This window comes from Drosophila elegans, unplaced genomic scaffold (assembly GCF_018152505.1).
Source record: "Drosophila elegans isolate 14027-0461.03 unplaced genomic scaffold, ASM1815250v1 contig_801, whole genome shotgun sequence".
NCBI lineage: Eukaryota > Metazoa > Arthropoda > Insecta > Diptera > Drosophilidae > Drosophila > Drosophila elegans.
This window is the reverse complement of record NW_024546155.1, coordinates 402005-523900: the sequence shown is the minus strand read 5'-3', so window position 1 is coordinate 523900 and position 121896 is coordinate 402005. Positions and strand designations below refer to the sequence as shown.

General features: G+C 35.9%; 1 protein-coding gene and 1 long non-coding RNA gene across 6 annotated transcripts; both read left to right on the top strand.

Annotated features, from left to right (window-relative positions):
- The first annotated feature begins 11463 nt into the window (after window positions 1-11463).
- Window positions 11464-89521, top strand: LOC108134957 (integrator complex subunit 3 homolog). 5 transcript variants are annotated; one of them, XM_041710142.1, is made up of 11 exons: window positions 11464-11715; window positions 11769-12379; window positions 29541-30174; window positions 30230-30419; window positions 30486-30688; window positions 30742-31551; window positions 31605-31762; window positions 88586-88730; window positions 88792-88917; window positions 88973-89161; window positions 89217-89521. In XM_041710142.1, the coding sequence occupies exons 1-11, from the start codon at window positions 11605-11607 to the stop codon at window positions 89286-89288; spliced, it is 3249 nt and encodes a 1082-aa protein (XP_041566076.1). In that variant the 5' UTR covers window positions 11464-11604; the 3' UTR covers window positions 89289-89521. The 5 variants fall into 5 exon arrangements, with proteins under 5 accessions (XP_041566076.1, XP_041566079.1, XP_041566080.1 ...); XM_041710143.1 differs by lacking the exons at window positions 11464-11715; window positions 11769-12379 and adding exons at window positions 25574-26077; window positions 26133-26192; XM_041710145.1 differs by lacking the exon at window positions 11769-12379.
- Window positions 17426-20241, top strand: LOC121467826. Its single transcript, XR_005977852.1, has 2 exons — window positions 17426-18502; window positions 20079-20241. It is a non-coding gene; the product is annotated as an uncharacterized LOC121467826 (long non-coding RNA).
- Window positions 89522-121896: the final 32375 nt, after the last annotated feature.

Genomic DNA, 121896 nt, shown 5'->3' with positions numbered 1-121896 from the left:
AAAGCAGGATTACGTCGATATAATTGTCGAGGAGGAATTAAGCTAACTTAGGTTTATGCTGTGAAATGCCGTTAGCGTTCCACGTAGATATCCGTAGGGAAGGCATTATTTGGATTGTTGTGAAACCAGCATTTGGATCAATAGATTTTGGTTTGGCATTAAATTTTGCATAGTTGAGCGCATAAACGACGTAAACTTCGTAGGCCTTTGTTTGGCTTTTTTGGCTTTTTGGCTGCTCCGGCGATTGATGCTGCTGAGCTCAGCTCGGTTCTTGATATACTGATTGCAGAAATTATCTTTTTGAGACAGGGGTAGCAAATCATGATTTTAAAGCGCTTGCGAATGTCACATTTTTTCATAGTTTATCGGTCCAAGTGAGGATCAGCTGCAGTCTCTGAAAACACTTTAGGGTTTGGTCTGGAACCTATCAACTGTATATTTTGGATGCGGTCAGTAGTTCCTCTTTGATGGAAACAACTTTTCAGCTCCTAATAAACTGGGCAAAGAAAAAGTTGTATTATTTAAGCTTTATGCCGCAGTCTAACTAAATTCTTATCGCCAATTAAGTTCTCGATGTTTGCTTTTGCCTTTGCTACTTGCCCTGCGTGACTCTCTTTCAATTGCTGTAATTGCCACTCTTTTTTGAATTCCTTTCGCCAATCTTCGCCTGGCCCTTTGTCCACGGCAAGAATTTTTTTATTTTTTAGTTCGATTTTGAATTTGCTCGCTGCCTATTCTTTTGGTTTTACTTTCGCTAGTTAAAAGGCACAGACAAATTGGTCTGCCTGCCCAACCAACTAATTTCAAACATAAACATTTAAACTTTGTAAATAAGGCCTTGGTGCCATATAGAACAAACTTAGTGCATAATTAATTTGAAATTTGTGCGGTTTTAGCTCACTGACCCAACATTTTGTGTGAGACACTCACATCGCACCCGCCCCCGCGCATCGCAAGAAATATTTTGATTTCCTCTTTATGCCTTTGTTCCCGCTTCGAACGTTTACAGCGCTATAGTGCAGTTTTTATGCACATACATTCCGTAAGTTTTTCGGTGGTCAAGAGTTTTGGTACAGCACACACTGCACAGTTGAATTTAATTATTTGCAAATGATAAAAACTGAAAATAACTAAACAAATTTAATAAAATGTCAACCGAAACTACTTTAGCTGCATCAGTTCAGCAAGTGAAGCATTTTAAATTAAGGGCTGAATCAATGCTAAGGCTAAGGCTTCTCCTCTGAGAAGGCCTTGACTGTTGAGCAGCTCCAGGCTATGAGTGAAGAAGAATTACAGCTTCGTGTTAATCTCTCAGAGTAGAATAAGGCTGCATTTACACAGGTCCATGACAGTCTTGAGGAGCTGGATTTTAATGGAATCGGCAGCCAGGTTCGCGAAGATTTTGAAGAGCTCATTATTTCGATACAAATCAAGCAAAGTCGATAATTGGGTAAGCATCAAATTCCAGCAATTCGAAGTTTTACGCTTAGACCAGAGCCATCTGCGGATTTCCATTCTGTGTCTGCTGAAATATATCATTGGCGTAAACTGAGATTGCCTGAATTTTCTGGTGGCTATGCTGACTTTTCCGACTTTCTATGAATAAGGTAAGGTTATCATCGATAATTACGTTGAGCTTACTAACATTGAGAAACTGCAGCAATTAAGTCTTACATGAAGGATTCCCCTTTGGATACAGTGCGCTCATTAGAAATTTTTGATGGCAACTATGCTGTAGCCTTGGATTTGTTGAACAACCGTTTCAATAATTAGCGTCTTATTTTCCAATGACATATAATGGCAATTGTGGGTCTCCCTAAAGTAGACATGCGGTCCGCAACGAAGTTGAGAGATATGTTCGATAAAATAAATGCTTATCTACGTGCTCTTCAGTCAATGGGTTCGGTTGGGCAAATTTCAAACTGCATTCTTGTTCATGTTTTACTCCAAAAATTAGATAGCAAAACTCAGGCCAACTGGAAAGAATCTGCAGCTATTGATAAAATTTCTTCGACTGATCAATTTACTACATTTTTGTCCAAGCTTTGTCAAAAATTGGAAAATGAAGAGCACACTGCTGCATCGTACTCAAATAACTCACAATCAGGAAGTAGCTGCAACAAAAGCATTTTAATTGCCACTAACTCTTTGGGAAATGGATGCGTTGAGTGTGACAACAGTGGCCATTCAATTTATAGCTTAGGTCAATTTGACAATCTGTCAGTACAAAAGCGTATTCGAAAGGTAAAAAAACTAGCGTTCTGTCTTAATTGCCTAAAGAAGGGGCATCAAACGCGCAGTTGTAAGTCAAGCTGCTGTCGAACTTGCAGGTCCAAGCATCACACCCTTTTGCCTCTTAGCACTCAGTCTTCGACCCAGGTTCTGCGAGCTTCCGCTGCAGAACAAAGTACACCAATTGCAATTAGCTTAGGTTAGGTTAGAGCAGCTGTCAAATTCTTGGCATACTTAGACCTAGACCGTGGATCTGTGTCCCCTTTCCTATATTATTGTCTGCTGCCCTTACCGCAGCTGACCTAGCATAGCTCCCATCCGGTTGCTTTTATTCATTTTATTATTCGGCTTAGGCTTATATTTGCCAGTTCAAATGTACTGCACATTAAGGGATTCACTCGGTACGGTTTAGCTTTAGATGTTCAAAAGTTCCCTTCGCATCAATAATTGGTCATGTCTGGCGAGAGATGCGACATGTGGCTATGCTGGGCTCGCAAGTTCTTTATATTTGTTTTTAATGTTCAGCTTGCAGGTGCCAGTCTGAAGGATTTCCTGATGATAAGTTGGTCGGAGTATATACCTCCTCCGACTTGATTATTTAATTTGGAGCTGTCAGTGTAAAAATTGAGAGCCTCTTTTAGACCCGGTAGACGTAGCTCCCAGTCTTCTCTGGTTGGGAGCAATGCTTCAAAGGGGGTGTGGCTGTATTCAATTGGATCGCATAGATCCGTTTTAGGTGGGATCGTTGTGTCTTTCTGGAGTATCCTGGCATGACCATATGTTTAGGATTTCCATTGCCCTAAGTCCCTCATTCGAACCGCAGCTATCTTGGCCCGCTCCATGCCGGCTAAGTTCAGGCTGGAAGGTTCAGAATAGCATTTAGCGCCTCGTTGGGGTGGGTCGAAGGGCTACGCTTATGCATAAGGATGCCATTCGTTGAACCTTGTTAAGGTTTGCTGTGGCTGTCTGCTGCTTTAGCGCAGGCCACCATATTGACACTCCGTAGAGTAGAATAGGCTTGACTATCGCTGTGTGTATCCAGTTGACGATTTTCGGGGACTTGTCCCATTTCTTTCCGATGCCTTTTTTGCAGAATTAGAGGACAATTTTTGCCTTTCGCGCTCTCTCTTGGCTGTTAAGTCTCCATGTCGCTGAAAGAGAGAGAGCAGTTATTTAATGTTTGTGGGTTTAGTTGAGGAACCTTGTATCTGTTTGTGAACAACACCAGCTCCGTTTTCGAGGGTTTTACCCCAGACCTCTTTCTGTTGTCCAGTCATGGAGTATTTTAAGTTTGGCGGTCATTAGATCGCATAGTGTCTGAGGGAATTTCCCTGAGAAAACAATGGCTACATCGTCCGCATGTTCCACAACCTTACATCCACCCCCTTCCATGTTACACAGCAGCTTATTTACTGCGATTTTCCATAGTAGAGGAGAGAATACTCCACCCTGAGGGGTTCCCCTGTTCACGAACCAGTTTGACCGTTAAACCCAATGAATGAAAAATTCTCTCGAATATTCAGTTAGCCGATCGTGAATTTTATAGATTTTAGCGAATAGATCTTCTTATTGGCGCAAGCATGTTTTTTGACCTTTTATATGTCGTTTAGACTCTGGTGAATATTCCGTACAATTGACTGGAAAGAACACTCTAGAATTACTGGGTGAACCATACAATCAAGCTTATCGTCGGTTTCTCAATTTGGAAAACAAGCTAAAGCGCAAGCAAGAAGTCAAGGTCCAATACAACAAATTTGGTTGCACGAGGTGGCTTTAAGCTCAGGAAATAGTGTTCCAACGAGCGTGATGTCGTTGCTCAAATTCCTGACTCGGAAAAAGAAACATTCCTGAAGTTTGACGATGGCCATGTAAACGACTGGTGCTTTCCACGATTGCCGCTTGGTCTCATTGGTTCTGTGGTTGCCAAGGCCATGATCTTCCTACATGAAGTCTGGAGAGAGAAGTTCGAGTGGGATGAGAGTTTTCCTGAGGCACTCAACACATCACGGCTAAAAATGTCATCTTAAATGGGTCGTACTCAGCAAATGAAGTTTCCTAGACGTGCTTTGTATCGAAATGGTGCTATTGAGATACACGGATTCTGCAACGATATCATCGACGCAGGAGGATGTATATATCTCGTTTCAATAGCTGATGGCAAACGAGAAGTACATCTATTTGGCCCAAAATCTCGTGTGGCGCCTTTGAAGACTCTCACGGTTCCCATATTGGAGTTGTGCGCTGCTTTATTACTGGCTCAACTGTTGCGGGACGTACGCAACATGAATCTCTTCGATTGCCCGTTTTATTGCTGGTCAGATTCTGCTGTAGCTTCAGCAAGTTTTCAAGTGTTTATTACTAATCGAAGATCTTTAATTCAAGAGCTATCCAGTGGGATGAATTGGCGCTATGTACCGGCTGACTACAATCCAGCTGACATTTTGTCAAGACGTGTTTCCCCGAGCGAGCTCCTGGAATCTGCCCTTTGTTCAGAGGTTTAAAATTTGTTCTCAATAATCAGCACGGTTGTCCTGAATCTTGTTTGCCAAGAATATCATTTCCAATTATTGTCCTATTGCTGAAAAAAAAGTAATATTTCGAAGCTTTTTGAGCGTGTTGTTGTCTACAAACTTTCATTTCTTCTAAAAAGATACATAAGCAACAGTCAACATGGTTTTGTATCAGGTCGCTAAAGCTTTTGATAAAGTTTGTCACTGTTCCTTGTTGGCAAAACTTTCTCATTTGGGCATACAATCAGCTATGTTAAACTGGATAAGATCTTACCTAAACCATCGTATCTACCAAGTACACATTAATGGAACATTTTCGGAACCATATTTGGCAACATCTGCACTTCCGCAGGGTGAGTGCTTTGAGACCTCTGCTTTTCATTATTTTTATAAATGATGTACAATTCAATGTTTCTTCAGAGTGTCTCCTCTATGAAGACGACTTAAAAATTTTTAATGAAGTCGAAACTCCAGCAGACTCACTATTACTGCAGCTTGACTTGGATTTCTTGAGTTCATGGTGCCGCCGAAATTACTTCCGCTAAACATTAATAAATGCGTTTATGTTAGCTACAGTAAATGCAAATACAATCTTATAACCACATACAGTATTACTGGTCAGCCCTTAAATCTTCAACAAGAATGCCTAGATTCCGGTTGTAATGTTTGATTCCAAATTTAATTTCTCAGCACACTTTGACTATATCATGCCTAAAGCGTACGCTATGTTACGCTTTTCATGGATCCCTATACGAGGCTTGCGCTCTATTCAACATATGTGCGCTCTGAAATAGAGTACGCGGCTTTTATCTGAAATCCCTTAGCCAATATCCATATAAATAGAATAGAAAGGCTACCGAAAAACCTTCTAAAATTCGCTCTCTTACCCTTAAGAATTTCTGAACCCTTCCTCCCTATCTCCATCTGTTTCATCGCCAACCTGGTGACGGGAATCATTGACTGTCCAGAACTTCTGTCAAAAGTAGGCTTTAATGTTCCGGCTAGGCACCTCCTAGATTTTGCTCCCTTTATTGTTGAATTACGCAGGACTCATTACTCCCAAAACGAGGCACTTTATAGAGCCTTGTGTGAGTGCAATAAACTTCCAACTAACATGCGACTCAATAAATAAGTAAGCCGACCTGGTCTCAACGCCGAAGATGTTAAAATGGACACTTAGATGCTTATCCAAATGAGCAACTTGGCTGATGACTACCGGAGGCTGCATTCTAAGCGAAAAATTACATCGTCCAGCCAGTTATCGTCACTTTCTCCATTCATCGATAGCTTTGGTCTGATGCGAGTTGGTGGCGCAGCATCCTGTCATACTACCACGCCAGCATCCAGTTATACGTGCTATTATACTGGACTTGCATCGGAATGATGTGTATTCTGGTCCGCGAGCGCTGCTCGATGACATGAGTCTTCAGTTTTGGCCGATAGATGGCGGCAACGTCCGACGCACTTGGACTAGATAAGCCACAATTATCTTAACATTTAATGGCTTACCTACCTAAGGATCGTGTAATTGCAACTTCAACGTTCATGGTTACTGGTCTGGATTTCAGCGGAGTATTTTGCTACAAAATCGGAGTTGGAAGCAAGGTGCCCGTGGAAACGTACGTTTGAGTTTTTATATGTTTCGCGACTAATGCGATCCAGGTGGATCTTGGGAGCAATGAAGCGATTTATTCTCACCACTCTTCGTTGGAGCTTAAAACGAGCAGGCTGAGCTGAAGATTTATTCCTGTCAGGCCACCACATTCGAGCTATACAGGAATTCTGCCTGGAAGATTAAATTGAGTGGTGTCTTATTCCCTCTCGTTCGCCTCACTTTGGAGGTCTGGGAGGCTTCAGTAAAAACGGCCAATTTTCATTTCCATCGCTCTGTTGGCCCATCTCTATTATCGTTCGATGAATAGCGTACACTCGTTTGCCACATTGCGGCAATTATCAACTCACGACCTTTACTCCCTCTTTCAGAAAATCCGACAGATCTTGAGGTGCTAACTCCTGCACACTTTCTTGGCACAGTTCCGCTGGAACTTAACGTCAATTAAGTTCTCGATGTTTGCTTTTGCCTTTGCTTTTTGCCCTGTCTGGCCCTCTTTCAATTGCTGTATTTGCTACTCCTTTTTGAATTCCTTTCGCCAGTCGCCGCCTGGACCTTTGTCCACGGCAAGAATCATTTTAGTTTTTAGTTCGATAATGTACTCGCTCGCTGAAGGCACGGTGGCAGATCGCCTGCCTATTATTTTCGTTTTACTTTCGCTAGTTAAGACAAATCGGTCTGCCTGCCCAACCAACTAATTTCAAACATAAACATTTAAACTTTGTAAATAAGGCCTTGGTGCCATTTTGAAGAAACTAAGTGCATAATTAATTGGATATTTGTGCGGTTTTATTCTATGTCTACAAAAGCCGCCAAGGATTATTCCTTGTGATGGAAACCTTTTTCGATCTGGGATACTAGTGTGTGTAGTGCAGCTTCGGTCGATTTAGGTTTATGGTTCAATTTTACTTTCTTACTCTTTTTAAAGCTTACATACAGGTGTCTGTGAGGATGTTAACAATTTTCTCGAGGAGAGAGAGCCCCTAAGTTAGTATCTAAGAGTTTGATATAGTACCCCCAGTTGGTTCTTTTTAAATTGGTGATTTCTTCAGAGTAAGGGCATAGAGTATTTATGGTAAGCTCGGTGTACCGATAATCAGAGAAGGAGTGGTCATCCCCGTCCCTCCAGAGTCCTATTCGGTCATTAAGGGACTCAGAAATAGATTGATGTCCAAAACTTCTTTTCTGTTCCTGGCTATAAAGGTAGGGTCATTACATCTGTTGGAAAATTAGACTAGTTTATGGCCCCTGTGGTCATGAGCTAGGTAGAAAGAAGATATCGTGCGGTGAGTGTTTTAACTCAGTTGTTGTGTGGTCGCCGTTACTGAACTGAGGAATACGATAAGCATTAAGGTGTGATTCGATATGAATACAAATTCTAGATTTGTCCTTACCGCTGTTACTGAAATAAGCATATTTGACGATTTTAAGGCCACAGATTATATTGCCACAATCCAAGGTTCTTAAATAAGGATTGCGTCTATTGCGCCTTTTTCTAGGCGATTTAGAAAGGCAGTAGTGGCTGACTTACTTTGCCGAGACTCTGGATGCGTCTGGTTAGCCACCACCTCCTCGGCAATGTCGTGCAACTTTACTGAATCTGCTTTGAAATGCAGAATACAGAGGGAATGCGTAAGTTCCGTATCGGCTAAAACGTAGCCCGCGTTGATCGCCGCCTCCTCTGACTCCATTTTATCGTCGTAATAACGCATTTCCAAGAGATCCACCCACCTTCCACCATCCCTTGAAGGGATGCTCCATAAGCTTAAGTAGTTCCTGAAACTTACCAGTAAGTCCGCCGTTAAGATTTGACGGACTTTGACGGACTAATTTGTGCGAGGCTTACTGTAGTCCAACCCTCATTCCACGCAGTCCATCCCTGAAAAACCGTTGGGATTTTAGAAAAAAGTGAAACTCCTGTTTCCACAGAGCACATACACCTTCAGCCTTCCGATTTCAGCTGATCTTAACAGCTGTAGCTCATCAAAACGTAAACAATGATGATTGACCTGTTGACTTTGTTTCCGTTTTGACGAGCCACAGCTGTTCAGATCAGCTGAAAACGGAAGGTGGAAGGTGAATGTGCTCCGTGGAAATCTGAGTTTCACATTTGTTGAAAATTCCAGCCGTTTCAAACCGATGGATTGTGTGGAAAGGAGCCATAACGGGTACCTAATAGTCAGCAAAAAAACACCCGATATTTTCCTTCAGACTCAAATACTTGCGTATTAATAACCCAGTCCCACACAGCCCATCCAAGCCCATTCACTGTTAAGGAATAAGCGGAACATTTTTGAGAACTTGAGCCCTCTTTCCACACAGCTGTGGCTCGCGAAAACGTAAGCAAAGTCAACAGGTCAACCATCTTTGTTTATGTTTTCATGAGCTACAGCAGTTCAGATCAACTGAAATTTGATGGAGGAAGGTGGATGTGCTCTGTGGAAATCGGAGTTTCACTTTTTTCAAAAATCTTAACGATTTCTTAGGAATGGACTGCGTTGGAACAGGGCTGCACCGCAAGAACATCGGCTAACTATCGCGTAAGTTAGTCCGTCAAAGTCCGTAAAATTTTAACGGCGGTCTAACTGGGAAGTTTTTGGAACGGACCTTATGGACCATCCCTTCAACGGATGGTGGAAGATTGATGGATATCTGTAGAAACACCCTATTACAGACCATGATGGTGGATGGAGCTCTGTGGGACAAGGCCATGAAAGTACATATGTACGCAAGTGGGTGAAAGTTCAAGCATACATAAAGATAAACATCTTATATTAATACAATTTTTTCAGCGTCGAAAGAACAATACATTTTAACATCATATAGTATTTATAGGGGAAAATTAAATAATTTTGTATATTTACAATGCACGTGTCTGTTTCGCTCACTGAGCAGCTGAAGATTGAAAAACATCGCCCCGCCAAACACCAATGTAGCCGATATATTGAAAAATTAATGACATATACTTTTGTTTAAATTTGTTTATGCAAAATTACAAAATCAGGGAAAGTAAAATTAACAAAAAAAATGATTTTTGGCAAGGACAACCGTAAATTTTTTACGTTTCTTTAAAAGGAAGCCTTCAAAAGCTTGTATGATTTGGTACTCAAGAAGTAAATTGAACATTTTAGCAACAAATTCTGGTTGCAACGACAACACTAAAATCCACATACTCCAATCCTTGTTTGCCAACTGTTTGTTATTGTTTTCGTGTTGTCAGATATAACGATCGGGTGATTATTGCACAGAACCGAATGTCACAATAGAACGCCTTGGAAATGGGACAGACTTTTAACAACTGGCTCGTTATCAGAAACATCTGACCACAGGTAAAATTGCAGTAATGCAATGATACTGTTTTAATCAAAGCTATCCCTGGTAGTATTTAATTAAATACGAATGTAATATTGAAAGACTTATCTAAACCTTTATAAATTTAAACATTTCTTTCCCGTATGCAAATTCAATTTTGTTCGCGGCAAGCTTTGAGGGTTACACAGTAAAACCACTGGCAAAAAATCCCATTGAAAAGGGATTTTTTTTCGATTTTTTGTAGAGCATTGTGGAATCAGTAATTTTTGGTTGAAATTTTTTTTTTTTAGCACTCGGAAGAAGAATACGATGACGGTAGACGGAGTCAGTGTGAATTGGAGTTTCACTTTTTCAGCGTTTTTCATTGTTCCCCCAAAAAAAACTGCAAAAACTGATTTAAATGACAGTTATGTATGGGCTTTTGACATTACATTGTTGGCCTCATTTATTGCATTTATTTTAGCTTTACGATTTAACGTAAGTTTGAGCAAGACACCAGTGCGACGATTTCAGTGAGCAATGAATGAAGAAAATTGACAGAACCCGATAACCGGTAGTAATAATACTAGGCGTTTTAGAAATAAGAATTCCATTCGATAGAATACTACCGGGAAAAGTATTTTGACTTTTTTTCTATTAAAAACTTGCACATTTCATCTGAAAACTAATTTTTTAAGTTTAAGTTTTTAATTCAATGTGAGCGTACGCTTTAAAAACAAAATCTTAAGCAATCGTCATATATAGTTGACTCTTTCTAGGCTCCAATGAAATCGTCAATTAAATATACTGGGTGAAACGGCATAAGATATTAACAGCAGAAGTTGACGGTGGAGTATTTTGGTAAAAATTGTCTATAGGCACCGTCATTGCCGATAGACCGTAGACGGAGTCTAACGTGAATTGGCTAGTGGATAGTGGATGGTGCTCCGTGGGACTAGGCCATTAGGCAAAACCTAGTCGACCATCCCGAAAATTAGGGTTGTCGGAAAAAAATCGTTTCGATCATATATGCTGTTTCATAGCCTGATTCCATTTGATTTAAATGTGCCGGGTTCCATTAGCGCTTTAGTTCTATGTAGTCAAAATCACCTTTGACATGATTGTGCATAAAATAATTTCCAAGGTTGATTCTAAGAAATTAAGCAATAGTTATCTACTAGAGTAGACAAACGGAAACAATTCAAAGTTAACCCGCGTTCAACACAAGTGACATATAAATGGACCGGCAGGACTTGTAGTCAACATGTTATAATTTTAGTACATTTTTCTGATTTTTGTTTTGTTTTTTACGTCCATCTTATAATCCGACATATCTAAACTCTGCAAACTCCAACCTGAAAAGATTAATTATTTTATTCTTTACACCGGGGCGATCTGAGTACTAGGCTTAAATGGTAATAAATATTTCGTATACATTTAGACTCGCTTTTTATCCGTTTCGTCACCAACTTCAATGAATGAGCAAAATGGTAGTTTTTAAACACAATTTTGCTCATTGATGTATCAGTCCCGGTGGTATATTATTGAATGGTAGTTTTCTCCCAATGCCGTCTAGAGTTTAACTCTCGGGTATCAGGTTCTGCCAATTTTCTTCGTTCAATGCTTATTAAAATCGACATCCGTATGTCTTGCTCGCACTTATGTAAAATCGTATAGTTAGAAAAAGCAATAAGATAGGACAACAATGTAGTGTCATAAGCCCATCAGTTTATATGAAACCTACTTCAATTTGATGGTCTTATGTGGGAATAGGGTATTACACGTGCTCTTCTTCAGGCACCATGTTTAATCTGCCTAGTCTCCTTCAAATCAAAACAGAAAAGGCTACTTGGCTGACGTTGATAAAAATTGTTAATAAGAAGAACATTTTTGAGATATTTGTATTTGTGTTTGGTTATGAAATCAAAGTGAAACAGAGTCGCGATCTGAGCGACACTTATGAAAACTTTACACATACGTCAGGAAATGGATCAGCCACAGAAAAGTGCTCCTCACGTCTCAAAGTTATTTGTCTGCACGGCCGTTGACTGTAAAGATGAAATTGAAGAGGTTCGATCCCTTAAAAATATTCTATACACAAGGCTTTAATTTTTTTTTTTTAGAAATTTGAGCGGTCGTTCATCAATCTGCAGTTGCAAATTGTTGGACTTAGTGATAAGGAAATGCATGACATATTGTCGCAAATCGTGTGCAAAGACAAACAGCACGAAGAGATTTCAATTGGATTTCTCTACATCATGCTTACCGATCCTGTCATGGCTCCAAAAACATATCGGGACGTAACTTTAGTTTCTAGAGACGGGATGAATGTGATTGTTGCAAACCTTACTTTGCTAGTCGCTGAGAAATATACTAAGCTCACGGAGATAGCGCGAAGACAATTAATTTGGGTGTTACGGGAATTCGTTAAGCACCAGGTACTCAGTGTCGAAAACGTTATCTGGAACTGTCTTCGTCAGGCTGGAGGAGGAGATGCGTCCCACAGAAACCTTTTTCTAATCGAGAGCCTTTTGGATATATTTATTGAATACAGAACGTGGTTGGAGGGCAATCCATTCCTCGTACAGTCCACAGTTTACAGTTTTGTGCGTCTTATAGAGGACCACGCCAACCCTGCTCTGATGCCTCTACGTCAAAAAGAAGTCAAGTTTATAATATCGTTGATTCGGGAAAGGTTCCATGATGTTATACCACTAGGAAGGGATTTTGTACGGTAACTGCCTAACTATAAAAACTTTATTAATAAAGGAATATCTTATTTTCGTACACACAGTGAGCAACAAAACTATTTGTACACTGACCACTTCAACTCTGAAATCCCATAAGTTTTTACGAATATACATGTAAACAAAAACAAATAAAGGGGGACTAACAACTTACGTATCCTAATCATATTTAGCATTACCATTTTGTTTCAATTTTTATTAAACTTAAGCTCGAATCTAGGCTTTTTTTTACAACTTTTTCAAACATTGTATTTGTTATTGATTATGACTAGCTTAGTTGCTATTAAAAGGAACTAAAATTCTCAAACAAAAAATTTCTTCCAGAAAATCCTTGAAACTAGTGGAAAAGACATCTGTTATCTTGCCAAAACCATCAATTTCGGCTTAAATTTCTGGTTAAATTTAAGAACTGAAATAACCAAAAGTTCCTTAAAACTTTTTATTTACAAATGATAGAATAAGTATACATATTTTTTCAACATATTAAAGATATGTCAGTTGATAATCTCTCTTATTTTTTTGTATTGCTTGCTCTTAATAATTTAGAAATTATGGGATTTCACTATTGAAGAGTATGGGGTTAAGAGTATTTTTTAGCTTACTGTGTGTAAATAAGAGAAGACGCCAATGGTATGAAAAATTGAAGGCCATACTCTTATCTCTTTTTATACTACCGGCCTCAATAAATTGGGCTTTGGTCTTATATTTTTTATTTCATAGAGGCGGCGTAGACCTGATTTATTTATTGACCTTTAAAAGTACATTTTTGTCATTTGTTGTCGGCTAAGCATGGTTGACTACAAATTTCTCATAACGTTAATAATTTAGAATCTTATGAAACAAAAACACCTCTTAACGAGGGAGTTAAGTCCTGCCGATCGCATCTTCAATATACAAAATATATGATATGAAATTTTGTAACGAAAAATGAATAAGCGTAATATAAAACAATAAAAAACCTTTTTTAATAGTTCCATTCGGACCGCTTTATCCAGTTATTTTGCCTACTCAGGGATGTTATATGTTGAAGGTGCGATCGTCACATCATTTTTACCTCGTTAAGAGGTGTTTTTGTTTGTTTTAGCTTCCATAGGATCAATTATTACACTTTTGTTATTCTTCTCGATACTTTTGCAATTTTAGCAACTTCCGTAAAAGTATTAAAACTTTGGCTTGCCGAAGTTAGCTTCCGTCATCGTTTTTATACCCTTGCAGAGGGTATTATAATTTCAGTCAGAAGTTTGCAACGCAGTGAAGGAGACGTTTCCGACCCAATAAAGTATATATATATTCTTGATCAGGATCACTAGGAGAGTCGATGTAGCCATGTCCGTCTGTCTGCCCGTTTCTACGCAAACTAGTCTCTCAGTTTTCAAGCTATCTGCATGAAACTTTACCAAAAGTTGTCTAACCTTGCTGTTTTTTAATTTTTGTTTTAGTTCTTCTACATATAGTAATGGTAAAATATTTCAGAATTACGGTTTAAATTTCATCAAAATCGGACGACTATAGCATATAGCTCCCATAGGAACAATCGGAAAATTAAATAAAATAAATTATAACTTTGGTGTTTTTTAATTTATTTTTTTAGTTCTTCGACATATAGTAATGGTTAAATATTTCAGAATTACTGTTTAAATTTCATCAAAATCGTACGACTATAACTTAAAGCTCCCATGAAAACAATAAAAATATAAAAAGAAAAAAAATTTAAAAAAATTTAACTTTTTTAAATTGATTTTTTTTTAGAAATTCTTTTTGATTATTTAATTATTTGACAGTTCAAAACTACGTTTTTTATTGCCATAGAAACTCAAATAATTTAGCTGCAAATCCTCATAGCCTTAATGCTTTTAAACATACACGCAAGTAAATCATAATTTCAATGTATTCAATAATATTTAATAGCTGCAAGGGTATATGAACTTCGGCTTGCCGAAGTTTGCTTCCTTTCTTGTTTGTAATATTTTATTTTAAATTTTTTTTTTCCCAAATGTGAGTTCAGTTTTTGATTTGGGACGATTCAGCTATGTTATAACGGGCAGCGCAATTCAACCTTTTTCCGAGACGCTTTTTTATTATTTCTCCATAAAAGTTACAGAACAGAATATTCATTAATTATCATACGTCATACATTACCATTGGTTTTTAGACCGTGGCAGGTATAATTTCCGCAGAACTTTGCAACGCAGTGAAGGAGACATTTCCTATAAAGTGTATGTAATTTTGATCAGCATCACTATTAGAGACGATCCAGCCAAGCACAGGAATATCAGTTTTCTAGTGAGGGGAGACCGTGAGTTTTTACATGGAAGCCATGTAAACCAAAATAGGGTGTCAACGAAAAATGCCGGTATTTTCTATGGTTGTCAAACAACGCTGAATGGTGCTTTAAAGTATTTGTGCGGTGGGTTGCATATGGAGTTATGTTTGCAGGGTGCTATTAACCTGCATCCAATTGTTTTCGAAAGGCTCGGTTATCCCAAACTAAGCGAAAGGCATCGTTAGTAAGGAGTGAAATTGAAACTAATCGCTTAAAAAAAACAATTTTTCAATTCAATTGGCATAGAAGCTAATTTTTGAAGTAAAAATTAAAAAAAAAATATAATTTTTTTTAAATTTTAATCACCTTAAAAATATAAAAATCATTTTTAATAATCGATAGAAGCCAATCGATGAATGGCCTCATCTCTAATGAAAAAACGCGCTTTTTTGCACCAACTTTTTTGTCGACGTATAATGTGTTTCAAAGTTTAAAAAAAATATAATAAAATACGGAAAGCCAACGTCAATTATCCGTTTTTTGTATATGTCCAATTTAACCGAAAACTAACAAAAGTGCTATTTCATCTGTAAAGTTTTAGTTTAGAATCAACGCGAATCAACGCAAGGTTTAAATGTAAATGTATTAACAAAATATTAATAAACAAAACTGGTATAAAATCGTTTTGCCGGTTTTTGACCCTTTAAAAAAACAATTTAAAGCTACATATAAATTCTGCCACTCAGCGTTGGTAGACGTCTGGACAAGCACGCACAACATAACAAAACACAAATTTTTGACTTGATTTTATTTTTCAAAGAGCTAAGCTGGTGGGAAATCACATGTTATAAAAATATGTTCTATGTGCATAATCTATTTAAAATTTTTAAAATTTAAAAAAAAAAATTGTAAAGCGTGAGTCATAAAGGGGGGATAGGGTGTAAGTGGCGTTTTTGTAACCAAGACTTTTTTTTTCAAATAATAAAAAAAAATTTGGGAGCTACAAATAAACAATCAAAACTTGGTTACGACGACTTTGGCTTTTATGCCGTCAGTCGGTTAATTTAGTAATTTTTGATTCTAAAGATATTCTAAAATAATGTTTTGCTTGTAGATACTGGTTGAAAATAGAGCATGCCAGAATCTCCAAGTTGTCCCCATTTAGAAGACTGAGGAGATCCGATTCGCAAAGGGTGGTTTTCGTAAAACATGTAAAACGAATCTCTCTCAGAATAGGGCAGACTGCAATGAATTGTTGACCATCCTCGTTTTCTCGCATGTTGCAGAGGCTGGACTCCTTTCATGCCATTAAGAGGAAATTTATATGTTTTATAAATTCTCCTCTATGTTGGTCGTGGAATTTTTATTTTCTTGCAGAGGGTATTATAATTTCAGTCAGAAGTTTGCAACGCAGTGAAGGAGACATTTCCGACCCTATAAAGTATATATGTTCTTGATCAGCATCACTAGGAGAGTCGATCAAGCCATGTCCGTCTGTCCGTCCGTTTCTACGCAAACTAGTCACTATATCATATAGCTCCCATAGGAAAAATCGAAAAAAAAAATTTAAAAAAAATTATAACTGCTGTTTTTTAATTTTTTTTTTATGTCTTTGACATATAGTAATGGTTAAATATTTCAGAGTTACGGTATAAATTTTATCAAAATCGGACGACTATATCATATACATAGCTCCCATGGAAACAATAAAAATATATAAACAATTTTTTTTCGTTGTTGTAATCCCTTAGCACCAAGACAAATAACACACTGAGATTGGTTTTATATTTAAGATATTATTTTATGAGCTTTTAATAACACACGCCACATGCACAGGAATCGTGAAAAAAGATAAGAGGCAAATTCAAATGTGACCAGATTATAGGTCTGCTCAAAATACTTAATTCAGTGTTGTGTTATGTTATTTTTGATAATAGAATAGGGCTATTCAATACGCCACCTCAAAAACAACATTTCACATGGTTAAACCAAACTTAAAGTTCAATAGTTACTTCATTACTTATTCTAATGTGGCTAGTGTGCATTCTGGGAAGTGCATTTGCTGCAAGGATTGGGGAAACCCAGATAAAACCCAACCAGATCATTATACGTACTTAATATAATAACATCAGATATACAAAATTTAAAATTAAAAAGGAACTTCAATTACTTAACTTAGTTAGATTATTTTTGTTTGTTTTTTAATGTTTCCTCATCGATTAACATAAATCAAATTAAAATTTAGATAGGTACTTCAGTTTAACGAAATTAGATTAAATCGTGTCTTCTTTTGTTGAGGTTATTCCTCTTGGTGTAGTCCCAATTGCCTTCTTAATAACGAGAATCTTCCAGGAGGTAATGGTTTCGTGAAGATGTCTGCCAGATGATTCTCTGTGGGAATATAATCAATAGAAATAATATTATTCTCTATTTCCTCTCTGGAAAAATGATACTTCATATCAATATGTTTTGACCTCTTATGACAAGACGGATTGCTGGCTATGCTTATAAACAACTTTATTGGCTTATCAAATTTAATGTAAATGCTTTCTAAGAGGGGCTTAAGCCATAATGCTTCTCTGACAGCTTTAAACAATGCCATGTATTCTGCTTCAGTGGATGAAGCTGCCACAGAATTCTGTCTCTTTGTATTCCAACAAATTAAATTGGAATTAAACATTTTAAAAAGGTAACCAGATGTACTATTTCTGTCATTTTCATTTCCACCCCAATCTGAGTCGACATAGCCAACAAATAGGTGTTCGTAATTAATATTTTTCTTGAAAATTATTTTTTAAATCAATGTTTCCCTTAAGATACCTTAAGATCTTTTTAAATATTGCAATAGCTCTATATTATTTTTATTAGTATACCTACTTAGGATATTCACTCCAGTATCTATATCGGGACGTGTACAAAGTATTACGTACATTAAACTACCAATTAAATTTCGACAAGGAGCATCGTATTTTTCGTTTGCATTTAACATTTCATAATCTAGTTTTGACGGAAGCGGAGTATTTACAGACTTGCAGTCTTCCATATTAAACTTATTTAAAACCTTTTTAATATATTCAGATTGGCTTAAAGATATCTGATCTTGGCCAATTTCTATTTTCATTCCAATAAAGTAACGTATTTCACCCAAGTCAGTCATTCTAAATTTTGACATTAGGTATTGCTTAAAATTGTTTAATGCTTTTATATCTGATGTTGCTATTACTAAGTCATCCACATATAGTAAGACATAAATATTTTTCTTGTTATCGCCTCTATCTTGAACATATATGCAGCGATCGACGGGTTAATTTTTAAATCTACATTCTTTTAATGCCTGCTCAAAAATTTCAAACCAGCATCTAGCTGCTTGTTTGAGCCCCTAAATGGCTTTGTTCAATTTGCATACGTTTTCTCGATTTCAAATAATTCCTTGAGGAAATTTCATATATATTTCCTCCTTCAGCGTACCATTGAGAAAAGCAGTTTTAACATTCATGTGATGTACTTTAAGATTATATTGAGTTGCAATCGATAAAATAAAACTGAAACTAGAAATTCTCGCAACAGGAGAGAACGTTTCGTCGTAGTCGTCTATTTGATATTTTTGTGTAAAACCGCGTGCAACTAGTCTTGCTTTATATCTAATTGGATTTCCCGTTTCATCATGCTTGAAAGTAAATACACACTTACAATCTACAATGTTCTTATTTTCAGGTCTTTTAACAATAGTCCATGTCTTATTTTATTCATGAGCAGAGAGTTCGACCTTGATAGCTTCGACCCATAAAGACTTATCTTTTCTACTTTGTACTTCATCAAATGAATAAGGAACTTCATTAAAAACAGTGTGAGCATTCATTATAAAATTATTTAGACTTAGATCATCTTCACTATAAGATATGTGTGGTCTATTTTTCAATCTTTCGCTTCTTCTAGTTAAATCGTTAGCTTTATTACCAATTTCGTTTGTTGAAATTTTTCTAGGCTGCTTTCCTTCCTTACTCTTATTCAGGACACTATTGTTATCGCTATCCTTACTTTCGTTCAGGATCACTTGTTCAAAAATCTCATTTTGAACATTTTTATTTATGTATCCTTACTCTCATTCTGGATTTTTAGTTTAAAATGTTCCATACTCCCATTCTGGAAATTTTCATTTACGTTATTCTTACTCTCATTCAGGAAATCTTGTTCAAAATATTCCATTCTCTCATTCTGGAAATTTTCATTTACTTTACTCTCATTCAGGAAACCTTGTTCAAAATATTCTATACTCTCATTCTGGAAATTACATTCCTTCCTTACTTTCATTCAGGGGCATACTTTCCCTGCTCTCCTTCAGGAATTTAATTTTCTTATTATTATCCTTACTATCATTCAGGATTTCACTTTTAGTAGCTCTAGAGTTAACCATATTTGTCTCTGGCAACCATAAATTTCTCATTTTCAATATCCCATACCTTTAAGCCATTTGGTTCGTACCCGACAATTTCCGTTTCCTAATCTTGTTATGCAAACCAAATATTTTTAAATATTTCAAAATCGGCTTTCTATTATGCCACATTTCATACGGCGTTGCTTCGCGATCTCCAAGTGCTCTGCTTGGAATCCTATTTATTAAATACGTTGCCGTCAACACCGCTTCACCCCAAAATGATTTATCTAGTCTGGCACCATTTACCATGGCACGAGCCTTGTCAGTAATTGTTCTGATCATTCGTTCTGAAACTCCATTTAATTGTGGAGTATATGGTAAAGTCAAGTGGTAACTTATTCCTTTCTATCATTAGATAAATACTCCCTACCGTTGTCAATGTATAGATTAACAATTTTAATATTAAAGTGTGTTTCACTTTTTGGCCCAAAATCTTTTACACATCCGACTTTTGTTTTATTAAATAAGTGACGCAATAATGGGTAAATTGACCCACAAAAATTACATAGTAATTTTTATCATCAATAGTTGTTGGTGTTATCGGACCACAGACATCAGAATGAATAACATAAAGGGGCCTATTTATATGCTCTTTAATTTTATATTTAGAAAATCGAAATCTGGCTTGCTTTCCATTTAAACAAGCTTCGCATATATCCTCAGAAGGATTAACATTATCAAGTAGACGAATATCATTAAATAAATTCTTTCTTTTTATTTCTAACATTTTTCCTTTACTTTCGTGCCATGGTTTATATAAATCTGTATTTTTCGAATTAACTTTATAAGCTTTAAATTCAATAACTGGCATATTGTACGCACCTGTGTTTTCAGCAATCGTGACACCGTTTTTGTTCAATTTAACTCCTTTTTCGTCGAATACTATTGTTACTCCAGTCTCTTGTAGCCTTTTGACCGATATCAGGTTCTCTGCAACTTCTCCGCAGTACAGTACATCATCCAGCGTTATCTGATGTTCATTTTTCAGACGGACGACTCCTCGTTTTGTTGCGAAGATATACTCCCCATGCTTAGCAACGGCAATTTTTATTGGAGTTTCCAGATCAGCATGGTCCATAAATAAAGCCTCATCATTTATGAGGTGGTCGGTAGCACCCGAGTCAAGAATAAAATTCACGTTCACTTTTGAATTATTAACATTTTTATTTACACTTTTCAGCATGAACGCGAAGCCTGGCTTTGTGGTTGCAGTGTGCGCTCGTTTGTTATTCTCTTTGTTATTTTCAGTATTTATTTGTTTATTATAGCCGAAACAATCTTTTTTCATGTGTCCTAACTTTCCACAATGATAAAATTTTATGTTATTTACTTTTTGTTTCACGCAAACCGTATTGCGTGTATTATAATTTGTATTATAATTTTTTGTTTATATTTAGAGCTATTATTGTTTTTATAGTTATTGTTAAATTTAGTTTTAGCCTCAGTCTGCATAACCTTTCTACTATTGTCGTTATTAGTGTTTTTAATTTTATTTCGTGGTCTAGTAAACGGTTCTTTACAAACGCGGGCGATATACTTTCCTCTGAAAGTATCTCTATTGCTGTAATTAGCAAATTCGAGATTCTATCCATTTCGTCCATTTTAGCCCCCGACACTAAAAGTTCGCCAACTAGTTCATCAAAAATAATAAAGTGGTTCACTAGAGCCATCTCACTCTTGAGTTTAAGCGCCAACAACCGTTTGCGCACAGATAACTGCGACGCAATACTTTTTCGTTCATACACGGAATCCAGGCTTCTGAGAGTTTCGCGTGCTGTGTTGTCGCTCGTTGCGAAATTCAAGAAGGAGTCACTCAAATGCTCTATCAATATGTTTTTAGCGCTCCTCTCTGCCTTAACCCAACTTTCATCTATTTCATCAGGAGTCTCACTATCAATTACTTTTAATATGTCTTGTTCAGCAAGAAGTGCTCTTATTCAAACTGAATATTTCTCACCGTCAAACGGTTTTATGTTTCGCTTTGATTTGTCCATCATGTACATATATGTATTCACTCGCGTGTGTATAAACTCAAAAATTGTGTTTTTTACTTTTAATTTTTTAAACGAACGTGGACTGGGCCCATAACCTGTTGTAATCCTTTAGCACCAAGACAAATAACACACTGAGATTGGTTTTATATTTTAGTTATTATTTTATGAGCTTTTAATAACACACGCCACATGCTCAGAACCCGTGAAAAAAGGAAAGAGGCAAATTCAAATGCGACCAGATTATAGGTCTGATCAAAATACTAAATTCAGTGTTGTGTTATGTTATTTTTGATAATAGAATAGGGCTATTCAATATTCGTAAATGTCACTTTTCTATTTTGTAACTTTTTTTTTTAAATTCTTTTTAACTTATTAATAAACTCAAAGTTCAGAATTACGCTTTTAATTTTATTGAAATCGGAAAACGTATCATATAGCTGCCATAGGAACCAACGAATAATTAAGCTGCAAATCATCATAGCTTCAATGTTTTTAAACATATACCCAAGTAAATCATAATTTTAATGTTTTCAAGAATATTTAGTTTTTGCAATAGCTGCAAGGGTATATACACTTCGGCTTGCCGAAGTTTGCTTTCTTTCTTGTTTTCAAATAAATTGTGCTGAAGATTTTTTATAAACGCGCCGCGACGCTGTTTTTGGTCTTAGTTATAGTTATAAAAGTTTCCCTTTCCTTACTGTGGTATCTGGTAACGATTTCGGCATGAGTCCTGCTCCACGAATATGCATCATCGAGATCAAGGAAGCAGTTGCATTCGGTTGCAATATCCGTCCATCTAAAGGACGGAAATTCGTTCCTTTCAGAAATTAATTAGCGTGCTACTGAAGGGTGTAAGAAAATATATTGGCAGTCCAGTTTCAATAAAACTGACATAGTTGTGAAAATTTTGTGTGTCGAAATTTTTTTTTACCATAAAAATTAGCACGTGTTCCGCATTTTTATATTTCTGATTTCCCAACACCTCTGCCGTATAGCACATGATTGTTTAGACTGTCGCCTGGAATCGACTGTATTTGGCTCTCGTTTAAACGTTTTTTTTTTCCTAAAATCTTATCTTTTATTTTATGGATTAATCACGTTCCCGCTGGATTCCGTTAAGTTGCTAGTGTTCGTTCCTAGCGCGACGGCCAGTACCAGTACACTTAACTTCCATAATATTAGATTTCCTTGTATTTAAGACGAGGTTCCATAAGCTACAGTACTCAGAGAAGGGAGAAAAGGGGAGAGGTCTGAGAATGCAGCCTTGTTTGACTTCAATGTTGGTATCGAACCAATTTGAAAGCTCTCTGACCTATCCCACACACTTTTATCCTCATAGATATTTGACAGTGCTAGTATGGCTTAAGTTGAGAGTCCGAGTTGACTTAGTTTGTATCAAAGGCTATTTCAGTTCGCTGTATCAAAGGCGGTTTTAAAGTCACAAAGAAAATTATAGCTTTCTTTTTTGTTGCGATTGATGACAGCACGAATACACTATAGAGAAACTTTTTGAGATGTCAGAAACTCACTGAGAATATGTTCCTGGTTAACCCATGTTGTCTTACGTGTTAGCAGGGCTCCAGCACAAATCTTAGCGACTGAGCGGAGCGGAGCGTTTTTGAAAAATTCAGCGGCTATTCTGGCATAATCAGGAGCTTTTTTTTTGCTTTAGTATTAGGACAGCGCTTTCTATTTCTGCTATGCTGAAAGGGGAGTCCATTTGGACTGCATTTGGGATAGTAGGCCACTGAAATCTGTTGAGTTTTCTTTTATGTTTTTTTTTCTGTCTGTTCCCGTTTAATTTATTTATGATATCCCAGAATTTATTGCTGTAGCAAACTTCTTGTAGTTGGCGTTTTTCTTTTCATAAACATTTTCAGTTTGTTATTGCCGTTTTGTAGATATTGACCGTTATTTCTTTTCGTCTTAGTTGTTAAAGGCAATCAAATGAGTGTTTCCGATCCCTTTCGCATTGTACGTCGAACCACGGGTGCTTTCTGCTAAAGATTACGATTAAGTTGAGCAGTTTATTTAACTCAGATGTTCCAGACGTTGAACTCCTGATAAATGCATTTGCGTAACTTAGGCGGTGGTTGTCCTTCCACTTTAGCTTTCGTTTCAGTTTTTGCAGAAAAACTTTCAAAAGAACTTCGATAGGCACATGATCAGAAAGGGGTTGAGCGACTACCAATTTTGGTATCCTGAAAACCAAGCCTTAAGCCAGAGGACGACCAGCACGGGGTTTGAAGGATAGAACCGGTGGCAGTGTAGTTAAGAACTACCTTCTGTATGGAGGAGTGGGCCCTACCATCTTCATTACCGACTTCACGGTAGCTTTACTCTCAAGAAATAATCTTTATTGTAATTTTTCTCTCGGCTACGCAAATCTCTTTTCCATTGGGCTCTATCCTGACAAAAATTACATAAATTGCAATGCATTCTAAGCCACTCAACAGGGTTCCAAGATCGTTGCATTTTAACAAAAATTTTCCAACAAATAACTTTTACGCAGACTTTTGCTGGGTCATTTTTTTTAATACTATGAATACTTTTACATTTTTTTTTTTAATTAAAATTGCCAAAGTAGTTTAATGTTAAATGTAAAAATTTATATTTTTTTATGGTTAACGTAGAACTATGCGAGCAAGTGTATGTCACAACCTGCTGTCAGTCATCTTTTCAAAATCTTTTTCAGTTTTTGCAGTTAATGTAAACTGGGAGGATATATAGTTTTTCGTGTTTCGTGTTTTGATGATTTCGGCGTTTTACTTGTTTATATGTGTACTTCGTTTATCAGCTGGTATCCATTGTACCAAGTGATCAGGAAAGTAATTCACAAAACTTGTTTCATCATTGGCCAGAAAAGTTTCAAAGAGTTTATTAGCGTCTTCTAGTTGTAGGAGTCGTGCTTGTTTGTTTTCGCTGTCGCTTTTGACGCCTGCAGTATTTGGGTTTCCTCTGTTAGCGAATCGACCTTTTTTGAGAGACATTCTACATTTTGCTGAATGGCAACCATTTTTGTGGCAATCGAATTATCGTCAAATTTTGTAGCGAGTTTATTAGCGTCTTCTAGTTGTAGGAGTCATGCTTGTTTGTTTTCGCTGTCGCTTTTGACGCCTGCACTATTTGGCTTTCCTCTGTTAGCGAATCGACCTTTTTTGAGAGACATTCTACATTTTGCTGAATGGCAACCATTTTTGTGGCAATCGAATTATCGTCAAATTTTGCTTTCAAGTATGGATTTCAGATCTCTTAGATCTACCAGGTTGCCTGTGCTCATTGGTGTGTGAGTATTTTGCGACGGAGTGTCTGATCGACACCGTTTTAAGACGCTAGCAGGTGTTGCAGTAAATGTCCTGGCCTGGCCGGTACCCTGAGGTTTAGTAGGAGTACTTGAGATTCCTGACATTTTACATATTTAGTTTTGTATATGATGTCGAGGTGCAGAGGTGTACCAGTATGCTTTATTATTTTTCTCAGATTGAGCTACTGTTTTGCTAGACGTTCGATAAGCAAGAGATTTGAATCCGATTCACTGTGATTGACTCTCAGCTGTTGTGTTCCGTCACTAGTTTTGTTTGCGCTTAAACATATTAGGTTTTCGGATTGTTTTTTCTTTTGGTTTTTCCAACTTTTCCGTCTGTATCGATTGGAGGGATCCGATAGCCAAACAAAATATAATTTTAGAAAATAACTGTTTGAGATGATTGGAAGGAGCCCTGTTCAAATTAATCTCTCAACGGAGCGGCAAACTTTTCGTACACAGAGTATGTGTAATCGTATTTCAAATTCAGGATGATTAAGGGGTTGTATACAGTTTGCATTTAGAAAAATCGATATGTTTTTATTTACTTCCTAATGTTCATATATTTAATAACACAAAATAATTTATATTTCGTTCCGGTGAATATTATCGAAGTTAAACGCAAATTTTAAAAGTCGTTTCGGAGTACTTGAAAGTACAAGTAAAAACTTTAAACGCGTTTTTCTCAAAAATTCGCGAAAACCGAATCGATTAGTTTGCAATTTTAATACGAGATTCTTATATATATTTTTTAGTAATTTATCCAAGATTTTTTCTCACCGATAAATATTTGTTTATTTTAAAGTCAAATCTATTTGTTTTTTTTTTATTTCGCAGGATCCAGCTTAGAGATATATTGGTTCGCTTTTTTCGGCCTTCTAACTGTATATAACCCCTCATAGCCTCCTCCATAAAACTTTGAATTGGCTGCGACGTACCTACCTTGCAGATAGATTAGGTTGAAGTAGAAGCCGAAGAATTGTTGTCTCTGGTCTGAAAATAGCTCAGAAGGTTGGATATAGCAAAAATCCTATTGAACTCGGCGGTTGCCATCGCTGCAACTGAAAGTTAAATTTTTTTTAAATTTCTTTTGAATCGCACATTATTTTATTCTTTTGACTGCGTATTAGTACACAATTTAAAATTTAGAAAACAATTAAACAAACGGAAACTTACTTTTATTTTTCGCAATTATTTTCTTACAATTTTTTAGAGAAATGCTGTATTACCGACCCAAGAATAAATCAATTAATTATTGTGATATATGCTCACAGTGACAAACGGTTGACGCTTTCCGAATATTGAGGAATATATTTTGTATAATGAAATACACAATTTTTTTTGTGAGCCCTTGAAACTTGAAGTTAATGTATTGATGTTTGTAGCACAAAGTTGCGGAGAGCTAAAAATCAAAATTTTCGAAAAAGCTAAATTGGAGAAAGAGGAAAATCTTTTGCAGATGGGAAGGGTCAAATGTTATTTTAGACAATAGTTCCTTTGGCAATATATACACGGTTGAGTGTCGAAATCAATGTTGGGAGCTCAAAAACAATCGCGAATATACAATTAAGATCATCAAGGCAATAAAAGCGAAACCCGAGCTCTGGGATTTGACCAACAAAATCCACTGCAATGTATGTATCTTAGGAAGTGCATGACAATCTGTTGGTGCTTCAATAGAAAAGCAAGGTAAGGAATTCGCATCCATATTCATTTGAAGTATTATACTAGGATTATATTCAAGTCTGTTACTGAGAATATCCATTCCAAACTGCGTTGCTGAGAAAACATCACGTTCACTGCCGTAAGTTCTAACGTTTATATAAGTGAGTGTACTTCGCATAACAAGCGGCCATTAGAACTTTTGAATGAAATCCTTTACAGTTTTGAAAGGCACTACCACTGTTTGCCGGTGATCGAACTGCAATATGCCATCCACGGCCATCCAACAGGAGATACTTTAATCAATATTTTTTTTTGTAACTACATGTTTTTATATAAAACCATTGTTTTTAAAAAATGTATTGTCTTCTATATATTTATTATTATTATTATTAGTATCGAGGTGTTTAGTGTACCGCGACCTGTAAGATCTATTGTACCCCCATTCAGAACCTACAGCTCAGATATCAACCCACTTCCTCGAATAAAGTCAAGGAGTTTTAATGGATTGATTATTCCTAGGAACTCAGGTGTAAGAGTTCTGGTTCCTAAGATTTTACATCTTATACTTGCTAACGCCGGACAGTCTGCGATGATGTGTTTAGAGGTTTCGTCCTCTATGTCGTAGAATCTGCAAGTCCTACTACTGGTTATTCCCATCTTACCTAGGTGACTTTTCAGTCTACAGTGCCCGGTTAGTAATCCGGTAACGATCCTAAGTGAATTTTTCCCTCGTTGAATAAGTTCCTTGAACCTCTTCTTGTTGTAGTTATTTAATTGAGTTTTGGCTTGCCTTAGGCCTGGGGTATTCCTCCAGTGTTCTTGCTTCATGTCGCCTTTCTCTTTCCTTCTATATATTTAAACTTTAAGCTAAAGTAATTAATGTATGATTTGATTGATTTGTTTCTTACAACTTCTAAGAAAATGTTTTGATTTTTAATTTTTCAAATATTGAAATTTTATAAAGGCAAATATTGAGGTGGTTTTGGTATTCAAAATTGAGACGTATCTTAATTCTGGCATGTCTTCAATTAAAAGAGATGGCTATTACTAAAAGTTAAAGTATTTAATTAATTTGGGACATTGTATAACGTATCTTAACTATTCTTCTTACAGGAGTTTGATAAGTCAATCGTGACTGTTGTTATTCTATAAACTGTTTTAAATTGCATATTTTTGATTACTTTTTTTTTTGTTGCTAAAACTAATACTGTTAAGATTTTCTTCAATTGTTGTTTTTATTGTTACTAAAACTAACAGTGTTAAGATTTTTCTTCAATCGGTGATTAGGATTTCAGGAAACCTATTTTTCCAACCGGATCCAATCCAGTTAAAAGATTTTAATTGCGTCAAATGTGTCATATGTTTGGGTCATTTTATTCTACTATTTTCTTTAGTTTTGAGCCTACCTTACATTTAAATTGTCAAAAATTTCAGGACCTGAATGAAGAGTATCTTATCATAGGTTTGTATAAAGTGTCTTTAAATCTGACTTCACGTGATCTGTTAATTTCTATTTAAAATTTCTGTTTTGTGCTAATTAAGACATTATCTAAAGCAGTCAAAACTTAATTATTTCTGCTGAATAAATAGTCTATCTAGAGTCCGGTGGTCCGACAGTCCGTCCGTATGAAAGTCGAGAACTCGGTAACTATACCGCCAGAGATTTGGGATTTATAATGCAGGACCACTGAACACGTCTGTCCTTTACTCTGGAACATGTAAGACTGTAGCTGTTGTACTCTGTGCGTGTGTTTTGGACATATCTATCGAATTATTCCAATTTAAAGTATCCGCTGGATAGTTATTTATTTTTAAATTAGTTAACAAAGTAACGGGTATCTGAAAGTCGAGTTAAGCATCCTTTTTGGTTTATTTTGAAGCCTTTTACCGTTTGAGCTTAACTCGACTAAGATAACTTAGATCATACTATTTTTATATACCTATAATTTAATGAATCAGTAATTAGGTTGTTAATAACACTGTGCAAAAAAATCATGCGACTGTATAGATCTAAAATCTCGGTGGGCTGAACATGACGTCGTTCTTGGAATTTTTTCCATCCCCCTGTTTTCGAGAATAAATATCTTAAGGAAACAAAAATTACGATTTCACGGGTTCTATGATTTTAGATAACGGCCCTACTGAATTTTTCTGCCTAAACCTATGATTTTTTTGCTACAGTGCAACTACTTGACTAAGGATCCTCATACCCAAAAGAGTCGAGAGTCTTTTTAAATATGTTATGTATGAAAAAGAATGCAATCATTTCAAAAGACCTAAAAGCCCTTTGTTTAAGTGTTCCTTTTATTTTGATATGCCTTCAAAATTCATGTAAAATTTTACATGATTGACATAAAATTGTAGTAATTTAACACGATTGACATAAAATTGTAGTAATTTAACATGATTGACATAAAATTGTAGTAATTTTACTTTACAGGGTTGAGAAACCTTTCTTCCAACCAAAGTGGCTTCTGCTGCTTCTGAATGCGGAATTGAAAAAATAACAAATAATTAAAATTACCCTAAATATGAATTTTACCGAAGATAAGCTGGCAACACTTATTTAATTGAATCGATTTGATCCGATTTGTACCGATGCGAAAAGACGTATTGCTCTTAATTTTTCATTACCAAATGAGTCAATATGCCAGACATATTCTGCTACATATGCGGGAGGTTCACTGCAAAAAAGCTAAGACGAAAAATGTGGAAAGTATTTAATTTAAAGTATTTGAAATACTTAAATTCCGAATTCGAAATGACTAATCTGGATAAGGCATGGGTTTCTCATCTGTAACCGCACCGTGCTCGAACAAAACCCGTTTTCCATTTTCCGTACCAATGTCTGCGTCCCGTGCTGATCCTCTATGAGCGCGTCGAAAAAAAAACGTTTCCATTTTCCGTACCTATGACTTGGCGAGAGCCAGTGTCGCATGAAGGTTGTTATTTTTTCCATTCCGCACTTAGAAACTGCTGCGGCCACTATGGTTTGAAAAAAGGCTTCTAACCCTGTCATGTTAAATAACTACAACTTTATGTAAATCATGTAAAACAAAAGGCTATTAGGTCTATTGAAGTGGATGCATTCTTTTTCATCCGTAAATTTTTTTTAAAAATCTAGTTTTTGCTATGAGGACCCTTACTCAAAAAGTTGCACTGTAGGCAGTAAAATTCAGTGCGGCTGTTGTTTAGAATCAAAGAATGATCAAATTTTTTCGAAAACTGAAGGTGTTAGAGAAATTCCAAGAATGAGGTCGTGTTCATCACAACGAGATTTAGTAGGCATATATAGTCGCACTTATGTATATTTTCATCATCGTAGTTCAATAAAAAATTGTCCTTACCTTCTAAATAGCTCTTAAGCAATCCGATGGAAGAATTGGTAGTTTCTGTAAGCAAAAATTTGATGAAAACAGCATATTTTTCTTCTTTGCAAGTGATAGGAATAAGTAATTTTACCTTTAACCTTTGTGTTTCAAAACAGCCTCCTACAAAACGTAGCCCGCATTCCGGAATTCGAACAACTTTGGCGTGATATTCTTTTTAATCCAAAATGTTTACACCCAACATTCAACGGAATTTGGCACTTACTACAAGTTCGAACAAGTCGTCGGTTTCTACAATGTCGTCTTCTACCAGATATGGAACGAAAAATAAGTTTTTTGGCATCGTCTGTAAAATTTGGCAATCAAAAAAAATACCAAGATTGGTTTCAAGACAAATATTTCGCAACACCTGAGTCTCACAGCTTACGCTCAGATCTTATTCGTTTTATAATAAATGTAATTCATCCGACTAACGACATGCTGTGCTCGGATATTATACCGCGATGGGCAATTATAGGCTGGTTAATCTCATCGTGCACAAATCCAATTGCTTCAGCCAATGCAAAGCTGTCATTGTTTTATGATTGGTTATTTTTCGATCCCTCTAAAGATAATATTATGAACATTGAGCCTGGGATTCTAGTTATGTACCACTCTATAAGAAATCATCCTTTTGTCAGTAGTACGCTTTTGGATTTCCTATGCCGAATTACAAAAAATTTTTATGTAAATCATGAAGATAAAATCCGAATGGGCGTTTACAATTCATTAAAACTAATTCTGGACAAGCAGGTAATTTGATAAATATAAAAACCCTTTTAAATGCAATAATTCTTTTTAAATTCAGGTGATACCAAACATACAACCGCTTTTTGAGTCACCAAAGCTTGACAGAGAACTTCGTAGTTTAATACGAGAAAACTTTAGAGAGTTTTTAGCTCCAGGTGCTAGTCTTAATCAACCAATGTACCCTTTATTGCATCCAAATCAGACTCACAATTTAAAAAAAGAGATAGATCAGAGATTTTTACATGAAGGTTAGTATAAGTATTACCATACATATGTTTAATGAGAAAATAATTTTGCTTAATATTTTTTGGCAGAAAACGTTGATTTACTTGGAACTAGAGTTATCAATAATGCTGAAACAGCCTTATTATTGGTAGATGAGGACAAAAAGTTAGCACTGGTGCCAGCGGATCTAGAAGTTGAAGATGTTTTTAACATCGAGGATGCTGAAAGTTTCGGAAAACTTTATAAAATCGAGGAGAATACTGATGACGATGACGACTTGCCTCTTTCAAAGGTTATTAATCATCAAACAACTTTCTTTAGATCTAACTCAAAAATTTCTTTCAGGTCAGATTAAAAGAAAAGCCAAAGGTTGAACTAGCAGAAGCAATAGCTGATTCATTTGAAACATTTATTACAAAGCGGAATTCATACACTTGGGAGGCATTTTTAAAAGATTTTCGGTCTTTGCCAGCCTCTGCCGTTGAAGAGTTTCAGCTTAATTATGTGATATCAAATACTGTTTTAATACTGCGTGAGACATTACCACAGCAGAATATATTTTCGGAAAGCAAGACCGAAGAAAAACTTTTAGCCAAGAGTATTAGTTATCCCTTGTATGGCTTGTTTCGTTTTCTTTATGAAAACGATGAAAAAAACAAAAAGCCGTTTCAAACTTTATTGTCCGAAATATGTGATCGCATACCTGAAATTGGATACTTGTTTCTGTATTTTATGAAAATATATTATAAGCTTCAAGCGCGCAAAAATTCCCAGCAGTCATATCAGTTTAAAACAAGTATTTATCGACAAATTTGCGATGCGATAAATGATAAGATCGGCAATTGCCTGGTCCGAGACCTCGATCTGCTTGAAAAAGAAAACACTATCATATACTTGTGGCTCCTTCCTGACATATATAGAGAGTTTAAGTCGATAGCCGTTAATAATACTGATATTTTGCGAATAACGCTGCGCTGCATAGATGCAAAAAATGTGCGTGACATAATATACTCAGTCGCACAAGGAAAACTTACAATATTTAAACAGGATGGACTCATTGATTGTATTAGAGAAAGTCTTGAGTTTGAAACTTATGAACAATTTTGCCTATGGCAAATTGTTCAAGCTCACGATGTATCCCTCAAGAGTATTCAGGTATGAATTCATTTTCAATATTTCTTCAAAAATATATTGGATTTTCTCTGTAGGACCTCTTGCCAGAATTGGAAGCTGGAAGTCACTCGGAAGCATTAAGCCACTTTCTGTTATTGTTGAAGAACGAAGAACCAACGAATGAAATAATTCGATTAATGCTCAGCAGGGAAGCAAAGACGAGGGGCGATCCTTTCGTGACCTCAGCTTTAAGGTAAACTCTAAATTTACTCGTAGAGTAAAATGGTGCATTGTATACGCTAAAAATGTATCTAATAGGTAGAAGGAAACGTTTCTGACCCTATTAAGTGTACATATTCTTGATCAGGATCAATAGCTCGAAATAGTCACTTATGTGGTGGTGTTGTAGATCGACGATCTTGTTTGGCATTTTATACCCTTGCAGAGAGTATTATAATTCCAGTTAGAAGTTTGCACCGCAGTGAAGGTGACATCTTCGACACCATAAAGTATATATATTCTTGATCAGCATCACTAGGCGAGTCAATCTAGCCATGTCCGTCTGTCCGTCTTTCAATCTGTTTCTACGCAAACTAGTCTCTCAGTTTTAAAGCTATCTGCATGAAACGTTCCCAAAAGTTTTCTTTCTATTGCAGGTAGTATATAATTCGAAACGAGCCAGATCGGACGACTATAGCATATAGCTCCCAAAGGAACAATCGGAAAAAAAATAAAAAAAAATTAGAACTTTGCTGTTTTTTAATTTTTTTTAGTTCTTCGACTTATAGTAATGGTTAAATATTTCAGAATTACGGTTTAAATTTTATCAAAATCGGTCGAATATATCACATAGCTCTCATGGGAACAATCGGAAAAATAAATAAAAAAAAATTATTACTTTGCTGTTTCTTAATTTCTTAACATACACGCAAGTCAATCATAATTTTAATGTTTTCAAGAATATTTAATTTTTGAAATAGCTGCAAGGGTATTTGAACTTCGGCTTGCCGATTTTGCTTCCTTTCTTGTTTATTTTTATTCTCGGAATCAATTCTTTACTAGCACTATAATTTTGTTTCACTGAATAATTTGAAACTTTAGCAAGCGGTGTTAAAGATTCATTCAGACTGCCCAATCGAGCGTAAGATAATTTCAATGTTCCAGTTGAGGGTACCTGATGGGCAATCGCAATCAGAAAACGATTTCTTAAAGTGCACATCGGATTCAAGGATAAAAGTCCGATATAATCAATCGTAATGGTTGATACTTGATCGTCACATATAGCTGATAACTCCACTGGTGATATAATTAAAAATATCCGTAGATTTTTTGTTCTCAATCTTTGCCATGTGAATGATATTGCCGAACTTATTTTCTGCCACAATGACGATGATTTGTTATTAAACATTTGAATCTCACAATGATTGTCAATAGAGAACATGGATCTGTTTAGTAAATTACAAAGATCAAAGTCTCTTGACGACATAGTAATGAATTGATCTCTATGTTGATTCACTGCCATAATTGGATATTCAATATAAAGGGCCATAATTTTATTGTTGGTGATACCGGTATTGGTATCAAGTTATATACTTAAATTAGTTGTGTTGATAACAACGCCAGTGTTATTTTAAAGTTTACATAGTCCTTTATCACCTTTGTTTCTGCCCTTATTAATTTATATAATTCTAGTACATGATTGTTGAGGCATGTTGCTTGGGAGAAAAGAGCAGTGGACTAATTTCATAAGAATGAACATCTGTTTAAAATCTTTGTAGATTTGCCGCCAATATGGATAATTGATTTGTCAATTGAATGGCTTTGAGAGAATCCTGACGAGCGTTACCTTTATATGATACTTCATTTTTTTGATATTTTTGTCTAAAGCAGCTTCAGCTATTTTCATGATGTGGAAAGTAAAATCAATTATTGAACTTTGATTCTTAACTGATTCCAAAATGCATTTGTTATTCGATTTAACCTTTTGAATAGTTTATAACGTTCTACTGGCATACTCAGTATCTAATATGCCAAATAACCTGTTGGCAAAATTTAACGACATATTCTTGACATATGCAGTAAATCATTTTCTCAATTTTTTTTCTTCGTAAACGTATTGAAAGTGATGGTATAAAGCAGCACAAGCTTAGACTGTTTTTATATGTAAGCACATTTGACAGTCATATGTTGTTCCCATGTAAAGTGTCTTCACATATTCGAGATTTGGCTTTAAATCATAATAAGCTATAATTGACCAATCTTTTCTTAATAAATTCCTGGCCTCGAATCAAACCAGCTAATGATAATAGCAGCAGCAAGATTAACTACGGCATCGATAGCAATGGTAAGGATGTGCTCTTCCGCTTCTTCCATTTCGAATTAAACAGAGTGGTCAACCCGACTACAATTTAACCTTCAATGGTATTTGCATTGTTGTATATACATATTATTTACGGGTTCTGCTTCAATATGAGCTTGTCGTGGTTTGCATATTATATTTATCTAGAATTTTAATAAAGTCGTTATAATTAAATATATTAAAGTAAATATGATCAATATTAACGTTATTGAAATTTGAGTTTGTTTAATTTGAATGAAAGGGTTTAATATGTTAATGTTATCAAATGTAAGTTCCGAATCATTTGACATAAGATATTCGGATATTAAGAAATTATTGTATTGTTTAGCAGTGATTTATTCCAATATCTTATGGTCTACCTTAGTGTAGGAAATATTATATATTAAAGTAGTAGCTTGATTTGATTACATCAATTTTTTTATTATATACTCTGATTTTATTACATAGACATTTTTCTCCATTTAGTTATCTGGTAAAACAAGTGCTGTCTGGGCTTAAAGTGACATAGTTATTAAATATTTCTGTCTTAAAATTATAGATTACAAAATACTTATTTTTACATTTAGCGACATGATTATCAATTAAGAGTTTTCCATAATGGTGTGAGGTGGATCGTGAGTTATAAACTTCGCACTGGTTTGTAATAATGGGGTATTTTATATATATTATAATTAACTCTTGGTGTGTGGCGATTTTAAATTTGGAAATATATAATATGTCTATGATTACTACAGGTTTTTGTTCGTGCCTAAAAAATTCCTGGATGTTTTCAGTGTTTAGAATTTTCGTGTTGAAAACATCTATTTTTGCTTACGTAATTGTGTCCATTAAATTCATAAGATCGTAAGTTAGTAACCGAAGGCGGTGTTTTCTAAGCGGGAATTCTTGTTTTGAAAATATCGATTAAAGATTTTCAGTTAGGGTTTTTATTTCTTTAACTAATTTTGAATTAATTACAAATTGATTATTATTACTACGGATTAAATCATTATTCTTATTACGAACTGTAAAATCATCATGGTCAGGCGTTCCTGCTATCCATTTTCAAAGTGTACATAATTCGTTGATTCCCCTTTTAGTTCTATTGGGTACAATTTACGAGATAAGAATTTTAATAATGTCTAAATCATAGGAAATTTCCGATTGTGAATTCTGATTTGCTTATATTTAAGTGAGTTGCCTCGAGTTAAATTATGTTTTTATAAAGACTTTGATTAGTTATTTGGAATAGGTCGGCGTAAGATTCATAAACTAGGACATCTAGTATCCTTGTATAGAAAGAAATCATTTATTGAAATAATTTGTTTAATATTATCTTTATGAATCGTACGATTTCTGTTATTTATAATTACTTTATTAGGGAGATTTTTGCAATTGTTGTTGAGTAAGAATCTATACAAGTAATGAATATAAGATTTTGGGCATAGTAAATATCAATATGCAAATTTTCACCTTTTCTTTCCAGGATAGGTGCCTCTCCGATAGGAATTTGCACAGGGTGTTTATTATATTTATTTTGATTTCAAATTGTGCAATTTTTAATATATTATTTTGAAAATAACTTGGGCCAGTAATATAATCATATTTGCTTATAATTTTTATCTAATCCTCGGTGAGCTCTACTGTTTCTTCTATTATGGCAGCCTGGTCTTCATTACTTTCTACATCATGAACGAAAGTCCTTGTGTAAAGGAATTTATTAACGATTTTTTTTTATTTATAGGTTTTTGAATTGTATAGAAATATTCAAGTGTAGAATGGATACCGACTGTGACATTTGGCTGTAAATAGAATTAGAATTGAAACCAAATTTTCCGGAGTGTCTTACTCGATTATTTGTCTGGTATTAATAAATACACTGACGGATTTAAGGACGGTGAACCTAGCTTTAACTATTAATAATTGAGTTGTAAACTGCTTTAAAGGTTTTTTTGTTTATTCAATTACATATACAATTACAATTATTATGATCGGAATGGGATTTTAGTTTAGTTGACATTCTTTTTAAGGTTTTTCCATGACGTCCTCCTAAATATTTTGTTAGGGGTTTAGCTTTGAAGGCATAATTCTTTATATAATAGCCGGTAATGCCGAGGAAGCTTCTTAGTTCTCAAATATTTTTTGGAGCCGGATATTTAATAATAGTGTCTATTTTTTCCGGATCCGTCTTGATGACGTTGTAGGATACAATGTATCCTAGAAAACTGACTTCGCATTTAAAAAACTTCTCCAAAGAAATCTTCATATTGCCTCTAAATAATATATCAATTATTTTAGATAAATCGAAATAATGTTGTTCTGGTGTATTACAGAAAATTATTATGTCGTCCATATAAACATGACATGTTTTTCCTACTTCTTCCCTTAGAATGACGCCCATTGTCGTCCATTGCTCTTGGTGCATTGGTTAACCTTAAAAATGCATATTTTCCGTTATTTATTGAGAAATAAGTCTTTCATTAGAATCTGATGAAACCCTGATTCTAAGTCTATGGATGAAAAATATCTAGCCTTTCCCAAATTAGCTAGAATTACAGACGGGTCTTGCATGGGATACCTGTCGGGTATCGTACTTTCGTTCAACTTTTTATAGTCAATAACTAGTCTTAATTTAGTACTTTCTTCACCATTTTGGCCTGGTACCACCAATACTGGAGAATTGTAAGGACTGCGACTTGGTCTTATTATTCCTTCTGTTATCATTCTACTGATTTCGTTATTAACGAAATCGGCGACCGACACCGAATACGGATATTGTTTTCCGTAAATGGGTCTGTCGTGAACTAAAGTGATTTCCCCTTTTATATCTGTACGAAATGGGATTTGCTTGTTGATTTTCGAATGCTCAGTTTAGATTTTCTGTAGTATTTGGTATCTCATTTCTGTAATGCTTTTACTAATTTCACAATTGAGATTGTTTAAATTGTCAGTGACGGATTCTTCAACGTCGGCTTGATCAGGATTTTTATATCCCAAACTATTATTAAAGACGGATAATTCAACGTCCGCGTGTTCAGCATTTTTGAATCCCAAACTTGTTTTGCTTTGATTTGCTTCCTTAGAGTCAGTTCTGATTTTGGCCTTTTCATCAAAGTATTTTTTTTGTAATAAATTCTTTCAATGGTAAAATGCTTTTTTCTTCAAAAAATGAAACCTGTCGTTATCATAAATTAATTATTCTTCTTTTCCATTATATTTAATAAGTCCCTTAGCTGTATCAATTACAGCTCCTATGTTTTTCAACAGGCTATAGCCGACTAGAAGATCTGAGTCTAGCCCTTCTATTTCATAAAAAGTATATCGCGTATCAAAATATTTATTTTTTGAATATCCATTCACTGTGGATACTCTTTTCTAATTGGAAGCTTCTTCTTATTTTTATAAATTGCTGCTCTAATATAACACAAGGTTGCCCCAGTGTCAAAAAGTATTTTTAATTTTTTATTTATTTTTGGGTTATTTCCAATTATATAGGGTAAGCATACTCCCGACATTTGTCTAAAAATCGTTCACCTCAATGTTATTTACTCTCAACGACTTGTTAGCCGGTTGGTTAACAGTTCCAGTTGGTACACTTTTATTTTGGGTTTGTCCTTGCTGAGTATTTTGGGTCTCAAATTTTTTAGTTTGACTCCACTTGTTTTGGCTTATTATTATTATTTTGATATTTATTATAGCTTTGATTATAGCCGTTGTTAGCCCTGTTCTGAACCTGGATAGACTCGTCTACCTCTATTGGTTCTGGCTTATTTTGTGGCTGCCTATAAGTGTTCCACTGATTTTGTTGGTTATCATTAAATCTACTCTGGTTCCAGGAATTATTCTTATTATAATTATAATAACCATGTCTTTTTTTTCTGGTTGTTTTCATGATTAAACCTTAAATTATCATTGTTTCGCTGATTATTGTAGTTGTTGTTTTGTTGTCTTGGCTTGTGGTTGAACTGTGTTTGTCCATTTTCACAAAAGTTTTCCTCACTATGTTTTCTCTGAGTAGTTGAGAAGCTGCTTGCAAAATGGGCCCTCATGTTGTTGCCTTCCAGTTCCTGAACTATGACCATGGCATTTGGTAGGTCAGGTAGATTCATTGAGAAAATGGTATCTGAAATTTGGCCGTTGATTCCGGTAATAAAAATTCTTAGAGCTTCTGTGTTTCTCATTCATTTCCGCTGTTATTGTTGTTAATTTTCTATTAACCGCACCATAATACATTATGGATAATTTTCCCTGACTCAATACACTTAATTCCTGTTCAAAAATGTGAATTGGACGTTTGTCGCTAAAGACAAAGTCAAGTCTGGCCATTATGGCATCGAAATTTAATACCGTACCATTATGGTTTAAGGCATTTGCCATTCCCTTTATTTTGTTTCGTAATATTGACAAGGCAGAATAAAACCTTTCACTCCCTCTGAAATATTGCGCCAAGGCTATTTCGGCTGATTCTCTCTAACTAACATATTTATCTTCTTCACCTTTATATTCCCTAACGGATTTGATGATCTCATAAGATGTGTCGCACTTGATATTTGGATCTACCCGATAATTCTCCACCGATTTTATTATATGAGAAAGCTTACGATCTCGTCCTTTAATGGATTTAATTCAAAATTTACAATTTGTTTAATTAAATCTTCTACATGTAACATTGCCTGATGGTTTGTATGTTCTTGAGACTTATTCAGGTGGAGCCTTATATTTTCTCCAGCCTGGCTTGTTGAACGTTTTACGATTTGCTGAAGGGCACAGCCTTTTTTCTTTGAATGTCTTTTTGTTGATGATTTCGAAGATTATTTTGTTAAATTTTGTTTTTACACATTTTTTAATTAAATTTTTTTACAATTGTTATTTGTTTGGTTTAACTTTATTGTCATTTTTTAATTTTTATATTGTCCGAGCAGTGAATTTATGTTACGATCACTATTTTGTAGTTTGAGATTTAAGGGGATTATTTCATTAATTATTTTCCACCTTAGTTTTTTGATCAACACAAACTTTTTAATTTTTGCCGGTTGTATAGTGTTTAAGAGGATTATTGCATTTATTAATTCCCATCTTAATTTTATCAACACAGGCTTTATATATTCGTCGGTTGTATCGGGTTTTTGGCCGCGCAAAATTCCTTTTTAACATTTAAAGTTTTATAGAGTTTATTTTAAAGCTTTGTTTCAGAATTTTTTTATCACACGGCCCCACTCTTGGCGCCAATTAAGTTCCTCGTTCGTGAATGAATTAAAAAAATATTTTTTATTTTATTTAATCACTTATTCACTATTTCAATAGCTCGAACTTATTTAATTCACTGCTCTTTATCTCGATTTGTTCTGCTGCTCGATTCTGTTCTTCAAAACGGACTTACTGGCCAAGGGCCGATTATCTGATAAGCAAACCTCGGTTTAAGAAAATCTAGGGACTTGAATATTGGATAAGAGATTGACTCAAGAGAGTCTGAATAAATTGGATGATGAAATTTTTGGCTTGATTGTGACAAACAATTAAACTGATGTCTCTGCAATTTTGGGCCGCGCTGGATGCTGACCGGATGCTATTGTTTACATTCGGAAGGCCCGGCTTCGTTTACAGTAGAAAGACCGCGGCGCGGCAATTGTTTACAGAAGAATGGTCGCGGCGCAATTGGAAAGATAATAATTTGGTGGGAAAGCTGATTAAGAAGTTCCCAGCTAGAAGTTGTATACAAATTGGGTAAGGAGCCTAGGTTCTTGGGTTGGATAACTTGCGTATATTCCTCCTGAAGTTGTAGGAGCATTTTAAAGATATCGTCATTACATGGTAGTAAGAAAAATTCATTGCATCTTGAGAAGTTGTAGCATATTCCACCCCTGTTCATACTCTTATGATAGAGTTCCCGTCCAAATGAAGATGAAGAGGAATAACCTTCTGAGTAATGGTCGATCGGGATGACGTCGAAGGTGCTGAAATTCATTTGCATAATGTATCTGAACTTTGTGTATCGGTGGTCGGAGAAGCAGTCTTCATTCCCTACCCTCCAAGCCCGATTTGGTCAATCAGGGTCTCAGAGAATAGGAGCAGAATTTACCCTTTTATTCCTGTTGGTAAATGTCGGGCATAACCCTTTTTGCAGTTATATAAGGAGGTGATAAAAAAGTAACTCACCCCGTTTTCGTTTCTGTTTGTACTTATTGAGTGGAGGAACTCATCCTATAGGGGGACGCAAATGAGTTCCTTTGTCGAGGTTAAGTAGACGAGTTCTTGATCTAAAGTGCTTGGTATACCCCCACTGCGGTCATGGGCTAGATAGAAAGATGATAAGGTGTGGTGTGTATGTGTGTCTAGCTCTAGTCTGACCGTTGTCGCTAAACTGACGGAGAAGAAATGCCTTAAAGTGTGGTTTAACAGTGATAGAGGTTATACAGATTTTGTTACCCACACTCCAAGGTTCTTGTATTAGAAATATATCTATAGCGCCTGTCCCTAGGCACTTTAAAAGGGCAGCTGTGGCTGCCTTTTAGTGGTGCAGGTTAATTTGCAGGTGGCCGGCTGACCTTCATCTCCTCTTGAATGTCCGGAAATCTATTCTGGGTGCCAGCGTGGGTGTGAAGCCATTTGTGGGACTCCACTCCTACGACGTACAGAAGATCGGCCATTTTGAGGGTCCAATTAATTCTTCGACTTGTGCTGAGTATTTGAAGCGTTGGTCAACACTTGATGAAGACGACGATGCATTCGAGGCGAAAGCATAGCAGGATGGCCGAATGTGGGGTGTGTCTGCTTTAAGGAGCAAGCATGCCATAGCATTGACAAATAGCCTGTGTTGCTTGTCTTCTCAGATGCATAAACCGCCAGGCTGTTGGCCGCCAATTTGTCCGTTTCGTATATACGGAGCTTCGTTTACTCGAACCCATAGTACTGTAAGTTCTGTAGCACCACTAGGGATTCCAGGTAGTTGTATTTTGAACCTGGTAAATATCTTGAGTATCTCCTCGGGGTCGGAGAGTTTGAACGGAATCCACGCTCACGACTAAGAGTGACGGAATGTAAGCAGCATCGCACATATCCAGGTTGGCTCCAACCATGGCGATTGCTGCCTAACATAGGTCTGCTGATTGTTTGTCCTCATAACCGACCAGCTTGATATTCCCCTGGTACCACCTAACGGATGTACAGTCAGGTGGTGGGTCTAGGTTCTCGTCAAGGATCCTTAGAGAGACCCTTGTGAGGGACTTCCGGATCAATCCCCGTTGGTTTCTGTGTATCCAAATTATTTTGTGACCCTTTACGACTTCCTGCCTGTTGTGGTGGCATCCTCTTGAATTCTTTCTCCCTGTCTGAGATTGTTTGTTAACTCGGGCCATAGTCAGACTGACTCTCTTTGGAAAAGAGGACGGTTGTAGGTAACGCGCAGATACGCGCAGACTGGCCGGGGCCGTTTATTTGCTCTTCGGTCTTTCAGTCATTAGCGGCTGCCAAATCCTTCGGAATTTCACGCTTATTCACCCTGCTTTTAAGCAGTGCTTTTAACCTGCGACCCGATTGATTGCCTTCAGCTCGGCGTCCTCAAAACTAGCCCACAAGTTGTTTGGACGAATGGAGTGGCCTTGCCACACCGCCGCTAGGTTGTCCGTATATAGACATTGCAGAATATTTACAATTTTCGCTGTTATCCCTATTTTACAAAGCTTGTATATAAGCGTTCTTTAAGCCACACTTTATGATATACTCATTGCCATTCTTTGATTGGGTAGTAGACCAATGGTATCTACTCTCACTCTGTCGAAGGCAAATATAGGTTTATCAATTCTTATTCTCATTTTTATGCTCGTGCAGTCGCTAGTTCGGTCGTTCTGTCGCATTGCATTTCGAAAACGGTTGCCCTGCGCTTGAAGTGGTCTTTGTATGTATGCGTGATCATGCATTCTCATACACGGGTGCATGTGTGCGTTTATTTAATTTCGACACATCAAGAATATTTTGTCTTTTGTTACTTTTCATACTTGGTACCCTAACAATATGGGCGTATTTATTATTGGGTTAATGTTAAAAATAAGAATATTATACATATGTTATAATATATTTTTAAATATTTCAGCATACGTTTTATTTTTGATTACAAATTAAAATCAGTGGTAGAAATCAGTCTAGTGAGATAGGAACAGAGCATATCGCGGTCGGTGTCACTTACAACACCGACTGCTCTTAAGTGGTTGAGAAAACTTCCAACTAATTCACCTTTTGTTGCTGTTTTGCGAGCGGATGATGCCTGCATACACTAGCAGAGTCGATCTAGCCATGTCCGTCTGTCCGTCCGTTTCTACTCAAACTAGTCTCTCAGTTTTAAAGCTATCTGCATGAAACTTTCCCAAAAGTTGTATTTCTATTGCAGGTAGTATATAAGTCGGATCGAGCCGGATCGGACGACTATAGCATATACCATAGGAACAAACGGAAAAATAAATAAAAAAAATTATATCTTTGGTTTTTTTTCATTTTGTTTTTATTTCTTCGACATATAGTAATGGTTAATTATTTCAGAATTACGGTTTAAATTTCATCAAAATCGGACGACTATATCATATGGCATATACCATAGGAACAAACGGAAAAAAAAATAAAAAAATTATAACCTTGGTGTTTTTCATTTTGTTTTTATTTCTTCGACATATAGTAATGGTTAATTATTTCAGAATTACGGTTTAAATTTCATCAAAATCGGACGACTATATCATATGGCTCCAATAGAAACATTAAAAAAATATAAAATATATTTTTTTTAATGTAACTTTTCTATTTTGTAATTTTTTTTTTTTAAATTCCTTTAAACTTATTAATAATTTTACAGTTTAGAATTAGGCTTTTAATTTTATTAAAGTCGGAAAACGATATCATATAGCTGCCATAGGAATTATCGAATAATTAAGCTGCAAATCATCATAGCTTCAATGTTTTAAACATGTACGCAAGTAAATCATAATTTTAATGTTTTCAAGAATATTTAGTTTTTGTAATAGCTGCATGGGTTGTGAACTTTGGTTTGCCGAAGTTTGCTTCCTTTCTTGTTTTTATTTATTTTTCCAACTTTTGGGAAAGTTTCATCCAAATAGCTTTAAACCTGAGGGACTTGTTTGCGTAGAAACGGACGGACAGACGGACATGGCTAGATCGACTCTCCTAGTGATGCTGATCAAGAATATATATATTTCTGACTGAAATTATAATACCCTCTGCAAGGGTATAAATATGATTGATTTAAATCTACTTATGTTTTTAAATTTATAAAAAAAATATTAGAATAAAGGAGTTAGGTGTAGAGAAAAGCAGAGCTGGTTAAAGATATTTATTAGGTTGTCACCTTCTGTATTCACTGTTGGTCTTAGGTTATACGCACCAACAAATTTTTTTTTATAAATGCTATAAGCCAAAATTCTTTTCTGATCGAAGTTTGAATCTTGTACAATAAAAATATGTGGTTACAGCTGGTTGATTTGCGAAAAATAACTTTACATTCGAAACTGCAGAACTGTCTATAGATATCACGCGTGGTTTCGGTTGGTCATTGGAATAGAGATACTTTACATTTATTTGTCTTGCGCAAGCAAGTGCAGTTTTAGAATTGAGAAAATATTAAAAACAAACAAATAAATTGTTTTCAAGCTTGATTTAAAGAAAAATGGGAAAAGCTGCTGTTATGAGTTTATGGAACGTCAAAAAGTAGACTTTTTCACTCGCAAGGATTCGAAACATTACCAAACAGATAAATCGCAGCTCCAGAACTGTTGATAGATATTTAAGGGATACGGAGGCATATGGAAAAAAACTTCAAAGGAAAAAAGGACTATCTAAGCAAGCAGTACACCAAATTGTTAGAACCCTTTCAAATTAGCCGGACCCAAGGCCAACTTAGATGGCCTTGATGGCTTTCAACATTATTATCACGATTTGCGGACAGATGAGCCATGTTTAAGTCCCCACCACTGCCGAGAGGGAGAAATAAAGGTGTGGGGTGCTTTCACGTTATATGGAACTGAATTGACTTGATTTTTATCGATCAGAAAATGAACGGCGATCACTTCAAAACATTGTTGGAGTCCGAATTTCCACAGTGAATTGATCTCTTAGGACCAATTCCTTGGATTTTTTAACAAAACAATGGTTCTATTCATAACGCTCAAATAGTAAAGTCGTTTATTTCAAGTTAAAACGTTAATATAATGACCTGGCCACGATGTTCTCTAGATCTTAACGTAACTGAAACTGTTTGGGACTGGCTAGCACGGAGGGTATACGAAAGAGGAAAGCAATACGAAAATAATGAAGCATTAACTGCAGCTATTAAACGTTCTTGGAGCGAGATTCCCTTGAACATGTAGATTCCTTGTATCATTCTATGAAGGATCGGATATTTTAAGCTATTACTTACAAAGGACGCAGTAGTCATTACTGTAATTATTTGTTTTATTTCTAATAAATCAAATATAAACACCAACTAAAAATTTAAGCTAGAAAAGAAAAACTTTTCTAGTAAAAAATTAAAAAGTGTAAGGACTTCTATTCTACTGACACCGACCAAATCGGCGAAAGCCGACTTTTGGATAGTTTTGAAGCAATTGGAATAAATGCTGCCTAACCTGAGTCCAGCAGTGTACGAAACGAAATGCATACCGACCAAATCGGTTTATAGACTATGCGCTCTTAGATGTCGTTATAAGTGAGTTAACAGTTGCTTACTCGGATAATGTTGTTGCTGGCGACTTCAATGGTAATATTCCTAGCGAAAGCCGACTTTTGGATAGTTTCGAAGCAATTGGACATAATGCTGTCAAAACGACGTCTCCGACACTTTTTAGTACCTCCTGCACAATCAACATTTATGTTATAACCAAGTTTTTTGCAAAAATCCTTTAAATTACTTTGTTAAATTGAAAATTCAAGTCAGAAAAGTATTTTTAACAATTATTGCTGCTTTGACTTTCTCTTAACTTAAAACATCATCTGTTTTTAAACATTTATTACAGCTAATGTGCCAACTGTTACGTTATCTGTAACAGACTTTTATAGTTCCGTTTTATTTTTGAGCTGAAACACACCAGGATTTGAATAAATCGGGCTTCTATAGATGAAACAATGTGTGAAAAGTAACTTGTGGTTACCTGTGGTATTTCTTTGTGCAAAATTTAAGTTGAAAGAATCAAGTATCATTTAAGATGATTTTCAACCTTGTTTCACTTTGGGGTAACTTTTTATTTGGTCTTGAAAAGAAATTTTTGGTACGTTGACCACGATTTTCTAAGAATTAAAAAATTTTTTGTTACGAATTAGCAATTTACAGGACTTAGTCTTGGGCTTTTTTGGCCTTGACATCGCTAGATTTAATACCTTATTGTTTGTTTAAAATTTGAGGATGATCTGTTTGGTGCCATTCATTGGCTTTATAATAATATGGGTAGTTTACGTTCTGATAAGTGGTGCCCTTCTGGTCGTTTTTCCTTGCTGGGCGGGGCTGGTTATTTCTTCTCACTCTTGCCGTTGACAGTTTGTTTTTATACTTTTTGCGAAATATTGAGCAAAATAATATTTTTGTATTCGAACTCTTAAGCAAGGGCGAGCGGGTTAGCCGCAAAAAGGACATCAAAAAGATTTCTCGTTAGTCCCGAAACAAATATCTATATTTTTCGAAGATCCAGGAGCTTAATTTGTTGTACATGACTTTGGCAACAGAGGTGTCATAAGTTTTTGATTTATTCGTAGAATCAATTTTTCTCTACCTTTCATAAAACTCCAGAATGCTGAGGTTGCTTTGTCTCAGAGTACCCTGTTCAATTAATTACGTGAAGCCAACACTGTGTTATTGAAGAATAAAATAATGGTGTCTGCAGGCCCCTTTTTTTATTTATTGGTATAGTAAATGCCTGATAGTGGCGCGAGCCGCCTCTCGCCAGGAGAGATCTTGAAATCCGTTGAATACGGGGACAGATTTACGACATCAAGCGGCTGATTACGTTCTGTTACTGTAATCTGTATTTTTTTTTTTATATGATTCTCGGTTTCTTTGTAATTTTGGCCAAAATAATGTTTGGGGAGTAATCTAATGTTTGCGGGTTTAGTAAGTTTTCACCATTTTCTATTATTCTTCCGAAAGCAAATTTTGGGGTCACATTCGAAAAAAGAGTTGGACACACTTTTGGTTTAAATTGTAAAATGTTGTAACACATTAGAGAAGTTTATTATTAATACTATGTCTAATCTAGAGCACTGCTCGAGGAATTTTGGCGTCGAGTAACTCAATCTTTCGACCGGATCTGTAAAATGTCATATTGAAAAATAAACCTTATCAAAGAATAAATTATTATTAATTAATTATTATTAATTCATTATTATTATTAAATTATATAAATTCTATGATAGAGCACGACGTTAATTTTTTGCAAAATTTTCAGATCATTAACAGTTTTTTTTAAATGATGTATGACCGTGATTTCAAGGTTTCAAGGCTTCAAGGTTTAATTTATTCCAAAAAACTGTGCTGATAACAAATATTCGCGAAAATGGTAGCCTCGGTGGACCGCGAGTCCATTATAAGCATAAGCGACCATTGGCTAAAAAAATTTTTTCCGCTGCCATTTCCGCCCTTTAAAACTTATTAGACTACTTTCAGCTAAAGAACTTGCTCTCAAAAAATTAATATACGAGGAAGAAGCTTTAAGTTGAACAATAATTCGCCAACAAATTTTAAGCTGTATCTTTTCGAGTAATGTGAGCTTGTTTGACTTGTTTGCTTTGTTGTTGTGAGCTACTCGAGCTGAGCTGTTTCAAAGGAGTCAATGAAATCACATCTTTTGACATGAGCTCTTACTCGATGATTACTTGATACCATGACCTATGATTCCAAAGTCATAGACAAACAGACCAAGCTCTAGTTCGGAGCTGATTCAGACTCAGACTCTGAACAAATTCAACTCTTTCAAAAGCTCGAAAACTGTAGTGATTTCTAGCTTCAACGATTCAGAAGTGGCGATTTCGATACAGACGACAACAAAAGGCATGGTCTGATAAACAATCAAAGGATGGAGAAATTTAATCAATTCGGGATCAGGATTGTTTTTAAATGCAAAAATAATTTTCCAAACACATGATGATTAATACAAAAGATAGGAAACTCGGTGCCTTATGTACTGAAGGTGATTAAAAATGGAATCATTACGGCAACCAGCTAATTCAACTGCAAATCAGTTGCATTACGAAGGTATTGCTATGTAACCGGAGGGATGAAAAGGGGTGTAATTTTGAGCTGGAAGACGATCACACGGGAACTCTACCGACCACAACGGATCCGTTTAAGAAAAGCGATCGCTAAATAACGCCCAGAAAATGCGACACTAGTTCATTCTTTTTCATAATAACGAACTTGTTCAAAACTTTTTGAAAACGAGTTTTAGCTCATCCGCCGTTTAGTTTAGGCATTTCCTTTTTGATTATTATTTATTTAAATCGATGCAAAATGCCCTTAGAGATTCATCGTCAGTGAGTCAGGAAAGTAATTTCAAGTAAAATTTTAGGCTTGGCATTGGGCTTTGGCCAAAATTAGTCATTTGCAATTAATCGAAAAGAATTAAAATGCGATTGAATTTAAAAAAATACTTATTTCAATATACAGCGCACAGGGACAGGTGAGTTTGAAATCAGTGTCTGATCGTCCTTGAGGCATAGTGGGGCTGCGTCATTGTTTGTTCTTGAATGTTGGCTGAGCGGAACCCTGGCGAACAACCAACCTTTTTGTTCTTGTTGCAGGAGCGGAAAACATTAGAAAGCTCCTGGATAAAGAGGGAAGACGACGGATTAATAAACGATAAAAGCAGCTAATGGTAATTATTGAAGTTGGGCTTTTCTTGAACAGGATAAATGAACATGTGAAAAAAATCCGGATGATGAAATATTATATTAAAAACCTTTTTGGTGGCATAGTGGTTTTTATATGCAGGAATTTTTGATTTCTTTTGAATATAAAAATTTATTTTGCGTAAAAAAATTCTGCTCGCAGGTCCACAATGGATTACTGCTGCATCTCTAGCAGGAAAAAACTCCCACATACGGGGATCCTTGCTCTCTTTTAGAAACTGTAATGGTCTCCATTGTAAACCCATTAAACAACATCATTAGCACCCTTTCCTTGGCGTTTAAGTTGGCAAATGCCTGGTCGTATTATGGATGTCCTGCTGAGCATTAAAGATTCGTTTTGATTTGCGACATTTCAAAAGTAAAAAAACCCTGATCAACTGTTCTTTCCACTCACATTTTGGAGTAGCAGGCTTTAAGAAGAAAACGTATTTATAAGAACTTTTTAAAATATTTTTTATCTATTAAACATTTGTGGAACAAAATACAGGCCGAGCCAGCGGAGGAAGGCCTTTGGCCAGACTTTTTTACTCTTTTAAAATGTATCAATAATTTTAAATCAACATTTTTTTTCTCAAAAAACCTGTTTGGAATCCGAAAAAATAGTTGTTTTGTTTTCTTAACACCATAAACATAATTTAAAAAAATTTACGAAACGAACTTTTTTTTGCATGTCCGGATTTCTTTGTGCGCTACAAACCCCTACAATTTAAACAGATCACATTGCATTTTTTCCGCGGTAGTAACAGGAAGTTCTCTTCTAAGGGATTTGAAGACCACAACAACAACATATTCTCCAGGGCCGGACGGGCTTCCTGGGTGCGTGCTTAAATTTTGTGGCTCAACTATTTGTAATCCGAATCGTAAACTGTTTCATTTGTCTACCTCAACATGTCTACATCAACAGGGAGGGAAGTCATTTAAGCGGATTTATATTTATTTTTTTTAAGCGAAGGTCAACTGAACTACAATAAAATGCAGATTTTTGTTCTGTTAACCATTCTCTTCTATTATTGATATTATATAATCTCGGACTGATCTCATATATACAAATTTAAGTAAGGCTTTTTATTATTTTTAGCGTTCTCTTCTTTTATTTAAATTAGATCATCTCGGGCATAATTTATTAACTTGGATTTTAAGTTATTTGAATGGAAGAACGCAGAGGGTTATTTTAAAAAACGCCGTTTTCGTTGTGATTTAGCTTACATTTGGAGTGTCACAGGGTAGTCATTTAGGTCCTTTGCTATTTACTTTGTTCAACAGTGATCTTCCTTCTATCACAACACATCGCGTGTACTAATATATGCTGGTGATGTTAAGTTTTGTTTGTCCTATAATAATTTGCAATCGGCTTCGGTTTACAGTCTAATATTGATTGTTTTCAGAAATGGTGTCAATCTAACCTCTTAAATCTGAATTGCCTTAAATGTAACATTATGACTTTTTATAGGGGAACACCTTCACTTATGAGCTATTATCTTCCTAATAAGCCACTGGATCGTATATATTCGGCCAACGATTTAGGAGTTCTTCTTGACCCAAAATTAAAATTTGACTGTCACATAAAGTCTACTGTTAACAAGGCTCTGATTGTTCTTCAGTTTATTAAGCGATAGTCAAAAAAAAATTTGACGTTCCAATATCAAGAACACATCGATAATAATAAGTCGGTAAAAACAAAATTTCTTATTTTGCCTTTCGTGTTTTGAACTGGGATCAATACGTTTCCTTCTTACTCTAGTAGATAACAATTGCTTTATTTCTTAGAATTATGCATAAAACATAATCTTGTCAGAGGTGATATTGACTCCATAGAACTAAACCGCTTAATATATAATGTGTCTTTAAGACCCATCCTCAATGTACATCATTTTTGCCATCATGTTTTGTGTTCTTAGTGTACTTATTTTAAAGAATACGTAGTGAAAATGTCACATCGTTCCGGTGAATAATTTTGAAGTTACATCCAAGTTTTCAAATGCGTCTCAGAGTGCAAAGTACAAACTTAAAACGCTTTTTACTCAAAATGGTGTTTTCAAAATCGGTGACCAAGATAACTCATTAGACTCAATATTAACACAAGTTTCTTAAATATATTTTTTATTAATTAATCAAAGTTTTTTTTCGATAAATATTTATTTTATAAGCAATTTAAGACCGAAATTTTGAAAATACTTTAACGACGTCTCTTTGATTTTTAGTTTTCAGTCCATTGATAAAGCGTTTTTTTTTAGAGAACCTTCCGGAGATTAGCTATAGCTCTTTTCCAAACCAATATTTTTCCCAATACTTAGTCAAATAATTAAATTAAATAGTTTTCTCAGAAAACTGTATATACAAAAACTGTATTAACCCCTGTATATAACCCCTTAACCTCTATCCTTGTTCTGAAAACTACAATTTTAACATACTACTAAGTTTCGTTTTTTATGAACGTTTCTAAATCAAACAAAAACACCTTTTGATAAGGTAAAAAAGTTGTGACTACATTTGTAGTAGTCTTATGAATGCATTTTGAACTGTAGCTTTGAAATTTGCTATATAAATACCTTGTTGAATTTTCGCAATTAATACACTGTCTTCTGCTGAATTTATTTAAATTTTTAAACTTGAGACAACATGCTGGCAGAATTATAAAGTTTTTGCAAGAACTGTATGTTATTGGAACATAAATCGTTTATTTGGTCTAATAATAAGCCAGTCTTAAGATGGCTTGAAATATATTTGACAGTTGTATTTTTTAATAAAATGGATTTTTAGTATTCCATCGCAAGGAATAGCGAATTGTAAATTTTCTATATAAAAATGGTGTGGGATTATTTGTTTATTATTTGTTTACATTTTGTATATCAACAGAAGTTAGCCCTTTTGATTTGGTAACTTCTTGATTTATTCCCTGTATATTGATTATATAATTATTTATTTATTTATTTATTCGCCAATGGATAAATCCTTATCTGGCTATCAGCTAACTTAACTTAAAACTATTAATTAAAAAATATTCCCTAAGTAATTGCCTAAGCACATCCTACTTGGATCCCCAAACCAATCGAATTCGTAGTGGCAAAGAGTTAAAAAGTCTTAAAGTTCTTAAGATTGGCTCATTTCCCGCATAGTTAGGCAGTACTTTCAAAAAATGGGATGATGGTACGGAGACTCCTGGCAGGGATATTGAATTTAATTGAGCTTAATATTAATGGACTATCTTTATTACCAATTATAACATCATTAATATAGAGCAAGCTCGCTATCGAACGGCGATCTTCAAGATTGCAGGTATGCAATAGGTAACATTGGCTAGAGTAAGCTGGCAAAGGTTCCGAAAAGTTTATCGGCTGAAGTGCAAATTTTAGGAATTTTTTCTGCAGCCTCTCAATTCTATTAATATGAACAACACCTGAAGGGTTCCATATAAAGGAAGCATATTCCACTCTTGAAAGCACAATTGCTGAGAACAGTGTCAGTCGTGAGTATGGGTGCTTAAAAAGTGTAGTGTTTCTTTTGACAAATCCGAACATTGCATATGCCTTCGGCATAATAAAAAAAAATGAAAAGCTAAGGACCAAGAGGACTGCCTTGAGGAAGACCAAAGGTTGCTTCATAGAAGTAAGAGACAAAATCCGCTGACTTCAACATGATAGGATCGGTTTGCCAAATAAGAAGAGATCCAATTTAGAAAAGAACCGAGAATACCAAGCTTAAAAAGTTTTGCTTGCAAGGCAGAGTGAGAAACCTTGTCAAATGCCTTGGCGAAATCAGTATAAACTGTGTCTACTTGCGAATGTAACTCAAAAACTTGTATGCAATGTTTCGCGAAAATATCTAAATTCGAGGACGTAGAACGACCGGGCATGAACCTGTGCTGATTAAGGTCAATATAAGTAATTATCAGGAAGGATAATTTTTTAAATACAATTCTCTCGAATAGCTTTGCAATATTGCTTATTTTAGCAATAGGCCTGTAATTAGAAACCTCAGATTTGCTTTCGCCCTTATGAACCGGTAGAATATTGGCAATTTTCCATCTAGAAATAAATTCACCCTGAGGTAGCGAAACGAGAAGATCATCTGAATGGGTTGAAGAAGACTGTGATAAAATTTTTTAAGAAAAAAGAAACTCCATCTATGTCCGGCTTAATGGAGTCATCAAATTGCGAAATAGCTTCAGAAATGTCCTCATCATTAATTTCAAGGAAACGAATATTACAAATTTCTGGGATGTTATTTAGAATTTGCTGGTCATTCCAGCCACAAGCAGGCTCAAAATTGGCCGAAAAAAAGGAAACAAATAAGTTTGCAATATTTGTCCCAGAATTAGCGGTAGTATTGTTAAATGACACAGTTGACGGTATGGAAGAGTAAGACTTCTATGAATTAATAAAACGCCAGAACACATTTGGATTTGACTTTAAGCTATTATATAGAAATTTATTAGGAAACTCAAATTCCCGCTTATGTTCTCTATATCTATCACGATCCAATGGATTACCCCATCTAATGAACCGTTTGTAGAACTAATTTCTTAGATTTTTATATTTCTGAGACCTTTTGTATACCAAGGAAGCTTATAGGAACTCCTTACCTTGGTTGAACATGTGCTGTCAAGAATATTTTTTAAAGCGACAAGAAAGTTATTGTAATTGGTCTCAATGCAAGCATTTGATAGCAAGGAAACCCAATCCATAGACGTGAGGCAATCACTTACGGCAACCAAGCTGGCATGATCAAAATCATACAAAGGAATAAAGTTAACAACTGGTAAGAAATTATAAAATTCAATATTAAAGCATAAGGGCTTATGATGAACATCACAACTAGAAATACTAAATTCAGCAAGGTTTACCGAGGAATGAACAATAGAATTGATGAATATTAAATCTAGTAGCCTATGTGAAAATTTAATACTATTTTGTATTAACAACGCGAAAACTTTGTGAACGCAGTAGTTCTGGCGAGTTTAATTTGCGATAAATTGTGAAACTATGTCGAAAGCGCGACGAAAAGGAGTGGCTACGATGGTGTTCGATGGATCACTAACAATTATATTTCAATAATTTCTCTTAGAACCTAACTTATGCTACGGTGGCGAGAGACGGGGCGAATTCGCAAGAGCGAACAGACGAAAGCTTTATTGGCTCCCGCTCTCGCCCTACAACTAGTGATTTACATACAAGCGCTGAGTGCGCAAACACCGCCCCCTCTGAAGGGACGACGTCCTTCAGCCCAGAACGGGCAACAGGGCCAGTCGGTGAACAGCTCGCCGATATTCGCCGTCCTGCGTCCTGACGTCCGCCACGCGAACCTTGCTATCGGCGCCGGCGTGCACCGCTACCACTCGTCCGATCCTCCACTGCTGGGGCGGAAGATTGTCTTCTGCGACGACGACGAGCGCTCCCACGACGAGGTTGGGCTCCCCCTGGTGCCACTTGGACCGCTGTTGGAGGCTGAAGATGTACTCCCGGGACCATCGCTGCCAAAACCTGTGCCTGAGAGACGAGACACCTCGCCATCGTCGCAAGCAGGTCAGGCTGATCTGGTCCGGGAGCGCCGCTGATGGTGGGGCCAGAAGAGGGCCGCCGATGAGCAGATGCCCGGGGGTCAGGGCCTCGCCGTCGTTCGGGTCGCTGCTTAGAGCGCCGAGGGGCCTGGAGTTGAGGACGGCCTCCACGCTGGTGAGCAGAGTTCCGGGCTCCTCCGCGGTCAAGAGGTCTTGGCCTACCGTCCGAAGGAACAGGTGCTTTGCAGACTTCACACCTGCCTCCCATAGTCCGCCGAAGTGCGGTGCTCTGGGCGGTATGAACGCAAACTCGCATCCTTTTTTTGATGCGAATGTTTTGATACCGCCCCCCTGCTCCTCCAGACGGGCTCGGAACTCTCTCATGTGGCGTTCTGCGCCGACGAAATTGGTGGCGTTGTCGCACCACACCTTCTCCGGAATCCCGCGACGACTCACGAACCTTTGAAATGCCAACAAGAACGCATCAGTGGTTAGGTCAGACACTAATTCTAAGTGGACCGCTTTGGACGCAAAACAGACGAACAAGGCCACGTACGACTTGTACGGTGGCTTACCACGGATACGATACGTTGTGCTGAAGGGACCACAAAAATCAACGCCACAAATATTGAACGGGCGGAGAGCTCGAAGTCTATCTGCTGGCAAGTTTCCCATAATTTGCGTCAAAAGTTGCGGCTTACAGCGAAACCAGCGCATGCACGACCGAACTGTTCGTCGGCAGACTTCTTGAGCATTAACTAGCCAGATTTTCTCGCGCAGACGACTTACGAGTGCTCGTGGGCCAGCGTGACAGTTCGTAACGTGCAGGTATGACACATAGGATCTGACGAACTGTGAGCTTTTAGACAGCAACAACGGGAATTTGGCTTCGTACGGGATAGGAGCATTCAATAACCGACCCCCAACTCGTAGCAATGTCGAGGAGCACCAATCCGATTTATTTTCCTGAAGAAAAGGGTTTAACTTTTGAATATTCGTTGCTACCGGTTTATTCTTCCGAATTTTACTTATGTCGTCCCTGAACTCGTGAAATTGGACAACTTCGACAATTTTATCAAAAGCGACATCCAGTTCTCTTGGCGAAATACTTTTTTCAAAGGGCTTCGACACCTTTCTGCACCTTTGAATAAAACGAAAAACCCACACGAAAACTCTCAGAAGCTTCAGGTGCGACGAAAAGGACTCCATTTTCTGAAGCACATAATTTGGCTCTGGGCTGACTACGAGAGCTATTGCCGATTTGCGTAGCTCCATCGAAATTACATCAGCCGGCAGTTCGAAATGTTTATTTACAGGCCAATTATTTTCTGAGTCTAGCAAGAACGAAGGCCCACCGAACCAAATGGACGTTGTAAGCTCCTCTACGTCACATCCTCGGGACACTATATCTGCTGGGTTGACTTTCGTGGGAACGTGTCTCCAAATTGCTTTCTCCGACCACTCCTGAATTTCTGCAACCCAGTTCGAAACAAAAACCGACAACGACGAGGCATGGGTTTTAATCCAGTGCAAAGTGATCTCGGAGTCTGTCCACAGGAAAACATTCTCAATGGGAGAATTTAGCAATGGCCTGACACGATTATAGAGATCTGCTAAAAGGTGAGCTGCACACAGCTCAAGGCGAGGCAAAGTTTTCGTCTTGAGGGGAGCTACTTTCGATTTGGCGGTCAATAAAGACACTTTCAAACCTTCAGCAGTTTGAGTCCGAACGTAGATGCACGCTCCATACGCTCGCATGGAAGCGTCAGCGAAACCATGTATTTGAATCGGGACTTGTGGATCTGTGTTGACGAATCGCGATACCTTAATTTTAGGCAGCTGCAGAAGCGTCGCTTTAAACGTCTCCCACGATGTGAGCAACTGCATCGGTAGCGACTCGTCCCAATCTAATTTTCGAAGCCACAGTTCCTGCAACAACATCTTTGCCTTTGTGACCAAAGGACACAAGAGGCCAAGTGGGTCGAAAAGTCGAGCAGTCACCGACAAAATATTTCGTTTTGTCGCGCGAAGATCCAGGAAAGAGTCATCCAACCGATATTGAAAGTAATCTTTAACCGGTAACCAAACCACGCCAAGGGTCTTGGTTACGTCTGAGTCTGCCATAAGTGGCATTACAGCGCTATCAGATGCGGATAACTCTGGGCAGTTTGAAAATCACTTTGCCAATTCAAAGCCTGCCTCTTGCAAGACCTGAGAAACTTCGTCTCGAAGGCTTTGCAGGTCCTCAACGCATCTGGCGCCAGTCAACAAATCGTCAACATAAAAATCATTCTGAATAACCTTTGCGGCTTTTGGATGAGTTGCTTGCGCCATCTCTCCTAGCCGCATTAAACACCGAATCGCCAAAAAGGGTGCTGGCGAAGTTCCATATGTAATGGTGTTCAACTTAAAGATTTTCAGGGACTCAGAAGGATCTCGTCTCCATACTATGAGCTGGAAGTTACGATCAGCTTCGTCCACCATCACTTGGCGGTACATCTTTTTGACGTCGGCCGCAAGGGCAAACTTATGCAATCTAAACCGAAGCAGAGTCGAGTACAGCTCCTCTTGAATAGTTGGGCCTACCATCAAGATGTCATTCAACGCTACCTGCGTAGAAGTACGGCTCGATGCATCGAAAACTACTCTCAACTTAGTTGAAGTACTTTGTGGCCGTAAAACGCATTGGTGCGGAATGAAATAGTGCGGAGTATTCGGAATTTTGTCATTGGTGGAAGACATGTGGCCCAGTGAAACATATTCCTCCATGAATTCAATATACATCTTCTTCAGCGAAGGGTCCTTTGACAATTTCCTTTCTAGCGACAAAAATCTACGTTTCGCAACTTCGTATGACGAACCAAGAGTATTTGGGTCAGATTTAAACGGCAAACGAACCTGGCAGCTGAGATGTACCATTTTTTCAGCGTTTTTATTATTTTCAGAGGCACATCTGCCTGACACTATCCAGCCGAGAACTGTCTTTTGTAGGATGGGGAATTCAGGGCCCTGCTTTATCTGGCCAATAGATAAAAGTTCAAAGAATGTTTCAGCGCCGATAAGCATATCTATTTTTTGGGGCTTGAAGAAGAATGGATCTGCCAACTGAATATTTTCAGGCACCCTCCACCCGCTGGTGTTCACCGCTTGATCCGGATGATAACCAGAAATAGTTTTCATAATCCAAAAATCGGACGACAATTGGCTGTTCCCTACTCGCGACTTCACAATCGTGTGTATTTTTTTTGTGGCTTGGGCATTAGTTCCACCAATGCCTCGCAAGCTCATGTACACGTCCTCTCTTGTAATTTTGAGCCTCTGAGCGAGCTCGTCGGTTACAAAGTTTAACTGTGAACCAGAGTCGAGCAACGCTCGAGCTAATACAAACTCGCCGCTTTTTGTTTGGACTCTCACAACAGCAGTTGCAAGAATGACTCGATCCGATGCATTCGCATGCAAAACATGCGAAGTGGATGGAGACTCCTGCATGAGCGTGGACTGAGAAGGAGGTGGCAACGCGAGATTTGTGTTTGGGGCATATATATGTAGCAAAGTGTGATGTGAGGAATTGCACACTCTACATCTGTTCGATTTGCATTTTTTGACAGTGTGACCCTTTCTTAAACAGTTAATGCATAAGGGTGCTCATTTAGCGAAATCGAATCTTTGCTGAACTGTCAGGGCTGCGAAGGAAGCGCAGTTTCCAATCTGATGTTCAGCTGAGTTGCAATACATGCATTGAACAGAGTCGTTCCTGGCAGCGACAAACGAAGAACTCCTATTTCCATTCTTCTTAGGGTTAGATTGGGCCTGCTGAACAGTTTTGGGCTTGGAAGCCTCTTCTGCTACCATGTGTTGGTATCGCCTGTTGAGGGCCGCCTCACATTCGCTCCAAAGTGGAAGCGAAGTATAATCTAACTGTTCTTCCCATTTTCTTTTAGTTCCTGCATCGACCGTGCTCATTACCAGATGTATTAAAATGGCATTAGTAATGCGTCTATCATCCCCAATAGACAGCAAGGAGTCATACAAGGCTGTCACCGTGTCGATGGGGGTTTTCAAGGCTGTAGCTGAAGGCTGGGAAATTTTTTGCATATTAAAAAGTGTCGATATGTTGTCAAAAAAAATAAGACAATCATTATCGTACACCCGCTTCAGGCTAGCAAGGGCTTTGGGATAATTTTCCGCAGTGACTTGGAAGGCCCTAACTGTTCCTAAAGCGTCTCCAGCTAAACACGAAATTAAATGATTGAATTTTTCAATATCGTGTAAAGTGTCATCTTTGTCAGCGAAAGTTTCGAAAAGGCTTATACAATTTTTAAATTCGGAGTGTTTTCCGCTAAAAGTTGGGAGAGCAACGCTCGGCAGACGGCATTGAGGCGGGCGATTTGCTGGCGGAGCGGATTTCTCGATATTATTTTGTTTGGACTTGTTTAAAATTGAAATCAGCAATGACTTTGTCATTACGGCCCTCCAACTCTTCGCGGTATACATCTTTTGTATCTTTCACTTCTATTTGGTTTTGCAAAAGTGAAGCATTTTCAATGTGCGTATTTAGAATCTCTAATCGACACTCAAGCTCGACCGGATTTATAGATAATTTAGCTTCTTTTAAGTGGCGATAAGTTCGGTTAATCTTTTCATGCAAACATCTCGTTGATGTTTAAGCTCTTCGATATCCTCAGTTGCCATTGCGTTTATTTGTATTTATTTGGTTAATATCGAAGAGGTGTTAAATATTTATTTTTATTAAATTATTATTTTTTTTTTTTTGTTAAATAATAAAATAAAAAATCAACGAGTACTATACCGATCGCACACGGTGTGAGGAGCTAAGTGCCGAGAGAATTACAGCGAAAAATCTAAATAGGGTTTTTATATTTTTTATATAAACCCTGCGACAGTATATGCCGCACGCACGCACTGTAGGGGAGCTACCGCTCAAGCTCAAGCGTACCGAAAAAACGAACAAACGTTTAGGCAGACCGAAAATTGCACTGCTGCAGCGATCGAGAACGAAAACGACAAAAGATAACTCGAAATAGCGGCAGCGGTGTCGGTGTGCGTGTGTATGTGTACGCGGCTAGCGGCTCTTCCTATGCAGATGCTAACGGAGAATGATACACTGACCGATAACTAAGGGCAACGAATATATAAGCCTGACGCCAAAATGCGCGCAAAATTATGAAAAGCGCGGAAAATTGGAAAAGCGCGGGAAAATTCTGAAAAGCGCGGGAAATGTTCGGACAAACTGCAGCGAAAGTTATTGCCGCTAATTTTCTGAGAGCTACAATTTTCACAATTTGCACTTTTTTCCAGCTATTTTTATTTATACCCTAAATTGGTGCTCACTACGACGAAAGTTGGGGGAATTAAGTTCGCACTAATTGGGTCGACGACGAGTATTTTATTGCTTGTTCTTTGGCCAAAGCGATTCACATATAATTCGAAATATATTATGTTTATGTTGGTTGTTAGTACATGCAAATTTTTATTTCTTGGTTAGAATGCTCACTATCTACCGATTTTTACACGAATGCAAAAAGTTGAAAGATGGGCCAAAACACAATTGACAAAACGCCACAGATTAACTTTCAACTTTTGGCACTCTATACCTGGATGGCCGACTTGATAATTGCAACTTCCTTTTTGTCTTCCATTTGGCGGCAGCAGCAAATTGAGCAATTAAAATTGCCGAAACGTCAGGCGCAACTTCAAGAACGGCAGAAAATTTCCAGCGACGAAATTATTGAATTTAATTTATTGGCCGAACCGACACGAATAAATTGGTTGTTGTTGGTATTGTTTATAGTTTTCACCGACAAAAAAAATTAAAACTCGCGAACTCTACTGCTGATCACGTCGGGGTCACCATGAAAATTTAATACTATTTTGTATTAACAACGCGAAAACTTTGTGAACGCAGTAGTTCTGGCGAGTTTAATTTGCGAAAAATTGTGAAACTATGTCGAAAGCGCGACGAAAAGGAGTGGCTACGATGGTGTTCGATGGATCACTAACAATTATATTTCAATAATTTCTCTTAGAACCTAACTTATGCTACGGTGGCGAGAGACGGGGCGAAATCGCAAGAGCGAACATACGAAAGCTTTATTGGCTCCCGCTCTCGCCCTACAACTAGTGATTTACATACAAGCGCTGAGTGCGCAAACATCGTTAAACATATAATTTATCTTGGTGAGGCCCATACTATAACAATCATCGATAACAATAATTTCAAGTGGCTGGTGTACGTTGCCAGGCACCATAGCATGAGATTGCGGATCACATGACCATACAACAGATCCCAAATTAAAATCTCCTATCACAACGAGACTAACAGAGTCATCTATGCTGGCATCTAGGCTGGCAATGTTATTCATATGCGCATGATAAAACGTGAAATCACTTCCAGGGGGAATATAAGAAGCATCTATTACAGTCTTCCCTGACAATCCAGGTACCACAACAGCCAACTGGTCCAGAAGAGAGTCCTCGTTTGTAAGTACAGCTGCGCAGCAGGAGAAGGTACGACGGACAGCCACGATGACGCCTCCATCTCTCTCGCACTTCATTCTGCTGAAGTCTTTATCTTTGCGAAAGACATGGAATAAGTTAGTATCGAAGAACTCATTGGAGTTGAAGTTGGGGTTGAGATAGGTTTCATCCAATATTATTATGTCATAACCACTGTTGGAAGTGCTCATGAAGACAGACTGAGTTTTAGTTCATTCCAGATATGTTTTGAAAATAAATTTTAAGGCAATTAGTTCCTATTCTTTTGACTGATGAATTCTTTGAAACTGTTGCCATAGCTTCATAACGGAAGTCATGAAATGGTATCGTAAAATCCACATGCAGCCTTTGCCTCGCAAGTCCAAAAAAGCCATTCAGAGCCGTACGCAATATTCCAGTCCGGATACGTATTTGTAGTGGGATATTATATTTACGAAGGTTATAGTTGCAATCCATTCGCACAATCGCAGAAGACCAACTTGCAGATACTTCCAGAGTCGCTGAGTGCCCTTGGGAGCGCAATGCAGAAAACTCATCATCAAAGAGAGGCAACAGAAGAGAAACTTGTGGAGAAAGCAAGTGTCCGTAAAAATGTAAGATTTTAAAATCCCCCGTTGGCAACCATGAGGAAGTGAGCGGAACTCCAAAAACACCGGTAAGCCATTCAAACGTCGGCCGTAGCGCCGATGCAGCGGAAGGTGAAGGGAGTGCAACTCGGAAGAGAGCGCTGTATAGAAGCGGACTCTTTTTATGTAATGAGCTGCATAAAGAAAAGAGCAAAGTCATCCGATTTCGTTGTTATTGCAAATATAGGTGCGAAGAGAGTGATAATTCAACGCAATCGCTCAGCCATTCAAGAGTAAAGCGAAGCACCGAGGCAGCAGGATATGGATAGAGCGCCAATATGAGGAGCGCGCCACTATCATATGCATTGGGTACATCAGAAAAAACAGCCGTCAAGAGCGACTGAGTGTATGAAGCTGCATGATGATGAGAGAGCGAAACTCCGAAGAAAGCGCCGTATTGTTGTTGATGCTGCGGCTGCGGCTGCTCGCCTTGATTCGAAAGAACGATGTAGAGGGCGAGCGGCCTAAGCACCAGCTTATGCATTTGTTGTTGGTGATGAAGTTGAGAACTGCAGTTATAAATGATGCACGAAAGTGAACCAATAATGACGTCAGAGCCAGTGGCGTCGATTACTGGGGGTTTTTTGGTGAAAGCTTGGCAGGGGTAGATGTACGCAATGGTTCTCCATCCAATGTGTCCACCACAGTAGACTCCAAGTGCTCTCACTTCCTGTGGATGAACCGGCTCACCTTAACTGATTGTGGCCAGAAATCACCGCTGAAGACAGTCTGATAATACTGCTCCTGGACTCCAAGCTTAAAGTTAATGAACTTCAGTGTGCTAACATCTACCTCTTTTTTTGTTAATGAATAGCATGATATGCTGTCAGAATTTACTTTTAACTTGTCAGAAACAAACTTGCACAGCGCCTCTGGCTTTGTGTTTACAGCGAATTTGCCAATATGCAAAAATCTTTTGCTGGGCAATACTGCAAAGTGATCACAAGCGATTCTTTTTATTTTTCTTGGAGACAACCGTAAAGCCCTCTGTGGGAGGGTTATGGTCTGACACAACGGGATTGGTATGATGGGAAGTAGATGAAGCCGGAGGTTTATGGGCAACTTTTTCCTTCTTCGGCTTGTTGGTGTTAACATTAGCCGGGGCATCCACAGATTCAGGAAAAGCGATTTGAAACTTTGTATTAAAGTGCAAGTATAGGATTTTAAGTTCACGAAATTCTTCAATAATTTCGTCTGTTTTTCAGTGCGAATCATTGCTAACTACGCAGATATCAGATTGCCATAACAGATTCGGCATAATGGTTAGCAATTTTATTGCCTCTTCAGGCAAATTATTACAAGAAGTGTGGAAAGTGCGATGACAAAGCGATGAACATCGAACCGCCTCGAAACCGCGAAGTTGCGCATGCGTAACGGCAACATTCCAGTCAGAGCACGTAAATGGGATCATAACGAAATGAAAAACGCTGATCAGAGACTATTTAAAATTGTCGGAATTTTCCTTCAAAATAGATATTTCCGCACCTGTGTCTATTAAAAAGACTAATATCTTTCCCGTTTCTACATTTATAAAAGTGACGAATGTGCTTTGGCAGAGATTGATGGTGTGTGATTTTTGATATTTCCTACTGCTGTGTGCTTAAACTTGTTGGAAGTTTCCCGAAGCGTTTTGGGCTTTCCTAACATTGTTGTTGTTATAATTTGTTTTATTCCATTTTGATGCTTATTTTCTTTATAACTTCCTCTATTGCTTCCCCAATAATTATTAATTTTATAATTCTGTCCGTTGTTGCGTTTATAATTATTATAATTATATTAACCACGAACATTGCCTCTACCGCGAACATGTCCTCTGTTATAGTAATTACCACGCTGGCTTTGGCTTTTTGGGCGTATAAAATGAAATTCGCGTTGCCAGTCATTTCTGTACTACATTGTAAGTACTTTTTGACGGATTCGTTCATTGTTGTAAAGTTTCCTGCCTTGTTTAGTTATCAAGGTTCTCAATTTTTGACCATTGTACTAATGGCTTCTTTGGTGCTGAATTTATCAGCATGTTCGGCCGGAAGGCCTTTGTCAATATATTCCTGTAGTGAACTTTCTGACAGTTTTTCCATTTTGTGTGGTTTTTGCCATTTTGCCTTTACTATATTTCACCAACTATAATATAGAATTTTTATAATTGCACTAATTGTTATTTCATTTTGTACCTTGTACAATGTAGATCCCATTATTTTTGATTTTATAACCTCAACTGCTATCTCTTCGAATGTGCCTTTTGTTAAGTTCAATAATTTCAAAGCTGGTATGAATCTTTTAAGGTTTAGCCTTTGTCCATTGAATGACATTCGAAAAGCCTTTTATATATGTGTCTAATGTGTCTATTACACTTGTATCTATGTACCTATTTCGTCTTCTTATTCCGGCAATGTTATTACCGTAGGAATTGTCAGGTCGTGTAGATACTTTTCTTTTATATCAACTCCTTCGGTTGATTCTTCCGTTAAATCAATTTCTACCTGTTATGTTGATTTTTGCTCCTGACTAGTATCTATTGTCAGAGTGGTATTTAAGATTGTCGGTATTAATATGTCTAAATGATACCCCTCTGACATTTGTTAAATTTAAACGTTACTTGATCAATATTTTTGACCAGTTCGTTTTATTTATTATTTCCCTATTTTAATGCACTAATATTCTTGCCTCATTGAAGGAATAAACAAGAATCTTTGCATGTTTATTAATTGTGTCTGTCTGTATTACCCCATTCTGGCTTACACATTTGTACGACTAATCGAAATTTTATTTACTGTTTAGTCTTATTTATTTGTAATTTTTAATATAATTATTTGTCCTAAAATTGGGTGTGTGTTTATTTCCTAGAATATTTTGCAATTTCTCACTGTACAGTAGACAGTACTTTGGCCTCCTGAGTGCTCTTGCAATGGATTTGGGGGAGAAAAGTTATCCATATATTCATATTCCAATATATTCCATATTCCATACATTCTTATTCCAAATCGGTAATTCTTCTATATTTCGGAATATCGAAAATACCCTCTTCGCAAAATCTGGTTCCCTATCTAACGTAATTATTTTACACTCATTTGTGTTCATTTTTATTTGTTTTATTTATTTTTATTTAAATCTTAAAAAATAAATGCTCTTAGATAATCATTCCGGTACACCCATACGCGTTTTTTTTTTTATTTATTTTATTTATTTCATTCTTATTATTATTATTTAGTGTACATATATATATTATATCATATATATATTTTTTTTCATTTATTTGAATAAAAGTATATATAAAAAATTTTTAGTTTCAGTTTTATTTTTGTTTACATCATTTTACCTCTTTTGTCTATAGCTTTACGAGCTATACTGCTACCGGGCAGAAAGGGTTCCGCTCAATTTCACAATTTCTGTCTTATATATATATTTGTTTTATTATGTTATTTTGGTTTCTTTATTAATTGTCTTAATTACTGAGTGAGCTGGAGTTAGTGGCTTTTTCTGTTCAAGACTTGAATTAAGAAAATCAAGTTCTTCTTGTAATTTTTGGGCTGTTGCCCAGGGTTGTGGCGGTTGTTTTAGAATAATAGCCAATTTATGTTCGCTACTCTTTAATTGATTTTATTTTTTAAGCCCCCACGTTTAGCCATAACGCCATCTCTACTCATTTAGTTTTATTTTGGTTGCAGTTTCCAGTAGTAGTTTCTCGACTCCTTTTGGTTAGTGCCATTCCAGTTGCCGTTTTTCGAATTTTCCTGGTTGTTGTTGCCTTTGTTGTAGTGTTTAGAATCCTTTTAGTGTAGTATCCTTTTAATAAGATTCCGTTTCCTCGTGACACCATGTCACGGTTGCCAAGTAGAGCTGTTGCTTTATGTTTATATCTTCTTGTCCCGCTTGCGTCAGTGTCGTGTAAAATAAGGTTTTTTTATGTTAAGTAATGGCACATCTAAAATTGTTGGTTTTTAAATCAATACACTGCATTACTTCTTTTTTTGCCTTCAGTTTATTCTTAATTCTATTACAATTTAAAGATAAATCGTTAAAGATAACCTTTAAATAATTTTTTGTTTTTGGGAGTAATTGAAGGTCTTCGAGCGACGATTTCACGGCTTTTGGTATGAAGCTATGGCAATTTCAAGAAAAGCAACTTTAAAGCCACACGGTTTTTCAGAAAGAAAATAAAAAGCACACCACTTTATATATAAAAATATAAATACTATATCAAAAGGTGCATTCGACTTCTATTCATTAAAAATTAATTGTGATTTTTTTATCCATTTTTTTTAAAATAAATTTGGAAGTTGATGCACTATGATCAGTGCAAACAAGTGAAATGCTTATTAAGCGCGAGCCAAGGGTCGTTAAAAACAAGATCGCAAGAATTTACGGAAAAAAGACAATGAAGGAACAGACGGACTATTTAAAAATACATACGAAACAAAATACTACATACTAATTTCGTGATAACTAAGATAAGTTTAATGCTTTCAAAATCGGTAAAGAGTCGGTAGTAGAAATGTGATGTGAGATATTTTTTTCTAGTCATTACATAGTACTCTAAAAGGTCATGCATATCTTAATTTGATCGGCAATGGCTTAAAATATGTGGAATATTATTATTATTAATATTAGTATCGGGGTGTTTAGTGTACCGCGACCTGTACGATCTATTGTACCCCCATTCAGAGCCTACAGCTCAGGTGTCAACCCACTTCCTCCAATAAAGTACTTGCTAATGCCGGACAGTTTGCGATGATGTGTTAAGAGGTTTCGTCCTCTAAGAATCTGCAAGTTCTACTGCTGGTGATTCCCATCTTACCTAGGTGACTTTTCAGTCTACAGTGCCCGGTTAGTAATCCGGTAACGATCCTACGTGAATTTTTCCCTAGGCCGTAGGCCTGGGGTATTCCTCCAGTGTACTTGCCTCATGGCGCCTTCCTCTTTCATAAGGTATTCCTTTATAGTGTGCCTCCCTATGTCACAGTAGGGCTCTGGTCCTATCAGGGGCTGTTCGGCTCCTAGTTTTGCCATTTTATCGGCAAGTTCATTTCCGGATATATCCTTATGTCTCGGAATCCATCTGAGGGCAAGCCTGTTTCGGCTGCCCAATATATTTAGCTTACTCTTCACCTCTAGGACTAGCTTCGAGGTGATTTTGTTACTATGTAAAGCAGTAATTGCTGCTCGGCTGTCCGAAAGGATCGATATGTCCTTTTCCTTGTATCCACGCTGTATGTTGAGCTCTGCACAACGTACAATGGCACATACCTCAGCCTGGAATATGCTGGTATATTGGGCAATTCGTGGTATTTTATGCGAGGCCCTACCACTCCAGGGATCCATCTGTGTACCATGCAATGGTGTGTTTAGCCATCGGGTGCACTTCAGACAATGTGGTCCAATTATCTTATTGCCTAGGTGTGCTGTGAAGTTCTGCTCAAAGATTAATTCGGCTGTCATTTCATCCCTAGGGTGTAGTATTAGTGGCACCTCACCTAACAGATTAGTCGCATCCCTGTTATTTAGAATGCAACCACTTACTATGCCGTCAGTGCTTATTCTCAGGAGTGTAGCTTTGCGTTGAATTTCAATTACACAGTGGAGTGGTGTTAGCTCCATCAAAATTTCTAAGGCAGTTGTAGGACAGGTCCTCATTGCCCCTATCATGCATCCGCACGCAAGTCTTTGCAGCTTTCCTAGCTGGTTTTGCGTGCTGGTGAGCTTAGCTCGTTTACCCCATGCAAGTGCTTCGTAAGTGAGGATTGTGCTCACAAACATTAATTATAGCCATCGCATTATCTGAGGTTCCCCAGGATTTCCCAGCAATTTTCCTACAGGTATAGAGTGTTCTGTAACACTTTTCCAATGTCTTTTGGACATGGGAAGCGAAGTTCAGCTTACTATCCAAGGTGATTCCTAGATATAAAACCTTTCGGCTAGTTTCTATAGGAGTTCCTAGCAGTGAGATTTGTCTCATTCTCTGTAGTTTTGTACTTCCTTGTGAAGGAAACGATGACTGTCTTACCAGGATTTAAGTTGAGTCCAACCTCCCTGCACCAGTCTAGCGTTGTCTTTAGTCCGAGTTGGACGATGTCGCAGAGTGTCGCTTTAAATTTGCCCCTGGCGATTATCACGATGTCATCGGCGTATCCCTGACATTGGATTCCTTTTCCAGCAAGTTTGCTGAGAAGATCATCTACTAGCAGACTCCAAAGCAAAAGGGACAGTACTCTTCCTTGCGGCCAGCCTCTGCTGGTTGCAATTGTCACTCTATCCGAACCCAGTGTACATGTTGCTTGCCCGGATTCAAGTAGGTTGCCAATCCATTTGCTCGTAGTAACATCTATGTTCCTTCTGGACAGGGCAGCACGAACTGTATCATGTGATGTGTTGTCGAAGGCTCCCTCTATGTCTAGAAAAGCACAGATAAGTATTTCTTTGCTGTCAATTGCCCCTTCTAGGGTGCGACATAGTTGATAAAGTGCAGTGTCTGTTGAACGGCCAACTCTGTATGCATGCTGTGTGTTTTGCAGCGGACAGTCTCTGAGAGCTGTTCTTCTGATATTGTATGTGGAAAATAGTTCCTAGTAATTCTATTAGGCACAGAGAAATGTAGGCGTCCCAGTAACTCGGAACTCTCCACCTCTCCGTGAATAAGATTACGAATAAAAGTAATACCAAGCATCGTTCTACGATTAGCTGAAGTTGGTAAATTAACTATAAAAAGTGGAATTAGGGTAAGATGGTAAGATTACGTTTGCATCCCAAATAAGGCCCCGTAGAGCAAATAGTAAATGTTCTGTTTCACAGACTGTATCCGGTCTACATGTATACTATATTGAGAACTCCAAACTGAAGAGCTACACTCTGGGGTTGGACGAACTAATGAAATTAACAAAGTCTTTGTGACACAGGGATCATCAGATTCCTTAGTCCCCCATCTATAAACTTAAGCACTCCCCTGGCTTTATTTATCATGGAATAAATGTGGGAGTGAGATTGCATTATACCCCGAATCCCTCCCATAAAACCCCAGCATTTGTGTGACATGACGCCCTAGACAACGACAGAAGCAGCTAAAACTAAGAAGACGAGTGATGGTCAAAAGACGCATTCCAAAGGAAGAGGAGCCAATGGAAAAGAAGACGACGATCACTACAACGAGATGTTACGACGATATCGAGAGGACGAGAGTTAGTTGCTGACGGGATCGAGTTGAGTAAAGACGTGCTCAAGCGAATGACATGTGACGACGAGACGACGGTTAAATCAAACACAAAGATTCAGATTTCTTACTATGTTAATTAATATTAATAATCAAACTTTTAAATAATAACCTACTTAATAAATATTAACCCCACATAAATGAATCTGTATCCATATATATTATGCCTAAAACCTCGTGAATTATGCCTTACTAAAACTATTTTTCGGCGCTTGGCCACGTTTTCCATTGAATTGTTTATAAGATTAAAAAATTGTTCTCAAAATCATTTTCAGCCATTTTTCTCTGGTCTGTATTCAAATCAGCCAGCATGATTGAGTAAAAGACAAAACAACTGTAGGTATATTTTTTATAATTAATCCCTGTTCTAAGCAAAGTTGAAGCTGTTTAAAATGAATTATGTATTCACTTTTATCAGTAAGGTCAGCAATCAACTTTCCTTGCTTACCCCCTGGCGGAACTTTATTTTCTGGACAGAAAGGCATGTAGTTATGTAAGTCATGTCGATCGGAAGGATACTCTAGATCAACTTCTAGCATTTATCCTATACTACCATCAACAGATATATTTTTATAGTCAAAAGATTTAACTTCTTCTTTGTCTAAAAACTTAAAACCTGAAAGCGGTAAGGGCTGACTCATAGCCCATCCATATAAATTATGTCATCGATAACACTTAGAAAATTAATTGGTTTTATGGGATCAAAGCTTTTTGAATATTTATTATTGGCTATATTGGAAATACGCCGAGTACATTGAATTACACATATCGCCATCGCTAATTAGTTATAATTGTACATTGTACATCCCATTATATTGATGGTGCGGTAACATAATTTACGGGTCTAACTTAGAAATTTGTTGACAAATTTTTCTAAAATTTTCAAAGATATCTGCCAAAATTAAAACATCACTTTCTAAATAAAGTTTTAAACAATTTTTTATGGTCTGACAGTTGAATGATTCCCAAATGATGATTCCCATTCTATACTACATTTTTCGTCTCTGAAAGAATTAAAAAACCTATCAGTGCTAGGAAGCTGAGTCTCATTAAATTTCTCTGAGCTATCTATTAGTCGTACGGGAACACATTCTTCCTCCTCATTTGCTTAAATTTTTCTCCCTCAAATTTTATACTAAGAATTTTCAAATCTTTGTCTTCCATATAGCTCGCTAGTTTTTCCAAGCTTGAGTTTAAAAATCTAACTGAATGAATCTTTTATTAAAAGGAATTGGACTTAATTCCCCCTCTAGTTTTGTAATGAACAAATGTAATCTTATTTAGATAAATTGTGAAAAACTACTGGGAAGAATGGATCACTTAACTTGTACTTAGGCTTAAATTTGTTGTAGCATTTATTCAGATTGTTCGCATTTATTTCCATCTCACAGGCGGTGCATTTTCCTTCTTGGGCGCGAACATCGATGTGGCTGACCCTCGGGCTCTTGGGGGTTGACCAATATATTGTACAGACTCTAATTTTTTTTGTTTTAGAGCTGTACAATATTTTTCCATGCAATCATCACCTGAAATATTGATAAATTTTAAATAAATAAATAATTTAAAAAAAAATGTAATAGTTTATTATTTTAATTTAATTTAATTTAATTTTATTTGTTTTAGTATCCCGACGATATAAGACTAAGTCTTTTCAGATTCATCGGTCACTTAATGATTGTTATGTTTAAACTTAAATACTTTAGGATTCGTACAATAAAACTTAAATACTAGAATTACATTACATTACGTTACAATAACAATTTAACATTTTAACAAGTTATGGTGACATGAGTAACATAAAAAAATGAATTGAATTTAAAAAAAAACAAGAAAGAAAGCAAACTTCGGCAAGCAGAAGTTCATATACCCTTGCAGCTATCGCAAGAATTAAATATTTTTGAAAACATTAAAATTATGATTTGCTTGCGTATATGTTTAAAAACATTGAAGCTATGACGATTTGCAGCTTAATTATTTGATTGTTCTTTTATATATTTTTATTATTTGTATGGGAGCTATATGATATATAGTCGTCCGATTTTGATGAAATTTAAACCATAATTCTGAAATATTTAACCATTGCTATATCGAAAAACTAAAAAAAAATTTAAAAAACAGCAAAGTTATAATTTTTTTTCAATTATTTTTCCGATTGTTCCTATGGGAGCTATATGCTATAGTCGTCCGATTTTGATGAAATTTTAACCATAATTCTGAAATATTTAACCATTGCTATATGTCGAAGAACTAAACAAAAAATTAAAAAACAGCAAAGTATAATTTTTTTTCAATTATTTTTCCGATTGTTCCTATGGGAGCTATATGCTATAGTCGTCCGATTTTGATGAAATTTTAACCATAATTCTGAAATATTTAACCATTGCTTTATGTCGAAGAACAAAACAAAAAATTAAAAAACAGCAAAGTTATAATTTTTTTTCAATTATTTTTCCGATTGTTCCTATGGGAGCTATATGCTATAGTCATCCGATTTTGATGAAATTTAAACCATAATTCTGAAATATTTAACCATTGCTATATGTCGAAGAACTAAACAAAAAATTAAAAAACAGCAAAGTTATAATTTTTTTTCAATTATTTTTCCGATTGTTCCTATGGGAGCTATATGCTATAGTCGTCCGATCCGGCTCGTTCCGACTTATATACTACCTGTAATAGATAGACAACTTTTGGGAAAGTTTCATGCAGATAGCTTTAAAACTGAGAGACTAGTTTGCATATAAACGGACGGACAGACGGACGGACAGACGGACAGACGGACGGACAGACGGACAGACGGACGGACAGACGGACATGGCTAGATCGACTCTACTAGTTATGCTGATCAAGAATATATACTTTATAGGGTCGGAAACGTCTCCTTCACTGCGTTGCAAACTTCTGACTGAAATTATAATACCCTCTGCAAGGGTATAATAAGACTAAGTCTTTTCAGATTCATCGGTCACTTAATGATTGTTATGTTTAAACTTAAATACTTTGGGATTCGTACAATAAAACTTCAATACTAGAATTACATTACATTACGTTACAATAACAATTTAACATTTTAACAAGTTATGGTGACATGAGTAACATAAAAAAATTAATTGAATTTAAGACAAAATGAGATTGACATTAAAAATTATACATTAAGATTAAAATAAGATTAAGATTAAAATAAGAATAAGAATTAGCTTGTGCCCTTTAAATAGTTTATAAGTTCGTTTTAAAGTGCGTTTCATTTCGTATAGTTTTAATATTGTTTGGGAGGTTATTCCAATAGCGAACAGCCTGTATGAAAAAGTGTTTTCCGTCATTGCCAATTTTAATCTTTTGCAGACAATGTTGTTTGTTCTAGCAGACGAAGCCAGTTGCACATGTTCAATTAGGTACTGCGGCTCTTTTTTAGTTAGGAGTTTATGCAAAAATAAGAGGGTTTTTAACTTAATCCATGACTCAAGGCTTAGTTCAAAAAGTTTGTTTGAGCAACATGTTATATGCTCCCTGCGGTTTAAATTAAAAACATATCGCACAATTGAGTTGAAGGCAACTTTTAGTTTTCTCATATTTATGGCGTCACAGGAACCAAATACTTCAATACCGTAAAACAACGTTGGAATTATGCAGGTTTTCGCTACAAGCATCCTGATATTCTGTGGTATAAAGTTTCTGAATAAGGAAAGCTGCCTGAGCATGCCATATGCTTTTCCTGTGGCTTTGTTCACATGGTCATCCCACGTTAAGTGGAATTAAATTCTATTCCCAGATTTGTGGCTCGTTTAACAAATTCTATTTCAACATTATTTACCTCAATCTTTGGAAGACAGCTAAAGTCAATTGATTTTTTATAAATAAGAATGCACTTTGATTTGGATGGATTGAGTCTTAACCTGTTCGCATCAGCCCAATCATTTATTTGTTTAATTTAATGCTAATTCTAATACACTCACTAATTTGACTTAGGGGACGGCAAACATATAACTGCAACTCTGCATATAGGTGCACATCACAAACAGAAATTCATTTAGGGAGATCAATTACATATAACGAGAAAAGCAGTCGACCTAAAACTGAGCCTTGTAAGACTCCTTATGTGAGAGGCAGAAATGAAGATTTTTGCGACCCGGAGACGACGGCCTGCACTCTGTTTGTGAGATATGTTCGGATAAGGTTTATTGCACTTGAAGAGAAATTGTACAGTGTGCGAATCTTTGTGCAGAGTATTTCGTGGTTTATCGAGTCAAATGCTTTGCTTAAGTCAAGAAGTGTTAGGAGGGTTACTTTGCTGTCATCGATTTTTTGGCGAATGTGCTTTTTAAAACCTGATTGATTATTGTTCTCCAGGTGATTTTGCATCTGCAGGGCAACTAATTGCTCAAAAGCCTTTGCAAGGAAAGGCAAGATGGAAATTGGTCTAAATTCAGTTTTTGATTTCGGGACGGGCAAAATTTTAGCAATTTTCCAGCAATCAGGAAACATTGACGTGGTAAAAACTGTATTAAAAATATGGGTAATATAACAAATTAGTTTTGGGAGCAATATTTTTATAAATTTGGAACTAACATTATCTAGACCTTCTGCATTTGATTTTACTTTAAGTATACATTCAAGGACTTCACATGGACGTAAACGCATAAAATAATATCACAGGATGTTGTTGAGTTCAGGTACAAATTATGTGTAGGAATGACGGAAGGAACCTCTGAAAATGTCTTATTAAGGACGTCTACATCAAGGTCCGATTTAGCCATAGCATTTTGTTTTCCTATGCCTAGGCTTCTCAAATCCTTCCAAACTTGAGGAAGAGATCGAGTTTGTGACTAAGTTTCTCAGTTGTTTAAAAATTATCCCGCAGGCAGATTTGTTTTTTAATTTCCAAATTAAACCATGGCTGTACGGCAGGTTTTAGTGTTTTTGTTCTTAACAGAACACACTGTTTAAATAACCGTTGAATGTTGGAATTAAATAATAGAAGTTGATCCTGTGGCGAAGTCAAGTCATAAATATTTGTCCAGTCATAATTGTCAAATTCAGTTAGTAGGTTGTTGAGATTGATTGATTTATAGTCCCTATAGTTAAAAAATCGTGTTGAATTGTCAGAAATAAAATCATATGTCATAAAATCAAGTCATGTTTAGAGAACGCTGGCACACACAGCTGGTCATAGAGAATGATTTTTGACGGTTCACTAACAAAGAAAACATCTAACATAGAGCTACAGGTACTTGTGAAATGCGTAGGTAGTTGACAGTTTACCAAGCTTAGGCCAAGAGATTTAAAGTCATTTTGTACACTTTGTTCTCTGATCATATTGCTATTAAGATCTCCAGCCAGGATTACGTGTTCGTACGCCATAGATATGTCTGATACGGAATCTAAGAGATCAGTATATTCGGTCATTCGATGGGGTCTATAAATACAACAGATTAACATTTTTGATTTGGAACTAGGATCTACGACTTCCAGAAACAAATATTCAACTCTACCTTCGATCGGGTTTGATTTAATTAGCTTCGAAGTGTATTTGTTGCTTACAAAAATCGCCACACCACCTGCGTGTTCTAATCTGTCTGACCTATGCAACACGTAGCCATAACATTCAAAAGGGACGTCACTGTAGCCACTTACAATGCATGTTTCTGAAACACACACTATATCAACATTTGATCCTACAAACAGTTCCCTAAACTCATCCATTTTTCTGACCAAGCTTTGAGCATTTATGTGGACAATCTTCAGACCAACTTTTTGTTTACACAGAATTCTCAGCACACTGCTCGCTGTTGCATAATTTGTACTGACCTTCATTAATAGTGGGGTATAAGGTAAATTGGGAAACGCACATATGAATTGAGAAGGCACAAGCTAGATTTGAACGACAAAAGATTACCACTCTTAAAAACTATAAAAATAAAGAGATCAGCTGCATAAGAGATTTTGGGCAGCACGAGGGGTAACTTCGGCAACCAGTGCGCTGAATTCAGAGAGGGCGAGAGCAGACTCAGCAGCCGTGATCGCTGAGAGCTCATCAAGTTGCTGGATAATGTAAATGTCCTCTCTCCCACTGCACTTCACGTGCACAATCCCACGGCGCGTAAAAACGGCAGCAAGAGATTTCTGCTTCTTCAAACGCATGGCTTCTTTAAATATGAGGAAATTATCTCTCGTGAGCTGCTCATTAACATAGAGAGAGGCCGGCGAGTCAAAGCCCAATAGATGTATGCTCAGTTGCTGTTTTGTTGTGCGTCGGAAATCAGCCAGTGCGCGAAGAAGTGAAACTTTTTCCCTCGTAGTTTCCAATTTTATCAGAATTGGCGGGTCGAATTGAATGAATTTGAACTTTGCGATTTTCGGACCCTAAAAATGTCGCGGACTCTCGGAGCCGGATCAAGGTTTGTCGCGAAGCAGAGCTTGTTAAACAGCGGCCTTAGTTTCTCTCCGTCAACAAAAGGAACGCCATGAATACGCACTGCGCACGCCTCACTTTCGGCACGCTGTGCGTCAAGCTTACCTTGCACCTTGCCAATTTGGGATTTTAGGGAGCGCAGCTCCTCAACCTCCTGCTCCAGCTGCAACATGCGATCGGCCATCTGCTTCATCTCCGTAGTGACGTCCAAGAACCGTTCCTGCAGCACCTCAAGCATCCTCTCCTCGACCTCTCGGATGGTGGACTTGATCAGCTGGGCTTGTTCATCAAAACATTGGTGAGGCAGTGTCATAGGAAGCGTCAGAGGGGCGCCCGCGCTTAGAACCAGAGGTTTCTTTCAAGCGTTTTCCCTCTGGCAAAACCATATTTTGTTTTGTTTTTATTCTTCGTTGAGCTGGTGTTGTGTTGGTGACGAGAGTTTTTCAATTGAGTGTTTTATGTGTCGAGTGTTTTGTCTCTGTGATTTTGTATTGTGTTATGCACTGTTACATAAATGATTTGTTGTTGCACTTAAAATTGCGGATTTATTAAGAACCATTTTTTGTAGCTTAGAACCGATTTATTCCGGGCAAAATGAACTTTTATGTGTTGCACTCTTATTTATGCTGCTGTAGTAAGCAGTTTTTAGTTTTTTTAAAGCCGTGTTTAAGATATTTTCGGTGTTAAAGCGGAGCTTCACAAAAGTTCGTCTATTCGATTCGATAACCAATATTTATTATATTTTTTAATATAATTTTTTCTATTTACCATCGTATGTATTCCATTTACCATTCCTTTTGACAGGCATGTTTTGCAACTTTCCAGAACAGCCTCAATATCGGCATATATCACCACCGGAGGAGATAATTTCTTGTGGTATCCTTTAAACGACGTTTTTGAATTAGGCTCCGGATAAATCGACGCCACTTTTTCGCATTCAAATTTTTTTGTGAGTAGTGTTTTTAACGAGATAACACTGAAGACAATTTTCACAAAAGTATCCTCCCGATTTGGCTTTGGAAATTTGTGACGAACATATTGTAAACACATTTGTTATATAGGCGTAGTGCATCATATTTTGGTTTATATTATCGATACCCAATAAGTTTATGTGGTTTGGTCTTCTTTCTTTTGTTTGAAGAGTTGATCCAACAATTTTTTCGCCAGCTTCATCAAATTTTAAAATGTTGATGCTGAAGTCTCAAAATGTCGGACACCAAGATTGTCGATTGGAAATATAATTCCCGAAAAATTCAACGTTATTCCGTCATATATAATAATTTCATCATTGATGTTAATGTTATAGTTTTTGGTTTAGTCATTTTTTCTCTTGAATATTTCCTTTGTTTTGGTGTTGAGAAACAAGCATTCTCATGGGCTGAAAATTCAATACTTGTTTGTATTAACGAACGCGAAACTTGTGTGACTGCAATAGGATTCGGGTAATTTATTTGCGATAATGACTTGTGAAAGTTAGCGAAATGCGACGACGAAAGGGAGTGGTTTTCATGAAGTTCCAATATCACTAAATTTTATTTAGTATTCCAATAATTTCTTTATTGGCTCCCGCTCTCGCCCTACAACTAGTGACTTCAATTTAAATAAAAGCGCCATGAATGCTATGAATGTTAGAATGCACCACCTAAAATAAAATACGCCAGTATTCTGCACGTTTATAAGCGCATTTCGGGCTCTTATTTTTTTAGGAGCCTGTAAGTAATCGCTAGCAGGAATATTTCGAGTTTTATAATGGTTGTTTTAAAATAGTCAAAATTGACTGCTCAATGTAAGTAAACATTCTATTGCAGAATTTAGCTAAATTACAATGTCTTCATAAATGTATAAAGATTTGTATGCAGTTCTAAAATGCTTTATTGTGCTAACTGTCTCTCCGTTATATCTTTGTTTTACATATGCACCATATAAACCCAAATGAAATTTTATGACTCTATTATCTATCATACAATGCTTAATAATTTCAATTGTATTTTTTGGCATTGTTGATAAAATTTATTTAAGTCTATCATATCTTTGACTGCACAATCAATTCGATATGATTTAACAGGAAACGTCGTCTCTGCTGTGAGCAAAATAATATTTACATTATTTTTAACTTCTCTGGTAGAAGCGTTTTTATGCTTATCTGTCAACATATGTTGACGTTCCCTGGTTGACATATACTGTTCACCACAAACTGGACATAAAAGTTCTATTCTTTTTTGGGTTGACTGGACTGATGTTTCTCCTTATCCTCCTCCGCTCTCAATCGCTTAAGGGCATTAGCCGAAGTTGAAGGTTGATCCTCTGGAACATTAGCCGGAATTTCCGGTATGTCATCTAGGACATTAACTGGAGTTTACTAGTTGATGAATTGATCGCTTTTGATGTTCTTTCCGGTTTCCTCCAGCAATTAAATCGTTGAAATCAATTCGCGGTCCTTCACAGTTTCTGTAGTGAGCGTCAAATTCATTATTTTTTTACAAGGGTAGAACATAAGTCGCACCTCGTTCATTTCGTATTCGACATTGAAACCTCGAAGTCATTCAATTATCAACTCCATTTTGATATGATATTTTTTACACATAGAACCAATCCGATTGGTTCTCGAATATAGAAACCCGCTTCAGACACCTGTCTAATGGATATCAGTGGTCAAATCAATACAAGGATGGGTAAAAAGTTATCGGGTGGTGAACGTGGTGTAGGAGGGTTCAGGTTGTAGGTAAATATTGATGGTGTATCTACCTTGTCCTTAGGTTAGGGTCAAAATTTGCTTAAGATATTGCCATGCAACCATCACCATTAGAATCGTGAAGTATACCACTGGAAAGGTCTTGAAAAATGCTTTCGAATGATACCAATAGTGGTGGGGACTTACGGGAGCAGCGAGTCCGGCTTATCCTAGACAAGCACCACGGGTTCGGGGTGTCTTAACTAGCCGCTCCTGACCAACGCTCCGACCGCTGCTCATTTAATCAAAACTATTAAAACCAAAAGTTGAAGTAACAACGGGTCTTTTGCCGATGATACAGCATTTCACATTCGGACAGGAAACTGGGTAAACCATTTACATAGATTGCGAGCAACATAGGGCCTAGTAAGGATCCCTGTGTAACTCCTCTTGACACATGCTTAAAATTGGAAATATTTTTTCCCGCGGATTCGGCTTGAAGTCTGTTGGACAAATAAGACCTAATCAACTTGACTACAGTGCTTGAAAAATTGAAAAGATTTCTTAGTTGAATGTTTTGATTCACAGAATCGAAAGTCTAGCTATGATCAGGAAGAGTCAGGAGAGTAACGTAATTTTGGTCGATTTGGTGGCAAATATCCTCTACAATGTCAGTTATGGCCGTAATACAACTTCTTCTTTTACCCTGACTGTTTATTGTGCAGTAAAAAGTTGCTTTTTAGGAAACATTGAATTTGTACAGACATAAAGGTTGCAACAACTTTGGAAATAAATGGTAGGATGGAAATTGGTCTATAGTCATTGTTGGGCTTTGGTATCGAAATTATTTTTGCTCTTTTTAATACCGTCGGAAAAGAAGAAGTAGTTAGATGAAGGTTATATATGGCAAAATAAACGGGAGTAATATTTTTCAAAATGTTGGGCTAATATTGTCTAGACCTTCAGCACTGGACTTTACTTTAAGGATACAAGCAAGGACATCAAATTGACCTACGCAAATGAAGCTAAAACTTTTATCACAGTGTGTTCTGGAACTCAGATACATCGATGGATGAAAACTTGTGGTTAAGTTCTTCAACATTGACAGTTTGATCAGTTTTTGTGTAGCTTTACCTATTCCGAAGCTATTAAATTCTCTCAATTTATGTTTCATTTAGGGAAAGTTGTTAAATTTGTTTTATAATGGGATCATTAGCTGAGCGTATCTTCTTAGTTACCGCTTCTCTAACCATCTTAAACTGATTATGAAAATCGTCAGTATGTCGCTTCCATTTAAAGTAAGCGGTATCGCGCTGATAATTAATGTTTGGTTAGAGTTTTAGTTGCGATGGCATGCTTTGGCACAAACAAATCTTTTTGTATAATATTCTGAAGCATTTTAAGAATATAAGAATGTTTAATTCAAGTGCCGAAAGCGGCCGAACGACTTGCAATCATACGAAAAGGTAAATTAACCTCAATTTTTAAAAAAAGACGTGCTTCTGCTGTTGTTGTAGTTTGTTGCCGTTTGTTAGTTTGTATTATCGTTTGTTGTTATTTTTGTGTTATGTTTTGTGTTTATATTCTTTTCTTTAAAATAAAAGCTAGTTATTTCCTTAGGAGTGCCAATTTTCACGATTGCGTTCAGTTCTGTGTCTGTATGGACAACTATGTCCGATTTCAATAATATTAAAACCGAAACTCGAGAATTTTAACTATTACTAAATCTTAAAGAACTATACAAAAATAAACCTATGAAAGCTATGGATATAGTGGTACGATCTGGCCAATTCTAGTCCTATATATTTATAACATTTTTCTAGATTTTTGGTACAAGTTTCAAAGGGATAGCCGCACTAGAAGTATTTAATGCCGCGGCTCCCATACAAGACCGACCATTGTTCACTGTGCAAATATACAGAAGAAAATCTTAAACTCAAGATCTTTGAGAGAGAGCGGGGGAAGAGCTAAAAAGCGGGAGCGTAACACCGATTGACTTTGATATTAGCACCACTAAGTGAGAGAGACAGAGAGAGTATTATGTCAAGAGCGTAACAAAGTTTAAATTTTGTCGTTCCAAACAACTCCTCAACGATGTTTAACTCCTCAGAGAAAACATTAAAGAGGTAGAAAATTAGAGCGCTTGCCGTTCTATCAGCGTCCAACAAATGAGAGCGACAGAAAAGAAAAATTAAAAACCAATCTCCAAACTAGATGTTCAAAGGGATTTAATTTATTTAACACAAATTAAGCACAATGCACACGCGATGTATTTATTATAAAATTTCATCCTAACGCTACAAGTTTGGAACTTATAACTTAATGCGCTAGTCACTAAGAGTTGTAAATATTTAATTGTTACATTATACTTAAAACTAATTTTCATAAAAACTAACCTAAGTCGCCTTCTATTTTTACTTTAATATACGTAATAGTGTTTTTAAGGTGTGTGAATAATTTTATCTTGAATTGCGTGGCACTGCTAATATTTTTAAGATGGTTTGGGAGCTGATTCCATGATCGAATAGCATTAATTAAAAATTGTCTTTCGGATGTCAATGATCTAGGTCTTATGCAAGTAAGATTGTTTGCTCTTCTAGAGGATGTAAATTGAAGTTTTTCGAAGAGATACGAAGGTTCTTTTTGGAAAATAATTTTTTGCAGAAAAATTAAGTTTCGCATCTTTATCCATTCATTTAGCGAGATATCGAATATTTTCAGCGAAAATTCGAATACGTGATCTGTATGTGGTTGGATGAATATATACCTGGCTATGCAATTAAATATTACTTTAATTTTGTTCTTACTGGTAGTGTCACAGTTTGAAAAAACTTCTACTCCATAAAATAGCGCTGGAACAATGCAGGTTTTAGCTATTAGTAAACGTATATGGGTGGGCAGGCAATTTTTAGTTACGGATAATGTCCGTATTATGCCATATGTTTTTCCTACAGACTTTGTAATATGATCATTCCAGGTAAGAGTTCTGTTGAATGTAAAACCTAAGTTTACAGCTGTATCAACGTACTCAAGTGGCGTGCTATTCATACTCAGTGGCTGCAAATTCTTAAAAATTATCGTTCTTTTACTTTTGACAAGACATTTTGATTTTGATGGGTTGATCCCAAGTCCATTGTTGCCGGTCCACTCATTTACACGTTTAAGTTCTCTGTTACAAACATCTTTACATTCATTTATTCTGTTTAAAGGACGACTCACATACATTTGGACATCATCAGCATACAAGTGTACATTACATTCAGATAACGCATTGGGAAGGTCATTAACATATAAGGTAAACAATAAGGGACCAAGCACAGACCCTTGGGGTACACCACGATTAACATTTTCGTATGAGGACGAAACGCTAGACAGTACAACAGATTGACGACGATTTTGTAGGTACGAAGACACAAGTTTGACAGAAGTTTTAGAAAACATAAACATATTACGTAGTTTTGCGTAAGGCAAGGCCTTACTATAGTCCAGTAAAACTAAGAGTGTAACATTGTTTTCGTCTATTTGTTCCCTTATGTCGTTTTAAAATAGCTGAGGTACAGCTTCTGTTTTTCCTAAAATCAGACTGATTATTAGTAAGCATTGCATTGTCGGACATAAATTTATTAATTTGATCAGCCATTAGATTCTCAAATACCTTTGATAGGTATGGTATGATGGAGATGGGTCTGCACTCATTATTTGATTTAGGAATCGGAATTATTTTTGCCGCTTTCCAACAGTCCGGATAAGTAGACTTTGTCAGTACAGTATTAAAGGTATAGGTTATGTATGGCAGGATTTTTGGCAGTAGAATTTTTATGAATTTAGGGTTTATGTTGTCAGACCCAGTGGCGTCACTCTTAATTCTTAGTATACTTTGAAGGACATCACACTGATTAACACACAAAAACCTAAATCTAATATCACAGACAGTTTCACGTACAAATCGTGGATTCAGATATTTATTTTCAGTGATTTCAGGAACTTTTTATTAAGTTCATTTACATTCATGTCTTGTTCAAGTCTTGGTTTAACTTTGCATATTCCCAGGTTTTTAATTATTTTCCATGTCTGAGCAGTGGAAGATGCGTTGTTGAATTTATGGGAATAGAAATTGTCTTGGCGGTGTCAGTACGTTTGGTCACTTTTTTTCTCAATTCATCTCCACTTATTGTACGCCCCGTCACTCTGTAATATTGCGTTTTTTATGTTTCTTTGGAACCATGGTTTTTCAGAAAAACGAATAACTTTGCTACAAACAGGTACAAGACAGTTATATAAATAACAAATATTGTTTTGTAAAAGGTTAACTTGTTCGTCTACTTCGGAAAGGGAATATATGTCATTCCAATTGCACAAATTAAAGGTGGAGTCCAAAAGGTCGTAGTTGATATTTCTAAAGTCCCTAAAAACTATTGGATGGTCAAGGTATTGTACGTCAAGTGCGTAAGTCAAGTATATGAGGTCGTATTGTAGGTCAAGTGCGTAAGTCAAGTATATGAGGTCGTGTTTTGAAATCCGATGGGACAATAAGTTGGTCATATGTAGCTACTTTGTCTGTATTAGACACAAAAAATAAGTCTAAAAGCGAGATGCGGGTTTTGGAAAAAGCGTAGGGGACACAAAGTTAACCAACTTCATACCCAGCGATTTCATGTCCTCTGCTATTAAAATCGAGTCTGAATAATTAATTGACACATCAGGAATGATGCTTAAAAATTGTTCATAGTCAATCCGGCAGTTAGGTCGGTATATACATCCAATTAGTAGCTTATCAGCATATCTTTGGCATCTAATTTCTATAAATAAGTTTTCAATTGCACTACTGGTTGAGTGTTTACATATAAACGTGGAACATAACTTTTTACTAACATATATTGCAACCTCATCCCCATGACTATCACGATCAGAGCGATGCAAATTATAGCCATCACATTCAACTAAAATATCACATAAGTTAGGAACAAACCGAGTTTCAGAATCACATATAACATCTACGCTCGAATTGATAAAGAGGTATCTAAATTCTTCAATTTTTCGTGTGAGGCTTTGAGCATTTATATGACACACATTAAGAACAGCTCTCTTCTTTCCGAGAACCCTTAACATCGCATGGCTATTTGATCGATTTTGATTTATGTTTATGTTGTTGTTGTTGCTGTCACCCATTTTAAATTTTTTAATTGTAATATTAGCTGCGCTCGCAGTCTATAAATATTTATGACATAAAGACACACCACACATTGATTCCAATCCTAAATAAATATAATACAACTACTGATAATTTCACAACAATGGAATATAAATATAAGCGCCTCGTAGGTACGAAATGAATTATCATTTAATGTCCCAGAACTAGCAGCTTCCAGCGCAGCTAATTCATCGGGGGTGCAAATCTCCATTTGAGCCAGTTCGCCCAGGCTTTGCACGCAAATGGCCTCCCCTCCCTCTCTCTCCTTTACGAAGATATCTCGACGGCGAGAGAAAAGAGCTGTTAGGCGCTTCAGCCTCTTGACATGCATCGCCCGCTTGAAAATTTCATATTTTGTTTTGGTCAGCTGTTCGTTTATATATATAAACGCTGGCGAGGCTAGGCCGATGAGCTTTAAGCTCAGTTGCGTTTTGTTTTCTTTTCGGTATGCCCCAATCGCACGCAGCAGTGTCTCCTTATCGTGCACGTGTTCCATTTTAATAATTATAATTGGATCAACTACTGTACGGGTCGATTTTCGCGGTCCATTCGAAAAATCGTACGTACTTTAGGCGGCGGGGTCAGTTTGAGAGAGTAGTGCAGTGCGTGAAAAAATGCTTTCACATTTTCCCCCTAGACTTGTGGGACCCCATGACAACGCAAGTCACTGGCGACTTCAGACGCCGCCTGTGCGTTGCAGGAGGCCACACACTTTGCCTCCAAATCGTCAACGCGTTGATCCTGGCAGTTTTTGGACAGTTTCGCCAACAGCTCCTGGACCCGCTGCCTCAGCATCCCCATCTCTCTCACCTTGCTCTCCAATTGAGTGACTCTCAGTGAAAGTTTGTTTGTTCCAGAGTGCCGGTTATACGTGCCTCGCCATCACGGATCTCCCCTGCAAGACTTTCCTTTAGCTCGGAAAATCTGAGGTCGATCGTGTGAAGCAGTTGAACATCGGAGTCACGGGCTCCCTTCAGATCGGAGTGAGTTTCCTCTAAGTCGCTTTGTTGCTGAAGACATATTTGTGTTGGTGACGCGAGTTTTTCGGTTTAGTGTTTTGATGTATTGAGTGTTTTGTCTCTGTGCTCTTGTGTTTTGCTATGCACTGTTTCTTTGATGGTTTGTTGTTGCACTTAAAATTGTGGATTTATAAAGAAGCGATTTAATGCTTAAAACCGATTTATTCCGGGCAACAAGAACTTTAATGTGTTATACTCTTATGTATGCTGCTGCCGTAAGCAGTTTTTAATTTTTTTAAGCCGAGTTTAAGGTGTTTTTCGGTGTTTAAAGCGTCTATTCACGTCTATTCCTTATGAATAAATTAAACAAAAGGCGTTCTGTTATTTAATAAGTTTGAATGTAACCCCGTACGATAAAAAGGAAAACTTCGGAGCGCAAAACAAAATCACAACCGTTCACTGTGAAGAGCGAATGATCTTCGTAACTTGTAACAAATTTTGTATCTTTCTCGTATGTCAATTTTACTGATTTTCCCTAGGACTCTAACTAATGAAAATTGTATAATAAGATTAACTTATAAACATTATTCTCAAGTTCCTTTTGTTGTATGAAATTCAGCCCTGTTCCAGTTTTCACTTCCGAAAGATTCACAAGGACTCGATTTTCCCAGACCAGTTCCAGTTTTCACTTCCGAAAGATTCAAACGGAATCTAAATTCCCTCTGTTAAATCTCTGTTTACTTCCGAAAAAGTCGCACAGAAGCTTTCTCCAAGCAATTGGCTGGCGGATTCAATTCCGCAAGCACAGAAATTAAATGATTTAAAATACTTTGCGATAAGTAGAAGCGCAGATGATATTTCTACCTTGTTCTTTGATATTTTAAGAACAATTTTGCTTTAAAAATTTGTTTTATAAAAATTATTTTGTGGCTGCGTCTCAGAATCGGTTCGATCCTAGCCTTCAGCATTTTTACAAATGCCCCGCCCCTGTTACGAACGAGTTTAAGAGAAGACTGCAAGGGTTGTCATGGTACGAAAAAAACAGTATTTTCTTGGGACTTATTTTTAGCACTCCTTTTTGTGTTCGTTTAAATATGGTCAGATAGGTATTTAATAAAACTCAAATTTAAAATTTATTGTACAATTTTATGTATTATTTGTGCGAAACGTGTTTCGTGGGGTCCTTTTTCATCGCCTCCGGTCTCAAAACAATTTGTGAAAAGTTTACAACACTGACACCAGAAGTTTCTATAACTGGCTAAAAAGCGATATACAAACATTTAAAAATATGTTTTGTGGTCGCCAATGCCAGTTCCTTCGATTTTATGCGTTCAACTAGTGTACCATTAATACCAATAGCCAGGGGACACCTCGTTATCAAACATCAAAAGTTATTCCAATAGGGGACAGCTGCCAGTCAGATGATTTTGTTTAGGAACAAAATATACCAAAAGAATTTAATTTGTTGTTGCTCAGCTCGGCGATCGAAGCCTTCGGATTAGCGTAAAAAGTAAAGCCTATGCAAGTATTATTGTTCTGCTCAGAGACAGAGGAAGCGAATGAAGAGAATGAGGAGAGCACGCGAAATTGTTCTTGTAATTGGCCTTCGCTATGTATATGTATATGACTTTGCTCTTCTTTTATCAATTAGCTATCTAACAAAAAAAGAACATGAGTAATGGGCTTGGGCACCCCTGGTCTATATTCATCATAGGCTTTTGGAATTGGCATGATTTATGCAATTTTCAAGGAGTTGGAGAAAGTCGACGTGGTAATCGCGGCATTAAACACTTTTTCAAAAAGTACTAGAACAAAAGTTTTTCAGCTCGAGCTTCTTAATACATTAAAATTTGTTTTGGAACCCTAAACATCGATTTGATTTAACAAACAAACAAACAAAGCGGTGGACAAAAGTTTTCATTTGCGATGCTTGAGAAATCGTATTTTAAATCGTATTTTAAACCAGAATACTTCATCAAACTTTTTGCTTAACCGGCCCCAAAAGCTCCAAATAAGAAACAAAAATGTTCGCACTTTCACTTTTATTTCTCCTGAACCAACAGACTTTTTTAAGGTCTTAGTATGCACAAACTCTTATTAAAGCAATACCTTTTGATTATCGTGTCATTTTTGTAGGTCTCGGAATTAATGGAAGCTAGAGAGTTTGGAATTGACACGCATCTTCTGTAAACTCTGACGCAGCCCAAGTATTTTTCATGTTAGACCAAAGTTATTGGTTTGTGTTTGTGTGTGTTTCTGTCATATCTTTTGGCTGACACAAAAATTTAAAAAATCGAGCTATTACTTTTATAAGCTATTGCATTTTGTGCTTGAAGAGCAGCGGATAAAGTCTGTCACATCACCCTGATTCATGTTAGACCTTCGTTATTAGACTGTGGCTGTGTGTTTCGGTAGACAAATTAGAAGTTACTTTAGAAATTTTGAGCTATGAAGTTCCTGCCGCCGCTTTGCCCTTTTTCGGCCACTGCTCTGCCAGCATAACACTGTCCTATGCTCGTTATATAGGGTCGCGGTGATCGCTGGTGTACGTACAGTGACAGAACGAAAAAACTGTTAGAGGGGGGTGGATGTGCTGAACGCTCTTAGCTTTTAGTGGTGGCAATGCAGTTCGACAAAAATTTTTAGCTGAGTAACATCTATTCTTTCTTGTTAAAAACTGAAAAAAAATATATATATTTCGGTTGTGTAGCAACACAAATAAATATGGCCTCATTTATTTTTTTCTGGAACATGAAGTGATATAAATATTTCCGGGTTTTAGGCGTGAATTTTAAAATAACTATTTTATTGTGTAAAAACTTTAGTTTTAAGTTTTTTTTACAAACTTCTATATTAGGAAACCCATCCTTGTATGTATTGGAAAGTTAAAGAACGTTTTAATTGTAGTGAAAGAAACCGAAATCGGTTAAACACGAGTGTCACCCATAAAAGCAAGAGATTATCAAGACTTCATTAACAATTCCTATTTACTGCACCAGCTGCTGACGGATTCAGAAATAGTGCTGCACTGGCTGTTTGCACCACCACGGCACTGGAACACATACGTCGGCAACAGAACGGCTGAGATCCTGAATGAGTAGACTCGTAACTGCTGGAGTCATGTCCGCTCCGAGGACAATCCTGCCAATCGATGCCCTTACCCATCCAAACTTCTTGAGCATTAACTTTGGTGGAAAGGGCCTATCTTGGCTGGCCAAGCCACAATACGAATGGCCACCTTCATCCAACAAATTTCGCGTTTCGAAACTTCCGGATGCCAACAACGAGGAACGTTTAGCAAAACCTTCAATTTTACATAGCCTTTCTAATGAAAGTATCGAACTTTTACTCATCAACACGAATTCACCATGGACGCGTCTTAAAAAAATAACTTGCTATTGTTATCGCTTCATCGTACGCCTTCGTTAAAAGCAAAGGCATGCTTCTAAGTACCTCAGTTCAATGGAGCCAAATCCTTCGGCATATTCTATGAATCATTTTTTCAAAAAGAGTATACACAGTTATGAAACGGCCAGCTCCACGCAAAATCGCAGCTGATTCGTTTTGCTACATTTGTGGGTGATAATAAAATATTAAGAGTTGGTGGATGAATTGAGAAGTCGTACCTTAACTACAACGCCAAGCATCCTATTCCAAATAGCTCTTCAATCGCTGGGTTAATTTTCCGACATTTTCATGTGATGTATCTGCACACTGGAGTGGATACTACGAATCTTCGGCAACACTACTGGGTTGTGGGATCCCGCAACATTTTAAGAAATATTGTATTCCAGTGCAAACGCTGTTTCCTACAACGAACAAAGCACAAATAGCCAGATCATGTGAGATCTTCCTATTCCTCGAGTTACAGGCTTACATTTACATTTCTGGCCCAATTTCAATTAAAGAAGCAACTGGGTGCACACCACGGATCGGAAAGGGATGGTTCCTCATATTCGTATGCCTATCAACTAAGGCACATCACATCGATGCTGTTAGTGACCTAACTACCAAGGCCTTTATCGCTGCATTCAAACATTTTATTGCCTGCCGATAAATATACTTTTATTTAGTTCTCATTCGGACCGCTTTATTATTGTATTTTGCCTAAACAGTTATTTTTACCTCATCGAGCTGAATGGGAAAATTTAAAAAGTGTTGAATGCTTATTCATTCGTCATAAAATTTGATATCAGATATTTTGTATATTGAAGGTGCGTCCGTCACGACTATTTTACTTCGATAATAGTTTTTTTTTGTTTAATATCAGATGTTTTATTTTGAAATATAGCCAATATACATAGTCGAATGCTTATTAATTTTTTTATACAAAATTTGATGTCACATATTTTGTATGTATAAGGTGCGATTGTCACGACTGTTTTAACTCGTTAATAGAAGTTTTTGTTTGAATTTAGCAGTTATATTTCAAAATATAGTCAAAGTGCCCCAATATTATTTCCATGCTTAAAAAAAAACGTTTAGTTATACTTTAGTACTAATTTTATTTTAACAAACTGCATTTGGCAAGACTTAAAAGCTTTGCCTTAAGTTTATATACCGTTGCAGCTATTCCAAAAAGTATATATTTTATATTTTATTATTATATATTTTTTAAAACAACAATAATACGATTTTTATGATTTTATGTTTAAAAAGCAGTATATTCAAATCAATTCAAAAAAGCGAATTTATAAAATTTTCATATTTTTGTCCGATTGTTTCCACGGGAGCTGTACGATACAGTCGTCCGATAGGACAGTTAGCGTAGGAACGAAAGGACAAAAAGACGGATATGGCTAGATCGATTTTCTTAGTGATGGTGAAAAGGCCGGGAATGTGTCCTTCTGACTGAAATTATATCAACATTTGTAATAATATAAACATTAAGGAGAAAGTTGTCTGGCTCCCAATAAAACATTAAATTTGCTTACATCTTGCTCACTTATTGCAAAGTATCGGATTTCATGTTGATGACCTGCCCAACACAAAAAAATATATTCCAGAATTCTAAAGCAAGTCCTTAACATTTTTTGAAGCTGACAAACGAGCACGACAAAATTTTCACTTTGAGATATACCAAACAAAGTTTTATTTTGAATAACTTTTGAACGGAGTTTCGGATCCAAATCGGGTGTCATTCGACACGTATTTAATAGAATTTAAACTGTGCTAAAAAAGTGGAATATTTTATCAACACCCGCTCAAGAACTCCACTTAAAAAATTTTTAAGTATGTCACATTCACCGATCATTCTCCAGAACTAATTAATTTTCTTAAAGTCTTGGTATGCAATCCCTATTTTTTTAGCAGTACCTTTCGATTGGTGTATTACTCGTTACGATCGGACCATCACAGCAGATCGGACCATCTCCTATGCAGACGCTCTCACATGTCGTCCATAGTGATATTGTAATATCTTTAGTGATTTTAGTGACTGGACCGTTTTTCTTAAATTGTTTGTCTATTGCATAAAATGCACAATTTGGTTGGGACTTCCCATAAAAATGGCTGGTTCAAAGTTTCTTTAAAATTTACTACGTCGTTTTATTGTTTTTTGGGTTTTATAAATCAAGGATTTCATTTTGAATCGACATTTTGAATTGAATATGTTATCTGTTCTAAGCGTTTTCATTAGACTTTCAGAATAAAAAACTAACTACTTTTAAAGATGAGATTAAAGGTACGTGCGTATTTCTAAGGTTTTTGTTTAAAAAGTGTGGCTAAAATAGAAAGTTAAATAAACATTTACTTTTTTATTTGTTTTATAAACAGGTTCTGGTGCCAACGGTATGAAGAAAAGCTGTCTGAAATTATTGCATCACTACTTACATCAAAATATCCGAGTTCATCTCCCAACAAAAGAAAACGACCATCAAAGGGGAATATCGTCGCGAGTAGTACTCCTTCTGCTGATCAAGTGCGTTTTAATGAATTATTTCAAACAATAAATTAATAAATTATACCAATCTTTGGAATAGGTATTATACCATCTAGAGCATTATAGAAGAAGTTGCAGGCATGGTACAGGTACTGGCCTTTACGTTCATGATATGATGCAGCGGGCACTGCAATCCGCGCACTCTCACAGTAATGAGGTCACAAAGGTACAAAAAAACATAATAGGTTACTTTTAATATTGAGCTAACACAATATCTGCAGAAACAATTTAGCGATCTGTTTGCACTGGCTGCGGAAGACGATACAACAGCAGTTGGGCGTCGCGGTGGAAGTGGCCGTGGGCGTAAGCAGCCTGTTGGAAAAAAGGATGTCAACAATCATAGCACCACCAATAAGAAGAATTCTGAAATGATGAAAACAATATATTCTTCAGATGAAAACTTCAGTGAGGTTGGTGAAATATTTTGATATTCTATTCCATTTAAATTAATGACATATTTTTAAGGAGGATTGGTCGAAACCTAAAATGGCACAAGTAGCAAAGAAAAGAAAAAAAGCTATTAATGATTCTGACTGACAGTTTGACTTTCAATTGCTGTGGCCTAGTTGATGTTACGCAGAAAAACATTTAAAATCCTCTTATCAAATAAATTAATAATATTAATTTGATTAGATTAACACGATTAAAGATTTTAAAATTAATACGAATGTAAACTTTAAGCAAATTAAAAAACTTTTTAATGTAAAACTTTCAATGTTATATTTTTTATTTTTACTACGAATAAAGTTGTCTTATAGATGAATTAAAAATCATGTTTATGATGGCGGCAACTTTGAAAACTATGTTAAAAATAAAAATAATACAGCTCGAGACCGCTCCGGATTGATACGCGATAGTTTTTCATGATTTCCGGCGTCTAGTCAGGGTATTCTAGTAAAATGTTACGTTGGCCCAGTCCAAATGATATGGGCCAAGGGCATGGCTAGGCTGGCTTTTTCGCTTGGCATTTATTTCGCTGCCTAGAAGTTCCGTTAAAAGCTGGCTCGAGCGCTTGATTGAAATGTCGGAAGCGTTTACCTTACATGCAAGCACTATCGTAGAGTCCAATAAAATTTCGGAGAGAACTGCTGCAGGTAGTTTAGAGAGAAGTGCGGTATGGAAATGGAGCATCTCGGTTCTTGAATGAAAGCAGGTTTATGAAGCAGCCGTCAGCCGCTTCGATACGAACAAAAATGGCAGCACCATAGGCGCTCTGCGATTCATCGCAAAACCCGTTGTACTGCAGTTTCGCTGCTGGATGAAATCGCACCCATCTTGGAATGCGAATCTCCTTCAGGGTTGCATACCATTTAAGAAAATTATGCCAACTTGTGACGAGATCAGTCGGGAGAGGCTGGTCCCAGCTTAACTCCCGCAGCCAAATGAAAATGTTGGCCCGGATGACGAAAGGCCAAATGGAGTTCTTTGATGGCTAGAACAGCGGACTGCTGGCAACCACACGCCAGCTATAACGTCGTCGACATACCCATGGAAATCTGGAAATTATGTCACTGGCTAATTGATATTGGTCAAGTACATCCTGAGCTAGCTGTTGAAGCACTCGAATGGCCGGAAATGGCGCACAACTAACGCAAAAAGTCACAGTGTTAAGCTCATAGTCGCAGAGCTTCCCTTCCTTATCGCGGAACAGGATTCTTTGGAAGCGTGTATGATCGGAATGGACGAGAATTGGCCGGTACATCATGGTGATGTCGGCGTTGAAGACGTACTTACTTGCACATTTAAGAGCCCCAGTCGCCGCGCGCAGCACGACAACAACAGCAGCAGAGGACGTCGACGACGATGTCGCCACGCTCAGCGCCCAGTGGCCCTGCTACTGGCCCATCGTGCGCCTCTATCCTGCAGCGCACGATTGTGAACATTCTTCCAAATGCGTCGGTTATGGTCGGTTCCAATGTAAAATGGTTTGACGCCCGAGCTTTGCTGGATCCATGCCGCCCCGTGAGTCGCATCCATTCCAATTTCCTTTCCATTCTTCCAATTTGGAGGGGGGAGAATGTTCATGTCGAACCAGGCTTGGTGCAACATCGCTGTCTTGGCATCACTGTTGCCCAACAGGGTAAAAACATCTCTCACCATAGAGGTATAGCCCTTAGCCCATATTTTGTACTTCATAAGCAAGTCCTGAATTTTAAACCTGAACCCAAAGTTTTTTTTATTGGACACGTGGAACTACTCAGTACGGCAAGGACCCGCCCCAAACAATTACTATGTATGTGGGGTGTGTCTGCTTTAAGGAGCAAGCATGCTATACGTTTACCCTAGACAACAACCATTAAGCTGAACGAGAACTATAAAAGATGTGAGATCCAAAAAGTAAAGACGAGAAGACTACAAATGAAGATTAAAGACGAACGACGAGGATGAGCAAGACGACGAGTAGACGGAGAGTTGATTTCAAGCCTTTGACGAGAGTGGTTCCAAGACGGTAACCAAGGACGTGAAGACGAGACTAGTGAAAACCTAAAAAAAAACCATGTGTGTTACAATCTGCGTAAACTTCTAAAACTTTATTTCGTCGCTGTAATTTTACTTTTTTGAACAAACATGAGCCGTTTAAATGATTTCATAAGTGAAAATTTGCGCAGCAGCAGAAAAGCGAACATTGTTGCTTTGCACAAATACGTGTTTGAAAGAGCGGGAGATCGAAACAACCGCCAATAACTTCGAGACTTTTTCGATTTTGAAGAGACCTCGGAAAATTATCAGTAAGCTATATACAGCAACATCTAAGCGAACGAGATTTAGCATCGATCTGCAATGTTTTAAATATAACCTACACCGTTGATGACGTAGGACTTCACATATTTCGCAATCTGTTGCAAAATAGGCTTCTCGCACACAACCAAATCGACTGATCAGACGACGAAGACGAAGAAGTTGATGTGTTTGAGAGCGGAAGAACTACAAGAAACGACTTGACTTAGAAAGAAAACAGAATGCAAAATACGCGAATTTCTGCGAAAAGTGCGAACCAAGAACCGAAAACTTTTTGCAAAGACCTGGCAAACCGCGTTTCGCATTTAGCTTCAGCGATTTAGAAGACTCAATTCGTTTTTTCGGCGGTACTAACTCAATATCTATTGAATCGTGGTTAACTGAGTTTGAGAAACTGGCCGAGATCATGTGCTGGAATGAGGTGCAAAATATTCGAGAAAAAATCTTTGAAAGGAACTGCAAAACTCTTTGTAATGAGTGAGAGAGGTCTAAGCACTTGGAAAGCTCTTAAAACTTCTCTCTTAAATGAGATTAAAACTGTAGTAGGCAGCAGGAAGAGTGTAGTTTCGCTTACCTGTACCGAATGAAGGAGTTGGCCATTCGTGGTGAAATTATTGATTCAGTTTTAATACTGTACGTAATCGATGGCATAGACGGTGCCAGAAATTTGAGTGAGTTCAAAGAGAAGTTAAAAAGTTACGTCACAAAAAACGAAAAAGAGAAAAAGTGTACGACCGTGAGAAACCAAAGCGTAGCGAGGAAATGTTTCACAGCAAGAAAGGGGCAACAGTGAACAAGAACTTAAAAAAAAGAGGTTACCTGTTATAATTGTGGTGAAAAAGGACACGTTTCGAATAATTGTAAAAGTGGTACAAAATGTTTTAAGTGTAACCAGTACGGACATATTTCACGCAAATGTGACCAAAATGCAAAAGATGAGAACAGTATAGTGAACATACATAGAGTGCAGTCGAAGAGCAATTTCACGAGCAAGGAAATTTCTATTGAAAAAGGTCCGTGGCTCTCTTTGACACCGGTAGCAAGTTCAGCCTTGTTCAGCCTTCAAATTGATTGTTGGTGAGGAACTTTGCTTACATGCTGAGATTATTTTCAATCGTCACGGTTTGCAAGTGTGTAAAATGCCCAGTGACGACAAACAAAAAAACGATTTCGTAAACGTAATGCAAATTGATATGGCTGAAAACAATAGAGAACTTAATATTAACGAGCAAGCCAATGCGTTCGCGAAAACCGAAGTTCGTAAAATAATTACCAACTACAAGCCGCTTCACACAAAAACAACTAAAATCGAGATGCGCGCAATTTTAAAGAACGATACGCCAATTTTTGCCAGACCAAGACGATTGCCGCTTGCTGAGGCGCGCCTAGTAGAAGAGCAAGTAGAAGAATGGCTACAAAATGGAATCATCGAAGAGTCTGACTCCGAGTTCACAAGCCTCGTAGTAATGGTAAAAAAAAAAACGGGACGGCTCTGCGTTGATTTTCGAAGGATCAATAAGGTAATCGTTAAAGACCATTTTCCCCTACCTCTTATTAATGATTAACTAGACCGTCTACAAAATGCAAAGATTTTCCACACGATCGACTTGAAGAACGGATTTTCCAATGTACCTGTTTCAGAGTCAAGCCGAAAATTTACGTCCTTTGTCACTCAAAGTGGACAATATCAGTTCCTGAAGGTGCCCTTTGGCCTTTCGAACTCGCCTGGCGTTTTCCAGCGTCACGTTAACACTATTTTTCGGCAGCTGCTTTGCTTTGCCATACATCGATGACGTCATCATACCGGCTTTGAACGAAGAAAATGCAGTACTCAATGTGAAGGAGGTTATTGACACCTGTGCAGAGTATGGTCTTGAGCTGAATCTTAAAAAATGTCATTTTCTAAAAACGCGAGTGCAATTCCTTGGCCATATCATACCAAAAGATGTTTCCAACACCAGAGAAGATTAAGGCTGTGTCTAAATTTAAATCTCCGCAAACTTTAAAGCAGCTGGAAAGTTGTTTGGGACTTACAGGCTATTTTCGAAAATTTAATCGAGACTATGCTTTTATTTCTAAACCCCTTACAGACCTGACTAAGAACAATACCAAATTTTGTATGGCTCCGAAAGAAGAAATGTCCGTTAACAATCTGAAGGATATATTGACCGCAAATCCAGTTCTGAGCATCTACAATAAGAAACTTGAGACTGAAGTACACCCCGATGCTTCCATTGACGGATTTGGGGCAATCCTTTTGCAGAAATCTTTAGACGACGGTCAGATGCATCCAGAACATTGTATGAGCAAGAAAACCACTGAAGCTCAACGAAAATATACCAGTTACGAACTTGAGATTCTTGCAGTCATTGAAGCACTCACCAAGTTTAAAGTTTACTTGCTAGGTATCCACTTTAAAATAATACCCGACTGCAATGCTTTTACAAAAACTTTGGTCAAACAAGATCTTTGCACAAGTGTCGCTCGCTGGTTCCTATTTTTACAAGAGTATGACTATGAGGTAGAACATCGATTTGGAACTCGTCGATTTGAAATACGTGGACGCCCTGAGCCGTTACCCAGTCATGACAATTGTTGACCAAAGTTTATCATTAGGTATTCTAAAAACGCAGGAGCAAGATGAACATCTCAGAGCGATACTTGATATTCTCAACGACGGAAAAGAAGCCTACAATGACTATTTTTTAAAGGGTGGCATTCTTCACAAATTAGTCAGTGACGCTGAGTTAGTTGTGGTACCGAGAGACATGCAAAGGAAATCTTAACAAGAGCTTATGAGCAGGGTCATTTTGCGTCGAAGAAAGTTAAGGATCTGATCAGAACAGAGTACTACATACCAGGTCTTAAGGAAAAAATTCAGAAGGTCATAGATTGCTGCATTTCATGTATTCTGAGCAATCGGAAAAAAGGTAAACAGGAAGGACTACTGCACCCTCTGGACAAAGGAGAAGTTCCTCTACACACCTTTCATATCGACTTTTTAGTTCCGTTAGACTCAGCCAACAAGGATTACAAGCAGTAATTGATTCCTTTACCAAGTTCTGCTGGTTGTACCCGACTAAGTCGACTTCATCGAACGAAGTAATCCAAAAACTGCGTAACCAGAGTGCAGTATTTCGAAACCCTGCAATAAACATCTCGGATAGAGGATCCGCGTTTACTTCGCAGGACTTCTTAGAATATTGCGACGAGGAAAACATTAAACCCATCAAGTTGACCAAAGGACTCCACGCGTGAACGGGCAAGTCGAGAAAATGAACTCCACTATAATTTCAGTCCTCTCGAAATTAAGCATCGACGACCCAACAAAGTGCTACAAGCAGCAAACAGCAGGCGATAAACTCTACGTTTTCTAGATCCATCGCCACAAAGCCGTTCGAGCTTTAAGTAGGTAACAAAATGCGTACAAAGGAAGACATCAAGCTCCAAGACTTGATAAACAAGGAGGCGATTTCAGCGTTTAACGACGAGCGAAGTGCTTTCAGAGTTAAAGCTAAAACTCAAATCTCGAAAGTTCACGATGAAAAAAGAAAACAGCAAGATAATAAGTACGATGTTGGTGACATTGCCGCTATTAAAAGGACTCAATTTGGCAGCGGCCTAAAGCTGAAACCACAATTTTTGGACCCGTATAAAGTTGTCAAATCTAAAGGCAATAACTCCTACGACGTACAGAAGATCGGCAATTTTGAGGGTCCAATTAATTCTTTGACTTGTGCTGAGTATTTGAAGCATTGGTCAACACCTGATGAAGACGACGATGCATTCGAGGCGAAAGCATAGCAGGATGGCCGAATGTGGAGTGTGTCTGCTTTAAGGAGCAAGCATGCCATACGTTTACCCTAGACAACAACCATTAAGCTGAACGAGAACTACGAAAGATGTGAGATCCAAAAAGTAAAGACGAAAGACGGGAAGACTACAAATGAAGATTAAAGACGAACGACGAGGATGAGCAAAAAGCGAGAGTTCGCTTTAGGCAGACGACGAGAAGACGGAGAGTTGAGTTTGGGCCAAGGACGTGAAGACGAGAGATTGTAGGGTTCGGGGTAATAGCAATAAACAAAACGTATCCCGCATGCCAATTCGGATGGGCCCGGGCAGGAATATAGAGAAGACTTCCAAACTTCCAATCGGTTATGCCTGCTGAGTCGCATTGCACACACACACACACCCACTTAGATCTCTCTCTCTCTCTCTCGCTCTCTATCGTCGTGCGAAAGGCAAAGAAGGAAAAATGAGCGAGTTTGGGAAAGTCCCAATTTTTGTGGATATAGAAGTTTCCAATTTGCGCTGCCTGAACCAACGCGAAGTGATGCCCGCTCACTTGATTTTGGGAACTATAAGCAACCACAAGTATTTGGTCAGCAGTATTAATTTCAACTTGCAATATCGACACGTGCATAAACTGTACCCCAAAAGCTAGGGAGGACCTAGACCACGCGGTCTTACATGAAGAAAAGAGCCTATTGATAAAACAATAAAGTCGTTCAAACTGCAAGGGTAATTATTTGTGTTAATTGAAATTTGCGAGTGTAACCTCACAATGTGCCTATGTATGTAGAGCACGTTCATCGGAGGCCGGCCATTGCGCTTACATTTTTATAACAAAATACATATTTGTACACCACCGTGCCTGGCCGGCCGATATTTTGCTGCGAAACTGGGAAATCTGCGCGTTGCTGAAGCACACTTACACCAACACGTGACAACCTAACCCCTATACCAGCATAGTCCAGCTAAGGCTGCTGCAGGTTTGGGCGCTTGCGACCTCGTCTTCGTAAACGCCGCATACGGAACTACGAGCGGAGCACAAGTGATACCTGACCGGAACTTGGAGAAACGCATACCGACACGTGGAGCCCTAACCTAGAAAGCAGAAGACTTGTACAACAGCCTTTTGGGAGTACCTGGCCTAAAAGGAGATCGGCGCAGCAAACCTGTGAAAAGGGATTGCCACTTCTAGCAGCATGCAAGCACACATACTTGCAAAAACAGCGCCTACACTGGCAGACGTCGGCGATACCGATCGCCCATAAGAGAAGTCCTATTGTTTTGATTTAGTTTGAACCTTTTTTTTTTGTTGAGAATCAGACATTGTTCTTATTAGCTGTTTTTTTTTATTTAGCATACAAATTAAGTGAATGCCAGATGCCAAAACTAATAATCCCGTTTAAATTAAAATAACCACGCTCTTTGAGAAGTCCTAAACAGCACCTGCATCTTCGATGGGCCCAACGAATCGGCAGCGGATAATTGATTTAACCGCGATGTGTTAAGAAAGGCATAACCAAGAGCTTCATTGAATTTACGAAGTAAAATTATAAATTATAAGAATATGTCTGAACAAAATATATTTAAGAAGTTTAAATTGCGAAAGAAGAACATGAGTTATTAGGATGTAAGTTCAGAAACTTAAAAGAAACATAGAACAAAGAATGAATATGAAAAATTTGTGTAAATTATCTTGGATTTTGTTACCGCTTAATATGAGCAAATAATTTGTATAAATACGGTGCGATGTTTTCGTAAAATTGTTTCCTCGTTGAAAACTACATTTTTTAAACTTTCAGTAAGATATTTTGTTTCATTAAATAATTTTGAATTTATTGTGAATTGCTCGTTAAGCTGCCTGTTTTGTTCTGAACCGTTATGAAATCAGGACTACCTGCTATCCATTTCCATAAAGTTCCTATTTCATTAATTCCTCTTTTTTTTCTTTTTGGCATTATTTCTGATAAAGTTAATTTGATGAGTTCCAAGTCCATTGAAATTTCCCATTCTATGTCTGTTTTTTATGTTTTGATCAAAGATTTATTTCTTTATAAAAACTTAAATTAGTTATGTGAAATTAATCTGTGTATGAATCATACGTCAGTACGTGTTTATTGTCCTTAATTAATAAGTGTTCGTGACTTGTATGGGTAATTATTTCAGAACTTGTTAAAAGTATTAGGTTGAGTAAAAGTACTGAAAAAAAATGTTTCTGAAAAAATAATACAAAATTGTTGTTTATATTAGAATTTAATATTATCTTTATGAATAATCCTTTTTCTTTTTTGATTATTATTTTGTTAGCCAAATTTTCCTTTACAACTTGTTTTTTATATCTGGATTTAAGTTTGTTTCGTTCCCCATGTTTCTTTTCATAAACAACTTGTCCTACATGATAATCTTTTTCTATTCTCTTCTCATTATGTGTTTCTAACATTCTTGTTTGTGTATTTTTCAAAATAATGGGAATGTTAGCAATTTTGATTGTTTTGGTTTTTCGTTTGTTGTGGAATGAATGCTCAGATTATATTTTTGAGCGGCTCTTCAATGTTAACTTATTTTGAATTTCTTTTACAACAAGGTATTTCGAATACGCGTCTATACATACGCGTCTATAATAAATGTTAAATTTCGCGCGTAGTATATATGTGTATGTATATGTAAATTTTCTACATCTTTAGTTGAGTATGGGCTTCCCCGATTGGAATTTTTATTGGGTGCCTGTTATATTTAATTTCATTACAAATCACACAATTTTTGATATATTCTTTCAATAATATAACCTACTGATTTGTTTATAATTTGTATCTAGCCCCTATGAGCTCGACTGTGTGTTTCTTCTATTATTATGGCTTTATCTTCATCGTTTTCTATGTCCTGAAGAAAGATTTTCGTAATAGGAAATTGGTTAGTGAAATTACTTTGTAAGGGTAATTGAATGTGATATAAGTCCTCTAATGTACAATGAATTCCTATGAAAATGTTTGGTGGAATATACTCTTTTAATATAGTTATTAAATTTTCTGGTGTGTCATATTGAATTATGTGTAGTGTCCTGGCAAAAACTTCCAGTGACTCATGTATTGTAATAACAGTTGTAGTTGTTAATAACAGTTGTAGCTTAAACTGATTTAACGGTTTACGGGTCTCTTGTGTTACATTTTCAAAACTACTGTCAGCAGAGTGCTGTGTGTTTTGATCTGAACCTGAGTATTCTGTTTGTTCTACATCACTGTTTGTAATGTTATTTTTTTGTATTCGAGATAATGCATCGGTTACAACATTTGTTGTATCGTGTTTATATATTATTTTTGGGGCAGAACTTTCTATGAAAGAATACCATCTTTTCATTTCTACGTTGGGATTTTTATTGATTGATGGTCCGTTTAGATTTCTATCATATACCAATTACTCCGTACAAATAGTTTCTCAAATTTTTTAAGGCCCATACTATGGCTAGCAGTTCCTTTTTGCTTGTGGCATAAATTTGCTCGGTTTTATAAAGTGTTTTAAAAATGAAAGTAATTGGTTTATTATCCTGTGATAATACCGCCCCGATAGCTACGTCTGATGCGTCTGTTGTCAAAGTCAATTTTTTACTCTAATCTGGTTCAACAAGTTCAACTTGTGCTATTGGATTCTATTTTCGTTCGTTTAAAGCTTTTATAGCTGAATCGTCCAACTGTATTAAAACTTTTGTAGATATTCTTTTAGAAATATTTTTCAATTTTTGTATAATTACGGACAAATTTTCGGTAATAGCCAGTTAGGCCTAGAAAACTTCGAAGTTCTCTAATAATTAACGGATATCTTGAAATTGTGAAAATTTTTTCAGGCTCTGTTTTGATTAAGTTAAAAGAAACAATGTAACCAAGAAGGGAGGTTTCTAATTTAAAGAATTTCGATTTTTCGAGAGAAATTTTCATATTTGCTCATTGTAAAATGGCAATTATTTGAGTTAAATCTGAGAAATGTTGCTCGATTGTGTTTGAAACAATTATAATATCGTCCATGTAGACGTGGCATGTTCTTCCTACGTGTTCTCTGAGAATATCATCCATTGCTCTCTAGAAAATTCTGGGCGCATTTGTTAACCCGAAAGGCATGCGTGAAAATTCAAATTTTCAGTTGTTAATAGAAAAAGATGTTTTTTCAATATCTGATTCTTTCATTAGAATTTGATGGAATTCCGATTCCAAATCAATTGTTGAAAAAAATGTTGCCTTTCCTAATTTGGCTAATATAACAGATAGGTCTTGCATCGGGTATCTATCCGGTATTGTGTTCTCATTTAATTTTTTTAGTCTATTACGAGTCTGTGTTTAGGGCTCCCGTCTTCGTTTTGACCCTTTTTGGGTTGCAGCAGTTCTGTAAGGACTTCTACTCGGCCTTATAATATTTTCATTTAACATTCTATTGATTTCACTATTAACGAAATCTGAAACTGATAAGGCATAGGATATTATTTACTATAAATTGCCCTATCGATATTTGTATTTATTTCAGTTCATCAGTTCTAAAAGGAATTTGTAGGTTTATTTTAGAGTGTTCATCTACAATTATGTGAATTATTCTTTTCTTTTTTTTCAGAATCCTTTGATACCAAAAAATAATAATAAAAATACTATTTGTTGACGGAAAATTTTTCGTCGGCGTGTTCAGGATTTTTTTGTTTCAAACTATACTTTATTTTTGTTGACGGACAATTTTACGTCGATCAATTTGCATTTTTGTTGACGGATAATTCTGCTTTGGCTTGCTCAGGATTCTGCGATCCCAAGCTAAATAAACTTTTTTCCACCATTTTTATACCCTTGCAGAGGGTATTATAATTTCAGTCAGTAGTTTGCAACGCAGTGAAGGAGACATTTCCGACCCTATAAAATATACATATTCTTGATCAGGATCACTAGCAGAGTCGATCTAGTCATGTCCGTCTGTCCGTCCGTCTGTCCGTCCGTTTCTACGCAAACTAGTCTCTCAGTTTTAAAGCTATCTGCATGAAACTTTCCCAAAAGTTGTCTTCCTATTGCAGGTAGTATTTAAGTCGGAACGTGCCGGATCGGACGGTTATAGCATATAGCTCCCATAGGAACAATCGAAAAAATAAATACAAAAATTATAACTTTGCTGTTTTTTAATTTTGTTTTTAGTTCTTCGACATAAAGTAATCGTTAAGTATTTCAGAATGACGGTTTAAATTTCAAATTGGAAAATTTTAAAAAATTGGAGGACTATATCATATAGCTCACATAAGAACAATCAGAAAAAAAATACAAAAAAAATATAACTTTGCTGTTTTTAAATTTTTCTATTAGTTCTTCGACTTATAGTAATGGTTAAATATTTCAGAATTACGGTTTAAATTTGATCAAAATCGGACGACTATATCATATAGCTCCCATAGAAATAATAAAAATATATAAAATAACTATCTAATAATTGAGCTGCAAATCATCATTGCTTCAATGCTTTTAGACATATACGCAAGTAAATCATAATTTTAATGTTTTAAAAAATTTTTAATTCTTGCAATAGCTGCAAGGGTATATGAACTTCGGCTTGCCGAAGTTTGCTTCCTTTCTTGTTATATATTCTTTAGGGTCCGTCTGTGTTTTCCGATATCTACATTAAAGTACAGATAGTGCACTTAAAACTTTTCGTAGTAGAACGGGTGTGATATATAGATGAGGAGGAAGACCCACGCCATATCCGACGAGCTTTGCACCGAGTCATGCAAGAAAAGCACGAACACCGATCCGTCTATACGCTAGAAAACTAACAATATTTAGTGAACACCTACCTCTGGGATACTACAAGATCTTATTCCATTTCAATTTTGCTAAAGTGTATTTCCATTTCTAATACTTAATAATTAATCAATAAACAATAATAAACTAAAATCCCACATGTATATGTCGAAGAATTAAAAAAAAATTAAAAAACGGCAAACTTATACATTTTTCCATTTATTTTTCCTATTGTTCCTATGAGAGCTATATGCTACTGTCGTTCCTTAAACTAAATAACTAAATAACTAAATAACTAAATAACTAAATAACTAAATAACTAAATAACTAAATAACTAAATAACTAAATAACTAAATAACTAAATAACTAAATAACTAAATAACTAAATAACTAAATAACTAAATAACTAAATAACTAAATAACTAAATAACTAAATAACTAAATAACTAAATAACTAAATAACTAAATAACTAAATAACTAAATAACTAAATAACTAAATAACTAAATAACTAAATAACTAAATAACTAAATAACTAAATAACTAAATAACTAAATAACTAAATAACTAAATAACTAAATAACTAAATAACTAAATAACTAAATAACTAAATAACTAAATAACTAAATAACTAAATAACTAAATAACTAAATAACTAAATAACTAAATAACTAAATAACTAAATAACTAAATAACTAAATAACTAAATAACTAAATAACTAAATAACTAAATAACTAAATAACTAAATAACTAAATAACTAAATAACTAAATAACTAAATAACTAAATAACTAAATAACTAAATAACTAAATAACTAAATAACTAAATAACTAAATAACTAAATAACTAAATAACTAAATAACTAAATAACTAAATAACTAAATAACTAAATAACTAAATAACTAAATAACTAAATAACTAAATAACTAAATAACTAAATAACTAAATAACTAAATAACTAAATAACTAAATAACTAAATAACTAAATAACTAAATAACTAAATAACTAAATAACTAAATAACTAAATAACTAAATAACTAAATAACTAAATAACTAAATAACTAAATAACTAAATAACTAAATAACTAAATAACTAAATAACTAAATAACTAAATAACTAAATAACTAAATAACTAAATAACTAAATAACTAAATAACTAAATAACTAAATAACTAAATAACTAAATAACTAAATAACTAAATAACTAAATAACTAAATAACTAAATAACTAAATAACTAAATAACTAAATAACTAAATAACTAAATAACTAAATAACTAAATAACTAAATAACTAAATAACTAAATAACTAAATAACTAAATAACTAAATAACTAAATAACTAAATAACTAAATAACTAAATAACTAAATAACTAAATAACTAAATAACTAAATAACTAAATAACTAAATAACTAAATAACTAAATAACTAAATAACTAAATAACTAAATAACTAAATAACTAAATAACTAAATAACTAAATAACTAAATAACTAAATAACTAAATAACTAAATAACTAAATAACTAAATAACTAAATAACTAAATAACTAAATAACTAAATAACTAAATAACTAAATAACTAAATAACTAAATAACTAAATAACTAAATAACTAAATAACTAAATAACTAAATAACTAAATAACTAAATAACTAAATAACTAAATAACTAAATAACTAAATAACTAAATAACTAAATAACTAAATAACTAAATAACTAAATAACTAAATAACTAAATAACTAAATAACTAAATAACTAAATAACTAAATAACTAAATAACTAAATAACTAAATAACTAAATAACTAAATAACTAAATAACTAAATAACTAAATAACTAAATAACTAAATAACTAAATAACTAAATAACTAAATAACTAAATAACTAAATAACTAAATAACTAAATAACTAAATAACTAAATAACTAAATAACTAAATAACTAAATAACTAAATAACTAAATAACTAAATAACTAAATAACTAAATAACTAAATAACTAAATAACTAAATAACTAAATAACTAAATAACTAAATAACTAAATAACTAAATAACTAAATAACTAAATAACTAAATAACTAAATAACTAAATAACTAAATAACTAAATAACTAAATAACTAAATAACTAAATAACTAAATAACTAAATAACTAAATAACTAAATAACTAAATAACTAAATAACTAAATAACTAAATAACTAAATAACTAAATAACTAAATAACTAAATAACTAAATAACTAAATAACTAAATAACTAAATAACTAAATAACTAAATAACTAAATAACTAAATAACTAAATAACTAAATAACTAAATAACTAAATAACTAAATAACTAAATAACTAAATAACTAAATAACTAAATAACTAAATAACTAAATAACTAAATAACTAAATAACTAAATAACTAAATAACTAAATAACTAAATAACTAAATAACTAAATAACTAAATAACTAAATAACTAAATAACTAAATAACTAAATAACTAAATAACTAAATAACTAAATAACTAAATAACTAAATAACTAAATAACTAAATAACTAAATAACTAAATAACTAAATAACTAAATAACTAAATAACTAAATAACTAAATAACTAAATAACTAAATAACTAAATAACTAAATAACTAAATAACTAAATAACTAAATAACTAAATAACTAAATAACTAAATAACTAAATAACTAAATAACTAAATAACTAAATAACTAAATAACTAAATAACTAAATAACTAAATAACTAAATAACTAAATAACTAAATAACTAAATAACTAAATAACTAAATAACTAAATAACTAAATAACTAAATAACTAAATAACTAAATAACTAAATAACTAAATAACTAAATAACTAAATAACTAAATAACTAAATAACTAAATAACTAAATAACTAAATAACTAAATAACTAAATAACTAAATAACTAAATAACTAAATAACTAAATAACTAAATAACTAAATAACTAAATAACTAAATAACTAAATAACTAAATAACTAAATAACTAAATAACTAAATAACTAAATAACTAAATAACTAAATAACTAAATAACTAAATAACTAAATAACTAAATAACTAAATAACTAAATAACTAAATAACTAAATAACTAAATAACTAAATAACTAAATAACTAAATAACTAAATAACTAAATAACTAAATAACTAAATAACTAAATAACTAAATAACTAAATAACTAAATAACTAAATAACTAAATAACTAAATAACTAAATTATTAAATTATTAAATTATTAAATTATTAAATTATTAAATTATTAAATTATTAAATTATTAAATTATTAAATTATTAAATTATTAAATTATTAAATTATTAAATTATTAAATTATTAAATTATTAAATTATTAAATTATTAAATTATTAAATTATTAAATTATTAAATTAAATTATTAAATTATTAAATTATTAAATTATTAAATTATTAAATTATTAAATTATTAAATTATTAAATTATTAAATTATTAAATTATTAAATTATTAAATTATTAAATTATTAAATTATTAAATTATTAAATTATTAAATTATTAAATTATTAAATTATTAAATTATTAAAATTATTAAATTATTAAATTATTAAATTATTAAATTATTAAATTATTAAATTATTAAATTATTAAATTATTAAATTATTAAATTATTAAATTATTAAATTATTAAATTATTAAATTATTAAATTATTAAATTATTAAATTATTAAATTATTAAATTATTAAATTATTAAATTATTAAATTATTAAATTATTAAATTATTAAATTATTAAAATTATTAAATTATTAAATTATTAAATTATTAAATTATTAAATTATTAAATTATTAAATTATTAAATTATTAAATTATTAAATTATTAAATTATTAAATTATTAAATTATTAAATTATTAAATTATTAAATTATTAAATTATTAAATTATTAAATTATTAAATTATTAAATTATTAAATTATTAAATTATTAAATTATTAAATTATTAAATTATTAAATTATTAAATTATTAAATTATTAAATTATTAAATTATTAAATTATTAAATTATTAAATTATTAAATTATTAAATTATTAAATTATTAAATTATTAAATTATTAAATTATTAAATTATTAAATTATTAAATTATTAAATTATTAAATTATTAAATTATTAAATTATTAAATTATTAAATTATTAAATTATTAAATTATTAAATTATTAAATTATTAAATTATTAAATTATTAAATTATTAAATTATTAAATTATTAAATTATTAAATTATTAAATTATTAAATTATTAAATTATTAAATTATTAAATTATTAAATTATTAAATTATTAAATTATTAAATTATTAAATTATTAAATTATTAAATTATTAAATTATTAAATTATTAAATTATTAAATTATTAAATTATTAAATTATTAAATTATTAAATTATTAAATTATTAAATTATTAAATTATTAAATTATTAAATTATTAAATTATTAAATTATTAAATTATTAAATTATTAAATTATTAAATTATTAAATTATTAAATTATTAAATTATTAAATTATTAAATTATTAAATTATTAAATTATTAAATTATTAAATTATTAAATTATTAAATTATTAAATTATTAAATTATTAAATTATTAAATTATTAAATTATTAAATTATTAAATTATTAAATTATTAAATTATTAAATTATTAAATTATTAAATTATTAAATTATTAAATTATTAAATTATTAAATTATTAAATTATTAAATTATTAAATTATTAAATTATTAAATTATTAAATTATTAAATTATTAAATTATTAAATTATTAAATTATTAAATTATTAAATTATTAAATTATTAAATTATTAAATTATTAAATTATTAAATTATTAAATTATTAAATTATTAAATTATTAAATTATTAAATTATTAAATTATTAAATTATTAAATTATTAAATTATTAAATTATTAAATTATTAAATTATTAAATTATTAAATTATTAAATTATTAAATTATTAAATTATTAAATTATTAAATTATTAAATTATTAAATTATTAAATTATTAAATTATTAAATTATTAAATTATTAAATTATTAAGTTATTAAATTATTAAATTATTAAATTATTAAATTATTAAATTATTAAATTATTATTACCTCAACTGCACAGTTTGGGAGTTAAACCAGCATCTTAGGAGTTATTAGATCACCGCCTGGGACCTTTTTTGTTTTTAATTGCTCGCTGATGACTTTTGCAACTTCGTTTGGTTGCAACAGAATTGGCGCTGTCTCAGTTCCAATTTGAATTGACGGCGACGGAAGTGTGAATGAATCAGGGTTTGACGGAAAAACATTTCGAAAGTGTAAAGCAAATGTACAAGCTCTGGTGATGTTGATCTTGAGCTGTGGAGTTAGTTCAATGTGGGAACTTACGTACTTTTTGAACTTCAGCCAGTTGGTTTGATGCGACGTCAGCCTGCAAGTGTGCTCGGTTAATTCCGGGCTTTAAAGAAGAGTAATTAGCACTGGTGAGTGGTCCGATGATAGATCCAAAAGCGATTTTGCAGATATTAGATTGCGAGAAATATTTTTTGTCACAGCAAAATCAATTAAATCAGGTAGTTTTCTAGGATCTGTAGGCCAGTATGTCGGACTGCCTGGTGAAACGTAGTCCAGTTTTTTGCATGTTTATATGAGTGCATTATATAGTCACAAGGCGGAATCCCCAGTGTGTCTGCTTGGCGTTGTAATCACCTTCTGATATGAATCGCTCTCCAAGTGAATTGTAGAAGTCCATGAATTGGTCTTTGGTGACTGTAAAGCGGGGTGGGGTTGATAGCGGCAATGGTTGCAGTTGCCCAACTGTAGTTTTATCGATGTAGCTTGCAGATCATTTTTTGCAAACCGTTGGTGAAAGTGGTCTCTTATTAAATGCCGATTCCACCATGTGCTTTACCATCTGGATAATCGGTGCCGTAGAACCTGTATCCCCGTATTTGAAAGTTATATTTGCTGGTGAGATGCGTTTCTGTTAGCAACATAACGTCGATGTGGTTTTCGTTCAGAAATTGAGTTATTTCAGGTATATGCCGTGAAACACCTTTGGCGTTCCACAGAGTTATTCGAAGGCTAGGCATAATTAATTTGGACTGCTGAGCTGCAAGTATTTGTAACAAGATATTTTGCATAATGGTTTTCATGAAGGACATTAAATCCATCATATTTTGTTGCAAAGTTATCATCATAGTTTCCTTGTTACTTTGTTGCTGTCCCATGACCTGCTTTATGTTATCAATATTCGGCTCTATGTGAGCTGTGCCTGATAGAGTCCTGGCGTAGGAAATGCCGTTGGTGGTTTTTGAAGGGCCAAATGATGACTTGGCTGCTTTTGCGAAGAAAACTTTTGGTGTCATTTGTGATTTCATGTAAACGTTCTGGCGTGCCGTCGTCGCTCGTTGCATCCGACTTTTCATCTCCTTATAGACTTGACAGCCTTTGTAGTTTGCTGTATGCTTTCCTTGGCAGTTTACACACTTTTTAGTGAGAGAGTCTTCCTTGTTGGCAGGGCAGGTTTCGGAGCCGTGGCATTTTCCACAAGCTACACAAACTGACCTGAGGGTGCAGTAAGCCCTGGAGTGTCCGTATTCCTGGCAATTTGTGCATTGCCCGTTCCGTTCCGTTTGTGCGGCTCTTCTACTGTGATCTTACGGTGCAGAAGGTACTGCAACTTGAAGATCGGGTGCACTTCGTTTTTTCCAAGTTCTGCTTCTTCTTTTTGTTCATAATGTTTATATCATTTTTTGCGCAAAACCCGTTTTCTTTTAAAGCCTCTATAATTTCGGAGGGGGTCAAACCGAGTTCTACTCCCTTCAGCACAACTTGTAAGCCTTTGCAACTTTTCAGCTGGTACGTGTAGTAATTCTTTTTGACATCGTTTAAGTACTTCGACACTGCTCGGAAATCATCTTTGGTTTTGGTTTGAAGTTCGGTTTCGCTTATATTCCCTTTCATGAGCGGAATATCATGAAAGTTATCGCTTCCGACAAGCTCAACTATTTTGTTGATTAGGACGTTGGAGGCGGGGGCTTAAGTTTCTTTGGGGCTAATTTTCAGACTGAAAAATCTATTTTAATTTAATGGCCCGAGATTTTCAGGGCCTTTGTTGGTACGGTTTATTTTGGGCATGTTGCCGTCAGATTGGTGGTGTTAGCTTGCGCTTGGAAATATTAATGTAGCGATCCATGCCTGTCTGCGTGGCCGAACCCGCTTGCGGAATTGTTATTTCTTCTACCGTAGCTTTATTTTTGCCGTTTGGCCCGATTTTTTACTTGGTTGTGTTGTTGATTTACCAGCTGCAGAAAAAGAGAGTGGAGTCGTTATTGCATTGTTGGTGACAGAGACCGTTGTAGTTGACGTAGTAGTTGCTGTTGTTGTTGCACTAGGTGGCAGAAGCTCGGTTGGAGTTTTGCATTGCTCACTCCATGGCGTTTGAGCGGTGAAAAGCAGGGCGGGAGAGCAAGAACTAGATTAGCATCGCGAATCGCAAAACCTCGCGTTTATAAATTTTTTCGAACGTTTTCGACTGAGTGACTAATTGTTTTTCCGGAGCGTTAAGAAAACACGTCTAAACGCGATCGCTTTTCCCACATGTGAAAATAAACAAAATAAATAAATAAAATAAAATTAGTAAAAAGATAACAATTTTTCCTGTCGCCCATAGTGAGAAAATGCTGCAGATAATGGACAACATTATAGCGGAATGCGGCGAAGAAATTCACGCCATTAAAAACTGTTCCCTGCCACCGGGAGCCACATTCTGTCGTTTGGCGTCAGAGAGTTCATACGCCAAAGAACTGCATGCAGGTGGGGTGACGCATTGCCGTACACAACAGAGCGACCTGCACCCAATCATAACGTGGATGAAGGGATCATAATCATCCCCATGGTTACATGGCACACACCTCATCACCTTCGACAAACAGGTCCAGGGGCAGCAAGTTCCCCTCTATTTAACATCACTGCCAACCAAGATGTTCTCAGCCTCCCGTACCTTTACCGCTTGAGTGAACGAAACTTGGAGTTTGTCAAGGAGTTTGTTAGAGCGATCTAATAAAGGACGCCTACATTTGCTGAGTTATAATTTCAAACAGTTTTTATTTCAATAAGATTCTTAGCAAGTAACATTGGTGTGATTCGTATGCTATTCTTATCTATGGCCTACGCAGAGACCGCATCCGTTTTGACCTGAGCTGGAGAGCTATATTTTGACCCCCGCACAAGTCCTTTGTGCAGTGTGGGAAACTTTTAAAGTGATAATATTTAGAGGCTCAAGTGGCCTGCACTTACAGATTACAAGTGCTAACAACTGTTCCCTTGGATTTTAAGTAACAGATCGTAATTTATGGCTCTGGCTCCATTGACAAGTGACATGCACAGAACTCATAAAATCTTATATTTGAAGTCATTATCTTATTTCTAATAACCCACGGAGTAACTTGTTTATCCCTAAACTGAGAAAACATTCTTAAGTGCGATGAGGGAGATCACAATTACCCTGATAGCACTTGTAGCTAAAAACATTCTGTGACCGCTCACAGGAGGTCATTTTACAAGTGGCTGCTCCGTTCAGCTCATATACTTATATGTATTCGTGTTCATGTGTGAACATTCTGCCAAGGGCCACCAAGATTAGGAGTGCAGTTTTTATTTTTAATTGACATATAAAATACAACATTTTACAATATACAAACATTTTATTTATTTAACAATTACGCTTTAAATAATTAAGCATCTTGTAAACGGCCTCCAAAATTTATGGCTTGCAATTGTCTGTTAATGCTACACTTACGTATTGCATATATAGTTAAAATTGCAACGATCAACATACACATAATAAGAGAGGTATGACCAGATCCCTTCAATTCTATATGTGTTTCTTTTAAATTTGCTAATTCTTTTGATAGCCTATCAATTTCTGCACTATGGTTGGTTGAGTGGCTCTCAAATGGGCTCCAAACAATTTTCGGTATATCCGTGATATCACCTTGATACGCTGATGATAACACATCTTTCCTCTCTATTTTAATATCATATTGTGCCACTAGTATTTTATCGTCTGTGCGAGCTGTGCAATCCGACCATAGAGTTCAAATTCCTTCCTCTGGCAAATTGACTTATTTCATTTTTGAATCTTCGCATTGAATTCTTATTTTTGTATTCATACGAACCTTAAAGAGCCAAATGCTCTTTGAGCTCCAAACTCTTCTTTGAGCTTGCCACTTTTTGCACTTATTTAAAGTGGTTTCCGTCATTAAATGATATGAGTCAACTTCAAAATTGTACACTAAATACTCTGATTTTAAGTTAGCTATTAGTAAATTCTCTTCTGACCAAACTGGAACTGGAATTACCCTATATAATTGCGATGGGTGTCTGCTAAATAATGGTATTTTAAAATTTATTATTTTTTGTCTACAAACAAACCCCTAGCTGTCAAAAGCGTATAAACCTATTTTAGTTCTGTTCCAGTTCTTTTTTCTGGTAAAACTAATTTTTCAGATAGACTTTCCTTGATCTTAGATATTTCTCCTTTAAGCTGAATTGGCTTAATAATATTAGTGTTAAGCCGGCCATGATTTATATGAATTAGTAAGTTGATTATACCTGCTTGTGTCTTTTCACAATCTTCAATCAAACTAGTCAACTGTTTTGTTACCATAAAGAAGTTTATAGACTCCTTATAAACGTAGTAACTTTCTTGAAGTATAGCTGTCATATTCTCTATTCGTTTGTTCATATATATGAAATTACTATTAACTTCCTCATTTGTCTTTTTAAGAACATTGAATCCACTATATAAAATTGCCTTTTGCCTAGTTTATCAAGGCTGTATTGGTTATCTAATAAATTTCTCATATATTGCTCCATTTGAATCCTATCATCTTCATCCATTATTCCAAACACAATGTGATATAAGGACCCCATAAACTCAAATGACTGCTATGAGCCATAAACAATTTATTGTATTCTTCCAACTCAGTCAGTTGTTTTAAAGTACAAGGTTGCACTGATCTTCGAAGCTATGAAGCTTCTCACATACCAGTCTCATCTTGTTTACTAGAGCACTTCCTTTTCTTATCATTTCAAAATAGGCATCCATGTTTGTAAAAAACGACTAAATTCCAAGAGGAAGAGACAATTTTTACTTCGCCCATTGGATCCAAATATATTGCTGACGTTTTATTTATCGTTTCCACCTTATACTTAGGTAGATTTTCTGAGGAAGTTGCTGCATTCGACATCTGACAAAATATCATTAATATCAGCATGCTTGGATACCCTAGATCCACCCCTAGTTATCCTTTTTGGTTTCACTTCTTCATTATTTTCAGCAGCCTTTGTTCCTAAAAGTGGGCAAATTTTGCTGATCGGTCGAGAAATGCATGCAACCTGCACCTTGACCTTTACTACCCGGACTTTCTCATCCTTACCTTTATGTACTTCTTCAATCTCTCCTAAAGGCCATCTCGATGGATGACAACATTCATGCTTTATTAGAACTACTTGTCCCTTTTCAATATTGGCCATATTTTTTTCCATTTATACCTCTGTTGTAGTGTATGTAAGTAGTCCTCTTTCCATTTAACCCAAAAATCTCTTTTCATTTTTTTTAATTAATTTCCACCTATCTAAATTCCCTATTTTTTCATTCATATTTATGGGCTCAATCGCATCCAGCGGTGGTCGTCCTATCAGAAAGTGTCCAGGTGTTAGAACTTCATTTTCCTCTATATCATTATCTGATAAATATAGGGGGCGTGAGTTCAAAACTCCTTCTATTTGGCATAACAATGTCGACATCTCTTCGTATGTCAGACTACCGTCACCAATAACCCGTTTTAGATGGTATTTCATAGATTTTACTCCGGCCTCCCAGATACCTCCAAAGTGAGGTCCTGCCGGGGGAATAAAATGCCACTCAATTCCCTCTTTCCCGAGATGAGATGCAACCGCGGAATTTCCTTTTATTGCTTTCGCCAACTCTTCGTCCAACTTCCTTGCTGCGCCTACAAAATTTGTTTCATTGTCGGAATAAATAGGAGCACACTTTCCTCTTCTTGCGATAAACCTTTTGAGCGCCGCTAAAAAGGCATCAGAAGTTAACTCGCTTACTACTCAAATGTATCGCTTTTGTTGCCATGCACACAAATACTGCTATATACCCTTTATACGTTTTCTGACCTCCATCTAATATAATAAGGTCCTGCGTAATCAACACCTGTATTCAAAAATGGGTACGATATGGTTACCCTATATTTGGGTAGAATTCCCATTACTTGTTGTGCAGTGATTTGACGATATCTTGCACATTTGGTGCACTCATTTAATTTTTTCTTTAAAGAATTTCTTAATCCAAAAATCCAATATTTTCTTTGAATGTATGTTTTCATTAAATTTATTCCACCATGTAAGGTTTGATTATGAGCATTTTCTTTAATTAATGCACAAATGTGCCCTTTATAATAATCGGATGTTTTACTTCGAATTTGGCGTTGGAATTTTTGCAATCTCACGCCTACTCTGATAATAATATAAACTGTGGAGCTCTGCACTAAATTGATATTTCTGCTCCTTTTTTATTATTATTTGTTCCGCATATTTTATCTCCTTAGCCGTCAAATAACACGGATAAGTTGAAATTATTGATTTTAATATTAATAAACCGAACTATGTAGCAAATTATTCTTGTTAACTTGTGCATGCATGAATATTTTCCCAATAAATTATGGATAATATCTTCCTCAGAAGTTAAAACTGCATGAACACTTGTGTCTTCTGCTGCAATTGATTTAGTCGGCCACTTTTCTTTTGATTCTTTTAACCAATTTGGCCATTCCACCAAAGTCCAAAATTTATTAATTCATCAGAAGATATTCCCCTGGACGCCGCATCTGCTGGATTATCTTCTGATTTAACGTGATTCCATTCTACATCTGTATATCTTCGAATTTCATCTGTCCTATGTTTAATAAATTTAATTTTGCTTTGACCACCTTTTATCCAAGCCAAAATTATGGTAGAATCACTCCATGCGTATATTTTTGCAGCATTATTAATTGATTCTTTAATTTTGTTTATTAATTTACTCAATAGATGAGCTGCACACAGCTCTAGTTTCGGAATTGTTTTCCTATTTTTAATGGGATTTACTCTGCTTTTGCTGGCTACTATTGTAACCAATCTTCCTACTTTAGCATATACTACTGCCGCATATGCCTTTTCCGAAGCGTCTGCAAACCCGTGCAATTCAATAACCGAATTTAATTTGCTTTGAATCCATCTCGGTATTTGAATTTTCTCCAATAATAAAAGTTTTTCTTTATAATCCAACCATTCCTGGGCATCATCATTTGATAATTCCTGATCCCAGCTATTTTCAGAAATCCAAAATTTTTGCACAAATAGCTTCCTTGTAATGGTTACTGGGGCCAACCATCCTAATGGGTCGTAAATTTTCGATAGTGTGGAAAGAACTGTTCGGTTATTTTCTTTTTTAGAAAATTTCTAATTTAACGTTAAATTTAAAATTGTCTTTTTGGGGTTCCCATTGAAGTCCCAATGTTTTGACAAACTCATTTTCTTTAATTGTTATTAACTTGTTATCACCTGTATCCTCTACAACTTTTAATATTTCTGGTTTGTTTCCTTAAATTCACGTTAACTTTATTAAACTCGCTGGAAATCTGCTCTATAATATTAATGGCGTTTTCCACTGAATCGGCTCCTGTCATGAGATCATCCATGTAGCAGTAATTTCTAATTATATTAGCAATTTCTTTATTTTTACACTTATCTGCTATATCTACCAGAACTCTTTTGGCCGAAGCGTCAAACACTACTCTTAATTTTGTAGTTAGACTTGAGTCCCTAACTGCGGCTTGGTGAGGTAGGTAATATTTTCCCTCCTTCTTCGACTCAACCATATGTCCAAGATCAATATATTCTTTCATAAATCATTTAAAGGAATCTCTAAGTTTCTCATTCCGCTGGAATTTTTTCTCCATATTTATTAGCCGTGCCATTGCCTGTGGTTTGGAGTCCCCTAAGGATGTATCGTCTTTAAATGGAATCCTGACAATATACCTCCCACTTAAATTAATTGTGGTGGTTTTAATAAAATTATTTTCACAAATTTCGGTTTCAATATCATTTTTATCCTCATTTTCCATTTCCCAGAATCGTTCTAAATCTTGTACTTCAATAGTAGTTGCAACTATTGAAAGAGTACCCTTAGACTTAGTACACCCAGAAACAATCCACCCGAAATGTGTATTTTGACCTAACAGGCCATTAATTTTTGCCATACCTTTCTTTAAGATATGTGTATATAAATCTGCTCCAATTATTACATCAATTCGTCCTGGCTTATTAAAGTCCGGGTCAGCCAATGAAAAATGTTGCCATTTAGATTTATCTACATTTATTTCTCTAATAGGAAGAGCTTTCATTAATTTTGGCAATATTATTGCCTCGGTGGTCAATGGTTTTTTCGTATGAGGGAATTTTATTAACATTTTTAGTTTATATTTGGAAACATATGTACCTTCCGAAGATATCCCACTTATCTCAGTTTTAGGTTTTATTTTTGGCAGCTTTAGAATTTGCGCTGCCTCTTCTGATATGATAGTGCTTTGGGATCCACTATCAATCAGCTTGAGAATCTTTCAAAATCGCCATTGGCAGATTTTACTTTGATTCTTGCTGTTGCAAGCAATGCTTGAGTTGCCGTCACACAAGTGTTGACCTTTTCCCTTTTTTGCGTATTTAAGTGCAGCATTGTGTGATGGGTTTTATTACAAAGCGAACACAAATATTCGATTGTACATTTTTGCCCGTTATGATGTTTTAAACATCTTGTGCATAACTGCACCTTTTTTACGTTATCCAATCGCTCTGCGGGATTCATCCCTTTAAATTTGTGACATTGGGTTACGGTGTGTCCCATCATTTTGCAGATTGGGCACCGATCACTCCAATTTGGAAAACTATTTGGCCTGGGAAAGCTATAATTATTATGAGTACCGAAAGACTTTCTGATAGGCTTTTCTTCCTGTACAGAGCAAGTCGAACACAGCCGCTGCTCTAAAAAATCCATAACATCCGATAATTTCTGGATGTCTTTTGTTTTTTTAATGTGACTCTCATACAGTTGAAGAGTTTGGGTACTAAATTTTTTGAGCACCATATGAGCAAATATCACATCAACTTCGTCGGACAGATTGGCATTAAGTTTTAGGATGTGTATCGCTTCATTAATGGTGTCGATGAAATTTTTTATCTGCCTGACAGAATCAATATTTAAAATTGATAGCTCCATCAGGCGATTAAGCTGCTCCGAGAAAACTTTACGATTGTTTTCGTACCGCTTGGTACCCAACAATAGGTGAGCGACAACTTTTCGCGCTTCACCTTTTAAGGCTGATTTCATATAATTAAATTTTAGGGAGGTACTAAGATCCTTCCTTGTATGTATTAACTCCACATACAATTCTTGAAAAGGGTCCCACTCTTTGGTGTCACCGTCAAATGTGAGTTTACTAACCATCTCCAAATTACTTGCAACTTTTCCCTTAATTTGTTCATCGATTTCAGTTGAAATATTTTGAATATCGAATTCCAACTCGCTAAGGGTTAAATCAAATTCTACACTACAATCCCCAATTTTATTTTTAAGCTCTGAAATGCTTTGCCAGAGGAAATTAATGTTATTTTTTCGTATTCTCAGAGTTCCTTTTTTCTCACTTTGTATTTCTAAGAATGTTTCTTTTAAATATTCCCTAAGTTGCTTTATTTTTTGCTCTATTAAGGGATGTTTATGCTCTTTTTTTATGGCTGCCTCTTTTTTAAGAGCCTCATAGTCGATCTTTAATTGATTAAAGATCGACAATACCTGGTCATACCTCTTTTTTGTGAAATATTCATGGTCTACTGTACCAAGCTTGTTCAAACAATTATGATTGGTTATAAATTCCCTTTCTAGCTCGTTTATGATTTCGACCTCCTCGCTTGAGAAATTTCTACCACCTTTATCGCTAATTTACCTACACGCTTTGTTAATTTCTGACTGCCTTTTAAGCAGATTTAAAACTTGCTCAGACACCATTATATCATTAAATATTTCAAATAATTTTTAAAAATACTATATTAGCTTATATCTTATCTTGTTGTGCTGTTCGTTGATGTCGTTGCTTCTGTTGTCATTGCTGTAGGTGCTGCTGTTGTCGTGGCCGCTGCTGTATATGCTGCTGCTGGCGATGCTGTTGCTTGTAGTTGCTGGTGCCGTAGACGCTGATGTTGGTAGTTGCGCCTCTGTAGATTCTGTATACTCTGCTGATTTTAGTTGCTGGTGCTTTTAATTTTTAGCGAGTTCACCAAAAAAAAAATGTTGTTGGGTTTTTACTTTTTTGTTTGTTTTTGTTCTTGTGTTTACGATCATTTAATGCACTGGTTTTATTTTTTTTACGTATCGCACACTTAGTTCTCCGTTCACGAGAACCGTATAAGCTGATGTTAAAGGCCTCAAGCACGCCTTTCCACGATTAAAAAAAATGGGTAATATAGCAACCTTTAGCTTTATTTCAAGTCCCTCAGGTGCCCTTCATTAAAACCAAAAAAGATTCTTTTCGTATCTTTTTGCTTGATGTATTATTCTCTGTTCCTTACCACGGGTGGGGGGCAACAAGAGATATTTTATTTTGCTACCTTTAGAATTTAAGGAGCTGGTTTGTAACTCTGAGTCTCTTACCACTGATGGGGGAAGACTGCAGAATGTCTCGAAGGACCAAAAATGTTAGAGCGATCTAATAAAATACGTCTACGTTTGCTGAGTTATAATTTCAAAATGTTTTTATTTCAATAAGATTCTTAGCAAGTAACATTGGTGTGATTCGTATGCTATTCTTATCTATGGCCTACGCAGAGACCGCATCCGTTTTGCCCTGAGCGGGAGAGCTATATTTTGACCCCCGCACAAGTCCTTTGTGTAGTGTGGGAAACATTTAAAGTGATAATATTTAGAAGCGCAAGTGGCCTGCACTTACAGATTACAAGTGCTAACAACTGTTCCCTTGGATTTTAAGTAACAGATCGTAATTTATGGCTCTGGCTCCATTGACAAGTGACATGCACAGAACTCATAAAACCTTATATTTGAAGTCATTATCTTATTTCTAATAACCCACGGAGTGACTTTTTTATCCCTAAACTGAGAAAACATTCTTAAGTGCGATAAGGAAGATCACAATTACCCTGATAGCACTTGTAGCTAAAAACATTCTGTGACCGCTCACAGGAGGTCATTTTACAAGTGGCTGCTCCGTTCAGCTCATATACTTTTTATGTATATGTTAACACTGTTAAGGAGTAATCATAAGTCGATACAGATCTTGGGTGATTATTGGATCACCCTAGTGTTTAGTTGCAAAATCAGCATAAACATCTTTAGGGGCCGTGCCTGGTTCTTGGCGGTGCACGGTATGGTGAGTTATGTTGATTTTGCTAGTGTCAGCACTTTGCTGCACGAGCGGTCGGCTTGCCGGCCGCGCATAGCTTACGTAAAGTCATATTTGTTTTCTGTTTTAATTTGGACATTTAATAAAGAGCATTGGCTTGAATGTAAAACTCCGGCAGTGGCCGTCAACACTTATTCTATTAATTGAAATTGGTTACCGAGCCTTAAGGGCCGTTAGCAACGGAGTCAGTTACTCCCAACGTAGTCTTCGTAAGAAAAGAGAAGAGAGCCATTGGCAACCGCCCGGCACATTCATATGAGCAGCCAGCCACGGTGGCAATTACGTCTTCACCCCTTCCCCCGGACCAGCCACGGTGGCAATTGGATCGCAACTCTTCACCCTCACGGACAGCGGCGAGGGACAGTGCGATGCTGCACAACTAAAACATAATTGGCACCCAACTTTAGTACCGAATCCGCGACACAAAAATATGTAAGTGGGCTGATCAAAATTAATACAGTAAAACTTCAAATACACATACAGGGAAAAATAAATAAAAATCCCTACAAACTATTTACCCAAAATAAAAAGTATACAGTTTGAATAAAGCAATTGTAAAGGTTTTTTTTATTAACTTTGCTTTATTTATTGAATCTTCTCTTAGCTTTGAGACTAACAATAAGTTTTCGAATCTTAAAAGTTAAACAGTAACTAACAGTGGACTGTAATTTTGGTTACGCGTCCCTCAAGTTTGTCGCTGGGTAGGTAAGCCATTGCGACGAAGACGGGATTGGTTGCACAACCTTGTTAGACCTCTTGCAAGGTGGTTGGGGTGCAAAGATAGCTTGGTGAGGTACCTATCCTTTTGTTCTGCGATAACTGCTTTGACTGGTGGGATGTTCAAGTCACGATGTATGTTTTCGTTGCGAACGTACCACGGTGCCCCGGTGATCGTTCTCAGGATTTTTGATTGAGCCTTCTGGATTATGTCGATGTTGCTATTGCTTGCATACCCCCATAACTGGGAGCCGTACGTACATATAGGCTTTAGTACTGAGTTGTACAGCAGGACTTTGTAGTCTAAGCTAAGGGAAGATCGAGCGTTGATGAGCCAGTGTAGGCTACTGGCTTTCAACTCTAAGTGTGTTCTTTTGGCTTCAATGTACCGGCGCCATGTCGAGATGTACTCCTAGATACGTTACTTCGTTTGATTGCGGAAGCAAGGTGTTATTTAATGTGAGGGGTGGGCAGTTTTGCCTATTCAGGGTGAAAGTAACATGCTTGCATTTTTTTTCATTTACTTTAATTCGCCAATCAGCCATTTTTCAACGTCGGCCAAGTGAAGAGCTAGTTGCGCAGTTGCTTGTATTGGACATTTTGAACGGCTGAGTATAGCTGTATCATCAGCAAAAGTAGATGTTGTCAGTCGACTGCTTGTTGGGATGTCTGCTGTGTAGAGGACATATAATGTTGGCCCGAGCACGCTACCTTGGGGGACTCCAGCCAAAATAGAAAAATCGTAAGATATCGGTGAGCTAAGAGATGGGTGGGCTCTCCATAGTGAGTGTTTTGAGCAAGTTGATGACAGTTGCTCTATATAACGGCGCTGGGCATATGATTCTTCTTGTTTTAGAGCTTTAGTTAGTTGCCGTGAGGCGTATTTCAAGTTCTGCCTAGCAGATGGCGATCTATAGAATTGCCACTCCCGATGTAAGCGCCGATTTTCTAGGACAAGCTGTTCGATTTGTAGACTTGTCTTCTTTTGCTCACATTGAATATTTGAGATTTGGGGTGTGGAAACTTGAGCCGCAGTGACGAGTACGGACTCCAGTGTAGTTACAAAGCTGTCTATGTCAGCTTCGTCGTTGAGGCGAGGACATAGCTCAATATGTGAGCTAATATATTTTCTAAACTTGAGCCAGTTGGTTTTTTGTGAAGTCAGGTTAAACTGGTGTTCTAATGTTCCTGGTTGTTGGAGAAGATGAAATAAGACCGGCGAGTGATCAGATGAAAGATCCGAAAGGCATTCGGCGCTTATAAGATTTTTGGGAATATTTTTGGTTATCGCGAAGTCAATAAGATCGGCTAGTTTCTTTGGGTCTGTCGGCCAGTATGTTGGTCTACCAGAAGAGACATAGTCAAGCTTGTTGTTGGATTTTATGATTGCATTGTAAAGCTGCTTCCCTTTTGGAGTCACGAGGCGAGATCCCCAGTGTGTGTGTTTGGCATTGTAGTCTCCTGCTGCTATAAAATGGTCACCTAATGTGTTGAAGAACTGCAAAAACTCATATTCGGTTATATTGAAACGAGGGGGGCAGTATACGGCGGCTAGAGTTAGTTGGTTGCCGGTAATCAGTTGTATGCTTATAGATGTGGCCTGTAGATAGTTTTTAGCAGTTTTGTTATAATAGTGGTGCTTAATACGACTTCTGATTAGAATGCCAGTCCCACCATGTGCTTTACCGTCCGGATGATTTGTTCCATAGAATGAGTAGCCTCTTATTTGAAAATTGTATCTGTTTGTAAGGTGTGTTTCTGAAAGTAGCATTACATCGATATGATTGTCGAGTAGAAATTGAGTTAACTCAAGTTTGTGCTGTGAGACGCCGTTAGCGTTCCACGTAGAAATTCGTAGGGACGTCATTATTTTGATTGTTGTGAGACCAGCATTTGAATCAGAAGATTTTGGTTTCGCATTAAATCTTGCATAGTTGTGCGCATAAACGACATAAACTCCATTAGGCTTTGTTGCAGGCTAACTATCATTGCTTCAAAGTTGCTTTGGGTCTGCTCCGTTGGTTGACGTTTTTGAGTCATGTTGTGTTCTAGACATGCTGCTTGTGGAAATGAAGTTTTAGATACAGGAGGAGCCAGTCCTAATTTTAGAGCACTTGCAAATGTCACATTTTTGTTGAGGGTTACGGGTCCTAGTGAGGAGCTTGGTGCAGTCGAAAAGAAGACTTTAGGGTTTGATTTTGATGCTGTGAGCTGGGCGTTGTGGGAGCGGGCAGTGGTTCCTCGTTGATGGATGCGACTTTTTAGCTCCTTGTATATTGGGCAACCTCTGTAGTTGGCTGTATGACTACCGCCACAGTTGCCTCACTTTTTTACATTGGAGTCGTTTTTGCTCGCTGGGCAGAGTGCTGAGTCATGAAGGTCTCCGCAAACTACACACACTGGGCGTAGTGTGCAGTATGACTTTGTATGGCCATGTTCTTGGCAGTTCGTACATTGTACCGGCCCATTGCGCTTATGTGGTTGCTCTATTGTGATTCTACGGTGGAGAAGGAACTGAAGTTGTATATGGGGTGCACTTCGTTTCTGTTAAGGGGCTTAGTTTCCGGTTCGAGCTCTATCTTGAAGAGTGGTTGCGGTTTCCTATCCCTGTTCAAGATATTGAAGACTGTCTTAGTGTTAAAACCTTTGTCTTGTAGTGCATTTTTTTACTTCTTCAGGTGTTACATCGGTTTCAATTCCTTTAAGTACAACTTGCAGACCCTTGCTGCTTTTAAGTTGGTACGTGTAGAAGTTCTTTTTCTTGTCATTAAGATATTTAGACAACACTCGGTAATTGTCTTCGTTCTTCGTTTGAACTTTTGTTTCGTGTATGCTGCCCTTCACAAGGGGAATTATATGGAAGTTATCTTTTCCAATAAGCTCAATTATTTTGTTAACAAGTGCATTGCAGCTTTTCTCCCGGATGTATATTGGGGGGGGCTTCGGTTTCTTCTTCTCAGCTTCGGTAGCTTCGTCAACCTCTTCGTCATTAGCGTCTTCCAAAATTTTAAATCTGTTTGTATTAATGGGCGTTTCAGTCTCAGCTGAATTATAATTGGCACGGGTTATTTTTCGCTTAGAATTTAGTGGGCTCAGCTTTCTTTTGATTTGGATGTAGCGATCCATACCAGTCTGCACAGCCGGCCTTTTATTTTCGTTGCTTATTGTGTATTTTTCGGGCAGCGCAGCTAACGCCATTTTTGTGTTGGCTACGGGTTTGTTTATCGATGGCGAAGATGCTGATGATGATAATAAACGGTTGGTCAATACCGTTGCTGCTGTTGTTGTTGTTGTTCTTGTTGTTGTTGTTGTTGTTACCGTTGCAGTGGTTAAAGACACTGGTGTGCTACTTATTGCTGATAAGCGTAGGTCAGTGCATACATGCATTGGAGTACACTCGGCACTTTTTGGCTTTAGAGACATCGATGGTAGCGCGGGAGAACAAGAGCGCGCTCTCTCGCTCGTTACGTTCAAGAGATCAGTCGAACTGGGGGTGATTGACCGCGTATTGTCTGGGTTTGCATAATTTTCGGTTGCAGTAAACGAGAAATATGCATTATTTCTGATCGATGAGAGCCGTCTCTCGTCT

Excerpts from the sequence above, each read along its gene's own strand:
- LOC108134957 (XM_041710142.1), top strand. The coding sequence starts at position 11,605 with ATGAAAACTTTACACATACGTCAGGAAATGGATCAGCCACAGAAAAGT. Across the intron at positions 31,763-88,585 it reads TTCGTGACCTCAGCTTTAAG|GTTCTGGTGCCAACGGTATG; the intron begins GTAAACTCTAAA and ends TTTTATAAACAG. Across the intron at positions 88,918-88,972 it reads ACAGTAATGAGGTCACAAAG|AAACAATTTAGCGATCTGTT; the intron begins GTACAAAAAAAC and ends CAATATCTGCAG.